The 144,179-nt window shown below is 36.3% G+C and overlaps 1 protein-coding gene and 1 long non-coding RNA gene across 3 annotated transcripts; one reads left to right on the top strand and one right to left on the bottom strand.

Annotated features, from left to right (window-relative positions):
• Window positions 1-42,085: 42,085 nt before the first annotated feature.
• On the top strand, window positions 42,086-73,729 carry LOC143257397 (uncharacterized). Its single transcript, XM_076515988.1, has 3 exons — window positions 42,086-42,872; window positions 66,061-66,224; window positions 73,405-73,729. The coding sequence occupies exons 1-3, from the start codon at window positions 42,356-42,358 to the stop codon at window positions 73,630-73,632; spliced, it is 909 nt and encodes a 302-aa protein (XP_076372103.1). The 5' UTR covers window positions 42,086-42,355; the 3' UTR covers window positions 73,633-73,729.
• Window positions 72,784-135,544, bottom strand: LOC143257399 (uncharacterized). 2 transcript variants are annotated; one of them, XR_013031836.1, is made up of 2 exons: window positions 134,540-135,544; window positions 72,784-73,014 (listed from the first exon to the last, which is right to left on the bottom strand). It is a non-coding gene; the product is annotated as an uncharacterized LOC143257399 (long non-coding RNA). The 2 variants fall into 2 exon arrangements; XR_013031837.1 differs by lacking the exon at window positions 72,784-73,014 and adding an exon at window positions 128,411-129,502.
• Window positions 135,545-144,179: the final 8,635 nt, after the last annotated feature.

The following is a 144,179-nucleotide window of genomic DNA, read 5'->3' as shown; positions in this document are numbered from 1 at the left end:
TCCGTTTTGTTTCAGCTATGAGTCGGGCGCGTTATAAAAATAACAGTAAGTTTTGTAATTTGGCTCTAAGAACCAGACAAGGCCTCGGTAGCATCGGGTGTTTCTGATACCCGTGTTTCACTCTTTGGGTTTCTGAGAAACTATGTTTTTTGTTGTTGTTGTTTCGACGTCACATCACTTACCAAATCAAGATTAGCACCTATGCACTTCAGGCCGGTTTCATATTCCTACCTAGCATATGACCTTCAGTTTACATGTAATAGCTCTAGCTACAAATCGTTGCTGTAGGCGCATTTTAAATCTACGTACTGTGAAATCATAGGTCAAAAACTGATGAAAATTTAAAGTAAAAATAACGTTGTAACTGTACATAAACACATGTAAATCACGTTGTAACTGTACATAAACACATGTAAATCTGTGTGGGTGATTCACGTAAAGCAGGAATAAAGTTCATCTTGGAGTAGGCCACTTTGGAACGTGTTTGGTGTGTCGCAGAGGCGAACAGAAAGATCCATTGACTGAAATTTGATTTTGTTTCTGGCCAAAATACACAAATCCGTAAAAAGATATATTTAATAGTGTTAATAAATAGTGTTTTACATACATACAATGAAAAAGTTCAATTTACTTTCCGGTACGGATAAGCGGAACAAAGATAGAATAATTAACTATACAATGAGTGTAGCGTGACAATATTAACAATGACGATCAGAAACAGCCCAGGGATGAACGAAAAATTTAACAGTGCTTAATAACAACAGTCCAGTGTATGTGAATATTTTAACAATGTCGAATAGCAATAGTCCAGTGGATGTGAATATATAACAGTGTCTTATATTAATGATCCAGAGATGTGAATATTTAACAGTAACTATTAGCAATAGTCCAGGGGCTGTGAATATATCACAGTTTTTAATAACGATAGTCCAGCGATTTTGAATATCTTTACAATGTCTAATAACGATAGTCCAGGGTATGTGAATATTTAACAGTGTCTAATAACAATAGTCCAGTGGCTGTAAATATTTTAATAGTGTCGAATAACAACATTCCAGTGGATGTGAATATTTAAGTGTCTAATAATAATAGTCCAGTGTATATGAGTATCTTAACAGTGTCTAGTAACGATAGTCCAGTGTATGTAAATATTTTAACAGTATCGAATAACAGTAGTCAAGAGGATGTGAATATTTAACATTGTCTAATAACAATAGTCCAGTGGATGTGGATATTTAACAGTAACTAATAACAACAGTCCAGTGCATTTGAATATTTAAGAGTCTAATAACAATAGTCTAGTGGCTGCGAATGCTTTAATAGTGTTGAATAAGAATACTCCAGTGTATGTGAATGTTTAAATGTCTAATAACAATAGTCCTGTGGAAATGAATATTTTAACAGTGTCAAAAATCAATAGTACAGTGTATGCGAACATTTAACAGCTTTTAATAACAATATTCCAGTGTATGTGAATATTTTAACAGTGACTAATAACAACAGTCCAGTGGATGTGAATATTTAACAGTGTCTAATAACAATAGTTCAGTGGCTGTGAATATATAACTTTTTAATAACGATAGTCCAGCGTATGTGAATATCTTCATAATGTCTAATAACGATAGTCCAGCGTATGTTAATATCTTAACAGTGTATAATAACAATAGTCCAGTGGATGTGAATATATAACTTTTTAATAACGATAGTCCAGCGTATGTGAATATCTTCATAATGTCTAATAATGATAGTCCAGTGTATGTTAATATCTTAACAGTGTATAATAACAATAGTACAGTGTATGTTAATATTTAACAGTAACTAATAACAACAGTCCAGTGCATTTGAATATTTAAGAGTCTAATAACAATAGTCTAGTGGCTGTGAATGCTTTAATAGTGTTGAATAAGAATACTCCAGTGTATGTGAATGTTTAAATGTCTAATAACAATAGTCCTGTGGAAATGAATATTTTAACAGTGTCAAAAATCAATAGTACAGTGTATGCGAACATTTAACAGCTTTTAATAACAATATTCCAGTGTATGTGAATATTTTAACAGTGACTAATAACAACAGTCCAGTGGATGTGAATATTTAACAGTGTCTAATAACAATAGTTCAGTGGCTGTGAATATATAACTTTTTAATAACGATAGTCCAGCGTATGTGAATATCTTCATAATGTCTAATAATGATAGTCCAGTGTATGTTAATATCTTAACAGTGTATAATAACAATAGTACAGTGTATGTTAATATTTAACAGCGTCTAATAACAACAGTCCAGTGGATTTGAATATTTAACAGTCTATTAACAATAGTTCAGTGGCTGTGAATATTTTAACAGTGTCGAATAATTATAGTCCAGTGGATCTGAATATTTAAGTGTCTAATGAAATAGTCCAGAGCATGTGAATATTTTAACAGTGTCTAATCAGAATAATCCAATGTATGTGAGTATCTTAACAGCATCTAATCAGAATAGTACATTGTATGTGCATATTTTAATAGTGTCTAAAAATGATAGTCCTATGTATGTGTATATCTTAAGAGTGTCTAGTAACGAAAGTCCAGTGTATGTGAATATTTTAACAGTGTCGAATAATAAAAGTCTAGAAAATGTGAATATTTAACATTGACTAATAACAATAGAACAGTCCAGTGGCTGTGCATATTTTAGAATTGTCGAATAACAATAGTCCAGTGGATGTCAATATTTATCAGTGTCTAACAACAATAGTCCAGTGGATGTGAGTATTTTAACAGTGTCGAATAACAATAGTCCAGTGTATGTGGATAATTAACAGTAACTAATATTAACAGTCCAGTGGATTTGAACATTTAAGAGTCTAATAACAATAGTTCAGTGGATGTGAATGTTTAAATTTTAATAACAATAGTCCTGTGGAATTGAATATTTTAACAGCGTCTAATAACAACAGTCCAGTGGATGTGAATATTTACCAGTGTCTCATAACAGTAGATCAGTGCATATGAATATTTTAACAGTGTCTAATCAGAATAATCCAGTGTATGTGAGTATCTTAACAGCAACTAATCAGAATAGTACAGTGTATGTGAATATTTTAAAAGTGTATAATAATGATAGTCCTGTGTATGTGAATATCTTAACAGTGTCTAGTAACAATAGTCCAGTGGATGTGAATATCATAACAGTGTCGAATAACAACAGTCCAGTGGATGTGAATATATAACAGTTTTTAATAACGATAGTCCAGCGTATATGAATATCTTCACAATGTCTAATAACGATAGTCTAGTGTATGCAAATAACTTAACAGTGTATAATAACAATAGTACAATGGATGTTAATATTTAACAGTGTCTAATAACAATAATCCAGTCCAGTGGCTGTGGATATTTTAGCAGTGTCGAATAACAATAGTCCTGTGGAAGTGAATATTTTAACAGTTTCAAATAACAATAGGCCAGTGGTGTGAGAATTTTAACAGTGTCGAATAACAATAGTCCAGTGTATGTGGATATTTAACAGTGACTAATAACAACAGTCCTGTGGATTTGAATATTTAAGTGTCTGATAACAATAGTCCGGTAGATGTGATTATTTAAATGTCTAATAACAATAGTACTGTGGAAGTGAATATTTTAACAGTATCGAATAACAATAGTCCAGTGTATGTAAATATTTTAACAATGTCGAATTACAATAGTCTAGAGAATGTGAATATTTAACATTGTCTAATAATAATAGTCCAGTCCAGTGGCTGTGGATATTTTAGCAGTGTCGAATAACAGTAGTCCAGTGAATGTGAATATTTATGAGCGTCTAATAACAATAGTCCAGTGTATGTAAATATTTTAATAACTTTTAATAACGGTAGTCCAGTGTATGTAAATATTTTAACAATGTCGAATTACAATAGTCTAGAGAATGTGAATATTTAACATTGTCTAATAATAATAGTCCAGTCCAGTGGCTGTGGATATTTTAGCAGTGTCGAATAACAGTAGTCCAGTGAATGTGAATATTTATGAGCGTCTAATAACAATAGTCCAGTGTATGTAAATATTTTAATAACTTTTAATAACGGTAGTCCAGTGTATGTGAATGTATTAACAGTGTCGAATAACAATAGTCTAGAGGATGTGAATATTTAACATTGCCTTATAACAATACTCCAGTGGCTGTGGATATTTTAGCACTATCGAATAATAATAGTCCAGTGGATGTGAATATTTATCCGTATCTAATGACAATAGTCCAGTGCATGTGCATATTTTAACAGTGACTAATAACAACAGTCCAGTGGAACAATTATACGGCATCTACGAGAGAAAGGCTTTAAAAACCGTAAACGTCTTCAAAGGCCACGCCTCCTTCCATACCACGAAACAGCTCGGTTAAACTTTGCTGTGAAGCACCAAACATGGGACGTAGAAAAGTGGACGATAGTTTTGTTTTCTGATTAGAAAAAATTTAACCTGGATGGTCCATATGGGTTCCAACGTTACTGGAACGATAAGAATATCCCACCGGAGACATTTTCTACACGACACAGTGGAGGAGGTTCCATCATGATCTGGGGTGCTTTCTCCTTTTATGAAACAATGGAGCTTCAGGTTATACAGTGGCGTCAAACAGCAGCTGTATACATTGGCATGTTGGAGAGAGCATTCTTATTGACTGAAGGCCCTCGCTTGTGTGACTGGATCTTTCAACAGGACAACACTACAATCCACAATGCCCGCAGGACAAAGGATTTTTTCATGGCGAATAACGTGATTATTTTTTACCATCCAGCGTGTTCGCCCGAACTGAACTCCACTGAAAATGTTTGGGGTGGATGGTAAGGGAAGTCAATAGAAATGGCCGTCAATTTCAAACAGTGCATGATCTTCGTGAAGCCATCTTCACCACTTGGAATAACATTCCAGCCAGTCTTCTGCAAATGCTTATATCGACCATGCCAAAGCGAATGTTTGAAGCTATTCACAATGACGGCCGTGCAACTCAATACTGAAACCTCTTGTTGAGCATTTCCTACCCTGTTTAGGACTTGTTTTTGGTATGGTCTTGAACTTTTGACCAGCTGGTATTTAGGCTAATTTCATAGTGTTCACATTTTCCCTATTAAATGTTAAAACAGTTTTTATTTTATTTTCCCTTTTCTTATTTTCATCTTTCGAAGCTCTACTCAAAAAAGTGGTTGATCCTAACAACGCAAAATGCATACCGTATTTTCCGCCTAATAAGCCGAATTTCTGGCCCTAAATTTTGGACCTGATTTTTTGGGGTCGGCTTATTGGCCGATCACTCCTTTCGGAAATTTCTTCTTCTTAGGAAATGTTTTTCTTTTGAAAATGACCATAGGCGGTAATTTTGTCCCATCAGCAAATCACGTTAAGACTACAGTGAAACGTTGTTTCTGGAATTTCATTGGTTACCTAATTACAGTGAGTGGAGCCAATAACGAATGACATATTGATTCCATCTCTGTCTCAATACGACACGTTCTGCTTTACTACAGAACGCCAATGATCACACACAACATGCATGCTGACGCTGAAACGAGACTAAGAAATAATTTTGAAGAAACTTGTCACTTCTTAAAAATGGCTTCGGCTTATTGGGCGGTAATAAGCAAAAACCCTCATTTTCAGAGCTGAACATTGGCCTCGGCTTATTCGGCGATTCGGCTTATTAACCGGAAAATACAGTATTTTTTCTTTATGTTCATTGGCCTTAAGATTTTGGCCAGCAGTGTATACGCGTAGAAGAGTTTAAACAGTGTCGGTGTCAGTTATTAAAGCGATTTTTATCTTTAAATTTGGGAATGTATTACGAGAAGTTTAACTATATTTGCACTGTTTTTTTCGGTTTTCTTATAATAAAGCCACATTGTGCGATCTGGTGATCCAAGTTCGATTCCGTGCGTTACCACAAAATATTCCCCGCAGCGTAAGCTCATAAAAGCTTGTACGTTATAAACGGGACAGCTCATTCCTCAGCATAGATGGTGATCTGCTTTGATTCTGTTCAGATTTTCAAAATTAGAGCCGGTTTCAGAGAAGCTTAGTAAGTAGTTTGGCCATAAATAGAAACTTAGAGTTAAGCTATTGATTTTAAATCGATGCTAGTGTACACGAAGATATTCAAGAAAACTTGGTCTTCCTTGAGGTGTACGGTTTAGGGTCGCTCTAAAATGTCAGGTAAAAATGATCGCAGTGGTTAGTTTGATGAACGAGTTCTCTGATTCGTCGTTAGGCCCTCCCTTCCCGCAGGGCTAGGGAAACGCAGTTCGTTTCTTTATCACATGATCTGGCTCAAGGCAGCATGCACGCGGATGAAAAACGATTCTCTAGGCATTAACTGTGTCTCGCTCTTCATTGTTAAACATGATTAGTTTTTTTTTGCTTTAATTCTTTTCATGGTCGTATAATTATCACAGACGATTGTCTATAAACAACAACAACACAAAAAAAGACTTTATTTTTCTCTCTATTGGAAAACGTCTGCCGACAATCGATTTGTTTGTAGTTTAAACATAAAGCTACACACTGGCTACCCGTGATCTGCTAACCACGGGTGTCGAAATCCAGTTTTTAGACTCGTAAGTCCGTAGACATGCCGCTGTACTGGAGGCGGGTGACAATCCGAAGAGCAACAGTATTGCAATTTTATAACAATAGTTGCGTTACTAAGATTTCTTTCTGAGGTGGAATCCAAAAGCTTATGATTCGAAAGCGCCATTCGCACCTCAGGGCCGTGAATACCTTATAAGAATTTTGGTAGAGCTTCACTCTTCGATTTGAGTAGCCGAATAGTTGGCGGTGAGTGCTGTTGATTAACAGCTTTCCCTTTACTCCATCGGATCAAAATTAGGGATGGATATCACATGTAATCCCTGTGTAGACTTGCGTACATTTCAGAAGCAAAGAATCAAAAGTTTGAAAAAAACACGACGAAAACATTTCACAATCGCCAAGCCTATTAATAAACATAAATGTTTGATTAACTATCAGCTTCTAAGGCTATTTGACGTTCTACATTTGTTTGAAAATCAACTGACCGTAGCACTGGCTACGTTCCATTTCTGATGGCATTAGATAACTTATTACCTACCATAATTAAATATGTATGTGAGATGGTTCAAAAAGGAAAGGCGCCCGACAATCTCTTGTGTAAAAATGTAACTGATTTGAAACACCAAACATATTGGTTATTTCCAATTTTGAGAGTCGTGTTTATATGTTTGTATGTTTATTTGTTTTTGAATTTCGCGCAAAGCTACACGAGGCCTATCTGCGATAGCCATCCCTAATTTAGCAGTGTAAGACTAGAGGAAAGGCAGATAGTCATCACCACTCACCACCAACTGTAGGGCTATTCTTTTACCAGCAAATAACTGGATTGACCGTCACATTATAACGCCCCCACGGATGAAATGGTGGGCATGTTTTGTGACGGGATTCCAACCGGAACCCTCAGATTGCGAGTCAAGCGCCCTAACCACCTGGCCATTCCAAGCCTATGTGTTTATGTGTACTATTTACATGCATTACCTTCATCTGAAACAGATGCTACAGGGAAACTAGATTTTGGAATACCCTGTATATTTGCACAACAAAGTGTGTAACTTATAATTTTATCCGAGCATGGTTAGTGTGACTGATTGTGAATCCGTGGTACCTGTCCCATTACTACCAAGAAAACAGAAACTAAATTGCGCTAAGCACTTCCGAGCAGGGGGTACGTTATAAGAGTGATACTCCGTACTGTCTGGTCTGAGTAGAGGGGTCCAGTAATAGGCAGTGGGTGAAGTTGACTTTAATCTAATGATCGCTTTCTTTTCTTTGTTGTTAAGCACAAAGCTACACAATCTGTTATACGTGCCGTGCCCACCAAAAGTATCGAAACCAGGTTTTTAGTGTTATAAGTTCATCTAGTGAGCTAATCTGTCACTTAATAGTAAGGAACAAACATGAAATTTAAATTAGAAATGCTCTAATTTAGCAAACCGAATAGGAGGATAATTGAAACAATTAAGTTTGTTGCTTTTTTTTTTAAGTTAAAAAGGTTTCATGATCACACTGGTACGTTTTTATCATTTTTATCTTGTCCATGGAATTTAATTTACTAAATTTAATTGTGGAACATTCAATGGATCAGTCCCTTCATAAAGAATGAGAACTCTATTACAGAGATTAACAAAGATTAGAAATATTATTTCCTCTAAAAGAAAAAGAGGACGCCTTCTTGATGTTCTCTCATGGATGTTTGAATGTAACACGCTAGAGGAAAAGTTGGTTGACACGATATCCTATCATTGACGTTTCTATAGAGTATATTAGAGCAGAAACTGCAGGCCCAAATCATGTGTTGTTTCTATGGAATAAATTAGAAAAAATCTAATATCCAAATTCATGACGTTCTATGAAGACCCTCCCAAAGAAATACGCTAGAGCAGAAACTGATATCTAAAGACACAATGTTCTATTATGTGGAATACATTAAACCATAAATTAAATTCGACAATCACGATTTTCCACGACATTTGAATGAAATACATTACAGTAGAAACTGAAGTCCAAACACACGATGTTCTAGGATAGAACTTTCACTGAAATACATTATAGCATGCTGAACTGAAAACTGTTTTAAGACGTGAAAAAAAGTGAAGTCTCGAAAGATCTATGCCTAAGAATATTTGACCTTCTGCACACTTGGAATCAGGATGTAGAATATTGCTGCTATGAAATGGACATCCCTGAACGGTGTTTCTAGCCCAGGAAGCTTACCCACTCCCCTGTTTACACGAGTGATAAATTAGTTTAGACATGTTTGTTTAAGTGGAAAGCTTTGCAAGAGATCACGCCTAGTTGGCCTTCCTTTCTCCAATAACTGCCGAGTGTAGGAATTCAAAAGAATAATTTACATTTCTACGTGTGTTGACTGCACCACCTGAGATGAAGAGATTATCAAAAGAAGTTTTAGAAACCTCCAGGTTGTAAGTTACCCTTTCAAAATTCTCACATCCCTGAGTGAGGTTAAATCTAAATAGCTAAAAACCAGAAGAAAAATCAATCTTTTCTCATCCAAAGGAAAAACCTTGGCAGGAAAACAAAACTAAGCTTTGATGAGAGTTGTAAGCTATCATCTCGAATCATCAAATCCAACTAAAACTTCCCGTCACTTCCGTCAAATATCCATGTTCAAAAACAAACTAATAGTGATTTAATCATAGACCTGACGCTGAGTCCTTTTCACTGGCTTTTTAAAGGACTTCCTCGAGTCATTTAACAACGGATTCTTGTCAGAAGTTAAGCACTAATATGATATAAGCTTTTGTCAGTGTTTTTCTCTCTTTCTACTTGTTTCTTTTCTGTAATGTTGGCAGTGAAAGAGTATTCCATACAGACATGTAAATAAAGTCTTTGTTGTGCTGAAAGTAATCAGACAACGAAGAACTTTAACCTAACAACAAACACGAGTGAAAGATAAAGCAAAAAATTCGAAATATTTGTCGATATCAGTCCGTTTCACTTTTGAATTTCACGAAAATCTAATTTAGCAGTGAAAGACTAAGGGAAGGCAGCTAGTCATCATCACCCACCACTAACTCTTGGGTTACTCTTTTATCAACGAATAATGGGATTGAATGCAATATTATAACGCCTCCACGGATGAAAGGGGGAGCATGTTTGGTGTGACGGGGATTTGAACCCACGACCCTCAGATTACGAGTCGAACACCTTAACCACCTGGGCATGCCAGGCCTTGTTTAATAACAGTAGCGATGTCGCCATGTATAAAACAGAATTATTTCTGTATGATGTGGTACCTGCAAGATGCGACGAAAATACACCAAAATTATTAAATGTTTGATATGACGGAGATCTGTTTTTTACGTAATAATTGGTCGTTATTTCTCTGCATCATTAGCCGATATGTTCCTGTATCATTGGTCGATATTTACATGAATCACTGACCGCTATATTCCTGTATCATTGGACTATATTTAACTGTATCATTGGTCTTTATATGCCTGTATCATTGGTCTTTATTTTCCTGTATCACTTGTTATTACATACCAAAAACATTGGCTGTATTTACAATGAATCATTGATCGTTATTACGTGTATTATTTTTGTTTTATACCTGTGTCATTAGTCGTTACTTATCAGTATCATTGGTCGATATTTGCCTTAATAATGTGTTGTTATTTATCTGAGTACTTAGTTTTTATTTACCTATATCATTGGTGGATATTTACCTGAATTATTAGTTGTTATTTAGGTGTATCATTGGTCGTTGTTTTCCAGTATCTCTGATTGTTATTTACCGGTATCATTATTTGTTATTTACCTGCATCATTGGTCGTAAATTGCGTGAATTATTAGTTGTTATTTACCTGAATCACTGATCGTTATTTTGCTGTATCATTGCTCGTTATTTACAATGAATCATTAGTCGTTATTTTTTGTATCATTGGTTGTCATATACCCTTGTCACTACTTGTTGTTTATCATTGTTTTGTTATTTACCTAAATCATTAATTGTTATTTACCTCTATCATTCATCGTTATTTACAATCAATCATTGATCATCATTTTTCTATATCATTGCTCATTATTTACAATGAATCATTCGTGGATCGTTATTTTCCGGTATCATTCGTTGTCATTTACCTGTCTCATTGGTCGTTATTTGCCTGAATCATTTTTCGTTTTTTACTTGAATCATTGGTCGTTGTTTACCTTTACCATTGGTCTTTATTTAACTGAATCGTTGGGCGTCATGTACCTGTATCAATGGTTGTTATTTACCTGAATCATTAGTCGTTATTTACCTGTATCATTGGTCGTTATTTACTCAAATCAATGATAGTTATTTAACTGAATCATTGGTCATTATTTACCTGAATATTTTGTTGTTATTTATTTGTATCATTAGCTGTTATTTACCTGAATCGTTGGTCGTCATCTACTGTATCGTTGGTCGTTATTTACCTGAATCATTGATCGTTATTTTCCTGTATTGTTGCTTGTTGGTTAAAATGAATCATTGGTCGATATTTTTTGTATCATTTGTTTTTATTTACTTGTATCATTAGTCGTTATTTCCCTGAATCATTGTTCGTTATTTACCTGTATTATTGGTCATTATTTTCCTGTATCATTGGTTGTTATTTGCCTGTATCATTAGTTGCTATTTACCTGTATCATTAGTCGTTATTTACGTGAATCATTAATCGTTATTTATTTGTATCATTGGTTGTTATTTTCCTGCATCATTGGTTGTTATTTTCCTGTATCATTGGTTGTTATTTTCCTGTATCATTGGTTGTTATTACCTGCATCATCGGTCGTTATTTACCTATATACTTGGTCGTTTTTTACCTGTATCATTATTTGTTAGTTACGTGAATCATTGGTCATCATTTACCAGTATCATTGGTCGTTATTTACCTGTATCATTGGTTGTTATTTGTAGGAATCATTTGTCTTTGTGAGTCCACAAGCTTAAAGCTGAGTTACTGGGAGGAGTGGACCACAATACTAAACCGTATTTTGAGTAGCAGTCTGAATCGACAGTGAAAACAAAGAAAACCATGGTTTGCTTTCATTAGGCCTTTTTCTGAATCAACTCATTTACGTTATTAAGAAATATTTTGTTTGAAATAATTATTTTTGTAACGTTGAATTACTTAAACACGTGGTCGTTTTTGGTTGGTTTGTTTTTTCGTTCCAACATCATAAATCCTGTTTAATCTCATTAGCAAAGAATGAGATTTGATCAAAAAAACGTTTGGAGTTAAAGGTATTATAACAAAGATATTTGTTTCTCTGCTTCTACTGTTTGATTGCTGGGATTTATTACAATACAACCTATGACAGTCCATCAACACAACCTGTCGTCTTTGTTGTACCGCTGAAACAATTATGGGGTACGTATCTGTGATGTCTCAGCAGTCCATTGTTGTATGCTAAGAAGCTCTCTCTTGTACAAGAAATATTTAATTCACCTAGTCTGACTGGCAAAACCCTTGAGGGCATTGTTTTACGGGTCTCACTGTCGTAACGTAAAACTTTCCAATTCGTAATTGCGTTTATTTGAAAAATGAATACTTGTAGGAGACGCGGAGTCGAGACGCAGTTTCCGAAAGTAACGAGGCACGTAAATAAAACCATGCGTGTGTACTGCTTTATCAAAAATTGTTACTACGACTGTTACCAATTGGCCAATTACTGAATTTTATCCCGTAGCAAAGAATGGTTGTTATGACGCCCCATTACGAACTTGTTTCGTGACGAAAGAAGACAAACAATTCCTGGCAGTATTTCGGTTGAGATTTTAAGTCTGTATTTAGGTAACACGTTTGCTTTCGTATGAAATGTTTAGTTTCTTTAGGCCCGTTTGTAGAACTATGGTATTATGTGTAACACTTCTGTCTGTAATATCGTTTTCATTGTATATATGACCTTGGGTTCTGCATGAACAAACAAATGATTTTGAACCAAATCAACAGCAAGTGGAGCTTATATAAACAGGTTTCAACTTCATATGTACGTTTTTCGCTATGGTTTTATGACTGTTTTCTGCTTGCTAATGTTGCAGTCTGTAAAAAACCCAACAAAAAACTGGTTTCACCTTCAATTAGAGAGATGTTGAACTTTCTGGTTTCAGTTGTAAATACTTTAGACAGTTAAACTTTGTGGTTGGTGTGTTTGTGTCTGTAAAACTCCATTTCTACTCCATATAAGAAAACTTCGTTATTGCCTTGTTTCTGCTTATAAAATCTCGCTTGATCTCTGGACAGGAAAACTTTGTGAGTCTAGTCTCCCGGCCACCAGACCCCAGAAACTAGCATAACGATGTGATAAATGATAGGTCATATGGTACTGATGATGAACATTCTCCGGAAATATTGGCCATTAAATGTGAAATTAAATTCACGAGTTATCAACGTTTATCCCAATAGGTCAGAGGGTTTTCTACCTCACGCTGATAGTCCTTTAAAATATTATCAAACATTAATATAACCATGCGTTACTTTGTAATTAGATTAGTTTTGAACTATAAAAATTCCCGTTACGTCCTTTTTCCCTGTTAGCGTGACCAAACTATGAATCTTAAGATCCATGATACACGTCTCATTGTTGCAATATAAAAAATGCACCCTTCACCTAGGACTGCAGGTGCACTATAAAAGTTAAAAATAAAAACTATTTCATCAGACAAGAATGGTCCAAAAGTATGTTGAGGGCCAGGCACAGGAATTTGACAGCTACTGGAAGTAGAGGTCCTGCTACACGAGGACTGTATGCGCTAGCCGTCCCTAATTTAGCAGTGTAATACTAGATGGAAGGCGGCTAGTCATCGCCACCCACCGCCCACCCTTTTACCAACGAATAGTGGGGATTGACCGCACATTATAATGCCCCCACGGCTAAAAGGGCGAGCATGTTTGGTATGATGGGGATTTAAACCCACGGCCCTCAGAGTATGAGTGGAGTGCCTTAACCATATGACTATGCCGAATCTGTGAGTGGAGGACACGTTAAATCAAACATATAGTATATAAACCACATCAACACCTACACATACATCAGATGCACAGAAATCGGGCATGTGTTCTTCGTTAGGCTTAGCTGCTCAAATCGCTGGCAAGTCTAACGAAAGTAGTGTCCGAAACGTTATTAATAAAACTTCTTATAATAGACGTGTATTTTAAGTTTAAAAAATATATCTTGCAACAGTTTTCCAACGTCTCGCAGTCTCTTTCTTCATATGTATTAAAATAAACAGCATTTTACTTATCAATATGAAGTAGTCCACGTATATATAGCTATTGAGGGGGTGGATGTGTTCCGGCTTACATACCGTGAGCATACAATACACCTCCAGCCACTAGCGTGTCTGTTTAGAGTTAGAAACTCCTAGTGTAAAACTGAAACAAGGAAAAACATTGATAAATTCTGATTTCCGTACTTAGGCCCGACTCATAATGTGAGAATTATAAAACATTTTCAGTTTACATATCATTTAAACCTCGGGATAACGAAGTTCAGCTGGAAATAACGAATTTTATTACTACTTCAAGATATAATAGCTTTATAATATAATTAATGTTAATATACATTAATGTTAAGCCTCATTGCTTCTCAGGATATAAAATGTTTTATTTTGATAAGCGAAATAATTGCACAAAATGGCCGATAATAAAGCACCAATTTTTAAGATTTCTAACTTCGAACGCAGATGGCTCAACACTCACGAGGGTTAGTGACGCAAGAAGTCAGGTTTTCAACACGACGATAGCCACATCGTAAATAACCCCCATTGTTTAATTGAAGATAAGCACAAAGCTATAGGTTAAGCTATAAATTAGCAAGTAAAATTCTTGTCGAAACGAGAAAAATGCTTAATAAAGAAATTCAGCGATTATTTGTTATAAAACACATAGAGAAGTTATTTTTTAATTTACGAAGTTATTCCTTAATAAAAACTAATTAATAATTTATTTTAAGATAAGCCCCCTGGTGGCACAGCGGAATGTCTGCGGCCTCACACAGATAGAAACCGGGTTTCAATATCCATGGTAGACAGAGCACAGATAGTCCATTGTATATATTTGCGCTTAGTTCTAAACAAACAAATTTCAAAAAAAGTGAGAAAACCGCAATAACACACATGATAAAATGGAGAAATTAAAAATACAGATAATAAATAAGGTAACAAAAACGTCTCTGTTCTGCAAAATTAAGAATCAAAGACTGGCGAATGGTGAAGGAACTGCTCGTATTTTGTGGGACACAATATGTAGTTATTAAAACCTAACTGAAAATATTTTTCTCCCGAAAAACAAACAATGCTTACTACCACCATTCCTGAGTTAGTTCTATCACCCAAAATATGCAACTAAAGGAACAGATTAAAAAACAGAGTCAATAGGGTACTCTCGTAGTATCTCTGTATCAGAACTACTACACTATTTGTATCTCTGTACCACAACAGCTACAATATTAGTATCTCTGTATCTCAACTACTACACTATTAGTATCTCTGTATCACAAATACTACTCTAGTAGTATCTCTGTATTACAACTACTACACTATTTGTATCTCTGTACCACAACAGCTACAATATTAGTATCTCTGTATCTCAACTACTACACTATTAGTATCTCTGTATCACAACTACTACACTAGTAATATCTCTGTATCACAACTACTGCACTAGAACTATCTTTGTATCACAACTACTACACTAATAGTATCTCTGTATAACAATTACTATTCTAGTATTATCTCTGTAGCACGAGTTCTATATTATTAGTATATTAATATTACAACTCTACTCTATTAACATCTCTGTGTCACAACTACACTATTATTATCTCTGTAATTTTAACCCAGTAGTGTTGTTAACTGTATTTTGTTTCTTGGTTATGTCACTTATTCTAATTTAATTACCATTTGTAAATAATTAAAAACTAAAAATAAAAAAAAAATCTTTTTTTCACTTTACTATTTTCTTGAATTTCTAGTGAAACAAACAAAACGTATTATAAATTAATGGAAGTGCATTATGTTCTCTGGTGAGGTGTGTGGGGGGCTAATCTTCAGTACAACGCCCTTGTATCTCTATATATCATTTGACTGTACTTAAGTTTTCTTTTATTATCTTTAATTTATATTTCTTTAATATTCCTATAAATACTTTTTATGTTGTTCAGATAGAAAACTGTAATTAAATTTGACGGGTTTTTTGTTTCTTTTGGTGCCTTTCGTTCATATCTTCTTGGAGGGTCTCTGTACTAGTTGTATAGACAAGAGAGAAGTTAGTTAGTTAAGAACATCTCCCTCACCAACTCCTCCTATTGAAATCTGACGGTTACTCTAATAACACACTTAAATTGTGAGGTACCAATGCTTTTCTTTTTAAGGTAAGTAGACTCGAACCTTGGAGCCCCAGCTTCACAGTTTTGGCGAATTAGATTTGAAGACGTATGTTAGTTGGTTTGTTGTTTTTTTTTCTGTTTTCTAGGAACACGCACGTGCAAGTACAAAATAACCAAACAAACACTACTTTTTTGTGTTGTATTATCTACAACACAAACCATTATTATTAGAACTAATAATTCAGAATTAGTTCTGATTCTTACGTTTAGGAAGCTCTAGATATTTCCACAGTCCCTGTGTTGGGAATCAAACATAATGAATAATGTTCCAAGGGAAGTAAGTTCCAATCCAAGCAGTTACCAGTGGATCAAACTTTTGGATTCTCTGCCATCCGCATTTCCCTTAGATAATCCTTATGACCCCTAATTATATCTCCATAATCAAGACAGTCAAAACTTACCGAGGTAAAACTCATCACGTTCCATTCGAAAATGTTGTCAAATCCTTCCGATTATTGCAGACGTTTAACCAAGCAATTAACCAAAAACGCAGTATAATTAGGTAATACTAGCTGCAATTGTGATGTTTAAGCTGCAAAGAGTGAGGTAAGTAGTGCGGAAAACAAATTTATTTGTTTATTGCAGACGTTTAACCAAGCAATTAACCAAAAACGCAGTATAATTAGATAATACCAGCCGCAATTGAGATGTTTAAGCTGCAAAGAGTGAGGTAAGTAGTGCGGAAAGAATGCATTACCTAAACTCTGAAACTGTCTTTCATGTCGTGCGTAGAGGAAAACTATGTTTATTCATTTTTTAATCATCCGCGAAGTAAAAAAAAGTTCTATTTTCCTAATTTTTCTTTTTATCACGAGTTACTTGATCAAAGACGTATGACAAAAACACCATAAGAGAAAATATCTGCGAAACAAAGTTAGGGGGCGCTAAGGTTCGTTTGATACAAAACAATAATTATCATACAACAAGAGAGGTCGTGTTTGATGAAATTATTGTATGCTATTATTCTAAATAGTTGGAATGTTAAAGTCACGGTTCAAGAGTCGTACACAGTTTTAGTGCTATTTGTTTATCATTTCGGGAAAAACTGTGAATTATCCATATTCCGTTTTTGTCTTCGTGTTATACAGTAGTTTGTGTGAATGAAATATTTCTCTTTAAGAGTTGGTTGATTCTTAGCTACATATACACATGTTGTTATAACATTGTTTGTATTGTTTTCTCTGGAGGAGATTTAGAAGATTAACTAGATTTAGTTTTACTCGCCTGATTTTTTAGTTACGTGTGAACTTTTGAACTGAGTGAAATATGGTTTCCTAATTCTGTCTTCTGCAACGTCAAGTATGAAATCACTAACAGACAGACAACTGAAGTAATAACTTCGATTTATATTTAATCAACGAATATTTAAAATGTTACATATTTAGAAGCATCACGTGGAATAGATCTAGATTGCAACCGAAAGGTGTCACTTTAGCCTGAACATTCATTAACTCAACTGTACGTTACAATGGTTTTTGAGTAATTAGCGACATTGACATCATAACATCTGGTCAGCGGGTGACGAATTCCAATGTTTCATAATAGATGATCCGTCACAACCACCTTACTGGTTTGGTGATGTCAAGAAAACAAACAAACTAGAACTGACCAAATGTTCATATGTCATAGTATTTGTTCTTACACACTCGTGGTTCGTGATCGTTTGGTAAAGCAGCGTGCCTGTCTCTTCAAACATACTGACCTAGTCAACACAATTTTACTGCCTAACGGTTTGTTAACTTACTACCATTTACCTGGTTGATGGTTGCATAACATAACACAATGTACTGAACACGATTTACCTTGTCAACATAATAACACAATGTACTGAACAGTGGAGGAAGAACACGATTTACCTGGTCAACATAACACAATGTACTGAATAGTGGGGGAAGAACACGGTTTACCTGGTCAACATAACACAATGTACTGAACAGTGGGGGAAGAACACGATTTACCTTGTCAACATAATAACACAATGTACTGAACAGTGGAGGAAGAACACGATTTACCTTGTCAACATAATAACACAATGTACTGAACAGTGGAGGAAGAACACGATTTACCTGGTCAACATAATAACACAATGTACTGAACAGTGGAGGAAGAACACGATTTACCTGGTCAACATAACACAATGTACTGAACAGTGGGGGGAGAACACGATTTACCTGGTCAACATAATAACACAATGTACTGAACAGTGGAGGAAGAACACGATTTACCTGGTCAACATAATAACACAATGTACTGAACAGTGGGGGAAGAACACGATTTACCTGGTCAACATAACACAATGTACTGAACAGTGGGGGAAGAACACGCACGATTTCCTCAAATTGATAATTTTCTTCTAGTGTTTAAATCTGTTCAGCTAACTCTTGCTAATTTATTAGAATAATCACAAGCGGGTTTATTCAACTACAATACTTTTGTCATTATTTCGTTTAAGTGGTGGAGATTTTAGCAACAAGTTTATTAAACTGGACCTGCGATAGTCCTGTGATTTTTTGTTTCTAAAGCTTGTTATGTTTTAATACATCTTGACACTAGATGGCACTCGTTAGAAACGCTAATAAAACCGTACAAACAACAACAAAACATTGTTTCATAAACACTGTAGGGCCCGGCATGGCTAAGTGTGTTAAGGCGTTCGACTCGTAATCCGAAGGTCGCGGGTTCGAATCCCGGTCGCACCAAAACATGCTCGCTCTTTCAGCCGTGGGGGCGTCATTGGTAAAAGAGTAGCCCAAGAGTTGGCGGTGGGTGGTGATGACTAGCTACCTTCCCTCTAGTCTTAGTCTTACACTGTTAAGTTAGGGACGGCTAGCGCAGATAGCCCTCGAGTAGCTTTGCACGAAATTCCAAAAAAACAAACATAAAACATAAACACTGTAAGATCTTCTTTACTACCGCATAATCGATTCAGAGATCGGGGTTGTAACTTCATGGTATGTGAAGGAAAGGCGTATACTTGTTTGCGATCATACAAATAGCCAACTTAGAAGCGCTTATCTTCAACATCAGGAATCTCTGTCTTATTTCTAACTTACTTGTGTATCAATCTGTCCGGTACACGTGGTTAACTAGTGGGCTGAAACTCGCATATTCTGTTTAAGTCACATGTTAACAACAGTTTTTCAAACTGGCTATAAAGTGATTTTGTACTTCCTTTAGTTTAGTGCCAGCTTCAAGGTGTTTGTCATGTATTATGAAGAATAATTAGATGACACGTGTATATTACCTACTCATATTAAAACTTGCTGAATAACACCTGCGTTTATTAACAGGTGTTTTCTGTTTTTCATCGTGGGAAAGAATTATTTAATATCGTATTAACTTAGTTATATGCACCTAGACTTGTGTATAACTCCCTTACAAACAAACAAAGCTATAAACTGTAAAATGTGCCTGTTTGACATAACAGTGTGTAACTTACTACAAACAAACAAAGCTGTACATAAAACGAGTTTGTTTGACGTAACTAAACAATGTTCGACTCTACAAACAGAACGATACGCTGCAAAACTAGTCCCTTCAAAGTAACTAGAAGGTTAATTATCGGATATTCGATCTTAAAAACACTGACCACACTTGTCAGGACAGCTGGTCAAATCTAGGTAACTATCACTAGGAAACTGAACGTGTTAACAAAAATGTTTGAACTAGTTCAGTTTGCACGACTGTTTATTAGCATTTTATTTACATTGTAATAAGCAGAGAGACTTAAGTTCCGAATGGTTTATTTGTTTGTTTGTTTAATTTCGCGAAAAGGCACTGAAGGGCCTTCTACACTAATCGTCCTTATTTGAAAGTAATGGACTAAATGGAAGGCAGATAGTCAACATCATCCATCGCAAATTCTTTGGCTACTCCTTACCAACGAATAATGCGATTGACCGTAACATTCTAGTCCCCCTAAAACTTAAAGAGGGAGGGCGCTTCCTGACTTGTATCGATCCTGCTTAAGATGGTACATAAATATTTATTTATTTCAAATGATGAAACATTACATCATTGATATAATGCGCTATTATTAACAATCCTATACATATTTTATTCTGGTTTTTATGTAGGTCAATTACCGAGGGTTGTGTCTAGCCGAATCTCACCAGTTAAAGGCTTAACTGAAAAGCTATTTAAAGAAACGTAAAAGACAATAAACCAAAGACAAAAATCAAAACCAAGTTAGTTTTTCAAACTCTCTATGCTCAAAAGTTTCCACTACTACATCTACTCTGGTTATTCAATTAAAAGAAATTGACTTCCTTTAATTGCCAACAAACTCGAATGATCTTATCCGAGTTCTGTGCTTCTTAAATAAAGTGAAAAAAACAACAACAAAAGATAATTCTCTGTAATCACTCGTTCCAGTGGTTTATCAGCAAGCATATTGAACTCGCCGGCTAATTTCTAGAATGTTCGTCACGCGAATGTTGCACTTGAAATAAAGAAACATCAAAATATATAAACAGTTTCAAATTTTCTAGTAGTTCTTGTCATTAAAATTTGTTTTCGGGAAAATGATATATATATATATATATTGGTTTTTGGCCTTTGTAAGGTTCATCTTTGTTCGAATCGCGTATCTTTGCGATACGACAAAATATTCCTTGCATTTTAAGCAGCTTTTGCTTTAAGAGAACGACATACAATCTCTTAGCATGCATGTTTGATGGTGGGTTGCTGCTGACTGGGTGCCATCCTTTTGTCAGGTTCTCAAAATTGCGCACTGATTTAGAAAGCTTCAGTAGCTTTCCCATAAGCAATAGAAACATAAATAAAAAACACTAGCTTGTCGTCCTTTTTAACTTTTCCTTGACAAAGAGGTAAATATCTTTTATTATTCTAATGTGCTTATTTCACACACGAGCATTTTGGGGTTAAATTTAATCGAAACAAGTTTTAACAACAGTTATTTGTATTGACGTAAACTAGCTCCTGACAGTACAAGTGAAGTAGCTTCACACTCCCTTACTTTTGGCCGGAGCCAACGAAATTTACTCGTACTTGCCGGGATGGTCCTCCGCTGGGACAGTGGTAAGTCAACGGATTTACAACGCTAAAATCAGGGATTTGATTCCCCTTAGTGGACACAGCAGATAGCCCGATGTGTTTTTGCTATAAGAAAACACAAATTTCTGGGATGCTTACTGTTCGTCTAAAGCTTTGAGGAACATTGACAATAACAGCCACTAGAGGGCGTAGTTACTATTTAGTTAAATCTGAATGTGGTGGCTTATTTCTTCTTTTATTTCTTGTCTGTCTGCTGGGATGTTTACTGTTCGTCTAAAACTTTGAGGAACAGTGATAATAACATCCACCAGAGAGCGTACTTACTACTAAATCAAGTCCGAATGTGGCGGTTTCTTTTTTATCCTTCTTTTAGCTGGGTTGTTTTTATCTGCGATGTTTTTGAATAACGTAACGAGAGTTCTCCGTAGTTTCTTTGAATGCCAGTGTTGGATCCGAACCGTTTTTAATCGTTTTAGACAAGTCATGATTCTAGGCTGGTCAGAATTATTGACATAATTGCCTCAAACTACAGATATCTTCTCTTTCACCCTAGAGGTTGACTCCGATCTGACGGTTTCATCAAGTAGCCGGTAGGGGGCTTCATTCATCAAACAGAAGTATTTGTCTCCGCCCCTTCCTCTAGACATTGCGGCGACAGGGGGCGCGCCTGATATCGACTCTGGTTCGACTTTCAACGAGAAAATGACGAAATTTGACGAGTTCTGCATGTTGTTAGGCGTACAAGTCCTAAAGAGAGAGAGAGAGAAAAGAAAGTAAGAAAAACGACAAGTGGCAGCTACAAATAGTCACACAAGGATTCGAGATTTTCTAGGGAAGTAGTAAATTTAAAACTGTCACAACTCCTGCGTCACTGGCAGGCTGCATTATTCCTGTTCTTTGAAAATAAAAAAATAAACAACAGAGATAAAAACAACATTGTACGACATCTCACGATTGACAAATAATTTGAAAAGGCATTTATGAATGCAGATGTTGGGAAATGACTGACTTATAAATATTATAACGTTATTGAGAAGAGTTATTAAGCGGTATTGATAATATGGAGTGTCATTAAGGAGATGTGAGGATAAGGAGGGTCATTAGCAAGGTGTGAGGATAAGGAGGGTCACTAAGAAGATTTGAAGACAATGAGGATTATTATTTAAAGCGCTTTGAAGACCTCATAGTACTTCTGTGTGTGATACAAGAGTCAATTATTAAAATTCTGTATAAACAAACCGAGGGTAGTAGTAAGAGCGAACGCACGTAAAAAGCCATTAGAGGGCGCCACACGTGTCGATCCCGGAAAGAGAAGGAAGGTGGGATTTATACTTAAGATGTGAAAAGTTACTTGTTTTATTTCTATATGAACATCGTTATGTCTCCTGAAAGTTAATTTCCAATCTTAGGTCAGACAAAAGTAATCCACAATTTATCGGTGTGTGGATGCCTCATCTGTAGTATGTCAGTTTAAAATGGGAACAGCTACGAGTAAAGTCATTCCTACTAACACACCACTAACAGCGCTGACTACCACTGTGCCAGTTTTTTTTTTTTTTTGAAATCATGTAAACTTTGTGTGTATGTGTGTGTGTTGTAGCTAGCAGCCAATCAACGCTCGCGATCTACACCGGTACTTGAGAGAGTGATGTGTTTTTGGATCTCTTATATTGAAAATAATTTTTAAAAAATTAAATACGTACAATATTGAAACAGGTAAAAGTCAAAGTTCTGACGAATAAAATCCCTATAAGGGCGCGTGGAACATAAGTTTACCCAACATATCAGTAAATACTGTTGTTATGAGTATCAAATAAATTGTTATTCCAACTACTGAATACTGAAAAAGATTTGGTTAAAAGAAAGAGTGACTGTTATCACCACACTGCATGTTTTCCAAGGAACATGTAACTAACATGCATTCCTAAAATCAGTTACATTGTCTGTAAGTCACCTATTGTCTACGTAGGAAAGAATGAGCTAGTCCAATATACGTTCAGGATAAATATGTTTTGTCTCCTAACTACGGTTATTGTTGAACATTATACACAGAGCCCCTAGCAACTATAAATACACGCACCGATGAGTCAAAACCACGTGGTTTTCTTGGTTTAATTGGTGTACGTTTCTATCACAAATTTTGTCAGTGTCTCTGCTGAAAGATCTAAATAAAAGCTTCTCTACCACCTATAAGACTTTTACTGCTGTGTCTTACGTATTGGGTGTTATAGAGTACGTGGATGAGGTTTTAAAGTCGGTAAGAAGCCTGGTGGGGTTCTCCAGTGAAGCAATATTCGTGGTGGGTAACTTGATCAACGACACTTAAGTCTTGCCAGTTCCGATACGAATCAACTAGCCAAGTCAGATAGTGTTAGTGGTCAGTGAGTTGTAGCTCTTACGTTCATCCGAACTCTCTAGTTTATTTGAGACTAACAGAAAAATAACGTCAAAAATACAGACTTCTATTTACTTACGTATAAACATATACATAGAACATTGCAAAGAAAGCCGCAGACAAGAACTGTCGCGCTTGGCCGAGATCCATGGCTCAGCCAGAGTAAACCGGGCAGTGGTCACTTTTCCAAGTCGACTTCCCGGCGACATGGTCCGTGCGTCCATAAATGTAACTTAACTAGACTTCCCGTTCATTGAAAATGGACAATACAGTGACAGTTTAGGCTACATTGAAATATTAGAATGGGACTCTTGAAAACAAAAGAAGGAAAAAATCGAATTTCGGACAAAATACTGGATCGGACATAGAAGTTTCAGCCCACCCCCTCAACTGTACAAGAATGATTATCTGAAGATTTTTTTTCTTTCTGTAAGTTAATAAATAAATAATAACGTTCATTCAGTTGGTCAGTTTAACATACTAGTACTTACTCCATCGTCCACTTAGTAGATCACAAGTAACAATAGTTGACAGGTTATTACTTACTGTTTTGGTCAGTTCGTAGATCACAAGTGACCAACTCACCAAACTGTTCTTGCTTTATTGAAGATAGCTCTACAACTAGTTTACCACTAACATCAGTTTAAACCTAAATCCGTCCTGTGTTTTTCTGGTCAGTGTACGTTGTCATCGCTTAGTAGTAATAACTAGTAATAATATTTTTTAAAAAAAAGCTTATTGAGTAAACGATGTTATCATTACCTGTTGAAGTACAGGACGAAACAGGAATTACCAGCTAATAATAGATAGACATTATATGGCTGTAACATATAGAATACTCAATGCTTTGTACACTATACAGTATATGTCTTTAGGGAGTCTACTGCTATATTATATATGAAATGAAGAAGTAGAAACATTAATACGCATAATATTATAATTTATTACACACATTCATAGAATGCACTAATTTTTAGTCATGACTTTTAATATCAAATGCTAATGTTGCACTGTAAAATACATACTCCATTTTAATATTTCTTCAGTTGGAAGTTAGATACTCCTAACTGTTGATATAATCATCTCAGGGTAGAAATTAATACGATGTATCTAAAAAAGAGTGTAAGACTTACGTACAAGGAAAACCCAAGTTCATTATTACAGACTATGACAGCTTCTCGCAACGAAGTCAGTTAGAAGTGTTACAATAATTTAACTTCTACTGTAGGGTTAAAAAACATCCTACGTGTTTCGGTATGAAATTGAATCACACGGTAATACGTTATTCAGTTGTAAATCATTCTGTTGAAGAACAAGTTCGTTAGAATGTAACAAATAAACCAGGTGATATACAGTTTTTATAACTATAACATATTATATTTAAATGCCCACTTTCCTTCGTACTGTGAATTACTATTGGAATTTTCAACTTGTACAGATCTTATTCGCACGTTAGCCAGATGTCAAGGTTTAGAGACCTCTAGGGTTCAGGCGTAATCGCTACTGATCAGAAGAAGGAACGCCAGTCAGCAGTAAACAAAGGACTTCTTTCTCCATCTTCTGGTACCGAATAATACGATTTATTTCCATTTTTTATAACGTTGAAAGTTAGAAGCCTTTTGAATGCTATCGCGGCTCAAACCTTGGGTTAAGAGGTATTTTTAGAAAAATTATTGTAGGTATTTGCTGCTTCGTCACCCTTGCAGGTAAGATGTTAATACACTGTAACGGAAAGAAAGAAAAAGAGAGAGACCAAAGGAAGTAACCTAACAATAACAACCGAGAACTCTTGCTCAATACTTGGATCCGGAAAATGAGGCTCTGGCATGGCCAGGTGGTTAGGGCGCTCGACTTGTGATCTGAGAGTTGCGGATTCGAATCCACGTCACATCTAACATTCTCACCCTTTGAACAACGGGTGCTTCATGATGTTACGGTCAATCCTACAAATCGTTGGTAAAAGAGTAGCCCAAGAGTTGGCGGTAGGTAATGATGACTACTTCCCTTCTCTCTAGTCTTACACTGCTAAATTAGGGATGGCTAGCATGGATAGTCCTCCTGTAACTTTGCGCAAAATTCAAAACAAACAAACTGGAAAATGGTCCATATAAAGATTCGAAAATTTTTAGGATAAATTTTTGCGAAGCAAACCAGTTTTTTTTCTTTCCTGGTTGTATTTTACAATAGGAAGCGTTTATAGTTTAAACATTGTTCATTAAATCGCCAACCCATGGGAAGTGAGCCAGCGTTATCAAGCTGATCCTAGCTTAATCCAATAAATAACGCCGACGGTTACAAAATACCAGATAAGTTTTGAGTGTGGTTGACCTGACGATTTAAGAAGTGCCAGAAATTCAGGCACTCGATTTTATAATTCTTGGGTCGCAGATTCGAATCCCACTCACCCCTCTTTAGTCGTGGGGGCATTATAACGTGACAGTTATTCTGATTATTTATTGATAAGAAATGGCCCAAGAGTTGGCGGTGGGTGGTGTCGACTAGCTGCCTCATTTCTACTCTATCGCTGCTAAATTAGCGACGGCCGTTGCTTTGCGCGAAATTAAAGACATAAATTATTTTTTTCTATACACAAACTATGCGACACGTCGTTTGAAATTTAAAAATTGTATAACAAGTTTATTTCTGGAAAATCGCATTCTCAGCGTAAACTCAAAGGCCGATGGTTTGCGTCCCGTCGCCACCAAATTGAGCTTTTTGCTTTGAGACAGTGAGTACTTCATAAAAGTGACAGTTAAATCTTACTACTCAATTAAATTAGCCCAGGAATTTGCGATGACTGCCGTCTTTTTCTTCTAGTTTATCATCAGAAAATCAGAAATAGCCAGTGTACGTGTAACTAGCTTCATGCGAATCATTTCAGACAAAAACAAAATCACAATAAAGGGGAAAAGTGTTTATTATTTGTATACAGCTTTCATTACCGTGTGATTGTTAAGTTAATTAATTTGACATTCAATGCAAGGAATTCGTTTCTGAAAACCATTCATAGGAGAAGATTCGTTTGTTTCTTTGTTTCTTTAGAATTAAGCCCAAAGCTACACAATGGGCTATCTGTGCTCTGCCCACCACGGGTATTGAAACCCGGTTTTTAGTGTGTAAGTCTGCAGACATACCACTGTGCAACTGGGGGACTATAGCGGAAGGAAGACATCAGGTAAAACGTCACACGTATGAACACAAAGAATTGGATACAACATTGTTGTAAAAACCTGTATTCTGTCAACGCGAGGATTAGAAACTCGAATTTTAGCGTTATAGATCAGTAAACTTAACGTGACAGCGGGTGACTCTCACGAGAGGGATGAAAGGGCTGACAAAGGGTTGAGCTATTCACTTTTGTTTTGTTTCTTTTGTCTAGTTTAGCTGCTCATAAACCTTGTATCTCAAACAATATGCAGCGTTGTAGTCCTAACCGTGTCTATAACTAAATAACCCGTAAAGTTTATCTGATGGTTATATTGTTGGTACTAAGAACCTACTGTTGCAGATGAAGACTTTAAACATAGCAAGCCCCCACAGCTAGCGCCTCCCAGTGTCACAGCGTTAAATAACTGGATTTCAATGCCCTACTTTGGAAGTAAGCTCCAACTATTCTTAACTTAAATTATTACGCTAACCTTACATGTAAGGATGATGTGACCGACCAACTGAGAAGCTGTTCGCAAAATCAGTGACTTATTTCTTGGACATAGACGACTTACGGTAAAACATAATCTTGATTTAATAGTTATTAAAACGACAGACATGACTTGTAGTATCTCAGACTTGTGTACATGACTTGTAGTATCTCATACTTGTGTTTTTAAAGATCTACATCGACAGACCGTTATTTACGTAAGGAAATACGTCTCATGTATATGTTCTAGGTCGCCGTCGTTGTCATTATTATAGGGATTTACGTCTTAAAGATCTGTAAGGATCAGATAATAAGAGGACTTCAAAATACAATATCTGATTTATTTTCTTGAATTTTGTGCAAAGCTACACGAGGACTATCTGCGTTAGCCGTCCCTAATTTAGCAGGGAAAGCAGCTAGTCATCACCACCCACCGCCAACTCTTGGGATACACTTTTACCAACGAATAGTGGGATTGACCGTCACATTATAACTCCATCACAGCGAGCATGTTTGGTGTGACTGGGATTCAAACCCACAACCCTCAGATTGCGAGTGAAGCTCCAGATACAATATTTATAGTCTGTTTAAACCAGAAATTTTAATTTTTATAATTGCACTTATGTCTTTCTCCGACTCCCCCCCCCCCACGATTCCTAACTCTCAGCTTTATTTTTTCTTGCGCCTTTCCCCTTCGCTGATATTTCACTTACGTTAGTATTTCATAACTATTGTTTTACCGGTATTGTTACATCACATATAAATCCACGTTTCACAGCATGTTCTCCCGTTGTTATGCCTTTTTAGGTCTCACTCGCACGTGCTCTGTAGACACGGCTTTGACAAACACCATATCAAGAAAGGCTTAGATCCGAAGGATGGTGTGAAATTAAATATTTATTAGTTTTCATTAACATTATATCTATTGTTTGTATTTCTTTGAATATTGTCAGAACATATTTCGTGTGTATCAAACAGGTCATTTTGTATATATATTTTACACCAGAGCCTTTCAACCCAGTCTAAGGGCTGGCATGACCTGAAGGTTAAGGTGCTTCACTTACAGTCTGAGAGTTCGAATCCTTATCACCGAACGTACTCTACCTTTCAGCCGTGTAGGTGTTACAATGTAACGGTCAATCCCTGTATCCACTGGTAAAAGAGTACCTCAAGAGTTGGCGGTGGGTGGTTTTGATTAGCCGTCTTCACCCTAGTCTATCACTGCTACATGTCTTTATCCAAAGTTCCAAACAAACCAAACCGGTCTAGAGTACAAAAACACTCACGCTGTTTGCCTCTAATGAATTGACAAACACGTCATCTATCTAACTTTCCTTCCCCAACTTCCAAGTTAAGTTCCGCAGACCACGATGTTGTTGCTTGAAAACTAACTTTGAAATTAGTTTTCAGCCCTTTTCACAGCAATAAAAGGGTTTACATTTAGACTGAGAACTTAGAAAAAGGTGTTTTTCTTTGTTACTAAGTTAACAAACGTCATAGTTTTATAATAAAAATATTCTAATGTATGTAGTTATAATCGTTGTGTAACAGGTCTGAGAGAGATTGTGTTATCTACAGAATCGTTCTCCTTGTTACACAACACATATGTAAAACATATTTTTATTATTTCGCTAATCTATTACATAACGTTTCGCTCTGCTGCCCTTACACGTCTTTAATGATAAAAACCTATAAGCATGACTAACATTGTTGTAGCATGTATTTCTAACAGCTCTCATCACAGGAAGTTAATCAATACATAATTTTAAACCGGAAGTGGAGATAATCACCTGAAGCAACTTATGAATAAAATTATTGTAAGATCTTAATAGCTGTACTGGTATACCAATGATACCATATCTATAGATAGGGTTGTTCCACTGTTACTGGTATATCAACGGTACTATATCTATAGATAGGGTTGTTCCACTGTTACTGGTATATCAACGGTACCAAGTATATAGATAGGGTGGTTCCACTGTTACTGGTATATCAACGGTACTATATCAATAGATAGGGTTGTTCCACTGTTACTGGTATATCAACGGTACCAAGTATATAGATAGGGTTGTTCCACTGTTACTGGTATATCAACGGTACTATATCAATAGATAGGGTTGTTCCACTGTTACTGGTATATCAACGGTACTATATCAATAGATAGGGTTGTTCCACTGTTACTGGTATATCAACGGTACTATATCAATAGATAGGGTTGTTCCACTGTTACTGGTATATCAACGGTACAATATCAATAGATAGGGTTGTTCCACTGTTACTTGTATATCAACGGTACTATATCAATAGATAGGGTTGTTCCACTGTTACTGGTATATCAACGGTACCAAGTATATAGATAGGGTTGTTCCACTGTTACTGGTATATCAACGGTACTATATCAATAGATAGGGTTGTTCCACTGTTACTTGTATATCAACGGTACTATATCAATAGATAGGGTTGTTCCACTGTTACTGGTATATCAACGGTACTATATCAATAGATAGGGTTGTTCCACTGTTACTGGTATATCAACGGTACTATATCAATAGATAGGGTTGTTCCACTGTTACTTGTATATCAACGGTACTATATCAATAGATAGGGTTGTTCCACTGTTACTTGTATATCAACGGTACTATATCAATAGATAGGGTTGTTCCACTGTTACTTGTATATCAACGGTACTATATCAATAGATAGGGTTGTTCCACTGTTACTGGTATATCAACGGTACTATATCAATAGATAGGGTTGTTCCACTGTTACTGGTATATCAACGGTACTATATCAATAGATAGGGTTGTTCCACTGTTACTGGTATATCAACGGTACCAAGTATATAGATAGGGTTGTTCCACTGTTACTGGTATATCAACGGTACTATATCAATAGATAGGGTTGTTCCACTGTTACTTGTATATCAACGGTACTATATCTATAGATAGGGTTGTTCCACTGTTACTGCTATATCAACGGTACCAAGTATATAGATAGGGTTGTTCCACTGTTACTGGTATATCAACGGTAAAAGTATATAGATAGGGTTGTTCTACTGTTACTGGTATATCAACGGTACCTAATCTATAGATATGATTGTTCCACTGTTACTGGTATACAAACGGTACCAAGTACATAGATAGGGTTTAATATAATTTAAGTATGAAATTAAGTTAACCGTACTAATGAAACTTAAGTTATTAGATTTTATTAGCCAGTTTTTATTTGTTTGTCATTAAGCACAAAGCTACACAAAACGTTATATGTGCTCTGCCCACCAAGGGTATCGAAACCTGGTTTCTAGCATTGTAAGTCCGCAGATATATCACTGGGGGCTGATTAGTCAGCATAATAAAATGCTTGTTATTATGTTCAAGTAGATACAATAACTGTATGTTTGCAATTAAACAGAAAGCTATACAGTGTGCTATTTATGCTCTGACCACCACGGGTATTGAAACCCGGTCCCTAAAGTTGTAAGTCCGCAAACACACCGCTGTGCCACTGGGGAAGAGTTAACTAGAATAACAAAATAATAAAATTTAAGCTATCACGTTTATTTAACTATAATAATAAAACAGAGATATTAGATTGCTTTACTCAGAATAATAAAATTAGTTAGATTAGTGGAAGAAAAAACAAACGTTGCTTGTACTGGCATGGCCCGCGAGTTAGGACGATGGACTGACAGTCTGGAGGAAGTGGGTTTGAATCATTTCGGGCATGAGGGTGTTATAAAATGATGATCAGTCCCACTATTCGTTAGTAAAAGAGTGACCCAAAAGCTGACTAGATATCTTCCCACTTTCACTTCTAAATTAGAGACGTCTATCGCGGATACTTGTCGAATAGCTTTGTATAAAATTCAACCAATATCTAAAGGAAATTCAATGTGGCCACAAGTACAAAAGGAATGTTTCCAGGATGCATTTAATGGTTTGATAAACGAATGTCGCTAGGTTTCGTAATTGGAGTTTTAAACAGGCTTCGTTAACTGAATAATAGCAATAAATGCTATTAACTTCCATGGAAAAAAAATGCAGCTAAATTCTGTTAATTGGAATTCAGAGCCGTTACTAGCTGTGGGGTTGTATTTACAGGAATTAGAGAATCATGATTGGCTATAAGGTTGCATTTACAGAAATTGGAGAATGGTGAATGGAGGTGAAGTTGCCTTTACAGGAATTGCAGGGTGATGATTGGACGCAAGGTTGTATTTATTAGAATTGAAAGATGATGATTGGCCAAGAGTTTTTCTTTACAGGAGCTGAAAGGCGATGATTGGGCGCAAGGTTGCATTTTCTGTAATTGGAGGATGATGACTAGATGTGAGGTCCTATTTACTGGAATTACAAAAGAATATTTACGAAAATTAATAAAGGACACTATGCCAGATAAAATGATTTGACATTACATTGACAATCAATATAATTTTGAATTTAAAACAACAAAATTCATTCATCAAACCTTTTCGTTTTTTCTTATTCTCGAAACACCAGAATTTGAAAAGAAAATAGTTTAACTTTAGCAAGACAAGACTGTTCAGTAAATTGTTAGCAACAGAAACATCTGAATGATCAAACCAATATGAAAATGGCTTAATGCTGTACAGATATGGAGATGTACGTTATACATATAACAAAGTCACAGACACATTCTTTAATGAAGTCTAGAGATTTCGAGATAAGCAACTGGGGCTTTAATAATAACAGGGTTCAAGGAAAGACGTGTTTGGAACCACATTACAAGCTCTACACCGTTAATATAGTCGCGCTTGAACTGGAAATTTACATTTAATTAACGACACGTTATTTCCTGTTTATTCTAATGGAATTCGTTTCACTGTAGTCCTTGGAGACTTGTGGTTATTATTTTATCTCCACTTTTGTACTTCTGCGAAAAATTCGCAGGTTAGATACTATGTTCTGGGTTCAATGCTTTAAACAAGAATGATTTGTGAACCTGGTAGAATAATTAAAATGTTAAAGGATAATAATATTCACGTTTCAAGGTTATAATTCTTCTCGCGAAATACTCGCGAAGAGAAAAGAAACACAAACAAACAATAATGGCTTCTCTAAAAGTATCTTCGAAGAAAGCGTGAATCCGCCATCTCACGTGTAATGTTCCAAAAAACTATTTTCCGTAATATGTTTTTACTAATGCGTCAAACATCTTGCTAGTGACTTGGATACTTTATATAAATTATTGTACTACACCGGGAGAGGGCTTGTTAAACGTCTTGCTACAAAGTTAACTCTATATAACTTAATCTAATGCCTCGATGGATGATTGTCAACCGTCTTGCTATCTATTTAAATGTTGTATGTAAACCCTTGTTACACGACTGGCGACTTAATGAACATCCGCCCCATTTAATTGCTATAAACAGGTTACTGTGATATCTCAAATCAAGTGCTACATTATGATATGTATAAATATAACAGATGTTAACCAGTATTACCTATCAACACATCTTATTAATTTGTGTTAATTGCTGCTATAAAATGCTTATAGACCTTTAAAGTGTGCTAACATTTCGTTAATGTCATTGAACATGCAGCCGTTAAATTAATCATGGTAAAAATACCTCCAAATATCGAGCTATTACACTGACCTCTCATATTTTAAACACAGTTAGCTATTACACTGACTAGTGTACCTCTCATATTTTAAGCACAGTTAGGTATTACGTTGACTGGTGTACCTCTCATACTTTAAACATAGTTAGGTATTATGTTGACTGGTGTACCTCTCATACTTTAAACATAGTTAGGTATTATGTTGACTAGAGTATCTATCATACTTTAAGCACAGTTAGATATTACGTTGACTTGTGTATCTATCATACTTTAAATACAGTTAAGTGTTACGTTTATAGCGCAGATAGTGCTCATGTAGCTTTGCGCGAAATTCAAAACAAACCAAATCAATTACGTTGACTAGTGTACCTGTCATACTTTAAACACAGCTAGGTATTATGTTCACTACTGTACCTGTCATACTTTAAACACAGCTAGTTATTATGTTCACTACTGTACCTGTCATACTTTAAACACAGCTAGTTATTATGTTCACTACTGTACCTGTCATACTTTAAACACAGCTAGGTATTATGTTCACTACTGTACCTGTCATACTTTAAACACAGCTAGGTATTATGTTCACTAGTGTATCTGTATACTTTAAACACAACTGTCATACTGTCATACTGTAAACACAGCTAGGTATTATGTTCACTACTGTACCTGTCATACTTTAAACACAGCTAGTTATTATGTTCACTACTGTACCTGTTATACTTTAAACACAGCTAGGTATTATGTTCACTAGTGTACCTCTTTATAAAAACACAGCTAGGTATTATGTTCACTAGTGTATCTGTTATACTTTAAACACAGCTAAGTATTACGTTACGTTGATACTAGCTAGGTATTATGTTCACTGTCATACTTTAAACACAGCTAGGTATTATGTTCACTACTGTGACCACAGCTGTATTACGTTGACTAGTGTACCTGTCATACTGTAAACACAGCTAGGTATTATGTTCACTACTGTACCTGTCATACTTTAAACACAGCTAGGTATTATGTTCACTACTGTACCTGTCATACTTTAAACACAGCTAGGTATTATGTTCACTAGTGTATCTGTTATACTTTAAACACAGCTAAGTATTACGTTGACTAGTGTACCTGTCATACTGTAAACACAGCTAGGTATTATGTTCACTACTGTACCTGTCATACTTTAAACACAGCTAGGTATTATGTTCACTACTGTACCTGTCATACTTTAAACACAGCTAGGTATTATGTTCACTAGTGTATCTGTTATACTTTAAACACAACTAAGTATTACGTTGACTAGTGTACCTGTCATACTGTAAACACAGCTAGGTATTATGTTCACTACTGTACCTGTCATACTTTAAACACAGCTAGGTATTATGTTCACTACTGTACCTGTCATACTTTAAACACAGCTAGGTATTATGTTCACTAGTGTATCTGTTATACTTTAAACACAGCTAAGTATTACGTTGACTAGTGTACCTGTCATACTGTAAACACAGCTAGGTATTATGTTCACTACTGTACCTGTCATACTGTAAACACAGCTAGGTATTATGTTCACTACTGTACCTGTCATACTTTAAACACAGCTAGGTATTATGTTCACTACTGTACCTGTCATACTTTAAACACAGCTAGGTATTATGTTCACTACTGTACCTGTCATAAACACAGCTAGGTATTATGTTTAAACACAGCTAGGTATTATGTTCACTAGTGTATCTGTTATACTTTTAAACACAGCTTGGTATTATGTTCACTACTGTACCTGTCATACTTTAAACACAGCTAGGTATTATGTTCACTACTGTACCTGTCATACTTTAAACACAGCTAAGTATTATGTTCACTAGTGTATCTGTTATACTTTAAACACAGGAATAGTATACCCGCTATTCTGTGATATCTACAAATGTCATATATCTAGCTATACTCATAAAAAGACATTCTAACACCTCCCACAAAACTTAACCGATGTCCTCTTTTTGTAACTTGTTTCAGCAGTGAATTTGTTGAATTTTTTTTTTCATTTGAGAAAAACGGAGCCCGTGGTTCCTGAGAAAAGTGTTCTTTCCCCCCGCTAGATGACATCACTGACAAGAGAAGTGAAAGTAACAATCTCATAATGTAATCCATAAAACGCCAAATATGATTACCTCAAAAGGCTTGGCAAATTATCATATGAAATACGAGAACGAGCTGATCTATACACGATATTGAAAATAACGAGTTTATCCATCTGCTGGCTCCAGGAATACACGTTGTGCGTTGTAAAGCAGTCAATTGGGGAAGCGTGATAGATTTAGTGCTATACCACCCTTAGCTACACGTGTCTGAAACCACACATTCTAGAGCCGGGAAGACAACGCCCCGAAATAATGATAAAGACCACTTTTAACTACATACATTTTGTTTGTTGTAGGGCTATGCTGACGTGACTGTTTATTCAACAATTTGGTTGGGTTACCCAAAATGTAACGGATTTAAATTTTTTTTTTCTGAACGCTCTGGTTTGTTTTCTTTTTCTTCCAAATGCGAAAGAACTTTGCAGCTTTTCTTGATTGGCATCTTTAAGCGTATTAATATTGGTGTTGTCAGCTTTTATGTTAGTAGCATCTTATTTCCAATTTTATTCTAATCGCTGGAAAGATGCGCCACCAAATTGTAATAACTGCTGAAAGGTTTTGGAAAAGAAAAATAAGGAATGAGAGCGAATGAAGATACTATATTGTGGGCGTGGCTGTTAACTGTTAACTGGCTGTTAACTTAAAGTTGTGTGAGCGTGGTTGTTAACTGGGATAAATGTCATCTTAGAGTATTGTGGGCGTGGTTGTTAACTGTTAACTGGCTGTTAACTTAAAGTTGTGTGAGCGTGGTTGTTAACTGGGATAAATGTCATCTTAGAGTATTGTGGGCGTGGTTGTTAACTGTTAACTGGCTGTTAACTTAAAGTTGTGTGAGCGTGGTTGTTAACTGGGATAAATGTCATCTTAGAGTATTGTGGGCGTGGTTGTTAACTGTTAACTGGCTGTTAACTTAAAGTTGTGTGAGCGTGGTTGTTAACTGGGATAAATGTCATCTTAGAGTATTGTGGGCGTGGTTGTTAACTGTTAACTGGCTGTTAACTTAGAGTTGTGTGGGCGTGGTTATTAACTGGTAGAAATGTCATCTTAGATTTCAATAGCCGATGATGCCCCCATTGTGTTAGACCCAGCAATAAGTCTAAAAGCTAAAACAGGGTTTCGATACCGGCGGTGGACACAGCACGCGTGGCTCATTGTGCAATTCTGGTTTTAACAACAAACAAATAACGGTTCTGAAAACAAATGCGCGAGCATAAAATTGTTCATGTGAGAAAGTCGTCTTGTATTTTGGCGGGAATATATTCAAAGTAAAGACTTGAAACACGTGACTCGAGGTAGAGACATGATTTAAAATAATGAACATATGGCTCAAGGTAAACAAACAATTCTTCTAACGATAAACAAAAAACAACACGGGCGTAAAACTGTCCACGTGGGAAAATCTTGTACTTTTTAGGGAGGGAACATACCATTGGGAATTCACATTAACAACAATCGGGTGAGGATACTGTTACTAGCTTTGACCCCGTCCACAACTATTCCGTAGTCGCATCTACAAACAGGTCATTTATGAACTGTCTCGAGCAGCTTGGTATTGAGTGTTAGACTAGATGGACAATGGGAGTGCTTGAAAGGAACTGGTCGTTAAATGTGAAGCTAATGGCGGTGAATGTTCCCTTTTGTCGAAGTTTCTACTGTAAGTCTATCATTCTCGAATTGGGAGGATATGGTGAAATAGCTAACACGGTCCCGCAGTCTTCGAGACGTGGTCCGATACTTACCGTGTGCCGATGATTTCTCAATACCTTAACAATAGAGGCCGTTGTCAAGAGATCCGCATGGGCCACAATCAATGTCTATTTCACAGTAGAAGTTGTATAGAAAACCCATGAAAAAGACATGTTTTAATTTGATGGATCACTGGAACAACAGGACAGTTTCGTATAGCTCGGAAAGATGTAGTTTCTCAAACGATTTCTGTACGTAACTGCAGTAATAAACACACATCAACTTTTCAACTAGGTAATTGTCATAAAACGTTTCTAAAGTTGATAAAGAAACCAGGTGTTAACTATAAAATTTTAACAATATAATTTCCCTTTGCGCAGTTTCTTGTGTATCTCTTGGAAGAACATTGTTTAGTCTGAATGACATAGTCTCAAGCCAATTTGGTTATGAGCTCAATAATGTTGAGCAAGAAACTTTGTCTTGGTTAATTACCTGTTTGTTTTTGAAGTTAAGCCTAAAGCTACATAATGGGCTATTGAAACGCGATTTCTAGCGTTATAAGTCCGCGGACATACCGCTGTGCCACTGGATGACTCTTTAATTAACGGACTTGAATTAGCTCATGAGTTGATAACTCTGCTTAAAAAACTTTAGTTTGATTCATACGTGGATGGCTATGAGTCAGTTCATGTATTAATGAACGTAATACTACAAAAAACTTCACTATGGGTCTTCTGTGCATGATTTTGAGTCAGCTCATAGATTATTAATGCTGTTTAGAAACCCAGTTTATTTATTTATTTTTTGTTACGGAATGGGCTTGATTTAGCTCATGGTTCAAGCGTAATACAACTTATAAATATTCGGTTTCAGTCTCATGTGAATGTGTTTGAGTCAGCTAAATCTTAACGTGCGTTAAGTCTCCTGAAAGTTTTCTTTGGGTGGGTTGGAATCATTATGAAAACATCTGAGAGACTGTCATATCTCCTTATACCTTTTATTCGTGCAGCAGTGTGGTAAATGATAAAACTGGGGTAAAAGTGTGGGTTTTAATAAGTGAGATTTAGGAGGTAACCGATGTAATGTTTTGTGTTTGGTTGTAGAATATTATAGTGTTAAATACATGAAGAAATCATGTGATATTCAAAGAACAGGTGTTCTAAACAATCCTGAAGTGAACTAAGTAATAAATTATAGTACTAGCTTTTAAATCAATTAAGGATCAGCCGATTCCAGAATAGTATGAGAAATTGTGTTCATTTTGGATCTTGTATACAATATGCCTATAATACCCATGTGAGAAGTTTGAAACATGCTTACTGAGTCTCAGAGTTTCAGACCAGTATAATATGTTAGTATAGGACCGAAACTTTACCTAATAGCAAAGTTGATTGGGTTAATATAGGACCTAAACTTTACCTGATAATAAAGTTGATAGGGTTACTACAGGACCTACACTTTACCTGACACTAAAGTTGATAGGGTTAATATAGGACCTAAACTTTACCTGATACTAAAGTTGATAGAGTTAGTACAGGACCTACACTTTACCTGACACTAAAGTTGATAGGGTTAGTACAGGACCTAAAATTGCAATAGTGTTGTGAGCAGTTTTTATCATATTCTAAATCTTCAGTGACTGTTTAAAGAGAGATATGTAGTGTTAACTTGACGCTTTCGACAGTAACATAAGATTGTATAAATGTCACAGAATGTGAAAAACTCGAACTTGTGACTGACGTAATAATTATTTAATAAATTACGTGTTTCGTCTGCTCTGTAAGCTGTCAAACCATAAAACCAAAACAAAAGGGACGTAAAACTTGGAAGGTGTTAAACAGAAAGGGGCTGTCTCTGGACTATTTAAAAAACAAACAAACAACTCAGGAAACAAAATAAACAATTAGAAAATGAATTAAGATAAACTTCTGGGATGAAACGGGCACAAAGTGTGTGATTAGTTATTCTGTAAATGTGTGTCCTATAACGAATAAATTGCACAAACTGTCAATTGTAGAGAGCAAAAGCCGAGGCCTAATCCACAGTGAATTTATGAAGAAGATCCCCCCATGAAAGACACGCCGTTCTAGTGGAAAATGACGCCTCCCCACACACACACAGATAGGCAAGCCTACATCATAGTAAACTGTTGGGATTACAGTTTTAAGATTAAGTTTCAGTCGGGAGCAGCCAACTGTTAAGAATATGAATCTTCCAACCACAAATTTCGTTAAACATGGCCGAGATTTTCTAGAGTTAGCTACGGATTTAGGCCCGCTTCATATGTCATTATCATGTCGGGATCTTTAAGGGATTTGAAGAACATACCATCACCTCGTCTTTCGCCTGTCACTAAGCCTTACCAATGGCCTCGGTGATTCTTGTGAGGAGAAGAGAAAGGGAACAGAGATAGTAACCGAACCATCTGGCGGCGACATTCACAGAAAACTCCGTTTAAAGGGTTAAGAAACCCGTCACAATTATAACCTTATCCAAATCGCCATTATAATCTAGAAGTTAGAGGAGTCAGATAATAAGACACCGAAGACAAACTCTGAGCTTCTTTAACTTCATGAATTGACTTAGGAATTGAATCCACAGCATGAATTCTCTGATGACGCCTCTCTATATCTGGGTTAATCTAAGGTCCACATTCATCCGACTTAAACAAGAAATCTATACGTTTACCATACGAAATAAAACTCGTTGCTGGCTTCAGGAACGAACGCAATAAATTAAATGGAACATGTAAAAAGTAAGACCGAACCAGTCAGTTGTAAAAATGTTTTTTCGTTCCAATGCAAACAAAATATATTTATCCTCTGCAAAACTTGTGAAAGAGTTCATATACACACATATATAAGTGTTCTGTCACGTCTACAAGAACAGAAAGCGGCTCAGTGGTTCACGCGCCAGTTATAACAACAACTTAAAAATATTGTGCTTCATAATTTGGGGCGTGAGCGCGTTATAAGAATGACATTAAACTCCGGTAATCGATTAGAGAAGCCCTCGAGTTGGCGGTGGGTGAAACTGACTAGCTACCTTTCCTCTGGTGTATCACTTCAATATCACACAAAGCTAGCGCAGGTTGCCCTTGAATAGTAAAGTTTATAAAGCAAATCTAGAACTAAAGCCAGGTGTACGAACAGCACTGATTCCAAACGCTTCTTTCTGGTATGCAGGTATTATTAAAGGATGAAAAAGGAAAAAAAAAAAAAGATACTGTATTTTAGGCTTTATAAGACGAACTTTTTTCTTTAAAAATACATTGAAAATTCCCCATGCGTCTTTCAAGACAAAAGTGGCGGATTAAGGCAAGAGGTTAGCTGAGGGTCTACTCAAAACAGCTTCCCATATAGGTGGTTTGTTTTGAATTTCGCCAAATCTACACGAGGACTATCTGCGCTAGCCGTCCCTAATTTAACAGTGTAAAACCAGAGGGAAGGCAGCTAGTCATCACCACCCACCGCCAACTCTTGGGCAACTCTTTTACCAACGAATAGTGGGATTGACCCTCACTTTATAACGCTCTCACGGCTCAAAGAGCGAGCATGTTTGGTGTGACAGGGACTCGAACCCGCGACCCTCGGATTACTAGTCGGGTGCCTTAACCACCTGGTCATGCCGGGTCTCTCCCATACAGATCATAGTCTCATTACTTGTCAATTACAAGTATTTTCAGTAACATAAAACATTCAGTTTAACTAATATTGTGGATATACTGAGAAGAACATGATGTATTTGACTGTATTTACTCAGTGGGTTGAAATAACATTAAGGTTATATCAAGATGTTGGTTGTTGAGTCAAAATATTTTTTCTTAGAATTATCTTTCCAAAATTAGGGTTAATCTTCCACGTGTAGCATCTTACAAGGCGTAAAATACGGTACTTAGCTTAAATCTAAGTTATTTGTGGCAAATCTAGCTTACATATATCAATAAAAATAAATACAACAAAAAATTTAAAGAATACAACACCATGTTCAAAATTCAGGGACTGACACCGGCCTAGTGCTTAACGTGCCTCGTGCTGAGAATCCAATGGTTTATGGTTCGTTTCCTGTTGCTGCAAAAATATGAATATAAAAGGTGTGTGTTAGCTTGCTGCTCTCCTTCTGATATATCAGTTGACATTTTGGGACACCTAACGTAGAGAGTTTGTTTGTTTGTTATTAAGCGCAAAACTACAGCATGGGCTACTTGCACTGTGCCCATCACTCATGTCCAAACCTAGTTTTCAACGCTATAAAAGACTACAGACATACCGTTAAGCTACGGGAGGTCAGCACCAATGACTCTTGAGTAGCTTGGCTCGAACATCCGAAATAAACCGATGTTTTACGTGTGTTCTAAACCTATTTCTCTATACTATTTATTCATCCACAAAATCAGTGGCTTCATCCATTTTGGGGGCGGGGCGGGGGTATTTCTTTATAGTCAATGTTATGAAAAAATTATTAAAATTACGTTATTACAAAAATATTCAATATATGTGGATCTCACAGGTTATGGTCGGTATGAAGACAAGCCAGACATTTAATGATTAAGTCGAGTCGAGAAAGCGCTTCCATTTTAATTATCTCATTTACTGAAAGGCTCTTGTGAGTTCAGAACGAGACTTCATGACGTCACTTAGCTTCGAATCATAACACATGCTAATTCAAATCCAGTGACGTTCAAAATTCTTTTCTTAATGATATATTTGCACACTTTGGTTGAAGCATGGATTGAATGCAGTAGGAAGGAATAGTCTGTTTTTATCTTATCGTGTAAGCCAAATTATTTATTTATAGCCTTTCAAGGTTACTACTAAAAATTATCACAGTGTTGTTTACAAATGCGAGTTAGGGTCAAAAGGTTGTACTCAAATAACAGGAGTAAAATTAAGAAAAAAATGTAAACAATTATTGTATGTAGAACTTAAAATAAATATGGAGTAGCTGAACATACTGTCAGTAGAGTGTCAAATACAGAAGGAGTAACTGTACATACTGTCAGTAAAGTGTCAAATACAGACGGAGTAGCTGTGCATACTCACTGTCAGTAGAGTATCAAATACAGATGGAGTAACTGTGCATACTCACTGTCAGTAAAGTGTAAAAAACGACGGAGTAACTGTACATACTCACTGTCAGTAGAGTATCAAATACAGACGGAGTAACTGTACATACTCATTGTCAGTAAAGTGTCAAATACAGACGGAGTAACTGTACATACTCATTGTCAGTAGAGTGTCAAACACAGACAGAGTAGCTGTACATACTCACTATATGTATAGTTTCTTACATGTTAAACAACACATCATATATCAACATATACCTCCAGTATACTTCAGTACTGGTTATCATATCAAACCTCAGTATATGATCTTAGATTCGCCTTGCATACACCGTTCAAACGGTACTCAGGAATAAGCAACTTACATCACACTTCATCGAGCCACCCACGGGCTCCTTCGTTCAGAATGTCGATCATAGATAATCTCGTGCAAATCCGCACTTTCCGTCAAACACCAGGCTTAGAAACGTCGAGTCCGCTGCTTAATTCTTTGTGTTAAAACACTTCAGATACTAATCACATTTGGCATTACCTGCAGTTCAAGCGTGACGCGTAGAATGTGACACGAGATGGCGCTGGTGTACTTCAAACCTGTCTGGCCCGCATCTCACAGCTGCAAAGGTGTCCGGACACGAGTTTGTTGGTTATCACCGAGATAGTAAACTGGCCTTTTTTAATGATCCTCTCCGTTCTACCTCATAAATGAATGTTGAAACGTCTGCACTGATGAACAGATGTTGATTTCTAATGTTATCTTCAGTGGATTGCGCTGCATAAAAGGTGTAAGGGAAACGAATAAACCAGTTTTAAGCTGCCCTGAAATGAAAGGATTTACTCAATAGCCATTTCGTATTAAGTCCAACATTGTATTAATCGGGCGATTTCTTTACTTTACTGGACACTTTGGATGTGTGCAGCTCTTGTCTCCATGGCGCCCGTGGCGCCTCGTAAGCCGAAACTCCGTTTCTCTATCGAATCACTGGTTGGGAAAGATGGCCACAGAGCTTCACCTCAGCCAGAAGAAAGTATCGACAGTTATTCCTCTGTTGATGTAGAGAATTTATCACCAGGATCGGCACGTGAAGATTCACCGTCTCCTGGCGACTGGATGAGAGATCCAGAATTATCGGACACTTTTTCTCGCGGCTTGCTGTATCGGACATTGCCCGTTAGGCCCGTGTGCTCGATCGCTAGAGCTGCTCCCACGTGTCTGGAATCCGTTCCTACTTTTGCCGGCTACGGCGGCATGAGACCGTCAGTGATGTACGGTACTCCAGATGAAACCTCGTCACCATATCTGTGCTCAACGAACCAGCCTTCTCTGCAAGCCGTATCTCCCTTCCTCCTCAACCGGGACCCTTATTCTATATATCCATGGCTTCTGGCTTCCCGGCATCCAAGGTTTCTGCCCCATCGTATACCTGGTAAGACTGGAGTTTTAGTATTCCATATAGTTACCATTATAGTGTTAAAATGTTTCATAAAGGGCCACAGCCAGAAACATATGCACCTGGTTGTTTAAGCCTAACACCGTGTCTTAGAATTACAGCAAGAACTACATGAAATTAGTAACAGCTGGAACATACTTTAATAAACTTCCCTTCTTGTCTCTGTGGTTTTACTTAGTAGTTCTCTCCACCTTTACGTACGTTTCGCATTACGGGCGATTAGTTCATTTCATATGAATAGTCAGTATGCTACTATATTACCATTTATTTAAGTATTTATATTTGAGGTGCTAAAACTTGAGATAGTGTATGACACGAGCGCAAGATACATCGATAGGAGTTACTAAACCAAGTCACGTGGACTTCACAATAGGAAAAGTGAGATTTACACCAATGCTCGGTAATCTAACAGCAAACAGAAGTTTCAAGAATATATCGATGAAACAGTCTTTTATAAATGTGTTGGTCTCCACTCCAACAGAAAACACAGATGTTATATTTACATCAGAACTCCAACAAATAACGCAATGTGATATTGACACCCACAACACCAATAGACAACATACACAATTACACTGACACATAATTTTCAACGGACGACGAAAATGTTAAATTTACACCAGAACTCATAAAAGTAACACAAACACTACGTTAACCCTTATAACACGGACTCCCCGCGCTGATTGATAATTAAAATGATAATTACGTCCAAGAAATGTAATATCGTTTGTTTTACTTATACAATCAACTAATCGCAGCATGATCAAGTTTAGTTGAAACACATGAAGTCCAGTAAAACACATCTTAGAAATACGTTGACGTACCGAAATTTAGCTAATGTTTAACGAATATGTCGAATGGACAACGATTTAATGCATATATCAACACAGCAGCAGATTTTGTTTTCAGAAAAAATCCACATTTCATGTACCGATAGATGGTGCTACTTGTCAAGAAAATTGTATTTTTCAAGAAGAGACACCCCAAACTCTCCTCTCTCTCGCTTATGAACGTTTCCAGAGTTTCTTTTGGACAATTTACGTTCAATTTCCGGTTGAATTTTCTGTCAAAACTCGTGCATTCTTTACGTCCTCACCACTGACCGGTTCAGTTAGCAACTCATCTTGGTCAAATATATCAGACAAGTGTCACAAAGGTTAAGGAATTAATATTGAAAGAGAATTGAAAATAGCAAGAGAGTAGGAAAGATACACCCATAGACAACTGAAAATAACTAAAGTTTATGAAAATACATAGAAAGACAGTTAAATGTTACAAAACGTTCTAGTCTTAGAATAATATATTGTCGGTATGATTATTCTCTCCGCGTGTTACACGAATAAAACGAAGCACCTGTTACATAAATAAATAACAGTGTTCGTTTCACAAATCATACAATGTTTCTTACACGAAGGAGACAGTATCTTTTACAGGGTTAAACACTACTTGTTACAAAAGTAACACATCATTTGTTACAGGAATAAGATATTATTTTTACGTGGCTGAGCTCTAATTTGTCGCACGAATAAAAACAGTGTTTTTTTTTGTTGTATAAATGATAACTACTGGGACTTTCTATACCGCACTAGACAAACAATCATTAGACAATCAATTTTAACGGTTGGCAAACACGGAAAAATCAAAGTTTACTCATCCAAATATATATTAAGGAAATGAGACATACGTAGCGTGATGTCTTAATTTTTCTTGAAATAATTAAATTTAAATACAGTTTTAAATTAGTAAAACACATGTCTATAACAAAAAATATTTTATATTTCTTTGCGACGTTTCGTGTAAAAGCCTTTCGTTAGGAAGTTTTAGAAGTGTTACATAGAAAAACGGCTTAGCTTTCTTTTTGTTCGTTGTGAAGATGTGTACATGTGTAAAACAAGTTAATACATTATTAGAATTAAGATTTCCTAACAATTACAAAAAATATTTAAATTTCCTAACCCTCTAAGAGGATGTATACTGACTGATCTATTGTTTAGGTTACTATTTGAAATAAGGTAAACCTCCAAGCTGATTGGCATGTTTACAGAGATCAACGGTTCTAGATTCACTATCACAGTTCTACCTATCCAGACAATAAAATCCGAATTTACATACCCGTGGTGGACAGAACACAGAGAGTCCATTGTGTAGCTATGTGCTTAACCAAACCCAAACCAAGCCAAAATTTACCTTTACAGAAAATATATTTTTCCCCTTCTTATGTAGTGAAAAACAAAACATATTTACATTTTAATGAACATGTAGTAATATCAAAACATTAATTATCTTCATCGGTTAAAATTCTTGAAAATTTCTACAACAAAAACAAATCATGTAGGATATTGTATAATAACAATTAAACCTTCTGCTCGTGCATTATTATTACGTCACATTTCAAAATTCGTTTGATGCTTTTTTTCTCACATTCAAACTCTTTCGGTGACGTTTACTCGTGCATTTAAAGTGTCTCTCTCTGTGATCGTTCGTGATACTGTAAAACTCGCTTGCCACGAAGGTATAAATATCTGACATATTCGCTCTGCTTAAGCGATTCTAATATTTGTGGTGTTTATTAAGAAGCTGAACTGATTTCCTGTCGAATAAATTTACTTCGTGAAATGTTAGTACGTCTAATTCTACTCAAAAGTGTATTGCGTTCTCTTTGTTAAATCGATTCTCGAGCTTGTATTTCAAAACGTTTCACTGTTTTGGTTCTGTTTGTACAATATTTTACGCCTGTTAGGCCTATCATATAAACATTGATCCAGTGCTCAAGTATGTTGAAAAATAATGCTGACACAAGTCTTACTGCCATTGAATGATGTCCATGAACTTTTAATCTAAAAGTTCATTATCAAGAAACATGGAAAAGACAAATTAACAACGATAACTACTTATTCAACTCACCCTCTCAACTATTCAAGGCGTGGGGAAAATATCCTTGCTGTGGCGTTGTATTCCTGGTAGTTGGTCATCAGATCAATGGTCCTAAGTATCGATAAGAGAGTAATGGTTCAAACCATCAAATGAATACAGATGAAAATTCGTCATATATTAACTAAAAGAAAGTGTTTTGTAGAATATGTAAAATTTTAAAAGTTAAATCTTGAAATATGAAATGGCACGGTAGCGAAAAAGTTGAATGACGAGACCGGAGTATACATACACAATTTCAAAACCTGGTATTTTTCACGAACTTTTTTTTTAAAGCAAGATTGCTAACAAGTACCAATATTTCGAACGGTTCTTACTATGGAAATAAAATAGAAGGAAACACAAACTAACAAAAAACAGTAGGTCTACATAAAGAAAATATATCTTTCCAACGAATAATTAAAAATTACCGTGACGTCTTTTAACTTTGAATCTCAAGAATTAAGGTACGAAGTTGGTAGGCCTAACTATAAAATAGGGATTTCATTTCAGTAAAACTGAAAAAAGAAACTAAAAAACACCAACATTAAAAAGATTTCCCAATGAATGACATAATTAAAAGATAAGCAACTAACTGCGGACCAAGGCATGATCATGACATTTAATGAGGTCTGTATAACAACAAATATTTATATGAATTATCAAAGACTGTTGTCGAAGTCACAGTACAGTTACTGTGATATCTTTAACGTCGAATCTAACAAATTAAGGCACGAAGTCGTTAGGCCTAACCAAAAGATGTTTATTTATTATCATAAAGTGAAGTCTTTGTTTTACAGAAAAGTTCGTGAAAAACATATACATGCACTGACACTGACAAATTTAAAGCTTCTTATTGTATTTAACGATATCAAGACTTCAGTGTAAATTACATCAAATTCATTCTTTGTGAGTTTACATTCAGGTATATAGATCTATTTTTTAAAGCAGAGTTAACTGTGGATTAACTCCAACTATATCAGTGTCACTATATTTAAATATATCATGACGTCCAAAATGAGATAGTTGTAACGCAATATTTACGAGTTCCTAAATTTAAGTGCAAAGTCATGCAACAGACCCAGCAGTCAACTGTAATAACACAATTTTCACTCCACAAAAACGATATAACAACCAGGTTCCCACTCGCTCCAGGAATAAAATCCAGTTGCATTTTAAGAATTTTAAAACATTTAAAACGTACATCGTAATCGTAATGTCAGGTTATTACATTGGTGAAAGAGGACACGAATTAGACAAAGCCGTTGAAATACACACCAAATACCTTCTTTTCTGAGAGCATGCACACATAATTAAAAACAACTGCAATTTTACGTCGAAAACGTCATCATACTAATATCACGAGCCAGACTTTTATAAAAGGTGAATTATAGATTCTTCAGAGGTTAAACCTCACAAACCCGCTGTTAATAAACATTCAAACACATTTCTGTATATGTTTAACTATAACTTCCTCGGGTTATTTCCAACCTAACCGAACTCCCGACACACTCACGGGACAAAAACCATATAAAACTGTCCCTTACACATTGTTAGATTATACAAGATAAAAGACATTTTACGTTTTAGACTTAGCTTTGTATACTTAACAATTGTCGCATTAGCGTTTCCAACGTCGTACGATAAAAATTTCATTTACGAAAAAATACTAAAAAGCTGTAATTCGTTGTATTTATATAATCCGTTTTCATTTTTATAGTATTTAGGTGAGTAAATATATTAATATTATAGGCATCACCTGTTAGAAGTGGTGCATATTAAAATATCTGTAGAGTATCCACGTCAGTTCTGTGTCGACTGTTCAAGCAGTGAAAAAGTACTAGTTACGTCATCGCTTCAGTTATTGTTTGTTTAAACAATAGAAAAGTGTAATAGTAATAATATTTAGGTTTTGTTACAGGTTTCAGTTATAGGCCCGGCATGGCCAAGTGTGTTAAGGCGTTTAGCGTTTCTGCTAAATTAGGGACGGCTAGCACAGATAGCCCTCGATTAGCTTTGTACGAAATTCAAAAACAACAACAACAACGATTTAGTTATTGTTTGTTTTAACAATAGAAAAGTGTAATAGTAATAATATTTAGGTTTTGTTTCAAGCTTTAGTTATTGTCTGTTTAAACAAAAGAGAAGTGTAATAGTAATAATATTTAGGTTTTGTTTCAGGTTTAATTTATTGTTTGTTTAAACAATAGGAAAATGTAATGGTAATAATATTTAGGTTTTGTTTCAGGTTTAATTTATTGTTTGTTTAAACAAAAGAGAAGTGTAATAGTAATAATATTTAGGTTTTGTTTCAGGTTTAATTTATTGTTTGTTTAAACAGTATGGGGGATAAATACAATTATGAGTATTCACTAAAAATATTTTAGTGGAAATTTGCTCTATATTAAATAGAAGAAGTAAAACAGTAATTCATTTGTGTGCCACTTGGTGATTGTTTAAAAGATCTGGTAAATAAGTTGTTCTTGTTTTGAATTAAGCACAAAGCTACTCAATAGGCTATCTGTGCTCTGCCCACCACGGGTATCGAAACCCGGTTTTTAGCGTTGTAAGTCCGCAGACATACCGCTAAGCCACTGGGGGCCGGTAAATAAGAAAATATTCAAGTATTATTTGAATTTTAACAGGAAAAACATTTTCCTACCCACTTATTACAAATAAATAAAATAGCCTTGAACCCCACAGAGTTATACAAATTGTTTTAATTGTTGTCCCGTGCGCTTTCATTAGAAGGTTGCAAGTCCTGGAATGAACTCTATTTGAGTGTTGCGGCTCGTTACAGAAATTGTATGTTCTCGCGACAAGTCTTACAGCAGAGACGTTTAGTAAGTAAAACAATTTGTTACATTATTTGCAGTTCACGGCTGTTATGTTTATTTGTAATTACGTGTACTATGTATGTTCCAGTCAACATTACTTAAACTTTGTGGAAACATAACTTGTTCGCTCTTTGAGTTTGTACACAAAAAGTCCACGCGCTAATTATCGCATCACCAAGAAAACGTAGTTAACCCTTTTTCGCAGATGTATGGCCATTGAAACGAAACTCTTGAAATATTTCAATAGCCAGTGTACAAGAGAATCGACTTACGGTGTGCTAACGTGATAAAGATCCTTATGTTGTTGTTTTTACATGAATGTGTATATGTACACAACTGTTCACCCTGAACGTGGTTCTGCAAGTGAACCGAGCCTACCATATAATCAAGTCAATAAATCTTTATCAATCTATTAAGCTCAAACTTAGCAAGGCATTTTACAAGCCTAACACCATTGTTCATCCAACCAAGACAGTGCCTAAGGATATGTTATAGAATTATAGCAATCATGATACACTGCATGCTGAGAAAGTGTTTGCATATTTGTGCTTGAGAAACCGAGGTGATAATCGAAGAACAACAACCCCATAAAGACCCATGTGTATTACTCAGGACGTGGAGCAAGCAGTGAACTCAATTGTATCAAAAAACTAATCCGGGAACCGAGTTTAAAAAACAAAAAACAAAACAAAACTTATGAAATTAATCGTCAAGCAGGAAACATAGTTTAGTATTTTATGATATATTTTGTTGTTGTCCTTACTTTATCATATTCATCTTTTACGGTTTCTGATTTTGTAATTCTAACGATCAGCCATCTAAATATTTAATTGTTGATTAGGGATTCCCTATAAAGGTGTTGCCTGCCAGGCATACATCAGTCAAAATTTTTAAAACTCTAGCAGTCACTTCCACAAGTGAATAGGCTTATCACTCACGTCCTATATGATTAGACATCTGAGCTTGTACCACGTGTATCAAAGAGACAGCGTCGCTACGTGAAACTGACGATGGACGTCAATTTCCACTCTGAAAGATATACACTTTTAAATGTAGAAACCAGTTAGTTCTTACGAGGTTCGTTGTAGCGTACTGAGCTAGGCATTACATGGTACAATGCAACGCTTTAAAAATAAAGCACTTAGAGGAGTTTCCGGAAAGTTATTGACGGCTATATTATTTACAACCAACACATGTTACACAGGTTTAAGCTGTCCGTGATTATTATTAGGGGCTTATTATAGTACGTGATAGACATTACACTAGAGTATTATTATTATAGGATATTAAACTGTATATCAAATGGGAAATATAGATGTACCAATGAATGTAAAAAAATACAGTCTGAAGGAATGGATGTTTTTGCCCAAAGCTACATAATGGGCTAGCTACATTTGTCCTTCTCACCGTGGGCATCGAAACCCAGTTTTTTTTATCGAACAGAGAGGCGCAAACTAACGGAATAACGGTGATCTAAGGTTGTTCTGACAAAGAGATTTAAAGACAGTGCCGAAAGACAGATGTTAGAAACTAGGAAAATTTATGATGAAATAATATTAGGTAGTAAATAACGGTAGACAGATAAATAAATATATAAACAGATAGACATATAGATAAATAAATAGAATGACAGACAGATAGAATTTATAAATAGAAAGTGGTAGATAGATAAACAGGTATATAATTAGATTAACAGACAGATAAAGAGCTAGGTAGACAGGCCGACAAACAGATCGATAGAAAAAGAAATATTAATTTAAAAACTCGTTTGATTGGTAAATGTAGAATTTGGTTTACATTTTTTTTTCTTCGCATGTACCGGTATTTACGTGTGATAGATTATTATTAAAATTTTATATAATATGCGTTACTAACGGTCTGTTTCTCGGTATCGTACCTTAATAACTTCCAAAGTGTAGCTCATACGGAATTATATTATAATAAACAGCTGTCTCATTTTTAATTCTTTAATTATAAATAAACCAAAAAGCCAAAGTTTCTTTTCACCTATCATCTTTTTCTTTAATAACAATGTTTCTTAAAACATTTACTTTTGTTGATTCATAATATATACAACAATTGTAATAAAAATAACAAATACACATGCCCCTAGTTAGACTTCCAACCCACTAACAGCCGAATCTCAACAACCCAGTGTAGTATGAAGTTTCATGCTCAAAGAAGAGAAGGTGAGGGCTTTTTAAACAAAAAGTTGTCTCCGTTACCCAGAAATTCCGAGTTTAAGTTCTAGTGTAGCAGTCTATTTTCATATATCGCGTTTTCTTTGTGTTTTTTTGCGGTAAATTCCAAAGCTTTGTTTAAGTTTATCAGTAAATGCTATAGAATATTAAGCTTTACATATTAGACTTTCTTTTTGCCCAATGACCTATTTGGAAAATTTCTCCAATACCGCGGTCCATTTCATATTCTTACGTAAAAATCCTTTCCTTATCAAACCCCTGCCTTAAATAAAATAAAGTTTCTTTGTTTCACAAATCTAAACATAGAATACTTAAGACCTATAGACATTAATCTAGAGAAGAAGCCTAAAAGACGAATATTTGTTTATTACAGAATATATGAGAAACTCAAGAGTTATGTGCACATATCCGTCCATAACTACGAACTGGTAGACAAGAGAGAGATCTAGTTAACAGCACCCACTACCAACTTTTGGGTTCAACATATTTACAGGGGTAGTGGGATTTGATTGACACACTTATAGTGCTCTCACACGACCCCAAATTGCGAAGCGCGTTTCATTTGCAACAGAGTGCGAACCATGAACTCTCGGATTGTCAGTCAGGCCTAACCTCTACTCACTCGGACAGTTTCTATTGCTCTAGTCACTTAAGTTCCAAACACGTTTCGTCAAATTCAAACGTTATTGTTCCTACTAAAATGTGAAGGTTTTTGTTTCCACGACCACCCTCCACAGTTTGTTTCTAGATGTAGCCTTCGTTAATGGAAACCATCCTGCTCTTTCCTTTGGCCTGAAAGGCCTTTCTTTCTGTCTACAACCTTTCGTTGGTCGTGAGCGTCAGTTTCTATAGAGCACTATATACATATATATGTACATACCAATTAAAAAAAATTATAATCTGTTTTATCTTGTACCCCGTGGAACAGCAATCAGTTTACAAAATTACAGCGCTAAAATTAGGAGTTCGATTCCCTTCGGTGAACACGACAGATAGTCCTGTGTGGTCTTGCTCTAATAGAAACAAACGTATTAGATTAATGCGCGAGTATCTTTGAATAATATGTAAGCGTGATATTCAGGCTGACGAAAGAATAACAAATTCTCGTGACTTAAGCCAAACGTTATCCACCCAGAAGAGGGTAGCGTGGATCTTCCTCCATGTTTTTCATAATTTTTTACAGATGATAGGGGTGGTGTGTATTAGAAGTCGTCTTCAAGTAATTTTATTTGACACTGTTAAAATTATGTGATACTGATTGACATCTCATTTTTAGGCTTAACTCTTTTCATTATCATTGTTAGCAGCAGTTTGTGAAAAATTATACACGTAAAAGAGAAATCGAAAAGAATGTTACGAAACGTTTTGTCGGTGATAATAAGCCTAAAACCACACAGTCTTCTACACATGCTGTGACACATAAGAACAATGTATTTTACGTACAGCGCCACCAACTGGATTGTATATCTAAAGTTATCGTGTTAATTCAACTGTTTTGTAGGTCTAGAGGTGGATAGAATCATTAGTCACGGCCAGATGATTTCAGCCCTTTTTTAGGTCCAAGTCTCAAACTATTTGTATAAAAACCCTGTATAACATCTGACGCCCTGATTCTCCTCGTGACGATGAAGTTAATATTTGATTTTTTTTTGTCAGGAAAAAAAAATTCCCGAGAAATTTAAAATATTTACCTGACGTCAGCTAATTCTGCCTGCAGAAAATTAATAATTAGCAATTGCTGTCAGATGATAACAGCAGGTCACTGGCTCAGCGGCAAGTCTGGAGGCTTATAATGCTACAAATCAGGTTTCGATACCCACGATGGACAGAGTACTGAGAGCTTACTGTGTAGTTTGCGCTTTACGACAAATAAAAACAAAATTATTCGATTTATGTAAGTCAGTTAGTATGAAAATACGAAGCTACAAGTTGATGGGAAAAGATCGTATTAACGTTAAACTGACTTCAGTTGCTTATTCGTCAGAATTACTAGATCATTCAGTGACTTACTGGTAAGTCCGTATGCTTATCGCGTTTAAAAACCGTATTTCCATACTCATGGTTGGTTTGGTTTGTTCTGAATTTCACGCAAAGCTACATGAGGGCTATCTGCGCCAGCCATCCCTAATTTAGCAGTGTAAGGCTAGAGGAAAGGCAGCTATTCATCATCACCCACCGCCAACTCTTGAGCTACTTTTTTATCAGCTAATAGTGGGTTTGACCGTCACATTATAATGTCACTCACGGCAGAAAGGGCGAACATGTTTGGTGTGACGGGGTTTCGAACCCGTGACCGTCAGATTACGAGTCGATTGCCTTAACCACGTGGCCATGCCGGGTCCACTAGCTAAAGAACCCACGTAATGGTTTAACAGAGCTCTTTACTTTTATTTTAATTTATTATTTGAACAAATAACAATAAAAGAAACAAAACTCTAAGCACAAACAATTCTGTGTAGCCGTATTTATTGTAATTAATAAAATTTATCGCTGAAAATAGCACTTTGTCCAGAATCTGAGAAATTTTCAAAACAATACTTTTGTCGAGTATCTTTCTCCCCACCCTCTCCAGGAGCGGATTGAACCCTAAATGTTTAGTTAGCTTAAAAAAAAATTACCTGTCACCCTCTTAAGGACAACATTGTTCTACTGTATAATTATGATAAATGTTATGTCTTTCTTCTCAAAATCCCTCCCAGTGGCACAGCCTTATATCTGAAGACTTACAACGCTCGAATCAGAGTTTCCATACCTGTGGTGGACATAGCATGGATATCTCATCGTGTAGCTTTGTCCTCAACGTCTTTGTTATAAATCTGATATTCATCTCTTCAATGAAGACGTATATAAATAAATCTATATATCCATCTATCCAATACCAAAGTTAAATGTTTTCCATATTCATCCTTTTGGTTTTTTTTTTTTTTCCTGAATGATATAGTCCTTAAGTAATGTTTTATTCCACGTCCTTACACTATGTTTATCTTTCTATATCACCGCAGAATGAGATTAAATGAATCACATTTTCTAATATCTTTTGTTACTATTAGTGAATTTGTTATATTACAAGAGTGAGCAGTAACGATGCTGAACAAACCAGTTTTTCGTAGTTATTAATGTTTTTCAAAATATTACTGCTTGCAGCCAAGTTTTATTGCTACACTAATCTGAGTCTTGTTTAGGAAAGTGTTACAAAAGTGTTACAAGCTCAGATGCAAAATATCGTCGAGCTGAAAGCGTTTTTCAGGCTACTTTTTAAAATTTAGTTTTGTGATAAACGACTTGCTTTCCAGAAGTGACTTAGCCGTAAGTTTCGAGAGTTATAACCCTAAAAACCGTGTTTCGATACCCGTGGTGAGCGCAGTACAGACAGCCCATTAAATAAGTTTGCGCTTAACTGCAAAGAAACAAACAAAAGCCTTTTTTATCATCTGTTACTTATGATCTTCGTTCCTTTTATGCTAACTAGTGTTTCGAAGGAATAAAGTCTGTTCCAAGTGAAATTTTGTTTGATATATTAATAAATGTTTGATTGTTTTTGAATTTCGCACAAAGCTACTCGAGAGCTATCTGTGCTAGCCGCCCCTAATTTAGCAGTATAAGACTAGAGGGAAGGCAGCTACTCATCACCACCCACCGCCAACTCTTGGGCTACTGTTTTACCAATGAATAGTGAGATTGACCGTAACATTATAATGCCCCCACGGCTGAAAGGGCAAGTATGTTTGGTGCAACCGGGATTCGAACCCGCGACCCTCGGATTACGAGTCGAACGCCTTAACCCACCTGGCCATGCCGGACCAAAGTTTAATAAATAAGACATAAAACGTATTGTTAAAAACTTTTTTTTATATAATATTTTCTTCTTTCAGGCATCACAATAAACACTGAACCCTAACTAGAGCTGTATCGAATATGTGCTCAAGTTTTAATTGTTTTATTTTCAGTACACATCTAGCTTGCACAATGGGCTGTTTGTACTGTACCAACTGCATGGATCGAACCTCGAATGTTTACGTTATAAACCCCTCATATATATCGCTGAGTTACTGGGTGTTTAATTGTTAATGAGGGAATCATTTGATATATATATATTCCTACAGAGTTTTTCTTTTGTGGTGAAGATTCTTTTTAAATTATCTAGTGAAAATAATCCAGTCCACCTAACGATAACAAATTAGTCTGTTTCCCTCCTTTAACGTTTTCAGAAGCTTAAACATTATGATAACTTGCAGGCAACGTTTACAGCCATGTTAAATACACTCGTTAACATAACAAAAACAACTTACTTTTTTTAAAAACAACTCAGTATGCGCGACATCAGAAACAGATCTCAATACCTCACTAAAAATGCACTAACTGATTCAATGTCGTATAGAGACAACTCCCTGTCTCATTTATTATCTCTAACGAACTTTGTATACATAATCTATCTTCGAATTTACTAGAAAGCTCGACGTCGAAACCTTAGATCTTTCTAGGCCTATATTATTCAATCTTTTTATCTCTAACGTCATCGTCACGACCCCTAGTCCATTCTAACAGACAAACAAATTACGTCATTAAAAATAAACCTTATAACATTATGTATAATATAGTTATTAAACAACATAGTTTCATTCTTGGTTTAGTGTTGTACAATCACTCCACGTTTTGTATTTATTACCAGTTGGATTAAAGTACAAATATACGCCAGGGCTTTTATTTATGAAACGTAAAGTTTAAAGTTAGACATTTTATCTGATTCGTTTTGATGTTTATTAATATAAGAATATGTTTATTTTATTGTCTTCTAGCCCTAGGTTAATATCACCAAACCCAACATAATTTTACTATGTTAATCTATCTCTCTTTAGTGATCAACAGTCCTGTTATACGTTTATGAGAACAAAACGCCTAATTAGTTCTCGTAAAAATTGAATAACTTTACAACCCTCGCATTGCTAGTATGTGAAAGAGGCGTTTTGTAATTCGTATATCCTACATTAAGCCTAATAATGAATCTCGGGCTTTTTCGTCCCGAAGGGCCTTATAATATAAATTAATAATATATTATTACTTTTATATAAATATTTGTTTCATGACGACAATGTGTTATGGATATTTTGTATATTTCTTGATAAAAGAATTGAACATGACTTTAAAGAAGCCTTACGTTGGTAGCTAATCTGCTTGGCTTTATAAGTATGTGATAGTTTGGGCTATAAACATTTCACATCCCACGTTTCTGTAGACCACACGCAGCTTAATAATATTTTTGTTCGTGGATAAATATTCATGAGAGACGACTCTTATTAAAAAGGTTCTTATGCTCATGACCTAGGACTTATTCTAAACTAGTCGTTCACTCGCTTGAAACCAATTATCATACGTCCGATACACGCAGCCTTCGAAGTCATAATACAGTTTGCGCTATCTAGGAAACTTGAAATGTAATGGGTTTAATTAAATAATGATTTGATGTAATTTGTTTCTTCATAAATGATACATTAAGTACAGTGTAAAACAGCATTTTAATTAAAAAACAAACAGACACTTATATCTATCTCATATTCTGCGAGGGGAAAGGTCACGTGACAGACTATAACGACGTCATCAGAAAATGACGTTACAAAAACTCTCCAGCAATGATTTTACACAGTTAAACAAAAGCTTCAAAGTTTATATTTATTTTCGTATAACTGCTTGGAACAGTATCTAAGAATCTACGTCAAGGCAGACAGGGGTAAAATGATCTGACAAGATTTGAAGTAAAACAACGGAACATTAAAATAAAACTATAGAAACGTTACATGAGTGTTGTTTAATTGCGAATATAATTGAATGTAAAGTTCTCAGGAGGTCTTTACTGGAACTCGTCTGCCTGAAGGCTTGATTACATACATGAAGGTGAAAATGTTTATATATATATATGTATATACTAAAAACAGACACAATACACATTAACAATGTACAAAATAGATAAATCATTTCGCATCACGTTTCAAATTTACTGTATTTCTTTAGCCTAAAGGAAACTATTTAAAGTACGGTATTACACGGCCTCGTTTTCATGATTTTCTGATAAGCCTAACCTTACACTTTTGTCGAGTTTAGTCCTGATAAAAAAATAATAAAATCAATTATCTAGTCATTGCATATTTTACTGAGGGTGAGGCTGTCTACTGTGTTTAGTTCCCCAGGGTTTCTATATTTTTATTTGCGTATGTGTGTACTATGTGGTGGTACTATAACAGAAAATGGTTACCAATAGCGAACTGAACCAGAAAGGTAATATATATACATAGGTACTATACCAGTGAGTACCTTCATAATACGGGATTATAAGATCAGATACCATACCGAAAATTCATCGGTTTTGTGCATCGGAAAATGTCGTGCTACCCCGGAAAAATTGCCGATTGTTTGCAATGATTGTATCGACATATTTCACTGCACCGATTTGCTCTATCTCCAGAATAACTACATTGTTATTTAAAAGAAATGTAGCGAAGAAATCACTGATAGGTTATAAGTTTCTAACCGGAAAAGTACTGCACCACTGTTTGAATCTATTATACTTGAACAAAAATCTGTTTCTTAACAAGTTGTGTACGAAGAAAATTAGAGAATATTCTTAAAAATTTTAGAAGTCCCTGGTTGTTTACCAGAGTCATACCAGACATATCTTGTACTACTAACGAGTACTGAACAGTTACTGTACCAGAGCAACGTTTATTCACACTTACTGTACCAAAACAGTCAGTGTCTATTTATAACTACTGTACCAAAACAGTCGGTGTCTGCTTACAATTACTGTACCAAAACAGTCGGTGTGTGTTTATAATTATTGTACCAAAACAGTTGGTGTCTGTTTATAACTACTGTATCAAAACAGTCCGTGTCTATTTATAATTATTGTACCAAAACAGTTGGTGTCTGTTTATAACTACTGTACCAAAACAGTCCGTGTCTATTTATAATTACTGTACCAAAACATTCGGTGCCTGTTTATAACTACTGTACCAAAACAGCCAGTGTTTGTTTATGCTCACTGTATCTAAACATATCTGTATCTGTTCATACCTTTATCCGCGGGAGCGTTATAATATGACGATAAATCCCACTATAATTTGGTAGAAAAGTAGCTCAAGAGTTGGCAACGGGTAGTGATCACTACTGTAGTCTTTTACTACTAAATTAGGGATGGGTAAGCAGATAGCTCTCGTGTAATTTTGCGCCAAGTTCAAAACAAACAAATACAAAGAAATTTTTCTTACTTACTGTACCAAACAAATCAGTGTCTCCTCACACTTGTACATAGTTTGATATTACTACGCTGTATCGTAAAATATTTATCGTTTATACAGTATATAACTACGGACATAAGTTATTTCTAACGAAATCTATTATATTTCATGCACTACTTGGAGGTATACTGTGCAAAGAAAACGTTACCCTCTTTGGCCTAATTCAAAAGCTACGTTATCGTCTTGACAATTTCCCTTAATTACGCATTTATTTCGTTCCGATGTTTCGTAAATAGTACATTTAATATCGCACCCAGAAATAAAAAAAGTTATGAACAAATACGTCAGCTTTGAACGAGCGCGACACACCATTGCTTTAATGCAATTTTTTTATCTTTTTATTATTATTTCAAGGCTCGTGCTGGCTTTTCGATTTTTGAAGCTGACGAGCTAGATTCGATAAAACAAAAAAATTCTTCCCAATTTAAGCTACGCATGCGTTATAAGAGCGACAGTCGAACCTTTGACGTGGATAATTGGTGATAGAGTACTAATGAGTTCCTACCATTCCCTCTGACCAGTAGTTCGAAATTCGTTTAGGAATTATTTTGCGTAGCTCGCCAGCTTGGTAATTGTGCTTTCACTATTTCCTAGACTGGTTGAACATCCTTAGATATTATTGGGAGTAAGGCTAAAAATATCGCGATACATTGAACGGGAACACTAAATGGTAACGAATCAATACAATCCAACAATTATAAGTAATAACAGTATATTAAATTTGCTGTGTTGATTACTGGGTTCGTTTATAGTTGTGTCGGTATGTTGCTTTCTTCAGGCCCTCTGGTGGGACAGTGGTAAGTCTACAGGTTTACAATACTAAAATGAGAGGTTCGATTCTCTTCGGTGGATGTGGTTTTGATATAAGAAAACGCACTCCATTGATAATAAGTTAGTGATAATAATTGGTACAATACAATATTACAATAGACAGACAAGGTGGCAGACGGATAGATAGATGGATATTAGTAAGTTAAAATGTTAAATGTCATATGTGTGAAACTTTCGACCGGAAATGTTTTCATTTTGGAATTCGATTATTGGCAGGAAATAGGCACATAAGTGAAATATTTGTCAGAACAAACAAAAACCCATCCCCTCTTGGGACAGCGGTAAGTCTTCGGATTTACAACGTTAAAATCAGGGCTTCGATTCCATTCAGTGGACACAGCAGACAGCCCGATGTGGCTTTGCCCTTCCAAAAAACACACACACCAAGAACTATCGTAAAGCTGACCTTTCTTCATTAAGAACAAACTGGGAATGATCAGATGACAAACTAAAGCCAAGTGAGTGGAATTTGAGTGAGGTGATAAAAACCATGTAACTCAGTTTTAAAAAATTCAGAAGAAAAAGAAAAAAAAGGACCTGGCGGGCTCTTCATGAGTCTGAGGACAAGATTTCGTGTAATGACTGCTTACAAGATGAAAATATCACTAGTTTTCTAAGCTTGCGTTTGTACCAGTTGTGTCAAGAACTGATTAGAGTTTCAATGGATCAATTTATAATAACGGTTTATTCTTGGGTAAAACAAAACATGAACGGTATAAGCCATCCCCTGACACAAACCTCCGTATTTTAATTCGCAATTACATCTAACAAGTCATTTTGCTACTTTGACAGGGGGAGGAGGATGAGAAAGGCTAATTAATTAACAGATGACAGGAAACGACAGTTTTAAAGACTCCGCCTCTTTTCCGTTCCTTGGCTCAGCCCCTTATTTACGGCATCGTCCAATCATCGTTTACGGAGATACGCATGAGTGACACATCTAGGGCGTGGAATTAAGTTATATATTTAAAAAGTGCAGACCCGTGCAGAAAAAAAATCTTATAAGAATATGTATTTTGAAATAGAGGAAAGCGCCCCACACACCGAAATTGAAAATTCAGTTTATACATAAAATTAAAATATAAATAGATTTATGCAAATTACTAGGACATCTCATGGCTTAATAAGTAAATAACAGTTTTAAAATGCGTTGTATTTAACAACCCTAGGATGCAAACAGAGACCTTAAACTGTTGTGAAGTACACGTACACACAATACGTACAAAAATGTGACTTCTCTAAAAACGTATACGTAACACGGAGAAGGTTTATTTTTCATTTATAGGGAGGGACATCATCAGATATTAGTTTTCGTTAATTAGGATACTGGGAAACAGAAGCACATGTTCGAACGTAAGTCCACATAGTCTTCAGGATGCATTCTTGGCGACTATTTTTGCAAGTTTTTTATTGATAGAAAATGACACTCATTTGACTTTCTTTTATTAAGCAATGTAAATGATCTATCCTCTAGCATACGTGAGAGTGGTGAAAATTCTGAAGATTCCTTAACTAACATTAAAATAATTAGAAATAAAGAGGGTTAGGATTCCAAACAAATTAACTTACAGTTATAAGTCATAAAGTGTTGTTATGTAAAGTGTCAGGTCATAGGACTATAAAGTGTTTTGTGTAAAGTGTCAGGTCATAGAACTATAAAGTGTTTTTGTGTAAAGTGTCAGGTCATGGGACTAAGTGTTTTTGTGTAAGGTGTCAGGTCATAGGACTAAGTGTTTTTGTGTAAAGTGTCAGGTCATAGGACTATAAACTGTTCATGTGTAAAGTGTCAGGTATGGAAGTGTAGTGTCCTTGTGTGAAGTGTCAGATCATAGAAGTGTAGAGTTGTTCTGTGAAGTGTCAAGTCATACAAATGTAGTGTCTTTGTGTAAAATGTCAGGTATAGAAGTGTAGTGTCTTTGTGTAAAGTGTCAGGTATAGAAGTGTAGTGTCTTTGTGTAGTTATGGTAGTGTTCTTGTCACTAGAAGAGACACCAACAATATCATTTAGAAAAACGTTTCTGATATTCTAAAACCAATGACACTATAAAAGTTCTGTGAAACGTAATATTTCTCTGAAGCGTCCTTCAGTTAACCGAGACATAACTAGTTATCCCAAGTCTCCAGCTTAGATCACTGGTCAAATTCCCAACTTTATAAACACGTAATGTTCCAGAACTTTCTGAATGTTACACTTAGGGAGAGGACTGGAGCATTCTTTTATAGTTGAGACCCCTGGTGGCTTGACAACAACCAAAGGGTTGTGTAGGCAAACCTATTATACATATGTACAAGAAATCTCGGATGCTATATCTTTTTAACCATCAAAAGTTAGTTTTCTGTATAAAAACTGTTAACTGTACAATATATAGTAACATGTTTTTATAAGTAAAAAAATTGAGTTTTAAATGTACATAAAGTAACAACGTATTTCGTTTTTAAATTTATTTTTATTAAGATTTAAATAAATTCGCGATACAAACTAAATTATTTTATTAACTTAAAAACTATTTAAGTTGCCATAAACAAGCTTACAATACAATATAGAAATTCCGTTGAATATAACGAGACTGATATAACGTTCCGAAAACGTTATCTTACTTTGTCTTTAATAGTTTTACTGTTTTTTGGTACATTTAAGACTTATACCAAACCCTCTGTCATACTATGTATAAATATTAACGCTATAATGTTGAGTTTCTGTTGTTTCTTTGTTTTGAATTTCGCGCAAAACAACTCGAGGGCGATCTGCGCTAGCCGTCCCTAATTTAGGAATGTAAAACATCACTACCCACCGTCAACTCTTGGGCTACTCTTTTACCAACGAATAATGGGATTCACCGTCACATTATAACGCCCCCCCTCGACTGAAAGGGAGAGCATGTTTGGTGCGAGTGGGATTCGAACCCGTGACCTTCGGATTACGAGTCGAATGCCTTAACCCACCTGGACACGCCGGGTCTAGTTTTTATTATATCATTGATTCAGTGTTAATTGTATATTATGTGTTTAGCAAACAATCAGTTTCTAAATTCTGTTTATAGAACTTTTTTTTACACTTATAAATTATTCTTCAGTTTATACGAAAAGATTTATAGATCTACAGTGATAAAATATACAATTTTGAACTCTGTACTCTGACGTCTCACTTTAATTTGTGACCAGATCATACCTGGAAATACGAAAACCAAAAACAAACAAACAAACATACTGATATTTTTTTTTATATGAACATTGCTTATGATCGTATCATAGTTTAAATTTGGTTTCGAACCCCTGCACGGTCTACTTCACCTTTAGCCTAAGAAGAACAGTAGATATAGCTGGTATGCCAGCTGTGCAGTGCCCACCACATAGATCGATACCTCAATTCCTGAGCGATAAACCCTGAAACTTACCGCTGAGCCACCAAAGGTTAATGTTTGTTTTTGTCTTAGCCCGAAACCACATCATGGACTATCTGCGCCCTTTCTACCGCAAGGAATCCAACCCCGTATTTTAGCAATGACCCCCCCAAGAGACGTACTTCAATACGTCATAGTAAATACAACTCACGGAAAGAGATATACATTAGTTAAATACTTTTTTAAAATTCCTGAAACTTAAAAAATATTTACATTTGGAATACCATAATACATCCCCCAACGTCTCCCGCTGGTACAGTGGTAAGTCTACGGAGTTACAACGCTAAAATCAGGGGCTCGATTCCCCTCGGTGAACTCACCAGACAACCCAATGTTGCTTTGCTATAAGAAAACACACACACACAAACACATCCCTAAAAAACAGTGGGGTGTGTCTAGCCTGGTTCTGCGCTGGTGTTGTAAAGAGCAAATAGTTTCCATTGCCCTACATTGTAAGAGGGCTTTCACTAATATTACATATTACCGATACAACGGTAAACAGACTGTGTGAAATTTACTTACATTCAGCTTTCAACTCTATTTTCTTCAATCTGATACATTCTCCCAAATTCTGTCGTCACTTTTATGCATCTGCTTCGGAGGTCCGTGTTTTCCGTTAGCGGAGCCTTAATTGATTCAATCTTTGGAATTACAAATCATCTAACGCTTCACAGCATTTGTTACGGCGATAGACGATGCGTCCCAACTCGGTTAAAGTACCGCAGCTACACTCACGGATACGTCGGGATTCTCGTTTCTATTCGTAAAGGAATCCCAAGTTGAGTTACATGTCTCTTTCAAGCGAACCGTGACTCGCGCTAACACATGGCGGTAAATCGGCGGTGTCATCTCTTACGTAGAAAACTACGTAACATTATCACTTATCCCCCACTTAAACTCATGAGGAATCTTTGGTGTAGTTACAAGAGCGTTGCTTTTCAGCTTTTGTTAAACAACTAACTAGCAATAACATGTTAATATTGGCGAATAGCTTTAACTGGTTTCGAAACACTTTCCGAGCTCTATTTGTATCTCTTTATAAAAGTCCCGGATTCGATTAATAAGTTCTAACGGATTAAAAAGTTAAAAAGTTGTGTTTGAAAAGTTCGATACTGGTATAGATGTTTTACTCCATGTAACTAGTTTACACGTTGTGTTTGAAACGTTCATTACAGGTCTAGATGTTCTACTCCATGTAACTAGTTTACAAGTTGTGTTTGAAACGTTCATTACAGGTCTAGATGTTCTACTCCATGTAACTAGTTTACAAGTTGTGTTTGAAACGTTCATTACAGGTCTAGATGTTCTATTCCATGTAACTAGTTTACAAGTTGTGTTTGAAACGTTCATTACAGGTCTAGATGTTCTACTCCATGTAACTAGTTTACACGTTGTGTTGGAAACGTTCATTACAGGTCTAGATGTTCTACTCCATGTAACTAGTTGAAAAGCTGCGTTTGAGACGTTCATTACAGGTCTAGATGTTCTACTCCATGTAACTAGTTTACAAGTTGTGTTTGAAACGTTCATTACAGGTCTAGATGTTCTACTCCATGTAACTAGTTTACACGTTGTGTTGGAAACGTTCATTACAGGTCTAGATGTTCTACTCCATGTAACTAGTTTACAAGTTGTGTTTGAAACGTTCATTACAGGTCTAAATGTTCTACTCCATGTAACTAGTTTACAAGTTGTGATTGAAATGTTCATTACAGGTCTAGATGTTCTACTCCAAGTAACTAGTTTACAAGTTGTGTTGGAAACGTTCATTACAGGTTTAGATGTTCTACTCCATGTAACTAGTTTATAAGTTGTGTTTGAAATGCTCATTACAGGTCTAGATGTTCTACTCCATGTAACTAGTTTACAAGTTGTGTTTGAAACGTTCATTACAGGTCTAGATGTTCTACTCCATGTAACTAGTTTACACGTTGTGTTGGAAACGTTCATTACAGGTCTAGATGTTCTACTCCATGTAACTAGTTGAAAAGCTGCGTTTGAGACGTTCATTACAGGTCTAGATGTTCTACTCCATGTAACTAGTTTACAAGTTGTGTTTGAAACGTTCATTACAGGTCTAGATGTTCTACTCCATGTAACTGGTTTACACGTTGTGTTGGAAACGTTCATTACAGCTCTAGATGTTCTACTCCATGTAACTAGTTGAAAAGCTGCGTTTGAGACGTTCATTACAGGTCTAGATGTTCTACTCCATGTAACTAGTTTACAAGTTGTGTTTGAAACGTTCATTACAGGTCTAGATGTTCTACTCCATGTAACTAGTTTACACGTTGTGTTGGAAACGTTCATTACAGGTCTAGATGTTCTACTCCATGTAACTAGTTTACAAGTTGTGTTTGAAACGTTCATTACAGGTCTAAATGTTCTACTCCATGTAACTAGTTTACAAGTTGTGATTGAAATGTTCATTACAGGTCTAGATGTTCTACTCCAAGTAACTAGTTTACAAGTTGTGTTGGAAACGTTCATTACAGGTTTAGATGTTCTACTCCATGTAACTAGTTTACAAGTTGTGTTTGAAATGCTCATTACAGGTCTAGATGTTCTACTCCATGTAACTAGTTTACAAGTTGTGTTTGAAACGTTCATTACAGGTCTAGATGTTCTACTACATGTAACTAGTTTACACGTTGTGTTGGAAACGTTCATTACAGGTCTAGATGTTCTACTCCATGTAACTAGTTGAAAAGCTGCGTTTGAGACGTTCATTACAGGTCTAGATGTTCTACTCCATGTAACTAGTTTACAAGTTGTGTTTGAAACGTTCATTACAGGTCTAGATGTTCTACTCCATGTAACTGGTTTACACGTTGTGTTGGAAACGTTCATTACAGCTCTAGATGTTCTACTCCATGTAACTAGTTGAAAAGCTGCGTTTGAGACGTTCATTACAGGTCTAGATGTTCTACTCCATGTAACTAGTTTACAAGTTGTGTTTGAAACGTTCATTACAGGTTTAGATGTTCTACTCCATGTAACTAGTTTACAAGTTGTGTTTGAAATGTTCATTACAGGTCTAGATGTTCTACTTCATGTAACTAGTTTACAAGTTGTGTTTGAAATGTTCATTACAGGTCTAGATGTTCTACTCCATGTAACTAGTTTACAAGTTGTGTTTGAAACGTTCATTACAGGTTTAGATGTTCTACTCCATGTAACTAGTTTACAAGTTGTGTTTGAAACGTTCATTACAGGTCTAAATGTTCTACTCCATGTAACTAGTTGAAAAGCTGCGTTTGAGGCGTTCATTACAGGTCTAGATGTTCTACTCCATGTAACTAGTTTACAAGTTGTGTTTGAAACGTTCATTACAGGTCTAGATGTTCTACTCCATGTAACTAGTTTACAAGTTGTGTTTGAAACGTTCATTACAGGTCTAGATGTTCTACTCCATGTAACTAGTTTACAAGTTGTGTTTGAAACGTTCATTACAGGTCTAGATGTTCTACTCCATGTAACTAGTTTACAAGTTGTGTTGGAAACGTTCATTACAGGTCTAGATGTTCTACTCCATGTAACTAGTTTACAAGTTGTGTTGGTTACGTTCATTACAGGTCTAGATGTTCTACTCCACGTGACTAGTTGAAAAGCTGTGTTTGAAACGTTTGTTACAGGTCTAAATGTTCTTTTAAGTTTAACTAATTGAAAAGCCGTGTTTGAAACGTTCGTTACAGGTCCAGAATTTCTACTTCATCCGTTCAGAAAACCGAAGAGGATCCGAACGGCTTTCTCTCCTTCCCAGCTGCTCAAGTTGGAACACGCGTTTGAAAAAAGTCATTACGTAGTGGGAGCTGAGAGGAAACAGTTAGCTCAGAGTCTTGATCTAACAGAAACTCAGGTGAGTTACGAACTATGTCTTACAGAAACTCAGATGAGTTATTAGCTCTGTCTTTCAGTAACTCAGGTGAGTTTCTAGCTCTGTCTTATAGAAACTCAGGTGAGTTGTTAACTCTGTGTTACAGAAATTCAAGTGAGTTACTAGCTCTGTGTCACAGAAACTCAGGTGAGTTACTAACTCTGTCTTACAGAAACTCAGGTGAGCTGCTAACTCTGTATTACAGAAACTCAAGTGAGTTCCAAACTCTGTATTACAGAAACTCAAGTGAGTTTAAAACTCTGTGTTACAGAAACTCAGGTGAGTTACTAGCTGTGTTTCAGGAACTCTAATTTAGTTTCATATAAAACTCAAGTTTATCCCTAGGTATATTTCTTAAAACAACTTAGATGCATAAATAGTTTAAAATTACAAAAATTCATGTGAATCACTAAATTAATTTCGCAAAATACTCAGGTTCATATCCAGTTTAATCTCCTATAACCACTTGTGTGGATGGGAAGTTTAATCTTACAAAACTTCAGATGGATTAGTTATTTAATGTCACTAAACCAAAGAGGCTCACTAGACTAATCACAGGTTTAATTCCACTAAACCATACGTGGATCAGTAGTTTAAATTTTCAGAAACTCCAATGTAAAGGTAATTTAATTTCAGAAAATATCAGTTGACATTCTATCTAAGTCTCACCAGATGAATGACAAGGAGTAGTTCCTTGTATTTTAAAACCTGAGGAATTCAATTAGTTAGTCTCAGAGTAAGATAAGCCTGTTTAAGATAATGGTTGAGTGTCAAACTGCTGTAATTCTACACGACTAACTCTAAATAGATATAGGTGAACGACTAATGAGATGTTTTTCAGAAATCCGAGTAAGCCGGTACTTGAATCTTTGTGTTGATTGATCAACGGTAATTCTGGCAGATCATCTCATTAAAACGCTTAAAGACTGGCGTACTCAAAATCGTTGTGCTTAGCATATAAACTGAAGTTAGGATTTTAAACCAGAGCGACACCAGTTAAGAAAACCCATCGGTTTCAGGAACAGCGATCCGTAATTGAACTACTGACCAAAGGGCAGCAGTTTTCATCAACGCGATGACTTTGTTCGACTTTTTGAATATGCTAATGAAACTGAAACTTTTATAGTGCACCCTCAGCCGAAACAGGAAGTGTGCTCAATGTTTTCACATCTTGCACCCTGAACCTTCCGAACCTCAGTCCTGGTAGTTGACGGTTATTATTAATAAGCCGGTTATTTATAAACGATGCAGCTAACTGAAAGGTTGCTATTTTACTGGCTAACTGAAAGGTTGCTATTTTACTGGCTAACTGAAAGGTTGCTATTTTACTGGCTTCAACACTCTTTTATTTTACGTACACAACACATCTCACTCAAAGTGATCGAGGTCATTCCCCGTTCCGGAGGTCCACACTAATTTTTCCTATTGTCCTACAGAAAATCCGCCAGTTGGAATCCAGTAAACTTGGTTTCTACTCTGCATCCTTCTGTATATGGTTAACGGACCAAACACACATCGCAACTTAGAAAATTATGAATATTACGCTTACCATCATAGACTGCTAATGTTTGGGAGCATTGCTACATAACAATAATTAAATCAAAGCTATATATTATCAGGTTTAACTTGTTAATGTTTGGATGCATTTCTACATAACAATAATTAAATCAGAGCTATATATTATCAGGTTTAACTTGTTAATGTTTGGGTACATTGCTACATTACAATAATTAAATCAGAGCTATATATTATCAGGTTTAACTTGTTAATGTTTGGATGCATTTCTACATAACAATAATTAAATCAGAGCTGTATATTATCAGGTTTAACTTTTTAATGTTTGGGTACATTGCTACATTACAATAATTAAATCAGAGCTATATATTATCAGGTTTAACTTGTTAATGTTTGGATGCATTTCTACATAACAATAATTAAATCAGAGCTGTATATTATCAGGTTTAACTTTTTAATGTTTGGGTACATTGCTACATTACAATAATTAAATCAGAGCTATATATTATCAGGTTTAACTTGTTAATGTTCGGATGCATTGCTACATCACAATAATTAAATCAGAGCTCTATATCATGAAGAATAACTTATCAAGAGGTTTCTGAAGTTATTGTTTCTCTTTTTTTAATATATTTAGGATAAAAAAAAAAGTCAAATCGCTAACGTTCTTAACATTTTATCTATCTTTTTTTTTTAAGGACACAAAAATAGTTCTATCATTCACGAACCATGAGTTGGGTTTGAGTTCCTGAGACACCTAACTCATCACAATTGTTCTATTTTAATGGCGAATCCAAAAAAAGATGTTTATTTAAACCTGATATTATCTGAGACCAATGGTATAAAAGGGTTTAGTTTGTTTGAAATTAAAAACAAAGCTACATAAAGGGCTATCTGTGCCTTGCCCACCACAGGTGTCGAAACCTGGGTTCTAGCAGTGTGAGTCCGCAGACATACCTCTGCGGCACTGGGAAACGGTATAATAGTGGAATTGGAAGTTGGTGCAGTAGAGGTTCAAAGTACCAGTGAACAATAGGAGCACAAACATACCAACGATTTCACAGAAGACAGTTGTTCCCAAAATGAAAGGAAGGTTCTGTCATTTTATTAAACTAATTGCAAGTTGCAGATGGAACTCCTCACTAATGCTTTTATTTTTTGTCATCGTTTTCTTCGGGGGGGATGGGTGGAGGTTTTACTCGTTACTTGTTTAACTGAGATATCAAGTGCTGCCACTTGACTCTGAAATCAGATTATGTTCGAGGCATAAATAATATATTGTAATGAACTTTACGTAAATATTAATATTAATAGATTTACTTACTGATTGTAAGCATTATTTTAAATTACAAGTTGTTGTTTTGTTGTTTTGAATTATGCACAATGGGCTATCTGTGCTCTGCCCATCACGGGTATCGAAACCCGGTTTTTAGCGTTGTAGGCCTGCAGATATACTGCTGAGCCACTGGCGGGCAAGTTACAAGTTACATATTTTAAAGTAAAGAAGAAAAGGATATTTCAATCCTTTAAGGGTCCGGCATGGCCAGGTGGTTAAGGCACTCAAGTGGTAATCGAAGTGTCGCAGGATCAAATCACCGTCACACCAAACATGTTCGCCCTTTCAGCTCTGGGAGCATTATAATATTACGGTCAATCCCACTATTCGTTGGTAAAAGAGCAGCCCAAGAATTGACGGTGGATGGTAATGGCTAGTTGCCTTCTCTCTAGTCTTACACTGTTAAATTAGGGACGACTAGCGCAGATAGCCCTTTGCGCGAAATTAAAAAAAAACAAAACCGAAATGGGAGTCTTCGAACCTCTTGCGACCTTTTCCGCACGAGTGTTAGACGTTTAACACAGAGGCCTCGGTCTTGTCGTTTAGCGTTTGCACAAGAGTTGTCAGCTCATAACATTCTATAATTTTGAGTTTATCGACTAGAGGGAGGACAACTGGTCAACATTATCCACCGCCAACTGTTGTCTGATCGAATAGTGAGAGTCAAGTCTTGTGGTGAAACCACCGCCCCAAAATGTGGATAGCATTTATTTTACAACAAGATTTGAACCGTAAATTCTCGAACTCACAGTGCAGACACGCTAGCCACTGATCTACGTCTGGAATTTGTATCGGTGTGATATGAATTACATGGTAACATGAGATCATTTTCTACAAACACAAAGTATTAGATCATAACATGAAAGAGCTAAGTCAGTATAAAATTTGGTAAAGTTAAGTGAAATAAAGGTGTAACACGATTTGGATCACATTTATACATAAAAGTAACGCGATTTGGATTACATGTATACTTAATAATTTAACACGATTTGGATCATATGTATACACAATAATTTAACACGATTTGGACCACATATATACATAATGATTTAACACGATTTGAATTACATATATACATAATGATTTAACACGATTTTGATCATATATATATATATAATGATTTAACACGATTTGAATCATATGTATATATAATGATTTAACACGATTTGGATCATATGTATACATAAATGTACGAACTCTGCACAAACAAACAGTGTTTCTGGTATACATCAAACAAAAACTGCCCAAGCTTGAGCGGATCCCAACTTTAAAGAAGTTATGATTATATTGTGAACGGCCATTAAAGTGTTCCCTTTACGGGCAGTGCTCGTAGTAATAAACAATTTTAGACATCGAGTTCGTGGGGTAGCTAAAGTTCCAGAATAACCATAATACGTAATTAGCTGTTCAATCCCGGCAAAATACGCGCCCAGTTCATCTTTCCAAATCCAGTTTTGAAGAACATTCCACAAATATAGTACAGTTCATGACCACTAATACATACCTTAATCACAAGACGTAAGCCTAAAGAGAACGCCATGCGTTGTGAAGTCTCGAGACAGGTGACTATAGGTGTCACGTTCTCGTGCCTCGTGCTTGCTGGGGCAGTTTCTGTCTACTAAGCACCGAAACGTGAAACCTTACTGCAGTTATTGCATAGAAGATGAATTTTTCATAACTCGATTTAGCTAGAAAAATGTACTTAGAGTTATAAAGAAAGCCATGTTTAAAAAAATATAAAACTTTTATAATGCTTTTTTGTAACGTTAATAGTTTTGTTTAAAACAGTTAAAAAGTTTTATGTCATATAATTAATACTTGAAATCTTCGGTACTTGGAAGAGCTCTGTAATTACAGATTGAGGAATAAAGGAAGACAAAGGCGACCACAGGTTTCACATATTTTTCATTTATTACGATGACAGTTTTGCCGGTAAGGATATCTATCATCGGGTACAGAACATTCGCGTTGTTGTTGTTTTTTTAAATCACTGGGTGAAACGCCCTCTGTTTAACGATTCTGATGTTGAGACGCTGTTACAGAAATCGACTTCTCTTGTTGTTGTGAGGTAACACGTCAACATCATTTTTGCACTTCACGTTGTTGCCGAGTGCTTACGATAATCGAAGTCATTAATTAAGTTTATTGTTGTGTTAACACTTATCGTACTCTCTCAATAATCAAAATAATTTATCCTGTTTAATGTTCTTTTAGGACACTCTCAGAAAGGACATTGCTTGGTATTGTTAAAGTGCATCTACAATAATCGATGTTACTGATTCCGTTTGGAATTATCACGACTCACACAAAGCAACATTATTGTCTGACTATGACAGTAACTAATGAGTTAATCCCTTGTGACTTTCATATTTTACGGAGTTTCTTTCGAAGTCGGTTGAAGTGTTGAGGTTCAACACGTTGATATTTCTTCTTGTGGTGTTTTCTTGTCAACGTTTCACTATTGCGTTTGAGCAACCTAGTTTTGGTGTCACAAAAATAGAGAAACTGTTTGGAGTGTTACGTTATGTCCTCGATTTGGGGGTGCACGGGCCTATAAGGTGATTTCTTCTCTTCAAGTTTTGTTTTACCCCAGGGTAAGGTTGAGATCTAATGTCGTCGTCCACGAGGTGTAAAGTGATCGGTCTTGCACGATGGACGAAAGACAGTTCACGCCTCAGTCCTAGCGATGCGGGTGGGCTCTTCTTAACTTATCTGCTGCTGTTGCTCACTATCTTGGTCAGGAGATGGACAACTAAGCAGATTACGGAGGAAGTATTTTGCTCAAGCAGCCAGATCCCTAACCCTTGTTGGCGAGGAATTCGTTAGGGGTTTCTTTTGTCTCCTAAGAAAACAACGCTTCATGCTGTTATTAACGCTCAAGGCTTTCAAATCAGTCACTTGTGTCAGTATTTAGAATGGCACGAGCGAAATTATGCAACTACTTACTACGTACGTAAACTAGGGTCACTTCATGTTCGTGTGACATCATATAGTGTCACAAATTTAGGATAATCATATTCTATAAGGAAAGAGCGCCTCCCATTGGCTCAAATGTAAGTCTGTAGGCTTACGATACTAAAAAGCGAGTTTCGATACCCGTTATGGGAACGACACGGATAGTTCGTAGTGTACCAACAACCGTCTGAATAATTGAAAGAGCTAACTCGTAATTTATGTTATAGATGTTGTACCTAGTGTTGTCAAGTTAACCCGATGAAACGTTGTAACTGTAAATATTATAGTCTGTGTAAACGGTAATAAATGGGTATTTCAGTTGTACTTAAAACACACATCCTTTAATTAACTAACAACTGATTTTGTTTATTGTATGTCATTAAAATATGGACAGGTGTAGCTATACTCTTGAGTCGTAACCTCAAACATGTTTGCTTTTTTTATATTTTAATATTTCAGCAAATGACTAGCTTTCATTTATGAGTGTCAAAATGTATAGTGTCTTTTGTCATCATGATGCACTTAGGGTCCATTCCAACTTTTATGTTCTTTTTTTTTCTTTGTATAAAACGTTCTCCGGTGGAACATCAGTAAGCATACGGATTTACAACGCTAAAATCAGAGCTTCGATTCCCCTCGGAGAACACAGCAGATAGTCCGATGTGGCTTTGTTGTAAGAAAACACACCCACAAACTTTTATAAAACATCGTAAGAAACACACAAAACACTTTTAATTTCACTATTAGTTATTGTTTTATTCAAAATCGGATTTCTTTAAACTCTGGGAGTTCTGCATGGCCTAGAGACTAATGTGTCGGATTGCAGATTGGGAAGTCAAGGTTTGAGCTGTCAAAGGTTGTTGAACACTCTTTCTCAGCTGTGAAAAGGGGGTACAGGAAGCACTTAAGCTTCCCCTAGTCAACAAATGTAAGTAAAGCTGATTGGTTACGCCAGAACTTTTATACCTATGAAACAAAAGCAAATACAGTGATTTACAACAAATACGTATTAAAGCCTATTTATAGGCTTTAAACTACACACTGTGTGTTATTATTACAGTTTTAAAAATCATTAAGCGAAAAAAAACATTTTATAGCATAAAATTACATATGGACTATCTCTGCTTTGCCCATCGCCAGTATCGAAACCCAATTTTTAGCGCGGTAAGACTAGTGAAAGCGGGGGCTCTTTTACAGTCTGGAAGTAAACTTTTATTAACCTATTCTCACACGTAAAGTTAATAATTTACCATGTTCGTTTAATTTCAAAACGTTATATTATTTTTTACACCTTTTTTATCAATGTATTCTGTCATTCCACTTTTTACCTTATATTTCTTACCCTGATCTCAACAGGTGAAAGTTTGGTTTCAAAACAGAAGAACAAAATATAAGCGGCAAAAGCAGGAAGAAGAAGAGACTGGTAAACACCAACAAGAACAGTCATCTTCTCGTAGCTCTGAGCCACCCGATGACTTAACGGCTGCAGACTCCAGGTCCATAAAGTTACGACAGTCTCCAACCTTGGACTCTGACCACTTTTTTGATCCAGATATTCCACCACCTTCTTCGCCATCTAGATGACTTTGTCGTGTACTGACAGCAACGTGCTGGAGGTGTTTTCAATAGGTGTATTATAAACGTCCCTTTGTAATACAGGAAACTCCAGAATATCCAGTTTTTTCTCCAATGGAAAAACATTTCACCTACCAAAATAAACTTTAATGACTACTTAACGTATGGACGTTACTTACAATCTTTATGAACTTTATTACTATTGAGTCACCATTATACACCAATAGAAAAATCCAATATGACGGATGACTAGTTTCCGGTCTGTATATATATATGTGTGTATGTGTACAAAACGCGCCCCACAGACTTCTCTTGATGTTTTGTGCAAAACTAAGAGATACGCGAGTGTGTATTAAATGTCCTATCAGTAAGTACGTTAATGTTTACGGACTTATTGTTTTGGAGTTTATTTACAGAATGTCTATTATTTTCGGTTATCGAAGTCCGAAACAAAGCTCTGTTATTATCCAAATTATTCATAACTTTTTACTGTTTATTTTATTTTACGATAGGTTTAAATAAGCTGTGTAGAGCTGGCTGTTATCACTTTACTTGCTAGCTTTCTTTGTGTGTGTGCAACACATCCGCCATTTACAGACAAGTCTCGTTTTGTGTAAACCCATTATTGTGCAATGAAACAAAATATAACAAGATTTTGTTCTGGAGACTGTGAAAAAAAATGAATAAAAAAGAAACATGGTAACAATAAATGCGTTTTATTCATTTGAATTCACAACGTAAGTTTTGAAAACTCACGGTAAACTAAACAATATCATGATAACAGGAGTATGGTATCAGAGAAACTAGTTACGTTTCTTTCCCATCCTCTCTAGTCTTCTGACAGTTTGTTCCATTTACTAGATGCTACGCACAATATTGTGTTATTTTATTATTACTTTGTTAAAGGTATTTCTTTACATATTACTTTGCTCCGAATGATTTACAAATCCAGGACATTATTTGTTTTAGATAGAGACACTTGGGTTCATGAATCAACCAACGAACATTCACCACGTAGGTAGCGAATCAAGATGTTGTCAATCAATAATTTTGCTCCAATGCTTTTTTTGATGCTCTCCCATGGCACCCCTTCCATCTATTACTTTATCTTTTCTCTGTGATCTTACGTTTATAATCATAGTTTTTTTTTTCCCGCTGATGATGAGTCTCCTTGAAAAACAAAGACTTTGCGTAGTTGCAGTTTGCCTGTTAAATCTTTTACTCGAGATGACTGGTCAGTTGTCATACTTTTGCCAATCACCGTGACCTTTCAATCGTACGTCGTTTACCTGTCTTCTTCCTCCAGTGTTCGGTATCGTTTTTAACTGTTTTTTCTTCAACTAATCCTCATGTTGGTCTTTAGTTTCTATTTGTGCATATCTTTGTATCTTTAGTTTCTATTTGTGCATATCTTTGTATCTTCTCGTAATATTACATTACTTACATCCACACAGTTCATCACATTACATCATTCACATCCACATAATGTTCCTAACGTTACATCACTTACACATCCACACAGTACGATAGATTACGCTGCTTACATATCTATTTAGTTCGCCACGCCACATCACTTATACATCCACGTGGAGTGATTCAGAGCACAATAAAACACCAAAGTAGAGAAGATAGATTTTGAAATTTAAAACATGATTTTAAGATCCACGAAAGAATATACTTAGAAGATCAAGCCTTTCATAGCCCATATTTCCCTTTACCTTTAAGACAGTCTTAGATTTGTCGGAAATATAAAGAGTTGGTAAATTAGGCTTTAGATGTATATTATCACGGCAGTCGTAAAGTTGTACATTAAAAAATAGCAACAAACTTTCTTTCCTAACAAATCTTTTGTTTCTTATTTCAACAATATATCCTTTCCTGATATACCTGCCATTTCTCATTCCGACGATACTCATTTTCTAATACACCTGGCCCGGCATGGCCAGGTCGTTAGGACGCTCGACTCGTAACCTGAGGGTCACGGGTTCGAATCCCCGTTACAGCAAACGTGCTCGCTCTTTCAGCCGTAGGGGCGTCATAATGTTACAGTCAATCCCACTATCCGTCGATAAAAGAGTAGTCCAACAGTTGGTGGTTGGTGGCGATGATTAGTTGCCTTCCCTCTAGTCTTGTGTGTTTGTGTTTTTCGTATAGCAAAGCCACAAAGGGCTATTTGCTCAGCCCACCGAGGGGAATCGAACCCCTGATTTTAGCGTTGTAAATCCGGAGACATACCGCTGTACTAGCGGGGGGCCCCTCTAGTCTTACACTGCTAAATTAGGGACGGCGAGCACAGATAGCCTTCATATAGCTTTGCGCGAAATTCAAAAACAAACGTTTTTGCATTTTATTAATGATAGAACTTAAATACCTATTTAAAATTGGTTTGAATAAATCTAATACTGAATAAATCATTAGATCTGAGCAATACATAAAACTGAAATAACATTAAATAAGATATTCGGGATATATGTAAGTTGAGATAAACAACTAGCATAAGCTGCGCATTCACCTTCACAACGTAATTAAAGAACTAACGTAGTGATTGACTTTTATGGCTAAACTATATATGGGATTGTACGTGCTCTGTTTATCGTGAGGGACTCTAACGTGAGATTTTAGGGTTGTAATTCACGAAACGTATCCCCGACCCACCGTGGGGGAGAGAGGGGACTAATTAATGTAAATATGATGATGTAATGACTTTATGTTTAGGCCTAACAATGCAGTAAGTGTAATTATAATATACACCGTGTATATAATTTCTTAATTACTGACATTCAGAAAAAGAAAAGAATGTTAGAAAAGTTTTTATCTTGTTTCAGAACGTTCCAGAATAAAAGAAAATCTTCTTCTCAAATAAGCTCGAATGCTCTTATTGTTTTGCTCGTGGTGTCACGTAAACAATGCTACAAAGCCATTACAAACAGACTACAAGTTAGTGTATCCTGCCACCCCCTACCCCTCCCGACTTCAGCTTTCTTTTGTTCTGCTTCCTTCTCGGTCTCGTGAGGCACAAACCCAGAATTGAGTCTTTCTAATGGGCTCGATAATAACTAGAAAGAAAGATAATACCGTATCCTCCAATTAAAGTTTGCGGTGCCTTAAGATCTTAAATCATTACAATCGATTGAGAGATACTTAGCCTTGTTATTGACCATGTTGTAAAGGAACTTTAATGTTGTTAAACGACATTTTTAAAGGTCGTGTACCGATTTCGCGGCAAAATATTTTCACAAAGTAATGTTAATCACTGGAGTAAAGTGGCTTCTTCGAAATTCTAAAGACGAGATTCGAAAGAACAGGATAACCTTTGTGAGGTCGAGAGGTAAGGTCAACATGCAGAGGTTCAAACTGCTATTGGACAGAAATAACGTGCATGCTTTGTTCTCATTGGATAACAAGTCAAGCCTCAAAATAAACCAACGAAAATTTGTTTCTTTGCTTTATGCCATAACCTGTTGAGCCGTCCGCTGTGTTCATCACGGAGAATCGAACCCTGGATTTTAACGTTGTAAGTACCTAATCATACCCCTGTTCTCTCACCGGGGGACGAACTGATATAAAAGTTACGAACGTTTGTCACTAAGAAGAATGTGACGTCATTTTCTAAGTGTTTGTGGTCACCCGTCACAGCTGACGTATTCATCTAGAAAACAGAACATCACAAAAGAACTTTTGTTTTTCCTTTAAAAACTGACGATAATTTCTTAGACCCAGATTTCGTCTGTCTAAAAGTTTGGCCTAAGATAAGTCAACCTCTTTTAGCGAGTTAAGTGTTAAATTTTCAATTGCAAGAGCTATTTGTTTGTTATTGAAAGTAAAGCTGCACAATGGATTGCGCGTGCCGTGACCAATGCAGGGATCAAGCTTCAGATTTCGGCGGTATAAAACTGTCGAGGCGAAGAAGTTGGTACAAAGTGAATGAGGAGAGGTTAACATATGTAGACACATAGAAAAATGTTTCAAATAATAAGAATAATGAAAAGCAAAACGCAGATCGTTCGAAAACTTCCATTTGAACATAAGATGGGGCATTAACATCTACAAGGCCTTGCATGACCAGGTGGGTAAGGCACTCGACTCGTAATCCGAGGGTCGAGGGTTCGGATCCCCGTCACACCAAACACGTTCTCCTTTTCAGTCGTGGGGGCGTTATAATGTAACGGTTAATACCATTATTCGTTGGTAAAATAGTAGTCCAAAAGTTGGCGGTGGGTGGTGATGATTAGCTGCCTTCCCTCTAGTCTTACACTGCTAAATTAAGGACGACTAGTGCAGATAGCCCTCGTGTAGCTTTGCGCGAAATTCAAAATAAACAACATCTACACATTTTTAGCAGAGTTTTTTCCCACCATTGTCTTAATATTAATGTTATAGCACGCCCCAGTGTCCTTTCCATATCATATCTTACATTATGCTCACACTTTTATATGTTACTGTGACTTCATGCCGTGCTTTCTCAAAACCCTCTGTTCACGTGTCCTATTTTACATCAGACGTGTTACTACACATCAACTTCGTACGATAGCAACACGAACATACAGTTTAGTTTCCTTTTGGAGACAGTGTAATAAAAGCTGGTTTCCGGATGCATATGGTCGGTATTCAATAAACATATCTTCCTAAACGAGCACGCTGAGTTATTCATACCAAATGCTAGTGTTAAAGAGGACTGAAAGAAGATAATTTGCGATTTTCATGGCTTCAAGAAAATGGCTCACCTGAACCTCCTGCAAGGCAGTTTATCTCTCATTGCCATTTCAGCGACTCCTGGTGGAAGAAGATGCTATTAGATCGCAGGGAAGAAGTGTTTATTAGACTGTCTAGATTAGTTGATTGGAAGCGTAGGCGATCTGCTATTTACACGTCTGCAGGTGTGCGCGTGGACCGCTTGGTGCGAGCTGCCCGTGTTTCAACTCGCGCAAGAGTTCAGTGAAAACGTAAAAACTGGCCAAAGGAGGGTTTGTTAAGCATAATGTGCATACCGCAATAAGTGACGCGGGCGAACGTGCTGCACGTAGCGTTGTTAAGCAAATATGGATGTACTTCCATCGTCAATTCATTAGTCGAGGCAGGGAGAAGTCCATTTTTCACCCTTCTGTCCAATATGCGTTGACGTAGTGAATGACCCCAGACTAAAATTAGGGTTAGCGTCTCCTCTCTTAAGGCGTTTTGTTAAATGGAGTTACTGCTGTAAAAAAAGAAAAAAAAAGAAAATCAATGAGAGGTTTGATAAATGTTGTTATAGGAGGTGGCTCTCGTGGTTCTAGTCACGTGACTGTTATAACCAATTAATGCGAAAATTCTCGACCACATTAACACCATTTGTGTTACTTAAAACTAGCAGGCGCGAAAAACCTACCCAACTTTAGAAAACAAAAAAACGTTGGGACCGAGAAACAGAATGGAGGCGTCAGACTACGTAACTGTAACCCAATAATACGATCTGAAATAGCTTTTTCTTCTGATCGAAAAAGTATAAATGAAGTCCGCAAAATATCTTGACAGGAACATAAACATAGAAAGAAAGAAACCTGTGGTGTTTGTAGATGCTGTTTTCCTTTGAATTCGTGCTAGAATAAAGTAAATCATATTAACGGGAAGTGAAGAAACATTGCTGAAAGAAGAGTAAGGACAAGTGACCTGAGAGGTCAATACAAATTTAGATTATAGAAGGACAAGTGACCTGAGAGGTCAATACAAATTTAGATTATAGAAGGACAAGTGACCTGAGAGGTCATTACAAAATTAGATTACAATAAAGCAAGATTATGGAGAATTGTGGGAACGCTGAAAACTCATTACTGTTATATACAGCTGTACATTTCTTCATACTTCACGGATTTCAAATCTGAAAGAAACGATTCTGAATAGCAGAACCAATTAATTTATTTCTACCAATAAACGCCTTCTGGGATATAATATTTCAAACTTTGAAGCGGCGTCTCAAGGGGATCGGTTTTTCGTGAACTGGGGTCTTAAAGAAGGATTCTTACAGACAAAACCTGAAATTACTAACTCCTATACAGACATTTCTTAAATAGTATTTGCCAAACTTCACTTTAATTTTAAAGCGATAAAAGAGCTGAGTGCATCGGGGTTGTTAAAATTACGCTTCAGGTATAAAATAATGAGGAGATATACGAAAAACATAATAATAAAAGGAAAGGAGAAATCCTTTCTGTTAAACGGCTTTCTAATTTTTGCTTTCGTAGCTTTCGACCATAATACGAATATTGGTTAAAAAATAGATAAAAAATTAAGTTTCATTACATAAAGAAATCCTGATCGTAGCCACCTAGCAGGAGGTAATGTTACAATTAGCAACAGTCCTTGTACGCACAGTTAGAATGAATATAAAGAGTCCTTACTAAGAATGAAAGTTCTCTTGTCCTAGTTGTTTATTGTTGAATATTCATTATACATATATATGTTACGTTTATAAGATCCTTCACAAGGACTTGAACTGGTCTTTGTTATCAGGATGTATTGGCTCACTCGAAGCTCGTACTTACATATATTTAATTACATTTTATCAATTTTAGTTGTTTAATTCGCAAAAGAGAAACAACCAAAAAACGACAAACAAACAAAAAAGACATTTGCAAATACATATGTTTGTCTAACATTAAAAACAAAACTCTTTAACTGAAAACAACAGTTTTTGATCATATCATATTCATATGAACACAAAATCAATGTGGCTTTCAGCTGCTGTTTTAAGACTGACCAAAAGGTAAGATAGTTTTTAACTGAGATGTATATATTTTTCAGACTTTCTTGGGATCCATTTACGTGTTCCAGGAACATCCTTTTTATTACAAACGTCACAGGAATTTCCTATAATGTTTAAAAATGGGCCAGGGATCTCCAGAAAACTAGAAACTCCATTTGCGTGTGATTTGTTTGGTTTCTTTTGAATTTCGTGCAAAGCTACACGAGGGCTTTCTCCGCTAGTCCGCCCTAATTTAGCAGTGTAAAACTAGAGGGAAGGCAGCTAGTCATTATCACCGACCGCCAAATCTTGGGCTACTCTTTTACCAACGAATAACGGGATTGACCGTCACATTATAATGCCCCCACGGCTGAAAGGGCGAGCATGTTTGGCGTGACGGGGATTCGAACCCGTGATCCTCAGGTTACGAGTCGAGCATCCTAACCACCTGATTAATATGTGGGTCTATCATTGTGAATTTACGGTAAAATGTTCTCCTATTACGGAACAACAAGAGATCAGACAATTCTGCCTTCTCCCTACCATTGGACACAGTGGGATGTCTGCGGACTTACAACGCGAGAATCCAGTTTTCGATACCCGTGACGGGCAGAGAGCACAGACAGCCCATTGTTGTAGCTTTGTACTTAACTGCAAACAATAAATCCTTGATGTTTTCAAAAGATGCGCGGGTTTCTATACAGTGGATAGAGAAAAACCGTGTGTCTGTCTGTCTTCTGCTATTGTCCGATAAGTACAATAAAAAGGAGAAACGTGAACAACTATCTAATGTGTGGGTGGTTATGAGGTGGAGTCTGTTAAACAAACACAATTACCGAAGGGAGGACTGTGTATGACCTCACGTGATTAATCCTGTTCATGGTTACAGCACATCGAGTACCACCTTCTTGTGTCTGATGGGGGGAAGGGGGTATATAATTCAGCGCTGAAGCCGTGGGGGTTGAGAATAATGATAAGATTTCCTGAAATGAGGAACACCGTTTCCATTTCTCAACGTGTCTTCAGAGGTAACGCCCCCTCACTGTTTCCTTTATTACTACGTCACTGCCTTAAGAGATCTGTATCAAATTTACTTTCACTACCTTAGGAACAGTTTCGAGAAAAGGGCCACGCTACAAAGTTACCCCTGATCCGTGGGGTTGTTTAGAGAAACTCGAGTAACCCAACAAGATGAAAATAATAATTATTACTTCGTTCCATCCATTTCCCCCAACCTTTCGTCTGTAATGTATTTCTTTCAAAGTTTTAAAATTTTACAAGTTACTGGAATAATGTAAAATTATGAAAGATACTGGTTCTTGCCACGATATTTTTGTTACCCATAATCCCTCAAATAATCTGGTTCAATCTTCATACGTGTTGCGTATTATCATTTTCTTTTCAGAATTAATAAAACAGAACTACGGCAATGTTCCCTCAAGTCAACCTGGCATGGCCAGGTGGTTAAGGCTCTCGACTCGTAAGCCGAGGGTCGCGAGTTCGAATCCCGGTCGCACCAAACATGCTCGTCCTTTCAGCCGTGGTGGCGTTATAATGTGACGGTCAATTCCACTATTTGTTGGTAAAAAAGTAGCCCAAGAGTTGGCGCTGGGTGGTGATGACTAGCTGCATTCCCTGTAGTCTTACACTGCTAAATTAGGGACGGCTAACGCAGATAGTCCTCGTGTAGCTTTGCACAAAATTCAAGAAAATAAATCAGATATTGTATTTTGAAGTCCTCTTATTATCTGATCCTTACAGATCTTTAAGACGTAAATCCCTATAATAATGACAACGACGGCGACCTAGAACATATACATGAGACGTATTTCCTTACGTAAATAACGGTCTGTCGATGTAAATCTTTAAAAACACAAGTATGAGATACTACAAGTCATGTACACAAGTCTGAGATACTACAAGTCATGTACACAAGTCTGAGATACTACAAGTCATGTCTGTCGTTTGAATAACTGTTAAATCAAGATTATGTCCCATTCGTTACCGGAATGTGTCTTACCATTGTCAAATCGTATTCTTATTGCTCGAAAACGTTTCATTTTTATTTGTTTCTTTTGGAATTGGCGCTAAGCTACACCAGGGCTATCTGTTTTATGTTTTATACGACGGGATTTGAACCCTCGACCCAAAGATTGCGAATCAAGGGCCGTAAATAACCTGGCCACACCGGGCAAGTCACGAAATTATAATTTGTTTTCACCAATTGTCAATAAAAAATGCCTTCTGTTGCTGGTATGTTACTAAAGAGAATTCATAGAAAGCTAACACAAATCGTGTTACTTCATCTCTACTAATAATATCTCGTCTTAGGTGTTTGATTTTATGTTTGAAAAAATCTAAGCCCATATACGAATCAGTTTATATGTATTGTAGAATAAAAAACAACTAACCTTTTCTGCATCGTTTAGTTTTACCATTCCATAATTAATAAGTTAACTGTTACTTCTAATTAATGTATTGTACATCTGTGAAGCCCTTTACTGAAAACTGAGTGAACAATAATTATATATACATACATATATTAAAGGTTTCATTTCTTTTTTCACCAGAATTAAAGTTCAAAAGGGACTCTGTGACGTATATACAAACTGTATTACTGACCATTTCATCCACTGTATAACACTGAATAATGAATTCGATGAAATGTCCTAACATAGTTCACCTGTCTAAAGTAATTTGGGTTACTACTGGTAAAGTAAAACGGATCACGAGTAATAGTTCTAACAAAAAATAATAAATATTTACACCACACCCTACGAACAACACTGTGTTTATCACTTTCGATTATATTTGAAGTTGTGATGCCCTCGGTCTCAAAAGTCTCTCAGGTAGTTTGCTATCTATTTAGCAGACGCTCAAATTTCTTTTACTTATAAATTATTTTCGTCTGCTTTATCGTGCATGGATATATACTTCTCGTCCCCATGACTACATAAAGCTTTCAAACACACGTTTGTGTATTTATGTCAGGGTTTTAAAGTTAACAACAACTTGTTCACAATTTATGAGAGGTCAAGTTCAAGGTCAAAGCCTAAAGTTTTTGTAGTCAGAAGGTCGAAATTAATTACAGGTCACTGACGTTTAACATACATGCGCATAAGATGTCAGTGTTCAGTAGATACGTGTACATTTCCAGCGGCATCATGTCTCGAACCTTAGACCATTCAATCTACAACCACTAGGTCACATCGGTTTAATACACGACAGAACAACATAAAAGAAAACCTAATCTATAGCTGTTTTCTATGGTGGGTGAATTCAGTTCCATCAGAAACGTGTTACCTAGAGCAAATGGTATGAAATAATACAGGGAACGTATTCCTAATATCCTGATGAAGTCAGTAATTATAACCTTTCAAAATAATCTGTTTAAGGCAGTCACTGCTGTCTATGTATTACGGGGTCTTCAGATTTATAATCGTGTATTTATTAATTGTTTACTTTGAATTTGTACGTATGGCACTTTAGGGTTCCAATCAGTGAAACTTGGAGTAATTCTTTGTTTGATTATTATCGTACTTTGGTCTCTATCCAAGAGCTTCATAAGCTGGACACAGGTAAATTTTACGTTCTTGTGCATGCGCAAAACTATCAATTATGATATTTATAAACTACAGATGCGCAGCGAAATGTGTGGTGGCCGTCTGATGTTCCGTCCAAACTCTTTGGACACCTTGGTTCATGAATAATCTTAACAGTACTGCCGAGACTGGAACAAAAGTTTGTTATTGCGGTGTTAAATCTCATGTTTTCTTTGTGGTCCAACGCTTACGTAAGCGGTTTTTAAGTTCTATTTAAGTGACGGTCTTAAAGACATATCAGTATAATGGACTAGATATAAGAATTCATGAACAAAGTACAGTAATCTATGACGTGGGTTAAGCCTAAATAGTAAATGCATCATATAAAGAAGAAAAATCGACACGTAATGCTTCATTAGCCCTAAGTTTATTAGACGTTATAACCAATATACGTCAAGTAAATATAGCTTTCTACCATCTTGCTTTTATCTACTGATTCTCCCTTCTAGAAGAGAGCTAGACCTTTTAGGTTTAGAAACTACCATTTCTCTTAGAAGTCGATAGAACATATTTTGTGTGTCGTTTGGTCAAGCCCAATAACAGGGGGCGCGTTCTGCCAGAGGGCACGAATCATTTAATTCCCAGAACCACTTTTTTATTTTTAAATACCAGCAACACTTCGAAGTTACTGAGCTATTAGTGGCTAAATACTGTTATTACCTCATTTCTTTACACTTCAAATCATTCGCTGTACACAGCAAACCCGTACGTTATTGCTTCTGCAAGTATAATAAACGGTACGTTGGCCCTGGCGGTCATTAGACTAACCACGGGCTGGATACAGAACGTTCAGTTTACTTCGCAGAAGCTATGAATTACGTGAGACAGGTAACTTCACGAAATAAATTCATCATCACTATTCGGTTTCCCAAGTCCACTCCTCAAGGCCTCGGTTGTGACCCCGAAAGTGGACCAGGGAAAGAGAGTAGAGCTCAAGCAAAAGAGCTGGGTTTGAGGCTGTAATCAGCTTCTCCGCCTATCGGCGAAGAAGGATAGCATGCCAATTAAAGCAACCTATGATATGATCAGAGCGCTCGGACCCGGCGCCATTAGCAATATAACAACCAAATTGTTCGTTTCGCCGATGTTATCCTGAAACAAGGATTCCCTGTTGATACACACCCAATCATTGTACTATGAACCATTTTTTTTTCTTTCAGGCTTAATTTCTGTTTGTTAGAAACACTTATAATTGCTTGTTCTAAATGTATGTGAACGTTCCATCCACAGAATGATGTGATGTAAAAAAGAACTCGATTTTTTTATTTTAAGCACGTGTCGAATACTTAAAATCGTCACGGGGACATTCGTGTAAGTGATAACATTGGTATTTAGTCATAGTCACAAAACAGGTTGCAAGAAACTGTGTCACTGACGGACGTTCCAAAACAAAAAACAACAACATTTGGCTGGGAGAAGTCTAGTGGTTGGTGTGCCCAGACTCTGAATCCGATGATTAATGGTTTGCTACTCGTTGCTGCAAAAAAAAAAGAAAAGAAACGCACTGCACTTTGAGGGCGATAGTCAAATTTTACTTTTTTGACCAGACTAGAAAAGCCAAAGTCTGCCATTTTTAAATTAGGACTGACTATTCACAGATAGCTTTTAGTGCAGGTTTGATGGAAAGTTCTAAAAGAACTTTTAATGAAATAATGTTGACAGTTTTATTAGGTCATCTCATAAGTAATATTCGAAAATTTAATAGAGAAAGTGCATCATCATTTCTGTCTCTGTAGAAGGTTTTCATGACTAAAATATGTAGTAGGTCGTGTATAAAAATGTTCAGACAAATAAAAGAAACTAACCCAACTCCACTTTTTCAGATCATTAATTAAATAAACCCTTATGAAGATGGATGTGTCTGAGGAGCACCTCAGGCATATAATGCTTTATGAGTTTATAAAAGGCAATAGTGCAGCCGAACTACACGAAACATTCAAGGTGTTTATGGTGTGGAGTTTCTCAATGAAAGAAAATGTCGAAGGTGGTTTCAGAAGTTCAGATCAGGTGACTACAGCTTAAGTGATGCGTCACGTTCAGGTCATCCTGTTGAGTTTAATGATGACTTGCTGCTGGCTGCACTTGATGAAGATCGTGCTGTAACAGTTGAAGGACTAGCACAGAAACTTAATTCAACCCATTCAACAGTTCACCGTCATCTGCAACAGCTTGGAAAGGTGTCAAAACGTGGAAAATGGAACCCCACGATTTGACAAAAGCCAATCTTACAGCAAACTTGGACATTTGCACTTTCGTGAACGTAACTCGTCTTTTTCGGACAGGTTAGTGACTGGAGATGAAAAAATTGATATATTATAAAAACGTTAAGGTCCTCAGACAATGGCTTAATGCAGACAAACTGGCTAAGGTACAGCCCAAAATGGACCTCCACCCTAGGAAAGTCTTGTTAAGCGTTTAGTGGGACATTGTTGGTGTGATCCACTTTGAGTTGTTGCCACTCAGTGTAACGATTACATGAGACTTCTGTTGTCAACAGTTAGAGTACTTGAATGTTGCACTGAAAGAAAAGAGGCCTGCTTTGATCAGTCGTAAAGGTGTTGTGTCACATCAGGACAATGCACAGCCCCAAACAGCAAGGATCACATCTGCAAAGTTGAAGAGCTAGACTGGGAAAAGCTTCCACATCTCTTTATTCTCCAGACTTTGCCCCATCTGATTATCATCTATTCCGAAGTTTGCAAAACTATCTTGATGGAAAAGAGCTTGAAACACATGAATATGTCAAAACTACCCTCTCCGCATTCTTTTCCTCCAAACCCCAAGAATTTTATAGGAGTGACATTCAGAAGCTTGTAAATCGTTAGCAGGAAGTAATTAATAATAATGGAACATATATTATTGATTAAACAACTTAAAAGCGTTTGATATCCTTTTTCTTTTTCTGAACCTAAAATCAGACATAAATAAAGGGGTGACCTGATATAATGTCCATTCGGTACACATCAGTATACTATGAGTGCTGTGATTGAGACATTTTGGTAATCTTCAAGGAGTAGCCACAACAGCAAAGAAGAATTTACACATTAAAAGTTGATGTACGCTTATGATAACACTTGATGATAACAGTTTATACGTGTACAAATACAAACTGGAAATTACGATAGTGGTTATCGATCTATCAGTAAAATACTATTTGGTCCAGAGATAGACAGATCACACTTCTAATTTAAACTTGATAATGCGTTAGTTTGTTGGGTATACAGTGAACCCCGAGTTCAGGCAGCTATAAAATGTAAGAGGGAGCCACTGAATGATTTGTTATGAACGATAAGTACGTTGAAACATTGATGTATATTCTGAAAAGAAAAAAAACTACTGTAGCGTAAAAGTAGTTATAAATAAAAGTATAATGCTAGTCAGGGGCGTAGCCAAGGGGAGGATTTGGGGGTTAACCCCCCATGGACCCAAACATTTTAGACAAGTTCAGTTGCCACCTGTGAAGTGTCATAAAGATCCGTGATTGCATGGCAGATAATTTCTCACACAACAAATGGTCAAATGCAAATTTCTGATTGAATACTCTTTTAATACATCAAGTTTTGTCAAAACTAGAGAAATACAATCAAATATCTATGAAAGGCTCAAACGCCTGTTCGTTCTTGTCAGGACATCTACAACACTGTTTGATTCAACTTTAACATCACGATGAATGTATAATGAGGCCAGGCCATTCAATTGATCTTCAGTGGTGGTATTTCTCAAATACGTTTTGAGTCTTCTGAGAGTTGAAAACGAACGCTTCACTGAGCTCGTTGACACCGGCAAGGTGGCAAGTACTTTCAACAGTCTAGAAATGACTGGGAACATTTCTGCATTGCACATTTTTTGGTCTGTTGTTCGCAAGTGATTTGTACCAAACGCTAAGTTCACCTACTGCAGCTAGTGAAGTGCTGTCAGTGTCAGCCTTGTATATGTTGGCCAACTCTTTAATTTGGTCACATTGTTGTGCTGTAGGTTCTGACCATTCTGTGGTAGATCCTGATGGTTGTAGACACATAAAGTTTGTAAGGAGAGTTTTGTGACTGGACAGATGGTCACATATTTGTGAAAGAAAGTGATCAACAAATGGTACAAATACAACAATACTAAAGTACTCCCTAGGCCTAGTGGTTTGTGGGTTAGTACGGTACATCTGTCTTTTAGCCTGCTTTGGCATTATGATGTCAATTTGAAGCTCACTACACAGATTTTGAGCATCACAGAAAATGTTGTTAAATTCATTCACAGTATTATTTCTGAGTAAACGGATTAAATCTTCCACTATTTCTGCGTGATGCATTGCAGCACCTAAATCAATGTTCTGTTGCTGCAGTAAGTTGCACAGAGGTAAACTAAAGGAAAACAATTTAGCAATGGTAAATATAGTGATGATGAATTCTGGCTGTGTTATAAAACACAACAATTGATTGACTTGCATGGCAGAATCTCTGCCTTGTGAACCTGATATGGTCTCAAGGGCATCTGCAACAGCATGGATTAATTTTAGAAAGACAATGACTAAGTCATGCCTCTCAACCCACCAGGTGGGGCAAAGACCTTTCAAACTTTTTTTTTTCGATTTAGGTGCTTTATTCTCCACCGAAAACGTGATTCCGTTTGGGTGTATTGAGAAAGTTTTCAATGCTATAAATTACTCCCATGCAATTTCGCGCAGGAACTTCTTTACAAGCATCAGAAATTGTCAAGTTTAGGGAATGAACACTGCAGTGTACATAGGATGCAAGTGGGAATTTATCAGTTATGTGTCTCTGGACACTATTGAATTTCTCACTCATAGAGGTAGCACCATCGTACCCTTGTCCTCGCAGGTAAGCCATGTCAATACCATATTTTGTCAGATTGGTTATGATAACATCAGCCAAGTTTCTGCCTGTCACGTCATAAACAGGTATAAACTACAAAAAATCTTCTCTCATTGCAACAGAGTTGTCATTGGCATGCAAATATCTAACATACAGCGAAAACTGTTAGATGCCTGAAATATCTGTTGTTTCATCAGCTGATATTGAGAAACACTTTGCAGCATTAACCCTGTTGACCAAAGCATCAAGAACATGAGTATTACAGGCATTGATAATTTCATTTTGAATTTGAGGACTCAGATACGTAGCATTACTCTTTGCACTCTTAAGGCTTGCTGAAAGATTGACATCACCTTTTGCCCTGTAGCGCAAATTTGCCCAAAAATTCTCATCATTATTGATGGGCTCCTCATCAGTTTCACCAACAAACATTGGACCAGAATCATATTTTCCCCTCAAAGCTAAACCTTGTCTCCCACACAGCAATACAGTATCAATAATAGGCATTAAATATTGCCGGTTCTGTTCAAGTTCTTGCTTATAAGTTGCATCAAGTTGTAAGTGCACAGATAAACTTGTATTTACGAACTATAGAAAATTATTAGCTTTTTCATTGTTGTCTTGGTGGTACTGTTTCAATTTATCTGCCTTGAAGTCTTCAACAGCCTTCTTCCAGTTTGTGTATGGAAATTTCACTCGTTGTCCTAATTTCTGGCTTCCAACACCAGCACCATTAGGAGCAAAAAGACAGCAGTACTTGCAGAAAGTACCCTTTGCATGTTGACTGTAGAGTAGCCATCTCCGCTGTGAAAGACAACGATGCTGAAAACGCAGCTTTCTTGGACCACACTGAGGGAAAACATAATCACTCCCTGGCTTCCAGGCATTCTCAAGGAGGCATATTTTGGTTTCAGCGTTTATCTAAAAGAGACAGAAAGACATAGTTCTAATTAAGTTATTTTGCACATAGGAAAGTTTGTTATGAGAGTACAATAACCTCGAAGAGAAAGGCTTAGAGCTGTACTTCACAGAGCAGGCCTAACATCCTGTAGTTGTAGGCCTACAATCACTAGCAGCAATGAATATTTAGTCTAAAACTCATCAGAGTGTTTGCATGATTTTTAATACAAAATTTAATACAATGAGGAGTCGACTTACCTGCTTATCAATGCTGACATCATCAGAAATGTAATTTCCAATGTCCCAGGCTGGACCTGAGGTGGTAGTGGCAGTACTGGTAGAAGGTCACGGTGATGACTCTGACAATTCAGTTGACAATTCTGATTCAACCTGATTTGCTGCAGCAGATTGATCAGGTTCAGCCTCATGAACGGGTTTAAAGAACCCATGCAGTGCTTTTTCAGGCTTGACATAGTGAATGATTGTTTATCGCAACTTCTGTTTGTCGACGTCACATTCACAGTACCATGGTGCTGCCAGCCTGCCACGGTGCCACCCACTGTTTATTTGTGAAGTTAATTCTTGAAATCCAGGGAATCTGAACATACACTGTCTATGATATGTGAATACAGAATATACACACTATACATACATTTTGCACTCTCCTGAGTGACTCTATATTTTATATGTTGATGACAGGACTGTAGGTTTACTTTGCTGGGCCTGATAACTTTAAGTTATATATTTTATATATAGACCTATATATTTATTTATGATTAAAAAAATAAGACAAACACCTCAGTGTGCCATTCTGAAATTTGTCAAAAAGGTGGTCTCAGAATGCATAATTCAGGCTTTTTTATGTTCTTATTTAAAAATTTCAAGGGGGGCATGCCCCCTATCATGTCTTCGCGCCTACGGCGCTTGCATCAAGCACTCAAACTACCACCCAATGGCCATTTCTGGCTACGCCCCCTGGTGCTGGTATTTTCAACGTGAAGGTAATCTTATGCGACATATGACCTAAACGTTCAGGTCAAAGGTCCCAAGGTTCAAATATAGTTTTTCCTGTTTCAGAGGTTGACAGACCAGAAAAGCACCTACCTTTAAAATTTCCACTTTTAAAACGAAAGAGGGATGCGTTGATCTGTACATCGCTCACCTAACACTTTGAAATCCTCAATTGGGAACGATAAACACTAGGATATCCCTAACAACTTCTAACCGAATAGCAGTATTTAATGTCATATTTATAACGCGCCCACAGCTGAGGGTCTAGCAAGGCCAGGTGGATTAAGGCGTTCGACTCGTAATCCTAGAGTCGCGGATTCAAATCCCCATCACACCAAACATGCTCGCCCTTTCAACCGTGGAGGCGTTATAATGTGCATTGGTAAAAGAGTAGCCCAAGAGTTGGCGGTGGGTGGTGATGACTAGCTGCCTTCCCTCTAGTCTTACACTGCTAAATTAGAGATGGCTAGTGCAGATAGCCCTCGTGTAGCTTTTGGCGAAATTCCAAAACAAATAAACAAACAAACCCACAGCTGAAAGTGCGGAGGATGTTCGAAGGCGTACCAGCGGCTCGAACCTTGGACCTTTGTAATGTGAAACCCAGCACATTACTCACCAGTTAAGTTTGTATCACAACAGGAGTCTAACGCTATTTACGTACATAGTTTTAAAGCAGCTATAGCTTAATATAATAAAAGTACCCTGGTAGTGTGTGTGTGTGCTGAGTCCACCGAGTGGAATCGAAATCCTGATTTTAGGGTTATAAATTCGTAGACTCACCGCTGTACCAACGGGGGCACCATCTTAGTGAAGATGGGATTAGAATAATTTAAAATATATTTTTCTTCTTTCGCTACACGTTTTTTTTAAATTATTCACGGTAAACTAGCACTAATAATTCTTTAGAAAGTTACTGATGTTCAAATTCCATCCAAATGAATTACGTTTCACCTTGTTTGTTTGTTTGTTTGTTTTGGAATTTCGCACAAAGCTACTCGAGGGCTATCTGTGCTAGCCGTCCCTAATTTAGCAGTGTAAGACTAGAGGGAAGGCAGCTAGTCATCACCACCCACCGCCAACTCTTGGGCTACTCTTTTACCAACGAATAGTGGGATTGACCGTTACATTATACACCCCCACGGCTGAGAGGGCGAGCATATTTAGCGCGACGCGGGCGCGAACCCGCGACCCTCGGATTACGAGTCGCACGCCTTACGCGCTTGGCCATGCCAGGCCACGTTTCACCTTGAAGATCGACTTCGGTAACACTAGTAGTTACGTTCTTGCGAGGATAAACATTTAATAAGATGTGGAAGGGAAAACATGTAGTACTAGAACTAATAATAATGAATAAATTAATAAGTTGCTAAGGTAAGTAAGACTGAAAGTAAACTATAAACAATAGTAAAAAGTGGTAGAAATATTGTCAGAAGTAAATAGTATTATATAAAAATCATATAACTAAAATAGTACTAATAGAAAACAACAAGAAGGCTAAATTAACTACAGCTTACTTATCTGTTAAAACTACCATCCAAATCTTAAAAACCCTATTCAGCTGCTTTATTTATAATACCATGTAGCCCAAAAAAATATGTTTAGATGCTTTTCTTATAATATTACGTAGTAATCCAAAACATTTATCTAGGTACTCCACTTTGTAATCCAAAAATTATTTAGGCATTCAACATATGTATATCTATGTAATAACGAGTCTAATTAGCTATTTACTTTACAGTGATGTGTAAAATACTATATAATGAAAATTTATTTAGCTACATACACAAAGTACACATTACATATTAGGTTGTGTAGTTTATAATAAGATTTGTATAAAACAACGGACAAGAATAATCAAAACGTAAAAGTTTTCGAAGACCAAGCTTAAAGCGGTCAACACTAGTTGAGGATTTTCAAGTCTATTAGTTCCTTAATTTGTCGATGTGTTATAACTGTTTTAAGTGGGGTATCACTTTTCCTGTTCACTAGTTATATTGTAGTGCTTTTATTATACATCTATTGTAATTATTACATTAAAGGAGACATTAAATACCTTTCACTAGTCCCAACTTCACTTTTCCGTTACATAAACTTTCACGTTTAAATAATGTCTTCAAAATCTATTATCCTAATTTTCATAGTTTTACACAATTGACTCGAAAGGTTCAAGTGGTCCGGTGCGTAAGTATTTGTTCAATTTTGTTTTTTTTGTGGCAGTAATAGTGTGAACTACAACGACTTACGAATATAACAAAACCCAAGCTCAGCAACATCGGGAGGACAAACATCACCAGCTTGCTGAAAAGGGTTTAATCTACGGAAGCCACGGTTCACGTGCGAAGAGACGAAGTCAGTTTATACAGCTGATAAGGCTGCGTGACTGTTTGATAATTAGGCATCAAACAGACGTTTAGATTCCAGTCACGAGGATCTGTGTCACGTTGGAAAGGGACACCAATTTGTAGGCGAACATCGAATGAATACGAAGCAGAAGGAGGTGTCCTGCTTCTTTTAATACATCCGGTTTACTCAACTTCGAAATTTTCAGTTTCTTTAACACTTCTGTCCGATAAGCGCCATTTTACTATAGTTTCTTCTGAAAAGAAAACTGTGCTAGAGGAATGCACGTGATACGTGAGTTTGTTCTTTTCCTTGAATGTTTCTACACTAATCTCATCTCGATGAGGATCGACTGACAGATTTGTGTTGTTAACGAAAGAAAAACAAAGATGTTAAAATCACCAGATAAACATACACATTTAACATCAACACCTTTACCTAGAAACGTAAAGACTGTTAAACAAATAATTACGTTTCATTTTATATCAACACCTTTACCTAGAAACGTAAAGACTGTTAAACAAATAATTACGTTTCATTTAATATCAATACCTTTACTTAGAAAAGTATACTGTTAAACAAATTAGTTTTCTCTTCACATAAATTATTCAAAAGTACATATTTACAACGATATAAACCGAGTTTCGATACCAGTGATGGGCAGAGCACAGATAGCCCATTGTGTAGTTACGTGCTTAACTACAAACAAACAGAAATAAGATAGTGAAATGAAGTTACGATTAAACCTCTGTTCGCCTTTATCAAAACTTGTTAATTGTTAGTATACAGTTATTAGCGGGTTGTTTGTTGTTGTGTTTTTTTACAGTGTTTTAAATGGGTTCATGGGATTCAGGCTACACATAACATGTCTCATTTTATTATTTCTAATGTTAGTATTTAAATTACGGATTTTAGGCTGACTAGAGAAAGCCCCCCATTCTAGGTTCGAGCTTGTTTCCAGAAAGACACCATTTTCTTACCACCTATTAAGAAGAGTTTACACTAATTAATCATGTGTTATTACTTGTTTAACTTTAGCGCTACATAAGCAGTAACTAGTATTTAGAAGAAAGAGCTCGTGGAGCATAAATCGTGCCAGCTATTTATACCATTAAGATCGGAGTTTGCACGCCCCCTAGTGGAAAACTAAGATGACTGGGAGCGCCCTAATCTAACTCGCATAAAAAACAATTATTTTTTTATAAGAAAACTGCGAATATTAATTATATTTAATTGCTACGAATTTTTTAAACTGTTTACGTGAAACTTTTACTATTGTTTATATAATGGAAGTCATTTCTGTTTAGTCTAAGAAATCAAAATATGAAGGAGTAAGAATTATAGATTAGGCAGTGTGACACTGATTAAAATTCAGAGATAATTCTCATATCTTCAAAATAATAAAAATTCAACCAATAGAAATTTTGCGACTCATTGACCATTATTAATATCAGACTTTTCATGCCCTTACTTTCTGGTTCTCTAATTCAATCTCGAAATAAGAGGTATTCACGAAAATGTACCAATGAAGCACCTTGTACGTAGAAATACATTCTGGTATGGTGGTATGTGGCGGAATATGTAACGTATGCACAGTCGGAAAACGGAGATCCTGTGTAAACCACATGTATATTACAAATGTTGAGTAAACATGGGCATAGGACGCTAAAAATCGGGTTTTGATACCCCTGGCAAGAAGAGCACAAATAGCCCATTGTGTATCTTTTTCACTTAACAGTAAACAAACAGTTGGAGTAAATAAACTTGAGTAAATAAAGTCACATGATTTTTTAAATTTTTGCTAAGTAAACAAGCAGAGCCGAGTTTTGCTATGGAACTCTGTTCATAAATACAGACTCTGAACGTGAAGTACAATCTAGTTTAAAAATATAGACCTACCTGTGTCAGGAATCTGTATTGCATGGATGAGATATGCTCAATACTTGGCGCATTTAGAACGCACGTTCTTGAAGCCACCAAAACACAATAACTTCTCTTCCATGTTTAAACGAAGTGAGTGCATTAAAGGAAATTAGAATAGCTAAAACGTGCTGAGTTTTAAGACACCTTCTGCGACACAAGGGTTGAATGGCCGGGTCAGAAACCCTCATGGCTCATGCACAGCTTCCCTAATTTAGAACGACTCACGAGAAATAAAGCTAGCAGTCACTAGCACTCGCCGCCTAAACGATTACTTTTAGTTTACTATTTGGACCGACTGCCAACTTTTAGAAACGAACGCGTCTACAGTTGAAAGTGCAGACAGAGCCTGTTAAACGTTATATGGAGGATTCGAACCTAGATACTTCCGATTAACATATGATCATGCAAGCTACTAGGCAACAAGCCTGCCTAGATTCGAGTAGCACACGTAAAAATATCTCGTCTCTCGCATGCGTCATCGTAATAATTAATTTATCATCAATTATAAAACATTAAACACATGAGTTAATCATTTTACATCTTGTGTTTACGTCTACGGACTTACGACCCTAAAATCTGGGGTTCTATTCTCCGTGGGGTACACAGCAGATAACCCAATGTGGCTTTAGTCTGAAGCAAATAAATAAATAGACAAAGGGCAAGATAACTGATTAATGACATTTCGTTATGCCATTTCTTTGGATTACTGCACTTTTCTAGTCGTTTGTACTAGATGTATTAACAACTTACGAGCTAAGCGAAAGATAAGAAGCAAAGAAAAGCCTTCCAAATCAATAAACATCCTTTTACGACAGTCGGTTCCTGTTCTTTTGTGTGTGACTTAATTTATTCTCGTTTTAGCTATTTATCTAAGCGAGTCAAACAACTGAAAGGACTTCTTTAATTAGGGCGAGGGACAGAAAAAGATGTAACAATTCTATCACTGACTGCCGAAGGGCTGATGCAGCAGAGGAAACAGAAAATTAATGTTAACAACATAAACATCAAATTATCAATAATGTCTTTCACTTGTGACAATAAATTGGACTTAAATTACTCTTATTAAGTTCAACCCTTTGTTTCATTGAAAACGAGCACCGTCAACCTTTTTCTGTCATTCCATAGAAGACCTATGAAAGTGAAGGTTGCTTAACGTAATAGGTAAAGTTTTACAGATAGCCAATAGCAGGAGAGCAAAAGATACAAATGTGGTACGCTCGTCTTATTTGTCTGGGCAGAAATATTATTTCTACTTGTTTGTTTCTTTATTTATATGTATGTATGTGCATTTTTAACAATAATTTCATTAATTTCTTAAGGGCATTTTAATGTATACCCGTCGTCTCTCATCTCGCAAAGTGTATAACAGAATACTTCTTCCTGGACAAACAGAATGCGAGATGCTTTCGGAGTTTATGTCGTCTATCACACACGAAATTCATTAAAAGATGGAGCTAATCGAACCTGTGAGAGAGCTAAGGATTCAGGGACCGGTTTCGAATCCATGCGTTGGTACAAAACATTCCTCGCACTTAAGCTGTGGGTACTTTGTAAGATTAACAGTCACTTCCCTTGGTATGGAAGGTAGGTGGTAGGTTGTAACTAACTGGGTCCATTCCAGCTGATCATTAGTTCAAAACTAGGGAAGGGAGTAGAGAGCCTCAACAACTTAGCCATAAATACAAACCCACGTTTGGAAAGATTAATTAGTTTTGGTTTGTTTCGAATTTTGCGTTAAGCTACACGAGGGCCACCTGCGCTAGCCGTCCCTGCATGTATATTAACATACTTAAAGTATGTATATGAACACACTTAATATATGTCTGTTAACACATTTAATGCATGTATATGAACACATTTAATGTATGTATATTAACACACTTAAAGTATGTATATGAGCATACTCGATGTATGAATATGAACACGCTTAATGTTTGCATGTGAACACACTTAATGTATGTATATGAACATACTTAATGCACATATACGAACACACTTAATCTATGTATATGAAGACACTGAATTTGTGTATATGAAGACACTTAATATGTGTATATGAAGACACTTAATTTGTGTATATGAAGACACTTAATGTACGTATATGAACATACTTAATGTATGCATATGTAGGCAATTACCGTATGTATAATATGCAATTAATCTGCCATTGTGAGTAAGTACTGGGGACATTATTATTTGCTAACTTATTAAAAAACATCTTTTATCTTTCAACAGCATCAGTTTCTCTTTAATTTTTGCCCACAGTTACACCAGAGCTATCTGCGCTAACTATCCTTAATTTAGCAGTGTAAGACGAGAGGGAAGTCAACTAGTCATTACCACCCATCGCTAACTCCTGGGCTATTTATTCTTTTACCAACGATCAGTGGAATAAACTCACTTTATAATGACCCCACCGCTGAAAGGGAGAGTATGTTCGGTGAGACGAGGAAGGATTCAAACCAGCGATTCTAAGATTGCGAATCGAGTAATTTAACCACCAGCATCTACCAAATTTGTTTTTCGTATTATAGTTACGATTGAAATTAGCACCTGCCATCTGAAGAATATTACACCCCAGAAACATAACGTCCTGAAACATGGTCACATCTACCGGCTCCTGCTTTCCAGGTGGCTAGAAACAAACAGACAAAGTTATCTACTATCTGAACAAAACAGTAATTCAATAAATATAATTAAATGTCTAAAAAGCTAGGCCTTCTAGTTGCATAACGGCAAGTCTGCAGACTCACACCGCTAGAATCCGGGTTTTGACACCCGTAGTGGGCAGAGCACAAGTAGCCCTTTATGTAGATTTGTGTTTAATTCCAAAACGAAAACAAAACAATCAACCCAAATGCTGGCTACACAAATTATAAGTTTGATTTTCTTCATTTTGTTCGTTCTTAAGCGAAAGTTTGCACAGTAGATTATCTGGGGCTAGACACCACGAGAATCGAATCCCGAACTGTAACGTTGTAAGCCCCCAGAACTGTCGCTCAAATATCGGAGGACAATTTGTTTGAACTCAGAACTCGATGTTTTAGAGAAAAAAAAAAGGACTTAGAACAATTACATAATAGTAAGAACGTGTTAGGTGTACATAGCAGTAAAACGTTATAACATTTTGTTCATATTTCTGTGGCGCAGATAGACTAGCTACTTTGTGCCATAAAACACTAAATCAATCAATCAATCATATTTCTGTTGTTTTTATTTTAATTACAAAAGTTGTATATTTCATATAATCTCTTTTACTTTTGTCTTTACTAACCTGTGCAGATCAGATGTGGACATTCATTCGTGGACACAGTGAAGTGTTATGAATTAAAACTATTGTAATAGAAAAACTTGACCACAAGACAAACAACTTCAAAAACTAAATCCCATTGGTCAGTGGAAAACGTATGATTTTTAGATATTGAAATCGCATATTTAAAGATGGAAGCCGACAAACTAAATCTTTGAATTTTGTGTAATCCTTCTCTCAGAAAGAAGTCTTCGAGTTTTGGTTTGGACTTTGTGTAATTCTTCTCTCAGAAAGAAGTCTTCGAGTTTTAGTTTGGACTTGTGTAATCCTTCTCTCAAAAAGAAGTCTTCGAGTTTTGGTTTAGACTTGTGTAATCCTTTCAAAAAGAAGTCTCGAGTTTTGGTTTAACTCTGTGTAATCGTCCTCTCAGAAAGAAGTCTGCGAGTAACAATTACTCTTAGCAGTCGTCAGAAGTCATAACAGCTTTTCTACCATCACCATTAGGTGGTAAATGCACGCCTTTCGTTAACTATGTAGTTAACTTTGGTACATGTCACATCTGGAGAAACTTGTTAGAAGATAACGCTCTGTATTACTACCCTATGTGTCTCCTGCAAACACGAGAAGCATGGAAATGTGCTTATTTATGAATGACTGTAGGTGGCACTGTGAAGAAACAGCACACCAGCCATTTGAGAACAAGAAAGGAACGAAATTTAAGCATACTTACCTCCTGTTTCTGTTTATTGGACAGAAAACAAGTTAAAGTTTATGTTTAGTCTGTTTCTTTTCATGATCTCTTAAAAACGAAAGTGAAAAACACACACTTCATTTTATTATTATTCTATACAACTGCACAGAGGACCAATGGGATTTTTTTCCATTGGTTCCCGAACCAGCCGTTAATAAGTTTTTCTTTTGTTGTCTAGTCATTTCAGTCTTACACAATATATTTGGTTTATTCCTTTCTGTGTTTATACGTTTAGCACTAACCAGCCTGTGTTATGACTTCAATATTTCAGTTAGACTCTTACTAAGTCTGTGTTAATGATGGCATTACTTTTGATGTTGTCACTAGGGGGATTCTTTAATTGAGTATTTATTGAAAATAGGGTGGATTTATGTAAAGCATATTTTATGTTTGTTTTGTATATTACCTATGAGTATGATTAAGTTACGTATGAAAATTTTGATTTTTACTCCATCACTTGAGGAGATAGTGTTTATGAAAGAAAATCAAAGAGGTGGATCAAAGTTGTTTATACTTTAAGATGTAAAGTTTGAGGTAGATCAAAGTTGTTTACACTTCAGGGTAGAAAGTTTGTGATATATCAAATGTTGTTTATACTTTAGGATATAAAGTTTGAGGTAGATTAAAGCTGTTTACACTTCAGGATAGAAAGTTTGTGATATATCAAATGTTGTTTATACTTTAGGATATAAAGTTTGAGGTAGATTAAAGCTGTTTACACTTCAGGATAGAAAGTTTGTGATATATCAAATGTTGTTTATACTTTAAAATATAAAGTTTGAGGTAGATTAAAGCTGTTTACACTTCAGGGTAGAAAGTTTGTGATATATCAAATGTTGTTTATACTTTAGGATATAAAGTTTGAGGTAGATTAAAGCTGTTTACACTTCAGGGTAGAAAGTTTGTGATATATCAAATGTTGTTTATACTTTAGGATATAAAGTTTGAAGTAGATCAAAGCTGTTTACACTTCAGGGTAGAAAGTAGATCAGGGCAGGGCCAGGTGGTTAAGGCACAAGACTCGTAATCTGCTTTCCCCTTTTAGCCGTCGGGTCATTATAAGGTGACTCTGTTCGTTAGTCAAAGAGTAGCCCAAAAGTTGGCAGTAGGTGGTGATGACTAGTTGTCATCATCCCGCTAGTCTTACATTTCCAAATTAAAAACGACTAACTCTCGTGTAGCTTTGAACGAAATTCAAATCAAGAATAACAAACAAGTCCAGCAACAGTTCTGTTTGTGCCACTTGTTGGCCATCAGTTAGAGGTATTAATGTTATTTAAAAGCCCTTAGTAAAAACTTCACTTTAGGAAAACGTTGCCTTTGGGTTAAGTTCCTACTTTTCCTGAAACATCTGCTGGAGGGCCTGTCTAAACGGCCAGGTCAGAGGCCTCAGTCTCATCCATAACTTAGTAACATTTATAAAAGAAAGAGTATTTTGCCACCGATTACGCAACTACATAAAACCGAATATCGATCAGGATTGGTTGAAATTGCAGAGCGTGTTACACAGTTCTTTCCGCATACCAGCACGCTAGCCATTACGCTTCGCTTCGATCGATTAAATAGGTAATAATCTAGTTATTGGTAAATTTTTATTGCTTTCGAAAACCAAAACTACACTTTTCACGGTTATATAACAAAGTACTACTTTAAATGTCGACAGTACCGCCTCTCGGACCATATCTTTTTGTTGTATAATTGGTATTCTAGCAGGAATTTCCTGAAACACAGCTAAACGATTCTGTTGACATAATTTCCGGGAACCATGTATTCGTGAAGAAAAAGATAAACAGATGTTTAGTTCATTGCGATAGAGAGTTTTATAATGCAACGTACTGACAGTCATACCCATGTGTACCAAAGGCATAGATAACTTGATAAATAAACAATGATTTATGAGTATTGATGAAAATATAATAAAAAATAGATCAAGGATTGAGTAGAATATGTGGGTAACCATGAAAAATTAAGGGTTGAGTGGAACATGTTTGTAACTCCAAATAAATCAAGGATTGAGTGGAACATGTTTGTACCTCTAAATAATAGATCAAAGGTTGAGTGGAACATGTTTGTAACTCCAAATAAATCAAGGATTGAGTGGAACATGTTTGTAACTCTAAATAAATCAAAGGTTGAATGGAACACGTTTGTAACTACGAATAAATCAGAGGCTGAGTGGAACATGTTTGTAACTCCAAATAAATCAGAGGCTGAGTGGAACACGTTTGTAACTCTAAATAGATCAAGGGTCGAGTGGAATACGTTTGTAACTCTAAATAAATCAATGGTTGAGTGGAACACGTTCGTAACTCCAAATAAATCAGAGGCTGAGAGGAACACGTTTGTAACTCCAAATAAATCAGGGGTTGAGTGGAACACGTTGGTTATTCAGTGAGCCTGCTCCTCGATTTTGAGGCATGGGATTTATTTTCTATTTAAGATTATTCAGCCGTCCTCACCCACCCCTGTTAAGTCTATCACTGAATCTGAACCACTGCATTAAATAAAAATAAAAAATACGCTTTTTGTTAGGTTATACGAACTTAAAAACTAACCGAAAGGCCTAAACGGTAACGGCGTACAATGTAGTATGAACATGAAATATTATACACTGTTCTTATTGGAAACTCTTACAAAAAGAGCGAAAATGACGTGTATGAAGATATTATCATTTATTGTAATATTAGACGGATTTTTGAAATAGAGAGGTTTAGTGAAACAGATCTTAACTGCCAGAACTACTAAATAGAGATAAGTCTAAAAACTAATATTTCATATTTATGTTTTATTTAAATAAATCTTGACAATTAACTCAAAGTGTTTAAGATAAACGAGTCTATAACTTTGTTACAGTGCTCACAATAGCACTTATTAGGTGTAATATAATCACTTTAACATTGCAAGATTTCGTGGGTAGAAGCCATAGACTCATTTTCTTTTTCGTAAACCAAATTTTGCATTTTAAATACAAAATTAATTGATTTCTGTGGACAATTCAACAACATTCCTGATATAGGAGTTTCACAGGTTACGAAGGCCGTTTTAAATCTTTCGCCTTTGGATTTTAATTATTGTGGAAATTATTTAAGATAACTGTTTGAAGTTAAGGACAAACCTACACAATGGGCTATCTATGCTCACCACGGGTATCGAAACCCTGTTTCTTGTGTTAAATCTCCGCAGACATACCGCTGCGCCACCTGGAGGGACGTTTAATATAATAATGAATCGTTACAGTATTGCTTACCACTGGTTTTACTTTCCGATAATTTAAATTTTCATTACAAACAATTAAGACTAGAATTATACATGGATTTTTTTTCTACGTTAAAATATTTTTATTTGTAAACTTTCGGCCCTTTTACCGCAGCCTTCATCGGACAACAATGTACATTGTATTTTAACATAGATGTAAGCTCGTGTATAATTCTACACGTTAATTTACCTAAGACCCACGTTGTAATATAAAACAATTCCATATGTATATAATACGACATTGCGTCGTTAGATTTTTGGTACATTAACGAATGTTATAACTTCCAAAATATTGTTATAGTTACAGAAATATTTACAGGATAATCGTGTTTCTTTTGTGATTTAACATGTTTTTTATTGTTTTCTGTAATCACCTTTATGTTTTTTAAATGTCAGAGACCAGTTAGTGAGAATGCTTGTGTTAGTTAGATACACCTCGAAACAGGTTTCGTATTTTGTTGTTGGTTTGTATTACGTTTAACATTGTTTTATTTTCATTTATGACTCAGATATTATTTAACGATAGCTCTTTGCTGACTTACGCCACTTAACAACGACAACAAAACCTGTCTTAATTTCTTTTTTCTATCACCATAAAGGTTAGTTTTCGGTTCCACTGTAGATAAATTACTGGACACAGTTTATACGTGTGGTCGTAAATTTGTCACACATGTCACTCTCTTCTTAAGTTATACATTAGTAGTTCAATGCTTAGTGAATAACCGAAAAAGTTTCATCTAATACTGATCACAAAAAGAAAGTGTGAGTGACCCACAAGGACCAGTTGATTAACTTCTGGTGAAACTGGTTCAAAGGGCGAGGATATGCTAAAGGTCAAGCACTTCAGTATAATTGTAACAAACCTGAATTTTCACGACCTGTCAAACTCAAGAACTCAGAAACAAACTGAGATGAGAAACGAGGATCTTGGGAAAGGCACTCTTTGGGAGTGCGGAGTTGTCTGGTGTATGTTAAGAACTGGTTGCTGTAAATCGCCAAAAACGTCATGGGACAACATTGTGGATATTTGGGTGAGAAAAGCTATGATAGTTGTCGAATCGATAGACAACGTTGAGGACATTTAGGTAAGGAAACCGATAGGCAACAGTGAAATAAGTGTGTAACATTGTGAATATTTAGGTGAGGAAACCTGTAGACAGTAATTACATCGGTGTGATGGACAGAAATTTCCTTGTTGTTTAACGCGTTCATATTTCAGTTGAATGTTTAGTCTTCCAGTTTAAAAAAAAACGCTATAAAAACAGTTTCAAACTGCAATATAACAGATTTTAATCAGAAAGCTTATATATCTTTGTTATTTGTTGTGGATACAACAGTGTTTTCTGGGTGTGTTCACGGGCACTCTGATTTAAAGCTTGACAAACAAACAATGGGCCTATTTTATCGTGACAGATATCAAAGTGCGCTGTAATGAAGAGCACGGTCCGTAACGCTCGTGAAACCTGCCTGAAGCGACATGTAGATTGCTCATAGACCATTTTCGGCAGCTGGCGTTTTGAACATCCTTTAAGACGACGGCAAAGCGCGGCCGCAAAAGAGAGCTAACCGTCGTCATATTCCATTCGCCCCCACAGATTAGCTTAAACAACAACAAAAACAAACTCAGAACCATTACTAAAGCATCCTTTGTTTTGATTGTTAATAGACCAATGCTATATATATATTTTTAAAAAAACAATTACTAAATATTTGAAGGTTTAAAATAAAAGAAAGAACCAAATCTTCTACATTTCAGATACGTTTAAATAGCTACCATTAGTCGCCATGAGTGATCGAAATGTTTATGCATGCCTGAAACAGAGAAAGTTCTTAGGGAAAATGATTAACGATAAAAAGGCACGAGAACGTCAAATCCTCCATCACCTTAAGACAAGTAGTCTGGACATATATGAACATAAACACTTTTACAACTATGTAAGGTTTGACACTAATACAGTTCTTTTATCTCTTAAGTAAAGGAAATTATTTGAGTTATCCAGGAAGATATTTAAACGAAGTAGTTATCGTGTATTTATTTACCTGTGGAAAAGTCAAATATGGTTGATCTGTTAGATGTTTCTAATTTGTTTTGCGACCTAAGACTGATGAACCGACGTGTGGAATACACTAGTTTAATATTTGTAATAACAAGCATTCTAGACTGATGTTCAGCAGAGCTAAGAGAGAGATGATGCCTGGCGTGTTCGGATTGATAATCGGAAGGTTCATGATACATAGTCCGTTATCGAAAAAAAAAGGACTCCGCATTTTGGGGCTATGGGCGCGTTATAAGAATAACATAAAAATACAAATATTCTGTCACAAACAGATGGTGGTGAGTGTTGTTCACAAGCCGAATTTCCGTAAAATCTATCAGTTGAGAATTAGAGAGGCTTATGTGTTGTTAGCCCTTTGAGTGGTTTTGCACAAAAGTTCCTCCCCCTCCAAAAACATTATTTGATGATACATTTAAAGTTCTTAAAAGCATGCAATTTTTCGGGTATCTTAGTGTAACGTGGGCTGTGTAGATCAGAACTCGGAGCCAGGATCCTTTCAAATAAGTTAAACGTTACACACCCACAGTTTTTTCCGGCGGAGTTGCTAGAAACCGGTATTCTGTAAAAACATTTTATCTGTTTTTAAAGCAAATCCACATTAGATCATCTGCTGTGTCCATCAAGTAAAGCCCACCAGTGGCACAGAGAGATGTGTGTCTGCGAAATCACACCGTTAAAAACCGGGTTTCGATATTCGTGGTGGGCAGAGCACAAATAGCCCATTGTGTAGCTTTTTGCTCAATTCCAAACAAACAAACCATCGCGCAGAATCGAACCTCATGTTCGACTATTGTAATTGTCCAAAAGCTCCCGAACGAAATTCTAAAGCTATTTTTTCCGGAGAGAACAAAATTATTTTCAGAAAATAAATATTTAAAAATGGAGAAAAACAACGAAATTCTGACAAAAAGAAAAGAAAAACGAAAATCGAACGCTATGTTGTCTGGTAATATCACACCTCGTCTAACTACTTATGGTCTGTGCACGTTGAAGATTATTCTGCCAACAACCATACCCACAAAGAAATAAAAGACAACAAAAGAACATTTCCTAACAACATATTAATGTGCCTTTTTATTTATGTTAACCTTGTTTTAATCTTGCTTAGTCAGTTATAACAGATGGGTTTTGCAAGGACCAATAAATATATGGTTTGGTATCAAAGTGTAGAGAAAACTGATATGTTGGGACAAAAATGTCTTCCTCTTCCAATTACACGACACAAGCACCATCTTTCGGAATTTTGGGACATTGTTTTTAATCAGTAGCCGGACATAAGATGGGTTTCATAACAGCTGAACCGTGACCTAGAGCTTGTAAGTATGTAAATTTTACATATATGATTTACAACCTGATCCGTGTTTCTCTACGTGTGAGGATAATGTGGATCACACGTAACGTGGAGCTGTGTGGTGTCCTTGTGATTTATTATCCGATCCGTGTCTCTCTACTTGTGAGGATAATATGGACCACACGTAACGTGGAGCTGTGTGGTGTCCTTGTGAGTTATAACATGATTCGTGTCTCTTTACGTGTGAGGATAATGTGGACCACACGTAAAATGGGTAAACATGAGCATGGTAGCCACGTGGTTTACAGCTTCATCACCACCGTCATCGTACACCGAAACCCAAGTAACTAATCCGGCTAGAAGTTGTTTGCCATTAGTGAAAGACGTGTTGAAAGTGTAACCGATCATAGGTTGTAGCTGCTAGCACAATATAGAATCGTAGTTTCTCGTACAATTAAAAAAAACATCGTATATGTTTCTCGTGCTTATAAACTGATGTGACAATGGTTTAAGAACAAAGAAGTGACCTACAAGTGACAATCTCACAAACGACTAGTTTCATTAGTCTTCTGATACCTCTCTTACTTCTACAGAACTTCGATCCCCCTCACCCCCATTTCCATATATAGCGACCAACCCATCCCACAAAGAAAACAGACTGACCTAAGTTGTTGGTCACTGTCACCTTTCGTTTCTTCTTGTGACATATTTTCGCTTACTAAAGCATGTTCTTTGTCGAGTCAGACTGAGAGATGGCTGTACGGTGGGGCGGACACGTGAATGTTTCAAGAGAAGTGTTGTTTGGATATTTGGCTGACAATTCATTTAGTGCTACGTCTAGTCCTGAATTAATAGAGTTCTATTATTTAACACGTCATCCATGAAAAATGCTAATAACCTTAGTACCTTTACAGCCCTAGGCCAAAAAAGGTCACCTAAATCATTATCTCGGTTCATTTTTCAGTGGAAAAATAGTTTGCTTTTACTTATTATGTTGAGCTGTACAAGTAGAAAACAAAAGAGGTCATTGTTCACGTGACTGTAGTAAATATATTACATAAAGCAAATGGTACTTATCAAAATAATTTACTAGGGCAATGGTGATCGTTGTTCATGTGACTGTGGTGAATGTGTTGCATAAGGCAAACAGTACTTACCAAAATGATTTACTAGGGCAATGAGAGAGTCTCCTTGTTAACATTATTTCACAGTGTAACATTGAGACAGTTTTCATGTTAATATTGTTTCACAGTGTAACAATGAGACAGTCGCCATGTTAATATTGTGTCACAGTGTAACAGTGAGACAGTTCCATGTTAATATGGTGTCACAGAATCACGAGCTAGCTTCCATCTCCTCTCCAGATAAGTGTGACTCATTTATCAGTGAAAGACCAGAGGGAAGACCAAGAATAGTGGGATTGACCAGCACATTATAACACTTCCATGGCCAAAATAGGCGAACATATTTGGCGACAGAGATTCAAACCCGAGAGTCGAGAGCTTTAACCACCAGACTATATGTGTATACAGTGTTGAAAATAATCATGCAAATACAGAGGTGTTACGTTCATATTGTTTTGTTGTTTTTTTTACGCACACCTATACACCTTACTTGTGTGCTACAATAGATGTATCAATGGGTGGTAGTAAAATAATCTTTAAGATGTTTTGTTTCGTTGCTGTTGAACCTTCTAAATGTTCATGAAAGCCCAAAAACCGTTAATAATATTCGTATCGAAACTGTGTGCAAGTCACGAAAATTTACCTCCAGGAATTACTTCACCATTTTTGCCTCAAGTTTGGGATAATTATCTTACTGGAATATAAACCCTGCCCAACAGACCATATTCCTGAGGAAATGACTTGGTAAAGATAATAACTAGTTCGTATCAGTCGTTTTCTAGGATATCACTAGTTTTGTGTAGATTTATTGCATCCACATGTTTATTCACTCCCAGCATGCTTTACTCTAGAAATTTCACGTTCAGTTCTATTTCTTTCTTCCCTCTGCCATCGAACAAACCACTGTTGACTGTTGCCAATAATTATGGATTTATCTATAAAGAGCAAACCTTCCTCCAACATTGCTCGTCTTATTGTTTGAAATTTGATGACAATGTAACCTTTTTATTTGTTCATTTCTCCTAAACAGAAGTTTCTAAACAACAACGCATACATTAAAGCTACTTCGTGTCAGTGTGTATCTTACTGTTCTAGAGATTACCTTGACATATAGGCCACTGAAAAAAATAGCTACAGAACGTATCCTGCATTTTGATGATTTTGAACTTTACTAACGGAAGTAGTCTCGTGGGCACGTGTGCACTTTGTCGTACAGTTCCTATTGAAACACAACATTTTGCTTCAGTTTATCGAATGAAATAACTTGCATTTATCTGACAAAATTTTACTTCCTCACGTTAATTATGGAGCATTTTTGTACTAGAAGTCATGAGTGCATTCACCACACTACTGTTGGGAATCGTATGCCTGACTGTATTTGTACAGACATTATATTGACGTGACACTGTAAATTATTAACATACGATTTTTCTCTATTGCATTTCACCTTCATACAATTAAAGAAGCAGCCACTGGTGGTTATATATAAATACTATACAAATAAATATGTTTATTGTACAAGGAGTTGTTGGATGGTTTTGTTAATAAAATAGAACACCCCAAATAATAACTTTGAATATTTTTGTGTGTGTGTTTATCGCCAGGCTAAGTATCCACGGATCTAAGGTCGGGCACGCCCACCGCACGGCCACGCCCGGCCTCTTCAGTTTTTTAAACTTTCAGAAGAAGATGTTTCTCCTCGTCGCTACGTTAGTATACACTAATAAATTTGTTGTAAAACAAACCTTTAATTCTCTCTAGCTACCAGGTCAAGATCACCAGTCAACGGGCACTTGACATCGGGGATGTAGTCACCATGTGATGTCGTTCTTGTGAAGATTAACACTCGAGAGGTGTAAATGGAGTGCTGGCACCTGGACTTATCTCTCACATAGTAATCTCTAACGTTTCTGTGCAAGACGTGTGTCGCTGTTGTTGGCTGAAATTGCTTTACCAAAAGAAAAAGAAAGAAAAGAAAAATAAGAAAGTGAATCCATGCGATACTGGAGATTGAGACGAGGTGAAAATAAACAGGCCGTATTTCACTGACCCTTTTCTCGTGGTTACTGAAGGCACTTAAAATCTTGACAATCTTTTAGTTCGTGGTGTTGAAAAGAGATTTCAGGTTCCTTGGAATATTGTGAGAGGAGTAAAGTTACTGAGTTTCCTAAACTCACTCAGGGAACGGCCAGAGGCTTCTTACTTCTCTGTAGATAACACTGAGTCTTGAAATGTTATGAAGCGGTCCCAAAACGTGTCTGTGGGTGTCCACGTAATGTTAAAGCAAAAAAATGCTACGTACATATATATTAAACAAACGCCACTAAATATATATATCTGTGGGTAATGTTGGCCCTATAAAGTACGATATACTTATAACGAGACACAACGAAGCTGTTGGTATCCAATAGAACTATAATTATATATGTGTGTGTGTGTGCTTCTAAATACATTTATTAACATATATATGAATTACATTTAATAAGAAACACAAAATGTTTAGGATGTGCTACGTACGACAAGCTTGGATAGAAAAGGAAACGAATGATATTTCAAACGTATTTTACTTGTGTGCGCCTTTCGACTCCATACAATTACACATTATGACGTACCTTCGACTGACTCCAGTTTAGTCACAAGATGTCGCTGTGTAAGCCTGGTCACTTATTGGTCATAACCTGACTCGAGTCTCCAGTGTTTCCTTTTTTTTATGTGAAATAAATTTATTTCTAACATTTCTTTTTAAGTGACTTCTTTGTAAGCTTTATTTAATTTTTGTCAGGTTTGCCATTGACTATTTCGTGAGCAATTTACAGTTTTTTGATTGTTTGTATGTTTTTTTAATTTCACACGAAGCTATTCGAGGGCTATCTGTGCTAGCCGTCCCTAATTTAGTAGTGTAAGACTAGAGGGAAGGCAGCTAGTCATCACCACCCACCGCCAACTCTTGGCGGCTGAAAGGGCGAGCATGTTTGGCGCGACGAGGATGCGAACCCGCGACCCTCAGATTACGAGTTGCACGCCTTAACACGCTTGGCCATGCCGGGCCGAGTTTTTTTGACATGTTTATAAAGCGTGTGTGTGTGATTTCTTTGCAAAGCCATATCGGACTATCTGCTAAGTTTAGCGAGGAGAATCGAACTCCTGATTTTAAACTTTGTAAATCCGAAGACTTATCGCTGTCCCAACTGGGGATGTTTATAAAAAATGTTTTCTCATGCTTGTACGCAGACTTTAATATTTCGTTAGGTTCTGTCTGGCCTCTCAGTAAGCAGGCTTTAATATTTTGTTAGGTTTTGTTTGACCTCTCTGTAAGCAAGTTTTAATATTTCGTTAGGTTTTGTTTGGCCTCTCTGTAAGCAGGATTTAACACTTTTTCAGGTTTGCAACTGGCTCCCCTATGAGACGTTTTATCAGTTTAGGTTTCTGTCATTAACTCGTACTGTAGTACAGAGTTTTATGTGTTTGTCAATTACAGTCCTACATTACTTGGGCGAACTATAAACTGTAGAAAAATATCAAAATCATTCTTCAAATTTCGATAAAAATAAAAATAAAACAAACGAAATTCCTCTTATTAGTTGTTAAAAACAATTAAAAAAACTCAAAACTTCAAATTACCAAAAGTGAGTGGTCAAGTTGGTAAGTTATTTCAATACTTTGAAAAAAAGTTTTAAGGGAATCCGCTTAACAAATAGCAAATGGACAAACGAACGAACGAAAATAATTAGCAAACACTTTGTGAATGACATAGTTCATGGAAAAAGAAAAGAAAAAAAAGTCCAAAATTTTGATATTCCTAACCTACCCCAGGTGGCTCTTTGCAATCGATAATGGACATGGAGTACATCAAGCGGCTGTAAGAGGGTAAGCTGTTAATAATTTATATTTTTTCGAGAGTGATTTGGATCTTGTGTGATACGAAACAGATTTTAAACTCGAGATGGGGTCACACTCTCAGTGAGTCCTTTCTCAGAATACCACGATTCTTTCCCAGAGACAAACAATGTTGAAAAATGGCTGAAACTTATTACAACACTTGAGATTACGTGGCCTGTAATCGTTGGTTCTTAGGCGTGCGTCTGAGCCTGAATAAAAGAGGTTTTAAAGTGTGAATGTTTACACTAAGGATGTTAATAAACGCACCAAAGGAAAAAAAAAAAGCGTAGAATGAAACGTTATGTACACATCCTAGTCTTGAGATAAAGCCAAGTGTAACCCAAGTATTATGCCCTTAACAATACTGCACAATTTAAAGGTTAAGGAAAAAGACTTATCTAAAAATCATAAGAGTAGAAGTCCCTTTGAATGTAATTAAAAAAGTAGTTTATTTATACTTAAGCACAAATATACACAGAGAAATGCTCCAGATCTGTACTACGTCTACTATGTTTCTAGTGTTAGAAGTCCGTAGACTTACCACGGTGCCAATGGTGGACCTTAAACTCGACTTTAACATGTTTCTTTACTATTATCTCCCAGTGGCACAGCGGAATGTCTGCAAACTCACACCGCTGGAAACAATATTTCGATACCGTGGTGGCCAGAGCACAAATAGCCCATTGTGTAGCTTTGTGCTTAATTCCAAACAAACAAACTTTATTATCAAGTCTAAAGCCACAAAATAGGCTATCTGCGTTGTGATCATCACGGGTTTTGAAACTCGGTTTTTAGCGTTATAAGCCTCGGGACTAGGAGCTGAGCTAATGAGAGCTGTTTTATCAACAACAGCAATGCATTTTATGTTTGTGTACAAAATACGCAAGTTTTTTTAAATATTTGTTCTAAAATTGATGTGCTGTTTTTTGTTAATCTAAAGACATCGGTTGACATGCAATTATAATTTTTAATTAGTCCATTAAAAAAAACGCATTATTTTTAAAAGGAGGGGAAAACAAAGGAACCCAGTAAGTTAACGTTAAAAAGGAGCTAACGTTTCTTTTATAAAAGTTTTGTAAACCAGTGACTACGTTTCATTGTTAGAATAAAGAACAGAATATTTTATAAGTCACTGCATTTCTCTTAATGCCGCCCGGCACAGTCGGGTGACTAGGGCGCTCGATTCGCAATCTGAGGGTCGCGGGTGCGAATTCCCGTCACACCAAACATGCTCGCGCTTTTCGTTAATCCCGCTATTCATTGGTAAAAGAGTAGCCCAAGAGTTGGCGGTGGGTTATGATGCCTGGCTAGTCTATCACTGTAAAATTAAGGGTGGCTGCTGCAGATAACCCTCGTGTAGTTTTGGCCGAAATTCGCAACAAACCAAATAATTGTTTCGAGGCAGTGACGATTTGGCATTGTGTTGCTACGAGCAATTATATTTTCCCGCCTTTTTTCATCGCATATTTGTTCGCCTCTCAGATATCCCAAAAATCCTGCCATGAGCCTATTTCACTAATAAGACAGGACAAAATTCACTGAAGCATGAGAAATCATGTCTTTACGATCTCGAATGTCATTGTCGTTGTTGTGATCATTATTACACTTTGTTTTTGATCAGGCATTTGTATAAACTTTAAAAATCAGAAGCTAGTTTATAGAATCATCAACTACGTCACTGAGGTAAATTGTTCTATTATAATTTCAATGGAACTGACTGACCCGAAGCGAATTTCCTACAGATGAATGTCATTGTGTGATTCACTTTCACTTCTGAACGAGAAATATTCTAATTGGTTGTTTTTATTATTTCCACCTCATTACTCTATTACGTAAAATAATTTCGATATATATTATGTTATTTTAGCTAAAGAAACAACTGGACACACCACTGTAACTTTTTGCCCAGAGGTAAATATTTCGGGTTTTTTCTTTCATATAAAAGCTACGTAGTTCAAATAATTTGTATTAAACTTTGTAGTTACTTTAGCGTTAAGATTTCCATTAGTTATGTGAATTTATGTAGAATCGTCAAAGTTCGTTTATTTTTAATTTTTGTTTGTTTTGAATTTCGCACAAAGCTACACGAGAGCTATCTGCGCTAGCCGCCCCTAATTTTGCAGTGTAAGACTAGAGGGAAGGCAGCTAGTCATCACCAACCACCGCCAACTGTTGGGCTACTCTTTTACCAACGAATAGTGGGATTTACAGTCACATTATAACGCCCCCACGGCTGAAAGGGCGAGCATGTTTGATGCAACGGGGATTCGAACCGGCGACCCTCAGATTACGACTCGAACGTCTTATCCCACCTGGCCATGCCGGGCCTTTTTAAAAGTTACTCGTATAGTTGACTTTCTACTTGTTTGTCAAATGCATCTGAATTATGAAGTATTTACTAAACTTACTTCTGGAAACTGTTACACATTAAAAATAAATTTAAAAAACGACTTATAATGAATAACAAATAACCTCGAAAACAGGAAGTTCAGACTTGAGTATCGAAGCCCGAATCTGCCTGAGATTTTCAGCTTCAAGTTCGTTCTAATCCGAGACCGTGTAGTAGGGTTCGATTCAGTCCCATTTAGAACATTAAAGAAATTCCTATAAGTCCTACAGTCACGAGCGAAAATAGGGTCCAGCCAGACCTGAAGCCGAATAAGCTTGTACAAATTACGGTGCCTCAACATGGCCAAGTGGTAAGGACGTTACGACTCGTAATCTGAGGGCCGCGGGTTCGAATCTCCGTCACACTAAACATGCTCGCCCTTTCATCCATGGGGGCATTATAATGTGACGCTCAGTCTTACTATTCGTTGGTAAAAGAGTAGCTCAAGAGTTGAGAATGGGTGGTGATGACCAGCTGTCTTCCCTCTAGTCTTACACTGCTAAATTAGGGACGGCTAGCGTAGATAGCTCTCGTGTAGCTTTGCGCGAAATTAAAAAAAAAAGAAAACAAACAAACTGAATAAAAATAGCAGCAAAATCGATTGTTACTGTTGAATGACGAATAGTGATATTTTCTAATGTTATTAGCCTCATGAGTCGCGTAGTTTTGTAACACACCAACATGTGTTTAGTTTAATCGAACACCGAATAATTAAATTTATAATGAAACTTTTATTTAGCGAGTTGATTTACTTGCCATTAATTCAAGTGAAAATTATTACTTCTTTTTTCCCCCAGATCCTGGGACTTCATTAGAAAACTTTGTCTCCTTTACTAAATTACCCCGTTTATCGGATCTTTTGAATCACAGTCCGGAAGCTCAGCTGTGAGCTTGAGGGCTGAGGGCTTATAACGCCAAACAATTTCGGTATGACACTTTTTGTGGGGGAGCAGTTGCTGTGGACGAACGTGAAAAGTATTACACGTGCCATATTTTATGGAGAGGATAATTTTGTTAATATTTGAAGGTTCGAACTGAAAAACGTATAGTTGCAACACACGTGACTTTTCACGATGATTTGTTCGTAATTGAGCACAAAGCTACACGACAGAATACCTGTGCACTGCCTGCCATGGGTTTCGAAACCCGATTCCTAACGATGTAAGTCTCAAGGCATGCCGTTGTGCCACTGGGGTAATATTCGATAACAAGGAAAACATAGGAAATTTAGAGAAAGCTATCACGATGTCAATGTTTCAAAATTGAATTCCATGTTTGGCATGAGAGCTCTTTAATTTCTGGGATTTCCTGTTGTTCCTACATTTACCAGAGATATGCGAAACCACGAAAACATTATTCTAAATCAGGCTTAACGCGCAAGCTCCGTGACAAGAAAACAAGTTCAGGAACACATATCTGTGTTAAAGGTGTCATATTCTCTGGATCGAGACCCACCAGTTCTTCTCTCTCTCTGTTTATTTTTATTATTAATATTAGCGTCAGAGTTCCTCGCCACATTTCAGGTCGTTAAGATCCATTTCATGCCCCTGTAACTAGGGGAAAATGAGAAAACTAAAGGCTTACAGAGTATGATTCCAAGGGAAGCAGTGAAAGGTGTAGTTTACCACCCATAATCATCAGTAGCGAAGCAAAAAAAAACATGGTGTAATGATTGCTATGACAAATGCAACTTAGGCTAGTGTAAGTAATAACCTGGCTGAGGTCTCCGTATCTTCGAGTTAGTTTATTCTTGTACATGCGTTTGTCTTTGTAGGTTTCTATTTTTGTAAGGGTTTATTTATTGCAACTTTTGCTATATGTGTATAATGCTTTTAAAAAAATGCCTTCGTATATCAAAATAAACCAACTTATACGGATGATACTGTAACGTTCCAAACAGTTTTCACTCATCATCCATATATCCAAAATACTGGAAGTTAACCCTTATATAAACACACGTATATATATTTAAATTACTCTGAACTTCTCTATGGTATTTAATGCAAAAAAATGTGTATTTAAAGCACCACTAGGGTTATATTGTATTCAATGTACCACTACAGTATGTACCACAGCATATAGTTGAAGAATAATTAGTAGAGAAAGCATAAAACTCATCTGTAAGAACGTCACCTCAATCAAACATATATATATGTACTAAAACTCATCTGTAAGAACGTTACCTCAATCAAACATATATATATGTACTAAAACTAATGTGTAAGAACGTTACCTCAATCAAACATATATATATGTACTAAAACTAATGTGTAAGAACGTCACCTGAATCAAACATATATATATGTACTAAAACTCATCTGTAAGAACGTCTTTTGAATCAAACACATATACATGTCCTAAAACTAATCTGTAAAAACGTCACCTGAATCAAACACATATCTATGTACTAAAACTTATCTGTAAGAACGTCACCTGAATCAAACATATATATATGTACTAAAACTCATGTGTAAGAACGTCACCTGAATCAAACATATATATATATATGTACTAAAACTCATCTGTCAACCCTCAGATTACGAGTCGAATGCCTTAACCTACTTGACGATGGCAAACTTCATAAGTCTCTAAACTCAGTCGCTGAGGCGAGGAGCTACCAAGTCAGAGCCCATTAAAGTACTTAAAACATTTGTTCTTTAAATACCCTAACCTGTTAAAATAACCCTTCTTCCTTTAATTTCCATTAGTGAAAATTGACAAAAAACATTAATGAAGAAGTACCTTAAGCCTCATTTAAATTATTTTTAGATTTTTAATATTGCCCCCTTGCAAAAGGCCTGCGGACTTACAATACTAGAAATCAGGTTCCAATAATCGTGGTGAGTGGAACACAGGTAGCCCACTGTGTAGTTTTGAGCTTAATTAATTAGAAACAAACAAACTTCCCCACTCGTGGCTAAACGGTAAGTCTGAGGGCTCAGTGTTAAAAATCCTGGTGAGCATATCATCGATAGGGCATTGTGTAAGCTTTGTGTTAAGAAACAACCAATTTTTAATACTTTTAATATGTTAAACCATTTTTGGATTTTTCTATATTTTTTGTTATTATTTCAGATTGATCATACTTTACATTCCTAGGATATACGAGTTGTTTTGTTTTTTTATAGTTATGTTAACTGTTATTCAAACAAATTCATTAAAGATTGTTCTATTTTTTACGTAAAATTATGTTGACTGTAGAGTACCTTTATAGCTACGAGAAAGTTTCCAACCAATCAGAAACAAGAATGAAAACAAACAAAACCACACGATAATTCAATCTTGGTGATGCTTTGTATATTTTTATACACATATATACCTCACGTAAACACATGGAAAGAAACAAGTATTTAAAAACTATATAGTAAGCTGCTAAATCTTTTGTTTTGTATTCGTTATTAATGTTACAATGTAAAACTTGAGCAGAACCTGTTAGTAATTGGTTGTCTAATTCTTTTAATTGTGATGAATATTCAGCAGATGTGATACAATTGTAAAGGATGTGCTGATGTGTGTCTTAGGGTAATAAGTGGCTGAAACCTCGTAGCTGTGGGAGATATCCGGTGTTCCTCTAAGACGTATTCTTCCACCAAATAAATGGTAATTACAGCTTGCCGTCAGTCTCCTTTAAGATATTATAATCCACAATTCCATTTGAATTGTGTTAACGCTAGAGGGCCTGAGAACACGATGAAGTCTGGAGTTGTTTATCGTAATAAACACTTTTGTTTTATGGGTGAAGCGTTCGGTTTTGGACCTTTCATTTAATGTTTTCAGAGTGTATCTATCCCCCGTTTTGTTATTATCTGAAATTTCAAGAGACCGTAAAGTAACAAGAGACAATAAAATAATAATTTAAATTACAACATATGATAAAACTTAATCGAAAACACAAGATATCGGAATAATTGTGGACATTAAAGTGGCAACATAAATTATAAAAAAATAAAGCTCACACACAAAGTACACAAATAAAAAAAATTTTTTTCTTAAAGGTGACAGAAGCTAATTAGGTCTAACTAGCTAAGTTTATGCCTGTTTTTTGTTTGATTCTTTCTTCTTAATTTCGCGCAAAGCTGCACGAGGGCTATTTGCGCTAGCCGTTCCTAATTTAGCAGTGTAAGACTAGAGGGAAGGCAGCTAGTCATCACCGCCCACCGCCAAATTTTGGGCTACTGTTTTACCAATGAATAGTGAGATTAACCGTACTTATAATGCCCCCACGGATAAAAGGGCGAGCATGTTTGGTGCGACGGGAATTCGAATCCGCGACCCCTAGATTGCGAATCGAATGCCTTAACCACATGGCCATGCGGTGTTATAAACAACTGGGGTTAACGAAACACTATTTTTTTAGTGTTATAGGCCCACTGATTTATCACTAGTTATATGTAGGATCATATAACTATAAAGAACACGTAAAAAATACTTAAGAAAAAAGTTTATATGTGGGAAAAAATAATAATAAACCAGATTAATTAATTGTGATTATTTATTTAATTGTAATATTAAGTTACAAAAAAAATAAAGTTTTAAACAGCTTCATTATTCACCGTTCTTTTGTACACTTTTATAATTATATGTACAAATTATACCAGCTGTGAGAGATTTTTGGTTGAACCAATCATGGCTTAAGAACTAATTGGGTTTTATTTTGCTCTTTCTGTCACGAACTCTGATTGGTCCAAATAACCATTTAACTCCGATTTAACCACTGCCTTAGGCAAAAACGTCTCTTAAGGCAGTAATGGAAACAAGGTTAAGCAACAAAAAATGGAAACATCGTATAGTGTAAAATGAAAGAAAGTTTGGCTCAAAATATTGGATGGACTGTTGCAAATGATTATAAGAAAACTTGGAAGTGAGAGAAGAGGGTTTTTGTGAGACGTAGAAACTTGGTAACAACTCCTATTCTGATATCCATAGCGTTTTTACAATTTTCAGTTTGACTGAAATGACTTGTAGTTTGGTTTGCGTGACCCCCATGTTTATTAATCTGGGAGTCAAACTCTCTTAACACAGTGGGTCGTCATAGTCCTCCAGTAAGACACACACGACCCAGCGGTGAGTCGTGCTCTATTTTCTTTTTAAAGGGCCACTTATTTGTTGATTGTTGGGACACAGGAGCTACATATACACTCTTCTTAAAAATATGATTATAAAATGACTAGTGGGACCCTGGAAAGTATCGGCAAAATAGGCTAGAGATGGATTTTGATTAAAAGTGATTGAGATTTGAATAGTTTGATTTTTTGTTTGTTTGTAATCAAGACCTTGTAAAAAAGAAAAGAGCAGATGGAAGACTTTAATTTATAATTTGATATATTTCAAAAGATTATTTTATTCATTTTAGGTCAGGATTGATATAGAACCACCAGGTCCGCTCAGAAACTAATTATTTACAAGTTAGGAGCCGCTCATTACTACTTAGAGAACAAACCTTGTCATAGATATCAGTCGCTAAGCAACACAGAAATCACAGTGAATAATACCGCGAGAATCAAGTTGCTTAGCAACGTAAAAACGATTATTATTTTCAACTTACGGGTAAAACTTCTATTGATTATTAATGATATTTCTAAATATTAACCATAATGAAAAAAACACCGTTTTATAAGATATAGTGGTCAACTTCACGGTCTCCAGTCTTTGGAATCCAAAATAGTTTATCTCGTTTATTGTTTGTTTGTTTGTTTTGAATTTCGCGCAAAGCTACACGAGGGCTATCTGCGCTAGCCGTCCCTGAATTTGCAGCGTCAGACTAGAGGGAAGGCAGCTAGTCATCACCACCCACCGCCAACTCTTGGGCTTCTCTTTTACCAACGAACAGTGGGATTACTCGTAACATTATAACGCCCGCACGGTTGAAAGTGCGAGCATGTTTAGTGTACCAGGGATTCGAACCCGTGACTCTTAGATCACGAGTCGAGTGCCTCAACCACTTGGCCATACCGGGCCATCTTGTTAATAGCCAACAGAATGAAATTTTAACTCACGCACACGGCATAAAACGGCATGTCCGTTAAAGAACTGGTGATTACAACGTCATAAAGTGATTGGTCTTGGACCACAGATGGCGCTTTTCTCACACGATTCCCCAAGAAAGATACCTAGTAGAGAGAGGACTCAAACAAATTTGATTAGTAAAGTAACATTGTTGTTGTTTTTTTTTAAAGCAAAAATGCTACTTATATATCATCGCAGAGTAAAATGTCCAAATATATTAAATTTATTTCCCTAACTTCGTTATGTGGTCCTTTTGTACAGGGACCATCTTTCTGGTCTATTAGTGTCAGAAGATTGTAGATTCCCTCCTCGCCCGGCATAGCCATGTGGTTACGACACTCAACTCGTAATCCGAGGGTTGCGGGTTCTAGTCCCGGTCGCACCAAACATGCTCGCCCTTTCAGCTGGAGGGGCGTTATATTGTGATGGTCAACCCCACTATTCTTTGGTAAAATAATAGACCAAGAGTTGGCGGTGGGTGGTGGTGACTAGCTGCCTCCCCTCTAGTTTTACACTGTTAAATTAAGGACGGCTAGCGCAGATAGCCCTCATGTAGCTTTGCGCGAAATTCGAAACACCCCTCCCCCGTTTTTTATCTCAGAGGTTTAAACAAATTCTATGTATATTTTCTTTCCTTCGGTCCTCTGGTGAGGATACGAAAAATCACAAAGAACCTGTTCTATAATTTTTTATTAGAAAGAATAGTTCTTAGAATAGAAAGAAAAAAAAGGATTGTTGAAAGTTGTTTGTTTTACAGCAAAGCCTCAGTGGGATATCTGCTGTGTCCACTGTGAGAGACCCGTAATGAAGAAATAGAATCATCTTTATTTCTCGCAGAAAATAAAAACTTTCTTATTTCTTCTTATTAAAACATTGGAGATAATTTATGTGTCGATTTACTTTGTTGCAAATTAAGATTTTGAATTGCTAGCTACAACAGACAAAGTTATTTCTTAAACTGTGTACATTACCAAAGAGGAGTCTCCAAGTTACGTCTTCAACTTTATACATTACCAATGTAGAGTCACAAAGTTACGTCTCTAACTGTGTAAATTGCCAAAGTAGAGTCACCAAGTTGCGTCTTAAACTGTATATATTATCAAAGTGGAGTCTCAAAGTTACATCCTATACTATATTTTAAGTAAGCACTGGAAGCCATGGCTTTTGTCCTGAATATGGAAACAATATAGTATCACAGTTTAAAGATATAAAGTGTATTTTTTATAAGTTATATGTTGCCCAGTAACCTTCTAATGTTTTCTACTCTTAATAGGATAAAGTGAATTCTCCCTACCACCGTTCCTATAGTAACCATAACAATATAGCCTCCAGATATCTTTAACTACCTGACATAATATTTCTGTTATATCTCGTAACAAAAGCGAACCAATCAGATTTCGAAATTGTTTCATCGTGACGATCTCAAAGATCTTGACGTTTCGTGTGTTCTTTTGATAAATAACGTTCTATTTCTTTAAAGTTGTTAGCCACCAGGTGGCGCTTATACAATAATTCCATTATCTCAAATCCAGGATGCGCTTGTCTCTTTCTGACATATCGAAATGTACCGAGGCAAGACTTCCCACACAGACAAGACTTCATATCAAATACCGTGACCGTAACGCTTAAAAAACATACACTCAAGAAATACATTATTTATTCTATGTTATTAGAGTTTATGAGTAACAGAGAGCTTAAATGTTCTTTCACCCCTGCATTTATAATTGCAAATATTTATTTTTAGATACGCGAAGCTTTTCGAGGGATATCTGTGTTCATCATCATCTGCCACTCAATTCCTTCAAGGAAAATAGGGCCGCAATCACTTGCGGATTCTTCAACAGGTTTTTTAAGTGAGTAGGTTGTTAGCCCACTGCACCTAGCCGTCCCTAATTTAGTAGTGTAAAACTAGAGGGAAGGCAGCTAGTCATCACCACCCAGCGCCAACTCTTGGGCTACTCTTTTACCAACGAATAGTGGGATTGACCGTCATATTATAACGCCCCCACGGCTGGGAGGGCAAGCATATTTGGCGCGACGCAGGCGCGAACCCGCGACCCTCGGATTACGAGTCTCACGCCTTAACGCGCTTGGCCATGATATCTGTGTTAGCTGTCCCTACTTATGAATTGACAGACTGGACTAAGCTAGATTAGAGAAGAAATCTGGTCAACACTACCCACTGCCAACTCTTTAGCCACTATTTTACCAACGAATAGTTGAATTGACTGTCACATAGATAATGCCCCCGCGTCTAACAGAGCGATAGTGTTTGGCAATGGGTTTCTATCCCGCGATCCATTACAAAAGTAGAGCTTCGTCACCACTAGGCCAACCTATCCAGGTCAAAATGTAAGAGGCCTGGCATGGTCAGGTGGTTAAGGCACTCGACTCGTAATTTGAGGTTCGCGGGTTCGAATCCCCGTCGCACCAAACATGCTCGCCCTTTTTGTCGTGGGGGTGTTATAAAGTTACGAGCAATTCCGCTATTCGTTAGTAAAAGAGTAGTCTAAGAGTTGGCGGTAGGTGGTGATGACTAGCTACCTTCCCTCTAGTCTTACACTGCAAAATTAGGGACGGTTAGCGCAGATAGCTTTCGTGTAGCTTTGCGCGAAATTCAAAAAACAAACAAACACTACCTTATGATTATGACCTTTACTTGCCTTCTAAAAAAAAATTTAAGTTCAGTTTATGTGCCAAGCTGAAGATATATTTCACGACTCCAACTCCATTAAACTCCACTTAATTTTTATATTGGTTCTAGTTGGTAAATTAACGGCATTAAGTCTCATGTTTTCGTAACCTGATTTTTAAATAAACAATAGTTTTGAATAAAGTTAGAAATAAGTTTCTCGTAATAGCAAAGATGCTGCTATACCTATCTTAGAACGCTCATTAAAAGTAAAAATCGATTTTAAAAAAATGTTTCCATCAACATCAGTTTCAAATGAATGACCTTAAAAGAAAAGTTATAGGTAAAAATCATTCTGTGAAACCGTATTGTTTGTTCTTAAAGCAAAGATATAGAATTAGATATCTGCTCTGCTTACTGCAGGTATCGAAACTTGATTTTTAGCGTTATAAGACTCTAATCTTGTTGCTAGATCATCGGGGAGCGTGAACTTTTATAACGTTCTGAAGAGTTTAAAACTGAGATTGGACTGAACTTTGCCATACAACTTTACCTCTTGTCCAGATTGGACTGAACTTTACCATACAACTTTACCTCTTGTCCAGATTAGACTGAACTTTACCATACAACTTTACCTCTTGTCCAGATTAGACTGAACTTGACTGTGCAACTTCATCTGCTCTACAGATAGAACTGGTCTTAACCCTGTAACTTTAGCTGCTGTCCAGAAACTTCAGGCTCGGCCTAATGGTCAGTATTCGCAAAGTGTGACCCATTGCTACAAAAACTAACTATATACTTTGGGGCTATCGTTTCTCTACAAGTGTTAAATCCCATTAATCGATCAGACAAGAGCCAGCGGTGAGCGCTGTTCACTATTTGCGTTCCTTCTAGTCCAGTGGTTCCCAACCTTTTTTATGCCCCGCACCCCTAAAAAAATTTAATATGTTCTCACACCCCTCACAGTAATTATTTATTTAAGAATAAAGGTAAAGGTGGCCAAAACAAATGTTATCTCGCACCCCTTGGGGTGCGAGCACTCCTGGTTGGGAACCACTGTTCTAATCTGTCGGTTCAAACTTAGAGGTGGAGGGTATTCGAAGATGTAACTGGACGTGAAATTTTGAAAGAAACAGAAAATCCTTAACTATGTGTTACAACTTTTAGTTTTCATTCCAGTGGTTACGAAGAAAACTGACGAACCGTTGTTTCCAAAGATGAATTTCCACATGATTCGAGATACGGTGATAAGTTAGATACTTAAAATATCGTAGTTTGAGGTTCAAATTTCTTCTTATTTCAGTTTCTACCTTTTCATTGTGTCATTCCCAAAATCTTTATTAATTACCTTAAATAACCGACATAATTCTTCCGTCTGTGTAAGTTTGTTTCCTACATTTTAAATATGACCACTCACAATACATGTCTTACGAAGACCAAAATCGACTTGTTAAAGTTCATCTTTCATATAGTTAGTTCTATAGTACCACATGTTGTAACTGACTGCTGCTTTTTCGATCGCGCTAACAAGCGTACCATGTGACACGAGTGGACTCACGCGAATGGAGAAAGAGAAGACAGCGAATGTTCTGTTTGATTCTACATTCTTTCAGCAAATAACATGCAATTTTTTGTGAGACAATGCGATAAAATAGAAGTAATATCCAATGCCGAAAAAAATGTTTTAAAAAAGAAGTAAATGTTTGGTTTGTTCTGAATTTCGCGCAAAGCTACACGAGGGCTATCTGCGCCAACCATCCCTAATTTAGCAGTGTGAGAATAGAGGGAAGACAACTAGTCATCACCACCCACCGCCAACTCTTGAGCTACTCTTTTACCAACGAATAATGGAACTGATCACACTTTATAACGTCTCCACAGCAGAAAGTGCGAACATGTTTGGTGTTATGGGGATTACGTGTCGAGTGCCTTAACCACCTGGCCATGCCGGGCAACGTAATTGTTAAACCGCCTAATAGTAATATCAAATTCTAAAGTGAAAAAAAAAAAAATCGTAATAGGGGCGTTACTTTAGAAGTGGCTGTAGTTTTGTACCTTTATATGCTTACTAAACGTTTGGTTGTGGTAGTTTAAGTATATCGTACTTACTGAGCGATATGATAGCTTATAATACCAAACATTAAGTTTCGATACCCTCAGTGATAGAAGCGACAAACAAACAAACAATTTTGAAATTGTTCATTTTCAAAACCTGTTTTCAGATATAATTTTAAGCTATAAATCTAATTATGCCATATAACAAGTTAAATCTCTTTTTGCTTATTTTTCTCTCCTGACCTTCAAGTTTTCGTTGTCTTTCCGTTGTTTAAACGCTATTGGCTAAAGGAGATTAAATCATAAACAAAACAATCTTATACCCATTACCCATGCTGCTCTCCGTTTCACAGCTGCTCATTTTCTCTCCGGACAAATGGACGACCTACACATTCCTTTACATAGGTTAAATATAGCTGAGCATGATTACATCACTGACCAAATTAACGTACATTATTTTAAAATTATTTTCTTTCGCGGCAACGTCGTCTTCTACACTTGCGTCTCCACAACAGGCAGTTGCCGACCATTCTACAAAGTTTCATCATGAATACTCTGCCAAAACAATCTATCAAAAAAAAAGGACTCCTCATTTAGTATTCGAACAGTTAATGAGTTGAAAATGTTTGACTAACCAAACAAGACAGATTTCGTTAAGCCTAACCTTAGTGTTGCAGCAGTATAGTTAGGCCTACACAAATCAAATCAACAAGCAAGAGGTAACAAGGCTCTGTGGTTTTTTTTTAAGTTCTAGAATTTTCTCTGTTTTCATCTTCACCAGATCTAGTTTATTTTTGTTTATTCTAATTTAACTAGCCGAAGACCACGGATAAGTTGGTGTTTGGGTAAAACACTGCTTAAATATTGTTGGCAAGGTTCCAGAATTTGATTTTGATTTTTTAAATCTATATAAGGGCGGAAACCCTCATTAATTTCAAGTATGTTTGTTTCTCCGCCAAACTACACAATAGTCTATCTACACTCTATTCACCACAGGGTATCGAACCTCGGATTTTGGCGTTGTAAGTTAGTATACTAATCGCTGACCCTTTTGGAGTGCATCTGATGAGTTGCAAATCAACGTTTGATTGTCTTAGCCAAGTACGCCTCTTCGTTTCAGCCTCATCTCAAATAGTGGCTTATGTAACTGTTGTCATCCAGAATTCAATCACCTCTCGCTAATTACCACTCAGCAGGGATACACTGTCCCTTTTTTCTTGGTTTTAAGCACTGATTGTTTTCTATCCTTTATGTTTATCTATAAAACCAAATCGCAATTGTGTTTTTACTTGTGTATAAGTCTATTGGTTGAATAGAACAGGGAGACACGTGCGCTCACGCCTACTGTAGAGAATCGAACCTCAGATCAGATTTTAGCAATGTAAATTCTTAAACTAATTGCTGACCCACTGGGCTGTATTTTTGGGAGTGGGGGGTAAACATGTTAATTTAGCCTTTTGGTGAAAAAAAACAACAACTATTGTTGACATAACAGAACATAACTGCAGATGGTTACGTTTTCATTTTTAAGTGAAGATAACCCATAATTACTATTGTTATCATAATATAACTTAACAACTTTGGACAGATGGTTATGTTTACATTATTTTGAGGATGGTAACCCACAAGTAACTGGCATTTAGTATACAATGGGATCCTATGCATCTTCTGTAAGCAAGATCCACCTGCGTACTCGGACTTTTTTTTATGAAACGTTTTCAACTTGTTTTTTTTTATATCTAGACTGGAATGTACTTATTTTATTTTTTTACTCGCGCGTGCATTTCTTACCATCCTCTTTGATTAACGCAAGGTCAGAACTAAACACGATACGTTTCTCCCACCAGGTTCGCTGTTGTTATTCTCCATCACAGGGGCGGAGTGTTGTCCAAACCTCATCCACTGATGTCTTACTACCAAATTTGCATAATAAGCTCTTCAATCAAGTTTAAAGTTTCGTTTTGGACGTATTATTCCGCCTTGAACGTAAGTGCACGTTTCTTAAGATATTGGTCAGTACAAATACTGCATGGGCGGCCAGTGTCTCTAAGGTGGTCATTACTGTCTCCCAGTTCTGATGGTAGTTGACGTTTGCCAGAAACTTTGTTAGCTCCAAGCTATGGACTATTAACGAATAGCTGATCTATAAAGGTTCACGAACTTAGTTGTATACTTGTATCTATAAGTAGTGATGAGATAAGCTAATTAAGTTGTCAACGCTGTCTCATCAGAGAACATGAAGCTCAAAGCACGACGTCAGACCCTATGTCATATCAGACTACAAGGATTAGAGTCTGATTTAGGGGATGGATGTGGCTGACAGTGAATCTCCGCCTTCCATCATGACAATTTGGACGTTAAAACCAATATCGTCAGTTTCCTAAAGCATGAGAGAACACGATTAAAACTCGTGATCTCACGGTTTAACTTTCAAGGAGTGGTGCTTTTTTTTACCTTAATATTAGGGTTTTATTTTTCATTTTTCTCTGTATTCATCTACCTTTATTTTTTCTTAAAGTTTCTGTCCATCACTTTTCATACCACGGTAACTTTTCTTTGCTATATTTGTTTTAGCTGTTTCTGGCGTTGATCTAAGTTCGATAATACATTTCGTGATTACGTTCTAATGGTTTTAAAAGCAGATTTTAAATAACAAATTCGATGTCACATCTGGTTGCGAGCATCATAACGTTTGCACATAACTTCGTCACATCTGGTTGTGAGCAACATAACGTTTGTACATACCTACGTCACATGTGGTTGTTCGGTTCATAACGTTTGTATATAACATCGTCACATCTGGTTGTTAGCATCATAATGCTTGTATATAAATTCGTCACATCTCATTGTGAGCATCATAACATTTGTATATAAATTTGTTACATCTGATTGTTAGCATCATAAAGTTTGTATATACCTACGTCACACCTGGTTTTTGGCATCATAACGTTTGTATATACCTATGTCACACCTGGTTCTTGGCATCATAACGTTTGTATATACCTATGTCACACCTGGTTCTTGGCATCATAACGTTTGACATCATTTGTTTCGTGGCTCGGCATAGCCAGGTGGTTAATGCACTCGATTCGTAATCTGAGGGTCGCGGGTTCGAATTCCCGTTATATAAAGCATGCTCGCTCTTTCAGCTGCGGGGGAGTTATAATGTGACGGCAATCCTACTATTCATTGGTAAAAGAGTAGCCCAAGAGTTGGCGGTGGGTGGTGATGACTAGCTGCTTCCTCTCTAGTCTTAAACTGCTGCATTAGAGACGGCTAGTGCAGATAGCCCTCGTGTAACTTTGCGCGGAATTTAAAGCCAAACAAACAAATAAATAAAAACAAAACCTCTCAGAAACGCCATCTGTTTCTTCGTGCCTCTTTTTTTTTTCTTCTGTAAAACCGAGCTGCAAGTGTAGACGTTATCTTTTGATGGTGTTTATGCCATCTGCTAACAAAAACGTTGTTCACAATAATTGGTAAAAGGAAAAACGAGGAAAACTTGTGATAAGAAAAGATTCATAATACCTGGCAATAAGAAAAAAATGTTTCATAATAGTTGTTAATGAGAAACATTGTGTTTATAATGACTGGTAAAAGAAATATCTTGATAATAATGACTGGTAAAAGAAACATCTTAGGGATAATGATTGATAAAAGAAACATCTTAGTGATAATGACTGGTAAAAACATCCTAATGATAATGACTGCTGAAAGAAACATCTTGGTAATAATGACTGGTAAAAGAAACGTCTTGATAATAATAACTGCTAAAAGAAACATCTTGGTAATAATGACTCTTAAAAGAAACGTCTTAGTAATAATGACTGGTAAAAGAAACGTCTTGATAATAATAACTGCTAAAAGAAACATCTTGGTAATAATGACTCTTAAAAGAAACGTCTTAGTAATAATGACTGGTAAAAGAAACATCTTGGTAATAACGACTGGTAAAAGAAACATCTTAGTGATTGTAAATGGTAAAAGAAACATCTTAGTGATAGTAAATGGTAAAAGAAACATATTAGTGATAATGACTGGTAAAAGAAACATATTAGTGATAATGACTGGTAAAAGAAACATTTTAGTGATAATGACTGGTAAAAGAAACATATTAGTGATAATGACTGGTAAAAGAAACATTTTAGTGATAATGACTGGTAAAAGAAACATTTTAGTGATAATGACTGGTAAAAGAAACATATTAGTGATAATGACTGGTAAAAGAAACATTTTAGTGATAATGACTGGTAAAAGAAACATTTTAGTGATAATGACTGGTAAAAGAAACATTTTAGTGATAATGACTGGTAAAAGAAACATATTAGTGATAATGACTGGTAAAAGAAACATTTTAGTGATAATGACTGGTAAAAGAAACATTTTAGTGATAATGACTGGTAAAAGAAACATCTTAGTAATAACGACTGGTAAAAGAAACATCTTAGTGATAGTAAATGGTAAAAGAAACATCTTAGTGATAGTAAATGGTAAAAGAAACATATTAGTGATACTGACTGGTAAAAGAAACATATTAGTGATAATGACTGGTAAAAGAAACATTTTAGTGATAATGACTGGTAAAGGAAACATATTAGTGATAATGACTGGTAAAAGAAACATTTTAGTGATAATGACTGGTAAAAGAAACATTTTAGTGATAATGACTGGTAAAAGAAACATATTAGTGATAATGACTGGTAAAAGAAACATATTAGTGATAATGACTGGTAAAAGAAACATTTTAGTGATAATGACTGGTAAAAAAGAACAAGATATTAATAATAATCGACTTTTATTTAACAATGGAAGTTTGATATTTAACCCTCAAATAACTGACTCTTTTTCATTTCATTTGTTGTATGTACACATGCTGCATCATAGAGAGTTACTTTACGTTGTTGTTTTCCTTGTTAAAGCACCTTGTTTTTCGTGTAAAATATACACGTGACCACAGTGGTAACTAGTGGACAAACTAAACGCAGCATTATGGGTATCTGTTTATAGCTGTTTGGCAGGATGTGGTAACATAACCGGAAAATGGCTGACACGGAGAAGGAAGAGCTTTTCCGATATGGCTGTAGCTATAGTTACCAGACAGATCCATTTTCTTTGAAGGCATCTCTGTACTTGAAGTGTAGCTTGTTTCTTCCCAATCGGAGCTATGGTATTGTTTCAACTAACTACATTGAAGTCAAAAAGCTGTTGCGTGAAGAATAGAAAAAATAGATAAATAAACAAATAGGTTCGATTCCTTTTCCCCTTTCTTTCTTTCGCATCGCTTCAATTAATCGCTTATTACATCTCGTCCAGTGTAAGTAAGAGACCTTGAAATTCCACCATTGCTACGGTCTTGCTTTGGTATCACAGAGTCTTACAGCGTGAGGAAAGTTTCGGACATAAGTTACGAAAGTAATGTAACAAACCTTACACCAGCGATACATAATCAGAAGTTCTTTCTCTATACTGCTGTACTATTACTTTATCTTTGTTTTCGTTAACTGAGATTTTTCCCGGGGGTATTGTTAAACTGATGTAGGCACGATTCATGGACAAGCTGTTGTCAGAACTTACTTACCTAAGAGATTTTTGTTATCGACAGTTGGTAATCAAGCTTTGAGAGTTTACGGCCATGTAGGGCCCGTTCTCCCCGTTCTCCGTCGCCGCTTTCCATCTGCTCCAGGCGTCCACTAACCGCATCACAACGCCCCCGGGAAACATAATTAATTCTCTCAATAGTTGAGGCTTGAATCACAAATACAGAAGATTAAAAGTGACAATCCCCGGAGGAAGATGGTGCATTATATTACAGTTCGTAGATTTAGGTTAAAGTTCAAACTTTCTGGGGCGATGTATAATCGGCTGGTAGATATCTAAGAAAACACAAACAAATTGTGAATGGTTATGAATTAGTACCGAATCGTCTTTACTGCTTTTAAAATGGTAGAGCTGAAACGAATTTATAGGCCACATACTATATGAATATTAATATATTATCAGAACGACATGATCACGTTTCTCGCCCACGTTCATATCTGTAATGACACTTATAACTTTCGAACACTTCATTTCGAAATGGGAGCTATATTTACAAATACTTGTCGCATTAAATCTAACTTTTCTTGAGAGCCACATACATGTTTTAGTCGGACACCTAATGACAAGTAAGTAATTAATAATTAATTTAATATTACTCATTACGTTAATTATTCCACGAATCACGGACATTCTTATGCTATTTAATCTGACGAGTTACGTTTGTGTGGATCTCTGTGAAATGAATGTCTATTTCAAGCACGTGTCATTTAGCAAACTAGGTGAAGATTAGTGGTGTGAAATGTTACCATTGATTGGTGTATTACTCATATCACTTTTACTGTTACGATTCCACGGAAAACATTCAACAAAAACCTCGAAAGCGTTTGATATAGTTTAACCCTCGTATTACAGGCTTGATTTCATGTTGTCTACTATAGCTTTTACCTGTTACAACATCAGTGTAAAGAGCTGATTAAAACACTGGTACAAATCATTCATATTCTATATAAAATGTATAGAGGGCTCAAGCAGTCACTGGTAATGTTATCTGAAATAGTGTTTGCCCTTCCCCAGGAACACTCGGTGATTCCACCTTAATATACAGATTTTATAACTCTAAAATTCACGGTTCAGTCCCCGCAGCCTTTATTAGAGACCCTCTAACTAACAAGGTGTAATCATTAACTGTGCATAGTTTAGGAAAACGTGCATAGTAACCCGATCGGTCACTGTGGAGATTAAAATGTTTTCCGCGCGACTCCATAGCGTAGTTATACGCTCAAAAGTAAAATTATTTCAAGTTGCCCTTCGGCTGTAATAAAAATTATTTCTCCGGGAATATCCACTAGCTTTCTGGCTGGCGCATTCTCATTGTCACTAAAAAAAAAATATGTTTTTCTACATTACCGAAATTCGCGTTGTTAAGGAAAGAGATAGGAAGAACTCTTCACATCCGCCTGACCGGAACTGCCTAGAACACCTAAAGCTTGGTTACTATGATACATTGTTAGAGATCCTATACTTCACCTAGGAAACAACTACGCACAGTAAACCGAAATTGGCACATCCGTCGTGACGTGAGCCAGTAACCCTGGTGATAACATGTTCGGAGGCGTAAAAGCAAATCGCCGGTGACTCTCACTTTCTTCTGTGTGTTGCTCGGACTATCCGGGAAAACAGCACGAAGTTTAAAAGAAATGAATTATTTAATACACGTCAACTTCTGTGATAGATTATCGATGAGTTTCTGCGCCCTTACAACGTTTTTGGTTGTTATTCTAGTCGTTAATGTGTTAACTGGTTTAATTGGAAAATACCTAAAACAAAGAGAATATGTTACTAACTGATAAACTCCAATGTATACCGGCTCGTAATTATTTAAAGTTTGTTGGTAGTTGACTTTAATGAGAAGTTATTAATAAATATGGTAATGCGGCTAGACTACATATATATAGTCTAACCGCACTGTGTGTTATATGTGTAAAAACACACAAGGAAGTATTACCAATAGCACCAGAAAGTTGAGCGTTTATATGCGAAAGTCTTAGCTAAAGGGTTGTCTACGCCCGAATTTAAAACAAAACCCACGAGGCTTTTTGTTTAGAAACGAAGAACAGAAAAATTGAAGTACAAGTAACATAGTTTTACCAGATGGTTTGATGAACTAAACTACATTAAATAAATTAAACCGTACACGTAATATTCAGGTTGAGGAAGCTAAAACTTACATTAAATAATTGGAACGTTAAACTATTCTTACTACAGAATAAAATCGCATTTTAAAATCAACGACAGCGTTGCTTGTTTTGCTCTCGTAAGAAAAAAGTTCATTCTACTCCACATCTGAGCACGTGTTTGTAACGTGATGTTACTTATTCAGTGGACTACGCTTCTGTTTACACTGCCCCCCAGTGACACAATGGTACGTCTGCGGACTTACACACTAAAAACTGGGTTTCGATACCCGTGGTGGGCATAGCACAGATAGCCCATTGTGTAGCTTTGTGCTTAATTCTAAATAAACAAGCAAAAACAAACTGTTTACACATCATGTTTTTTGTGAACTACAATAGTATCTGCTCACGTGGTTGTGACGTGAAATACCAACAGTTGCATGACGTAGCTAAATTTAAAGAATGCTCTTTTCTTCATCAGTGGCTAATCACACGTTTATCACGCGAATATTACTTCATTCTATGCCCTAAGTGCACATGATTTTGTGGTACAATAGTGCCTGATTGCAGGTCTATTTATGTGGAAGCTCCATAAAAGTAGATTTGACTATTGTGTGCAGCTTCCAGTTACTTTAGATATCTGAAAATGAAGCAAAATAGATCAAAATCATACGATTCATTTTATTTGAAAAGAATCGGCTATTAAACTTATGAGGACACTCTAAGTCTAATTTACGTTGCTAGGCAACAAGTGAGAGAAAGATATCAGCTGCTCTCCTATTGGCTCATTATTTGTTGCAATACTCTTTTTACAAAAGCCTCTAGTTTTCCCGGGTCTGCTAAACGGAAGTCAAACGCTATTATTGGATTACGAGTTTGATACTTTTCTTCGCTCTATATAGTGGCGCGTGCAAGGTTAATAAGCCGTCGATGACGTCAGGCACGTTTCTGGTGATCATCATAATTCATCACAATCTGCTATAGTGAGTATTCAACTGTTAAGAGAATTCCATTATGTAAATACTAACTTCAACAACTAACGGAACTAGTCAAAATACGTAAAGACAAAAGAAACGAGCCACGTGCACGATTTCTTTTTCCTGATCTTGAAATTAACAGTGGGTCTTCAGAAGACACTGAGCACGTGCATCACCTCTCTGGTATAGAAATAAACTGACCATTGGAGAAACTCTTTTTAACGAAATATCGAAAAATGATAAAAAAAAAAAAAACGTTTTGAAAAAACTGTTTATATCTGGACATTCTAAAAACTAATAAAAAGCAACAACTGATCAAATAGAAGTCAAAATAATGATATTAGACCTCACGTTATCCAGTGTAGATATGGACAATAAATTTAGAAAAGGTTAGTTTTATTATAGAAGCGGACGATAGATCTTCTGAGGAAAACCGATCGTGCATTACAGTTCTCTGTGTTCCCGTTAGAAAATGTTTTCTAAAGTCTGTGAGATAACGTGAGAGTTTTCTTGGGAAATACATAAATCCTTGCCTGTTTTAAACGTGACACTACGTTTAAGAAAGAATAAAATGAATGGGCGCTGTTGTATCATAAAATCATAATTATACCTGACAGAGACTGAGTGGAACCCCACAAAACAGAAGTCAGTGTTAAATGAGTCCTACATGTGCAATAACCCATTATCTACATCTCCCACAAGTAGCAATAAAACCCAAATGTTTTACCAAATTATGGCCCGGCATGGAGAGGTGGTTAAGGCACTCGATTTGTAATCTGACGGTCGCGGGCTCGAATCTCTGTCACACCAAACATGCTAGACCTTTCAGCCGTGGGGGCGTTATAATTTTACGGTCAATCCCACTAATCGTTAGTAAAAGAGTAGCCCAAGAGTTGGCGGTGGTGGTGATGACTAGCTGCTTTCCCTTTAGTCTTACACTGCTAAATTAGGACGGCTAGCGCAGATAGCACTCGTGTAGCTTTGCGCGAAATTAAAAACAAACAAACAGAATAACAATTTACCAAATTATTTCAAGGGACGGTTTGCTAGCAATCGGCAATATGTCTTTTTTTTTTTTTTTGAATTCAAACTACAACCAAACTCGTTGTTTTTAATTATCAAAAGACAAAGGATTTCGTTCTTAATACGAAATTATACCTTTTGTTTTCTTTACGCAAAACGCTGGAAAAAAATTACTTGTTTATTTTGAATTTCGCCCAAAGCTACTCGAGGGCTATCTGCGCTAGCCGTGCCTAATTTAGCAGTGTAAGACTAGAGGAAAGGCAGCTAGTCATCACCACCCATCGCCAACTCTTGGGCTACTCTTTTACCAAAGAATAGTGGGTTGACAGTAACATTATAACGCCCCCACGGCTGAAAGGGCAAGCATGTTTGGTGCGACGGGGATTTTAACCCGCCACCCTCAGATTACTAGTCGAACGCCTTAACCCACCTGGCCATTCCGGCCCCCAAAAAAAACACAATGTGTTTGTACTCTGAACGTTGGCTGAAGATTGGTGTAGATTCATCTGTTTAACCTCTTATATTTATTAAACTTGTTTCTACAACTTTATACTTTTGCGAGAGTCTGACGCTGTTAATCTTTCCAGTTAAATATAGAAATCAGGTTTTTGTCACATCTCGACTGAGTTACGAGACCAAAAGGTTGACCAGATGAAAAAACAGAAGTAAAATAATGACCAGTTAAAGCAACAAACCAAAATGGAGAACCAACGAAGCAAACAAGACCAGAGTGATGAACAGGTAAGTTAGCTAAAACTAAAATTATTACTACCTCAGGAAACAGGACCAGAACAATGACCAGGTGAGACTTTTCATGACCTTCGAAATGGAAAAGTATAATGGTGTGTGGCCGCGTACACCTAAAGACTACTTCAAGTCGTTTTCTATCCCCTAAATCAGTCTAACTGGGTATTATGACTAGGTTACATTGTTGAAAAACTACAGTTTGAAAATGGTCAGTGTTGTATGGTTTTGTTACACCTCAGCTGGTTGTCGTTCTGGTTGTGTTTCGTCAGTATGTCATCATTCCCTCGGCTATGTGTCGTCGAATGTCAACTTTCGTGTTCTCGCTACACCCTTATTGACCGTTTTTATTGTCTGTTTTGTTTCTTTTCGAAAACACATTACTAGAAAATGAACCAGTTTTAAAGGATACGGTTGTTTGGTAAATATACTTACAATTAAAAAAAAAACCCACCAAAACTTATCTTTCTTGTGACCACTGATCATTTTAATAACAGGCTGAAGGAAGGCACTGGTTGTGTTTGGTGTTGCCTCACACACAAGATGTGTTTGTAACCTCGGCCTTGTGGACAGAAGTCATGTTGCGAGTGGAGGTTCCTCGCGCCCTACATGGACTGTATCGTTCTTTCCTTCTGGCTTCAATAAAGTATCGCTTCCCACAGCGCTCTGAAAAGCCGAAACTTGAATCAGCACAAAAGGGGGGCGGATTCCCCATTTTTAAGAATTGGTTAAATAAACAACTTCTGTTGTACGCTGTCAGTGTTAAAGTCGCACTCGAACGTGACTGGAAAGTCAGCGGTCACACGGCTAGCAAGCATTCCCCCCCCCCTCCACACTTCCCAAGCGTATAAGTTCTGTCAGTAGCGGTTTTACGCCTTATGTTCGCCTTTGTCTCGTCATTCGTTCACGTTTCCTTTTCGTATTTTATACACACACATACACGCTCACTTTTCATGGGAATGTCGACTAACTCTTTTAGATTCAACTACTGAGCCAATCAGCATGACAGTTAACTTAACAACACGTGCAAATACCTAAACCTTTTTGCCAGAGTTACAAAAAAGAAAAAAAATCGAGAACCGAAGTGGGCGGTGTAGTATTTATGTGAACCAGAGAAAGAATTCTGTTTGGAAAAGCCAACTTTGTTGACTTTAGCTCACAAAAACTCCGAGCAGTATTGTCAATTTCCACGCTATGTATATATATAGACGTACCCTCTGAGAGTGATTCTTTATGAAGACTGTATCGGAACACAAAGCTTTGGAATTGTATTTCGTAAACACATCCTATGAACGGTGGCTTTAGAGTTGTTGAGCGTGGGTACAATTAGAGTGTGTTGGGCTGCTCGATGGATAACATCTGTCTCTAAACATTCATTTAAATTTGAGCTAAAGAAACGATTGAAGCACAAACATAGACGTAACTCCTCGTGCTGATAACGTTAATATGTGTCACAGTAAATGAAACCCCAGCCGTCGTATCTTCGGACAAAGTTAAAAAGTTTTAACGCACCCTTTCGTACACGTATTGTCGTATATGACAACTAACTTCACCCATGCCTAAACTCGTCTGTGCGCACAGTGAATATTCTCTAGTGGTTGAATAGCACCGCCAATATACTAATATTTACAGTATATATATGTGTATATGTATATTTGTTTTAACCTACAGTTCCATCTTTTCATCTAATCTACAAAGCAGCTCCTAACTATTGTTTGTTTTAAAATTCTCGCACAAAGCTGCACATACACTTTCTGCGTTAACCATTCTTGGTTGTGAACTAACAAATTAGAAGGAAGGCAGCAGTCGACAGCTCACACTGACAACTCTTAGTCTATTCTAATCGAATAATTGGATTTTATAAAACATCCTTGGTCTCAGAATTTGGAGCATGTCTTATTTATTTACTGCAGCAACAGGAAATGAGCCATTGATACTCGGATTCACAGCCCGGCACGTTAACGAGAAGGCCGCACCCTGTCCTAAATATGAAAAAAACCAAAAACCGAAGTTGCGTAAGTAGAGTAGAATTTAGAACAGTGCTTGAAATTATCGTCTGGAGATACTTTAGCTCTCGTCTTCGAAAAGGTCCCTAACAAAAACAGCACAAACGCTCCCTCTACCAGTTTATACTTTAGTCTGTCTCGCCAAAAAATAAAGATAAATATTATTGAAGATCTTACGACGTACAATTTTGGGAAATCTAATAATCTATATTGTACCCTGTTGTCTGTCTTGTACTACGTTAAGAGTGAAAGGCGTTTAATAACAACAACTGACTGCAACGTTCGGTTTTCATTAATTACCTAAAAAGGGGTAATTTTTCTCTGTATTGTTTCTCTTATTTAGTAACAAACAAACTAACACCATTTCTGAAGCTCATGGCTACATAAAGATGCAGGTTTCTGATTAATTACCCTTCCAAGGACAGGAAAAAGGGGACAGTTCCTCCAGAGGGCGACTGCTGAGTTATTCACAGTCAACAAATTGCAAAATGGTCTGTCAAATGGCTGAGGGCGACACCTTCTGGTACAAAATCCTCCTTTCACACTTCACTGTTACCGTCCAATCACGTGCTGATGAGTTTATTCATTATCAGCTTCTTGAGCCTCGTTCATTGGGCTGCTAACAAAGAAATCGAAGTTCGATTACCCCTTTCTCTTTTCGCAGCACCGACGTGACGCATCTTAGCGGGTACACTATGTACCGCTAGTTATTAACGTCTGGGAATATATCTCCTTCTTCTCCAAGGTCTGTTGTGGCTGACATAGACAACGCGGCCAGTTATAATACCCCCCTCCCCCATATTCCCTCTCTAATGATTATTTATATACAGCAAGTACCTGCTTTTTCGTTATTAATGATGCCCCCCCTCCCCTGCTCCTCTTCTAAATGAATCATAAATATATAAAAAAACATTTTTATAGAAGAACTAACATCTCTTTCCTCTTTGGCTTTAATATAATTACGGCAATTATACTGTGAATTAATGTTAAAACGTTGCTTTGAATGTGAATGAATGAGAAACCTCGTGCATCTGGCAAGCGGGAAGACTCGCGTGCACGTCGACAAAAATAACAAAAAAAATTAATTAACGCATTTCATGAAGTTCTATCAGTGCGATATCCCATTGATAAACAATCAACATTAGCTATAAAAGACGTCTCTAGACGAGCTGTAACAGTTCTTCAAACAGGTGCACACAAATTATAAAGTCATTAAAATTAAAATTACCATGCATTTTATTCATTGACCAAATATCTTTGGTAATTCGGCAGCTTCCGGTTGTGTTTTATAAAAAAATAATATATTATAATTCTTGTTAGTGCTCCTTTATTTAATGTTTGTCCCCACATTATTGTTAAGAATTTTCACTAGAAGCTGGTTCGTTAAATGGTGATGGATAATACTGAAACAAACCTATAAAGCAAAAGCGAATTCTCTGAAAAATTAACCAACCAGATGAAGGTTGATCCTAAAAGCGAGAGAGAGAAATGAAGAAAAAAAACCTTTGAAACAAAATAATCGTCATCTGAAAAAGATTAGTTCTAACTAATATTTTTTCACATTGTTGCTTACAAATAAAATGAGTTTTTCCTGGAGTTTTTTTTGGAGTTTTGCCATTGTCTTCAAGATGGCATTTTTTTCACTTTGAGATGTTCAAAAATGTGTTTCTCTTTTAAATTAAAATGTTACACGTGATATTGTGTTATGTTTTACCACTAATAAGTTGATTTTTTCAATTGGTCATACCTTCAAAACTTCCTAAAATTTTAACAAATGCTTTAACTGTCTTTTGGCAAAAAGTATCAAACTTAGGCCTAAATGAGAGAAAATGGGCCTTTGCTTGTATTCTATGTAAAAGATAATTTGGTGAGACGTTTGAAACTTAAGCCTAAATGAAAATAAATCGAATACTTTTGTTTGTATTCTGTATAAAGGATCATTTAATAAGACGTTTCAAACTTAAGCCTAAATGAAAGTAAATCGGACACTTCGATTTGTATTTTTTTAAAGAGACTACTTAGTAATATGTCTCAAACCTGGGGTTAAAGAAGATTTTCGCTATATTCTCTATAATAGGTTGCTTAGCAGTATATTTCAAGCTTCTTTTTTTTTGTCATTTTACATAGCAAAATGTTTGAAAGCGTATTTTCTCCAAGTTTTATTATATTTTCCTAAATGTATATTGAAATGCCACTCAGTCTGGCAAAATTCGCTCTTTCTGCTAGTTTCCAGTGTCCTAGTTATCAGTATATCACACAGCATATCATGATATGATGTCACTGTACGTGTTCCGCACTTTTATGTGTGGGAAGTTTATAGAGGTGGAAATGGTCCCATCATTCACTAGAAATACATGAACGAAACTTTATGATACAGGCGCTGATGACTGGCTATCTTCTTTCTGGTCAGTTGTTTAAAATTAGGAATGGGTGTACAAGAATCTTAGGAAGATCACGTCAAGATGACGTGATATCCAAAATAGATTTACAAAATTTAGACGAGCTACAGAACAGTTAGTTCGGCTAATATAAACAATCATAGATAGCTTTAATAAGGAAGAATATAATGTTACATACTTTTTAAAATAATAATAATAAACATCTAAAAGGACTTTAAAATGATGTTTTATTACACGCGCTGGTACACGTTCAAATTGAAAATTCGAAGCTTGCGACCAATAATTTCATATTTTTTTACTCTAATGTAATAGTAGCTGAGTATATAATAAATAGGAGAGCAATAACAGGCCGATAATATTATTTGATAGATTGCTTAGACAGAATATTCATGATAAAACTTACATGAATGGACGGAAATGCCTGTTATAGAAACACAAGTGCAGAGAAAGACTTTTTGAAAGTATTTCGTCTTCAGTTTACTTACCGCGTTTGTAATACGTTGACGTAAAACTTAATGTGAAATGAAACATTAATTCGATAAGCAATGTAATTCGTCAGATGGTATGTCGGGAAAGATTAGATCTGCCGTGTTCGAAAATAAATGCATAATCTTTGTTGTAAGTAGTGAAGAGAAACTTTATGTAAAACCCAAGATAAAAACGAAATCCATCTTAGGACCGAAACAAATATTGAACGTCACGTCTCAAAGAGTATGATTTTTTCTTATATCTTATTGCATTTGTGTACTGTTTGTTTGTTGTTAAGAGCAATGGGCGATCAGTGCTCTGCATAGCGCTGGTATTTAATCCCAAGTTTTAACTTCATAAACTCTCAAACTTGCAGAGTGTTACAGAAATAACTTACACTGTTTTACTTGAAGCGAAGAACATAATTTCTTGCAAGTTCACTCTCTCAGTGATGTGCATAAGGGGGTGGGTGGTTGGATGGGCTCAAACCCTCAATTTCCTTCCATTATGCCCCAAAAGTGGTTTTTTTTCTCTGTTATAAAAACTGCGACAATTGTAGAAAGATACACCTGATATTACGCCTTGCTCTGAAAGTTATTAGGGAAAAATCAAATTTCGGTGAATAGCATTAGGTTGTTTTGAATTTCGTGTAAAGCTACACGAGGTCTTTTTTTGCTAGCCGTCCCTAATTTAACAATGACAGAATAGAGAGAAGGAAGCTAGTCATCACTACCCACTTGGACTATTATTTTACCAACGAACAGTAGGATTGCCCGTCACATTATAATATCCCCACGACCTCAGATTGCGAGTCGAGTGCCTCTTAACCACCTGTCTCAGAAAAAAGGAATGAAAAAATGTATCGTTTTACTTCTCATGGGCTTTCATCATATATCTATCAGAGGCAACCAAACATTTTCTATAATACCTCCCTCTCAAGAAAATGGCTTGCCAAAAAAAATGTCTCTTTTTTTTGTTGTTGTTGTTAAAGAGCCCTGTCATTTTAATGTCCTCTGTACATTAACGAACTTTCATATGAGCAAACTCAGCTACACTTTAAAAATGTCCTCCGCTGGGACAGCGGTAAGTCTGCGGATTTGCAACGCTAAAATCAGAGGTTCGATTTCCTTCACTGGACACAGCAGATAGTCCGATGTGGCTTTACTATAAGAAACAAACACAAATAAACGCTTTAAAAATAATAAATTATCTTTTTTTAATGACAATACACTAATTAGAATACGGGGATAATTAATCTGTTTATTTTAATTTTGTTGATTTTATTGTACCGAATCAAAAGGAGTGAAAAAAAATGATTGAAAGTACTGAAGAGACATGTTTCGTACTAGCGGCTGTAACTTTTTAGTCATGCTTAATTAATGGCTTCTCGCTCGCTTGGACTGCGTTAGCTCCTCCTTTGAGCTCTGAAATCCTGGACACATTCCCTTCAAGCTTGTCCCACATCCCAGAAGAGTCGTTTACCATAACCTGTGCCCTCAGTTCCACTTTTTATTGAGTTACGTATCTCTGTTTTTATTGGACAATGACAACTTTCTATTCCCTATCGGCCAAATACACAATTAATCTTGCGGTTTGTTTATTAATCATGCTGACAGCTAAACAGGTATATTCTAAACCCATTATTCTTTTTAACTCAATAAAACGAGAGAAAACATTTAACAATGCTTTGAATGGTATGTTACCCCAGTGAACAGTCAACTCAAAGTGTAACCAGTCACTTTACCTCGTGTATTGTAATACTTTAAACTTAAAATCATCAGATTGTTGTTTAATTACCGCAGTTTATCCGAACGTTGCGGACAAAGTAGGTAATCTGGATAGACGTAAGATCTAATTTCTAGATGTTGTACAACATCCTGTGATTATTTACGATAAAAATAAGTTCTATATTCTATATTCTGACTAACAGTTGTATTCGATACACTTATTAACATCGATGTTTTATATATTAACAGAATCTTAATCACCAGTAAGATAATTAATGATGCTGTTTTAGCAATAAATTTTGAATTAGAAACAACAATCTTCATTCTACAGATGGGCTAGTTGTATGAAAATGATGGCAATATATTATATTGCTTGTTATAATATATATATATGTGTGTATTCATGGATATTTATATTTATTATACACAATTATTAATAGTGACAGTCAAATTAGTATTTTTTTCTGCTGGAAGATCAGAGGTAAGTTTTCAAGCTTTAAACGCTAAAATTCGAAGTTTGATACCCTTATTGGACGCAACACAAATACTAAATGCATGGTAGTACTTAGCAATACTCTCGTCATGAGGCGATTTGTGGTTTTCACTCCTTTCACAGCTAACCTATCATGATTAGTTCCCAGCGAGTATAGCCTCGGCCCTAGGGGCGTTGTTACTATTGCCCAACGCCATCTCACTTAAGTGGCTTGTTATATTAGATAGACATTAATTCCTGTGGCCTCTGCTTAGCCTACTACGTGTCACAGTAGGGAATACCACATCGATCTTGGAACAGCAGTGTAAAAATGTATAATTGAGCAGCGTTATGGATTGATTTAATATAGTAAACAAGAAATAAAAAGAGCTAAAACTTCTTAAAGTTCCGTTTATAAAGTCCATCTCAGACCCTAATTTGAAGATTTTATATTTGATTCTTGAAACAGCCTTTTAAAGGTGGGTATTCCGTACACCTTAATCGTTGAAACTTAAGCCTAACTGCATGGTAAATTAACGGAACAATATAAATACATTTATATTTATCACGTGTTTCAAATGCAGTTTCAAACAGATGAACGTCGTGATATATTACCTAACTGTGCACCTAGATCTAATAACAGGTGTTCCACTGAAAGTTTAGTGTTTTATTTGGAAAACACCTGGTAATAAACCCAGACAAAACCTGAGTACTAAAGATAGGTAAAACCCTGGTGACCAATCTACGCAAATTCCAGTTACTAAATCTATACAAAACCTGATTACTAGTTCTAGATAAAAGCCGGTTACTATATGCATATAAACCCGATTCCTAAATCTAGACAAATGTTATATTTAACTCCAGTGTTAGATAGACTCAAAATCTTGTTTAGCTCAGTTTTGTTTTTGAATTTCGCGTAAAGCTACACGAGGATTATCTGCGTAGCCGTCCCTAATTTAATAGTGTAAGACTAGAGGGAAGGCAGCTAGTCATCACCACCCACCGCTAACTCTTGGGCTAGTATTTTTTTCAACGAATAGTAGAACTGAACGTCACATTATAACATTCCCACGGCTGCAAGGGCGAGCATGTTTGGTGTGACGTGGATCTGAACGTTTCGCTCAGTAAAAGAGTAAAAAGCCACTTACCATGCCTAAAAACATTAAAATCATATTGTCAGTTCACTTTCCCTCAGATGGGCTAACGAAGCCGATCTAATCCGACACCGCTGTATTCGTATGACTGTGGTGCTCGATGTCATCCAAGTATGCAGGGGATAAATGTAACATTTTGTGCCTTTAAATTAAAATTCAATTTTTAAACGACTGAAATTACTTCAAATCTTTAAATTATACGAACCTCTTTAAATCATTGTTTTCATTCATTCACGTATCGTCTACCAACTCGAAGCTCGTTATTTTAAACGCCGCTGTTAGTCTACCAAATGTGCATAACTGTTAGTCTACCAAATGTGCATAACTGTTAGTCTACCAAATGTGCATAACTGTGTATAAAAAATACAGAGATAAAAGAATACCATTTATTCGCTTTGATTGTATGTCTTGTAGTTAAGCACAAGTGGCTATCAGTGCTATGCCTATTACAGGTATCGAAACCAAGTTTATAGCTGTGCCACTGGCGGTGATGGTGGGGATTTTCTTTGTCAAAATTAAAATATATTTCAAGCATGTATGAATAGTCGCTACTCTTTGTTTTCTTAATTTGAAAGAAAAAAACCCTTCAAGTCGTCATGTATTTTCAACACACAAGAATTTTAAGGAAGCCTTTGGATAATTTGGGCTAATTCATGGTTCACGTTCTAATGCCCTAAAGACCATGTCGCATTTTGGGACTTTTGCGTGCAATATAAGTGTGATGGTCAAATTCTATTAATTGATTGAAACAGCTCAAGATCTGGCCTTGGGTTCTTTTGTTTTTATTGCCTTCCTGCCAGTTTATCAGTTAAAAAGAATGGAAGGTTAACGCAGATGGTACTCACTGAGATTTGAATTTCCAAAGAAACAAACAAACCATTGTGGTATTGTATTTAGATTTGCAAATCAATATAAGAAGGGAGCCTCTAATTTCTTTCCTTTTGCCGGACAAAAATTTCAAAGTTAAGTGAGTCAACTTAAACTTAATAGCTTGCACTTGCGAAATAAAACCACGGTTCGTTGCGCTTGCACCGCCTTTGGATTCTTTTATATGATCTTCAAAACAAAAGAAAGAAAAGTTCGTATCCAGGTTCTTTGTTTTTTTCTAATCAAAGCAAGAAAATATGGCATTACTGGAGAGAAAGAGATATGAGTAAAGAATTATTAGCCTAAAATAAAAACAAAATAAATTAGTTTTTAATTTTAACATGAGCACGATAGGAACATTTTAATAGGTTTTTCTCGGGTCTAAGTAAAGATTTTGTAGCTTTAAATTGGTGTTCAATTTGCTTCATGCGAACAACCAAGACGCGGACTTGTTGGTGAGCGTCTATAATAACATATCATTTGTTTTTTCTTTGCATGGGTAAGGATGCGTTTCGTGGTATATACGAAAGAAACCCAGGCTGATCTACATGGCATGTAACCACACTAAATACACTTGGGACTTATCCCATAAGAGTTACAAGCTCTAACACTTTCTTTTCACTACGCGTTAAAATGTACATGACCCTTGAAAAAAGCAAAGGTCGATAAAATTGTGCTTTCCTCTGTAGCTAGTTTTTGTCAGTCACCTGACTAAAATAATTTTCTATGCTGATATATTGGGGTCGGAAACCTTACGGCATTTCCCATTTACATGATCATACAATGTCATTACCACTTCGTTTTATATTGTTTAGTAAGTTACATAAAAGGAAAATATTATAACTAATCGTATAGTTCATCCAGAAGTCTATTTGTTGTGTATACGTTGTTTCCTAAAATTGTGAATACGTTATGCAAGCTTCTGTTAAAATTCTTTTAGATTTATTTTCTTTCTTGTCCCTCAGTGTGCCAGTATTAACTCTTCGGACTTATATCCCTAT

This window comes from Tachypleus tridentatus, chromosome 7 (genome assembly GCF_004210375.1).
Source record: "Tachypleus tridentatus isolate NWPU-2018 chromosome 7, ASM421037v1, whole genome shotgun sequence".
Taxonomy (NCBI): Eukaryota; Metazoa; Arthropoda; class Merostomata; order Xiphosura; family Limulidae; genus Tachypleus; species Tachypleus tridentatus.
The sequence above is the reverse complement of the archived record's forward strand: the minus strand, read 5'-3'. Positions and strand labels throughout refer to the sequence as shown.

Excerpts from the sequence above, each read along its gene's own strand:
- LOC143257397 (XM_076515988.1), top strand. The coding sequence starts at position 42,356 with ATGTGTGCAGCTCTTGTCTCCATGGCGCCCGTGGCGCCTCGTAAGCCG. Across the intron at positions 42,873-66,060 it reads TCTGCCCCATCGTATACCTG|GTCCAGAATTTCTACTTCAT; the intron begins GTAAGACTGGAG and ends CGTTCGTTACAG. Across the intron at positions 66,225-73,404 it reads TTGATCTAACAGAAACTCAG|GTGAAAGTTTGGTTTCAAAA; the intron begins GTGAGTTACGAA and ends TGATCTCAACAG.